The following is a 144,179-nucleotide window of genomic DNA, read 5'->3' on the forward strand; positions in this document are numbered from 1 at the left end:
AGCTTTTCTTGTTCTTACTCCAGGTATTAATCCAAAGATACCACTTCAGTATCTTTTATTTTCATTTTAATGATATATGCAAAAATTTTGAGCCAATAGTGGTTTTATGTATTGAGTTTTCTGATTAAGAGAAAGCAAAATATATTAGCATATACCACTTTTCTTACAGTAAACAAGTTTAATCTGTATGCCAAAAGAGCAGCTATCCATTTTCTAAGAATAAATTTTCTAACCTGATTTTAGTCATAGTGATAACTTATTACATTCCATTATAGTTTGAAAACACTGGTGTTATTGCTAACACAAGTAAAAGTTTAATGAAATTAAGCAAGAATGAGAAAGCTACATAATGGGCCTGATATGTGTTCTGGCAGCACAAATTGCTCGGGGTCCCTCTACAAATTAAAAAAAAAAAAAAAATATATATAGTGAGAGAAATCTGCAGGAGAAAAGTAAAAAATCTTGATTTTGATAACATAACTTATACTTAATTTTTGTACTAGCAACTCAACTGATTTTACAGATTAGTTTCCATCGATGTGTTAGAAAATTTCATTAAAAAAAGTAAACAAATAGTATTATCAAAAATACTATTTTGTTGTGGTAAAAAATCTCAAGTTTGAAAACATATTCTTCAGTATGTTAAAATTCATCAGTGTTGATTAAAATATGTTTGACTAATTCAACAGAATCTAATTACTTGGCGGGAGGAACCATATGAGTATGGGAATGAATTAAGTAATACTAATATACCACATGTTTTATTAAAAAGGTTACAATTATACCAAAAACATTTCAATGGAAACACTTAAGCAGTTTGGTGATGTTTTGAGAAGTCATTCTTTCTAATTGTCAGGCATCCAGGATGAATTTGAATGATAGTTAAAGTTAATTCCAAGGATTATTAAACATCAAATAAAAATTAATTTTAATAAGTTAAAATTGGAAAATACATAAAGATAATCTAATTTGATTTATATTATGATCAATCGTCAAAATTATCTGAAAGGCTGCAAAATTTTATGAAAATACCCAACCATGAATTCATGCATGGGTCTGTTGCTACTACCGCCATGCACTACTCTGTCTCCGTATAAGGGCAGGGACTAGGACAACAGCAGAGGTTCTCAAACTTTTAAACCTCCCCAAAAATATTTCATACCTCTTTCCAGAACAAGTGCAAATAAACATTTGACAAAAAATTTAGCCAAGAGTATAAATTTTATTATAAGTTAATTTATAAAAGTATACATCCTTACAAATTAGTATATTATTATTATAATTAGCCATGTGGTGCAAGGAAGCCTGAGGCTTATGCTGCACCAGCCAAAAAAAAAAAAAAATTTCCCATGTTACCCTGAGAGAGAGGGAGAGAGAGTCAGAAGTAGAAGGGAATCACCAAGAAGGAAAGAAAGAGAAGAATGATTATATCTAGATCAGGACCCTAGGTTTGCCAAGCCCATACTCACCAGATGTGAGCCCCCGAGGCAATATATTAGCATTAGTAGAGGCATATGATGTAAGAAAGCAAACTTATGCAGCATCAGCTAAAAAGAAACACTCCCATTTCACACCTCTGTTCGTCCCAACAAAAGAGGGAAGTCTGTTCCACCAATCAACCACCTGCTGGATAAAGGAAAACTTCCACACATCTATCCTACAACTGTCTTTTCTCAATTTGAATTTATGCTCTCTCAGGTGATCATTCTGAGTAAGAGGAAGAATCCCATCAGCATTGAGCATGCTCAAACCATTAAAGACCTTATACAACTCAGATCACCTTGCAGGTGCCTAGTCTTCAGACACTAATCTGCAAAACATAAGCCTTTCTTCGTAAGAGCAAACCTTCATTCCATTCATTAATCTTGTTGCCCTTCTCTGTACTCGTTCCAACAGCTCTACATCCTTCTTAAAATGAAACCTCCAGGCCTGTATACAGTACTCAAGGTGTAGCCTGACCATTGTGTTATACAAGGGAATAATCACCTCCTTATCCCTGCTAGAAAAATTCCTGTATATCATTGACAAGACACCGTGAGCTACTATTGCCGACCATTTGCACTGCTCAGAAAACTTCATATCTGCCTGCACAATTACCCTCAGGTTCTTTTCATTCTCTACCATTGTCAGTGTAGTACCACAGAGTTAATATGTTACTCTGGGGTTACTGCTTGCCATATGTAGTACTTTACATTTGTCAATGTTAAACTTCATTTGCCATCTCTCAGCCCATCTGCTCAACTTTTCTAGATCCTGTTGCAGCAGCGTACTGTCATTGGTGTCCTTAACAACACTGTCAACCTTCGTATTGTCTGCAAACTTGGACATTAAGCTTGATATACCATCAATACCATTTATAAATACAGAAAACAACAATGGACCCAACACTGAACCCTGATGGACTCCACTAATAACATTAATCCACAAAGAGCAGTGCCCATTGATTACCACATTCTGTCTTCTCCCACTCAACCATCCCTTTATACATAGCAGCAATTTGCCCCCAGTGCCACACTGCTCCAATTTGTGCAGCAGTCTTACATGTGCAACAGTATCAAAAGCCTTTCTAAGATCCAAATATATGATATCAAAGTTATTCCCTGCATTCAGTTCCTTTGTGACCACATCATAGTATCCAATCAAATTGGTCAGACAAGACTTCCCCTTAACAAAACCGTGCTGTGTCCGCGCTATATCTGAAGTCTTGTCTAGATGATCCTGCAGTGCCTCCATTAATTTCCCTGGAACAGAAGTTAAACTAACAGGTCTATAATTACTTGTGTCGCCCTTAGATCCTCCTTTGTGAATTGGAGTCACATTTGCACATCTCCAGTCCATGGGTACCTCCCCTGAGTCCAAGGAAGCTCTCATATTATCAATAGATATCTCAAAGATTGAAATGATCCTCCCTTTCCAAACCAAATTGCCTCTTGGGAACCTCTGAACTACCTCTGTAGTTCAGAGGTTCCCAAACTGTTTGTTTGCTAGACCAGTATTTTATGCAGAGAATGGGTCAGAGACATGATATAACCGAATTCCAATGTAGAGAGGGGCAGGTATCTGATGAGGCTACCTTTTTCTTAGTGTTCCTGTATAGCTGTATTTTGTATGTATCAAAAGTTAGCCAACCATGGAAGAACCACCAGCCACAGGTCAAGTGTAGACTACCTACATGTTGACTTAATGAGAGGAGCCAGTGTAAGATGGAGCAACTGAGCACACAATGCAGTGTGGACCATGCATCCAACACCGGCATGGTTGGGCTATTGCAGTCGACAGTCCATCCAGGTACTCCTTCCCAATGCCCCATTATAAGCAAACATGCATACAGTTGGCATGGATGCAAAGCCACTGGCCATGTGCACCTATTTATGGCAACAATCTTGGATTACCAAGGGCATCCTTCAGCACCATGTCTTCTGTTTCCTCCTTTGGCATCTATGTTGTGATGTGTCCAGGTTGTGCTTCTTGCTAAAGATGTGCGATGAGGCACTAAATAGATGTTTCTAATGCAGTAGTAGTAGAGGCATGTGATGCAAGAAAGTAGCATCAGCTAAAAAAAAAACAATTTCACACATCCATTTCCTCTAAATATTTGTCCAGTTTTTCCTTGAATTTATTTAAACTATCAACCTCCACAATGACAGATGGAAGTATATTCCAGCAATCAACTACCCACTGGCTAAAGGCAAATTTCTGCACATTTATTCTACCTTTGTGAAGTATCAATTTGAATTTATGCCCTCTCAGCTTCGTAATCTGAGCAAGTGGAAGAATCCCATCAGAATTTAGCCTGCTCAACCCATTCAAGGCCTTATACACCTCAATCAGATCACTCCGCTGGTGCCTAGTCTCCAGATGCTGCAATTTGCAGAACTTAAGCCTTTCTTTGTAAGAGGACCCTGTGCAAAACAGATTTTTCCTAAATTAGAAATGATGATACAATACTAAATTTCTTTTCAGAATGGTTTCCAATCAATTAATAAATGAAAGGAAGTCATTTGAGAGGAAAAATTAAATGCAAATTAAAAACATTAAAATGACTGCTTTTGTTAATTAATGCATCTATACATTCTTCTACTGAAATTTTATCAAGGGATGATGGCAATAATTACAACCCCTAAGCTATGTATCAGTTGTAAACATTTTTATCAAAGGAAACAATGTCTTTTTTTTTTGATGATCTTAAAGAGAATGAGAGAACAAACACTGGCCAGTATTAAAAATTATAATGTAAAAAGCAATTGGAATGACATAGAGTACAGTGAAAAGTGCATGGGAAAGGCTATTAAACAATGTACTGTATTGGTAAAATCAGAAACTGATCCTGTTATGTGCTTCATCAAGCTTGGTTTTTCATCCTGTGCTCACTGAAGAAAGTTTCCTTTGTTGTTACACACACATCATTAGCCAGGTTTTGTTATGGCATGGACTCAATGGAGTTTCAAAAGCTCAGTTGCTTCCCACAGTTGCTACAAATTGGATGGATGCAGATTGCTGCTAAGAAGGGCTCATCCCAACTTGACCCACAGATGTTCAACTGGAATGAGATATGGTGCATAGACCAGTGCATTAAGTTCATATCACTCCCTTGTGATGTGGTATATTATCCTGTTGGAAAAGGCCATTCATAGATGGATACACTGCAATTATGAAAGTATGCCCCCATGAAAGATTTCCAGATAACCTCTGGCATCTAAGTGTTGCACCACTGGTATCAATGGGCCAAATGTGTGCCACAAAAGTATTCCTACACCATTATGCCACTCATCACCAGCCTGTATTGTTAACACACCTGGTAGGATGGGTCCATGCACTTTTTTGTATGTTCTGGTTCTCCACCATAAAATGTTATTCATCAGACTAGGCAATTTTTATTTCATTTTATAATTTAGTGTTCCTATATAACTTGTTTTTTACCAATAGGAGTAGAACCTGGTTTTGTTGTCAGCTGTCATACCCAGTAATATTGCAACCCTATGTGCTGCTAGTAGGTGAAATAAAATTTTCCGCCCTCAATGGTTGAATACCGATAAATATTAACCAATCAGAAAGCATTGTCAAAACAAAATTTGGCACTCCTGAACTGCCACCTGCAGGCGATGCCTACCCACTTGCGGTGGCTCTGGCCATACCTCATCTACGACAAGGTATAAGTTGTGCATTCTAAAATATCTCTATTACTACAGTTGTACTGTATTGTTATTTAACCAACTTTCTGTAGCCTTTCTGTTATTCAAAGAAGCACTTTTTCTGCATCAGTAATAAATAAAAATAATTAAAATAAAACAGAACATTCATAGTATTTCCATTCCCATAGGGTAACCATTCAATTCTGCATTGAATTGAGCCGGACACTGCCTTTGAAACATTGGGAGGTAACTTATTCCAGTATTTGACAACCTGCTGCCCATAGGTGAACTTCATCAGATCCCATCTTGTATTATTTCCTAATGTTTTTATATTTGTTTCCTGGGTATTGTCTCACAAGGGAGAACAAACCCTCCTTTCATTTTACTCAACCCTTTCAGCACCTTATATACCTCAGTGAGATCTCCCCTTAGATTTCTAGTTACCCCAACTTTGCTGTCCATACCTAAGATATTCTTTACTTGGCATTGATTTGCACCCATCACTAATCTGGTTGCCCTTCTTTGAATTCTCTCCAATACCTTCCATCTTTCTTTTTAGGTGTAGTCTTCAGACCTGAATACAACATTCCAGATGTCGTCTAACCATCACCTTGCATGGAGGGATAATATCCTTACTAGCAAAGGTCCTATAAGTCATGTATTTTGTGAGAACTATCTCAGAATCCTCCTATTACATCTTTTGTCACAAAGGTGTAATAGGAGACAGACATCAGAAGTTGTTTTTGATTTAAAAGCAGCGAATGATCTCTCCATGTTGACTGACATAGCTGTAAGCAATTTAAGAATGTGAGCCTCCAAAGTTTCTCAAAACTTGTCATCTGAGCTTGAAACTGCCGAGGAACACATGTAGTTACAGTTCACCCTAGTCTAAAGCTGGTTTTTTTTTTTTTTTTTATGAAAACCCCTAACACGAGAGGTATTAGAACCTATAGTACTTAGTACCATGCATGGGTTAAAGGTTGAGAAATGAAAGAAGATACTTGTTGATATTAGACTTGAATATCTGCAGATTGTAATTTTCAGAAAATACGCATGAACAAAGGTTGCTCCAGAAAACGGAAGTTGAATGAAAAGGTGGCGAGGAAATGCTGTACCAAATAATGAAATATTTGGAGATGGGATACACATGGCAAGAATATACCTATCTCCTTGACAATGTCCCCTACATACAAACTGCTCAGCCACCTTCCAGTCACCATCTGGCAGAGTAGAGGTAGCGAGATTATACACCAGCTGAGGAATCCTCCTAGAGAGTTACTAATAGGTTTGGTCCTGTGGACTATCTAGCAGCGGGCCTGTGAACATCATCTTACAGCTGTACCATCGAAATGTAGCAAGATTGGATCTCGCCATGATTTCTATCATAACTTCAAAAAACATCAATCAAACTGCATGGTGCAAGAGATTGGGGGAGTTGCCAGAGCTTTGCTCTGGAGATTATTGGTTGCACCACTTCAAGCCTTCGATAAGCAAAGGGGTGTTATTGCTCTTGTTGATGAGTCATCTGCCACCTAGTTGTGAATAGCATTTGCAGTTTTTCCAATTAAGCGATTTGTGCAAATTATACAGTATTGTCCGGGTCAAGTTGGCAAGTAGCATTTTAGGTTGTATTGTTTGGTTTGATCTTTGTCAAGCACATTTTTTTCCCCTCTCCGATAGGAGAGGAGGGATTTAATTCTTGTTACCACCAACCAACGGTGCAGCAAGAAAAAGCTTTCTAAATCTGACTATCTAATCCAAGAAAGAACATAACTGAACTCAGAAACTATTATTTTCCTGTTTCTGCATAACAAGTTATCAAAAATATTGTAAAATTAATTATACTATACATATATTTTCAATCTTTACTGGTTTATTATTTTAAAACTTTTTTGTGTATTAATATAATAAAATTTTAATATTTGCTGATTTCTTTTAATTTAAAAATAACTATATTGCATTACTATGACATGTAGAAAACTTAACTTAATACAAATTTTCTGAATATGTAATTTCTTTTTCCCAGATATCAGTTATAAACAATGTGGGTCACATTCCGATAGAAGTAGAGCCATGCACAGGACTGTACTTCCAGATATTTAACTTGTAGATTTTTTAAGCTGTTTTCTGAAAAATGATTATTATATCTGGCAACACATTTGTGGGCAAATGTTTGAAAAATGAAACTTTAAAATCAAAATTAACACTGTGAATATCTAATATTTGCATCACAGTTTGAGAATTTCACTGTCCAAAATCAATGTTTTTTTTAAGAATTAAAAAAAATCAGCAAGTCCACTTTACTCACTGATATTTGATACAAATTATATAGTTTGTTCTTTTTTCTACTTTTTTAATTTGCTTTACTTTTTATAATTTACTTATAATTCAAAGGAAGCAACTACTTTTCCTGTATTTTTGTAATATAAAATTTATAACAAATATGCAGGGTGATTTCATAAGTAAATGTTAGTTATTTGAAATATAAGTAAACATTTCATAAGTAAATGTTTGAATATAAATAAAAACACAATTTTAAATACATGTATATATATTTTAATTAATGCTAGCACAAGAGAAGGGGCATACATAAACTTACAAATTTTTTTTTTTTTACACCATCTGTTCAGATTTGTAAAAACCAAAGGTCTTTACAAATTTGTAGTCTTTTGGACAAAAAAGTGACACGTGCCAAGGCACAATTTCTCAGAAATGTTCTCAAATTCTCCAACTATTGACTGCTGAAGCTCCAGCAGAGACCTGTGCTTATTACTGAATACTTTATTCTTTAAGAATCCCCACATAAAGTAATAATCAAAGGGTGTTAAATCTGAGGAATGCAGCAGCCATTCAATGGAACCTCACCATCTGATCATCAACTTGAGAACTTTGTCTAAGAATTCGTGGACACATTCTGCATAGTGATCTGGTGCTCCATTCTGCATAAAAAAGCAATGCTAAAAATTGAGTTTGAATTGCATTAATGGAATGATTTCATCTTTTAGCAGTCTCAGGAAGCTTTCTCTTGTCATGGTTCCCTCAAAGAAAAAAGGTCAGGGAACACCTCCTGTCTAAGTTCCAGCCTAGACTGTTAAGCCATGAGTTTTTAAATCTTTGTTAAAGAATAAATGTGGGTTGTTAAAAGAGTAATAAACTTAGTTATCATGATTAACAGTTCCATTTAGTTTAAATATAGCTTCACAGTGCACGAAACATTGTAAATGATATCTGGATTTGAAACATGGCCAGAAACCATTTGGCAAATTCCTATCTTCGATCTGTGTCATCCTCATTCAAACTTTGTGGCAACATGGGATGACAAATCTTGTATTTAAGTTCCTTTATGATTCTATTTTAGCTTAAGTATTTTAATTTCCAAACTTTGCCTTCTTTGAGATTTTTTTTTGGATTTATTTTAATATCCTTTCTTACAAGTTTCAAATTGGCAGATGTCTGTGATACAAGGTCTACTAGGTCTTTGTAGATTATGCACCATTTATACTTCAGACTTCTTCACAATTTACTTTATGGTTTTTATTGTGGGTGGTTCATGTCCAAAAAACTTCTTGAACTAGCATCCAACTTATGCAAAATTTTCTTATTTTGCATGCCTCTTCTTCATTGATGTTATTTTTTTCTGTGCTTAAATTATTTAAAAAAAACTAATTTTCCAATAAAATATACATCTCTACATCAGCAGTTATTCAAAATAGTTTCCTTATGTATGGATCATCCTGTATAATTAATATTATCTATTATTTTATTGTTTCATTTGTGACTAGAAATATTTTAGATTTATTAATTAAATTTATGTTGCAACAATGGTCACATAATACTGTCTCTGGTAAAACTGCATTGAAAGAATATGACAGGGTATCCACATGTACAAGTGCTCTGAAACAAATATAATGGCCCATAAAGGATTTCTAATCACTCAGTACAGTTCCCAAGTTATAAAAAGTATGGCAGCCAGTGTTCTGCAGCATGACTTGAGTAAAATATCCACCAAAATAGATTTTTTTTTTTTTATGAGAACTCCAAACACGAGAGGTATTAGAACCTATAGTACTTAGTACCGTGCTTGGGTTGGAGGTTGAGAAGACAAAAGAAGATATTTGTTGATATTGGACTTGAACTTCTGTAGATTGTAATTTTCAGGAAATACATATGAAGGAAGGTTGTTCCAGAAAACGGCAGTTGAATGAATAAATGAGGAAGATGAAAAGTTGGTTCTGTGGGTTTGAAGTTTTTGAAGATAATTAAAGTGGGTTTGAAGATAATTAAAAACATTGAAAATTGTCAATTTTGGTGGATATTTTACTCAAGTAAGTCATGATACAGAACAGTGGTTGCCAATCTTTTTTGTAGCTGAGTGACAATGTTGAGTGATTAGAAATCCTTTATGGGCTACATATACATTTCAAAGCACTTTTTGTACATGGAATCATCTCTAAACCCCATGAAACAATGCCATTAGAAAACTCTTCCCACCTGTCCTGACAGCTTCTCAATTTGCTATCAGCAATCCATAAATGCAAAAAATTCTACCTCACCACAGTCAATTCTGAAAGTGGCTAAATCAAAATACAGGGTGTCTCAAAAATATTGGTACAAACGTTTAGGGGAGGAATGTGAATCGCATAGGAACCCATAACCGGAAACGTCACGGGAAAGTAGTAGCAGAGGCACAAGAAGTAGAAATGATACAAGACAGTAATTAGTGGCAAATATTTATTTGACATAATATTAATAATGGAGTACAAGATGGGTGCATTTCATGATGTTACAACAGATGCTCGAAGGTTCCAACCATGAGACGTGATGCAGCATGGATTGGCAGACACGGCCGAACACACCTGGAGTTTCTTTGACAGTAGCAGCAGCACAGACGAGTCTCGCCACAAGGTCCATTTCCATCTCCACAGGTGATTCATACACGATAGATTTGAGGACCCCCCCCCCCACAGAAAGAAATCAAGGCTTGATAAATCAAGTGAGTGTGGGGGCCAGGCAACGGGTCCACCATGGCCAATCCATCGACACCCAAAACGCCTGTTCAAATGGTCACGAACACACCTTTCATAATGGGCAGGTGTGTTGAAACCAAATGTTGCATCTTACATTTGCTGGAACATCGTCAAGTAACCCTGGTAGAACTTGTTCAAGAAAGATCTGATATTTAGCGGAGTTCATGTGGGATGGTAACAGGTATGGGCCGACTAAGCAGTCACCGACCATACCTGCCCATACATTTATTGCGAAGTGATGTTGTGCCGCATGGGGGCGCACACCATGTGGGCCCTCTGCTAATCCATACATTAGGTGCATGTCTGCCAGCTCACAGTTCATATATCGATGCATGCTCTTCGTGCGGCAACTACTGCTTGAATGAGTAAACCAGAAATTTTCCCTCTCGCGAACTGACGAACAGCACCGTGTACCGACTTACGGTGACGCTTCCGGTTATGGGTTTCTATGCGATTCACATTCCTTTAGATGTGTTTTGTTCAGTAACAATCATGTATAAAGGCTCTTTCAACTATAAGTTAGTAGAAAACATAACCTTGTTTGGATTGCAATTCTGTAAAACAGTTGATATACAGACAGGGAAAAAAAACAGGTCACATTCTACCAATATAAATTTTATTTCAAAAATAGGCACAAAAATATAACTGTTATTACAGAAAAAATAGAGATTATTTTTAATTACAGTTTTTTAAAAACCAAACAAAATTTTCAAAATACGATAGGATCTTCCTTTATTTTTGCATAACAGCCTTTCAGACAGTTTGCCATTCCAACTATCAGCTACTAAATATTTAATAGTGACAGCAAAAAATTAGCTTGGCATCACATTTTAAAGTTGATCTGATTGTTACATACAAATGTACTGTACAGTTTGTTTAATACTGTGCAGGCCAATTTCACAACTCAGAGGACAATATATGCAAATAAATATTTAGTTTACTGATTGAGCCATATATATAAAATGTACAACTTTTTTTTTTGTGTTAGAGCATTAGTACTAGTGTTTTGCAAAATACTGACTGTAATTATTGTACCTAAACACCAAAATTATTAAGAGAATAGATATTTTTAAGTACTTTACAAAATTCCTGAATTAATAAATCCATTCTTGCCAGCATAAATGAGAATCTTCTGAAAGCAACAAAAGTGTTCATATAGTCATTTGATCATACTACAAATACTGGAGCAATATAGCATTAAGGGTGAGTTACTGCTATGGATATGGATAAAGGAATGGTTAGGTGGAAGAAGACGACAGAGTAGTTATCATTGGGTACTGCTCTTCGTGGACTAATATTATTAATGGAGTTATCCATCAATATGAAGGTATATCTGCTACTGATAAATATTGGAAACAACAATGGGTTGAGCACTGAACCCTGGTTAACTCCACTAATAATATTAGTTCATGAAGAGCAGTACCCAATGATAACTACTCCTCTTCTTCCACCTAACGATCCCTTTATCCATAGTAGTAACTCACCTGACCCTTAATGCCACATTGCTCCAGTTTGTACAGCAGTCTGTGCAACAGTATCAAAAGCCTTCCTGAAATCCAAGTATATGATGTCAAAATTATTTTTTGCATCCAGTTCCTTGGTCACTGCATCATAGTAACATATCAGATTGCTTAGACAAGACCGTCCCTTAAAAAAAAATTCATGCTCTGATTGCAGTATAATTGCATGCCTGTCCAGATGGTCCTGCATTACTTCTTTAACGAGTGATTCCATTTATTTTCCCTGGAACAGAAGTTAAGCTAACAGGTCTGTAATTACATCAGCTTTTGATTCCCTTTTATGAATTTGGGATATATTTGCACATCTCCAGTCCATAAGGATATCCCCTGAATCCAAGGATGATCTCGTAATTATGGCCAAGGGTTTACTTACCTCCCTTAATATAACTGAATAGATTCCATCTACCCCAGGTGCCTTTTTTATGTCCATCTTCTACACTTTCTCCTCCACTTTCCTTTCAGCTATCACAATTATTTAGCTTCTTATTAGAGTTTGATAAACTTCTGGCATCCCCTTCCCTTAAGAATTCCTCATGTGTGAATGTAAATGCAAAATACCTATTCAATTTGTCTGTAACCTGAGCAGGGTCACCAACAGTTAACTCATAGTCAGCAAATGGCCGAATATGATTTAATCCTTTCCTTCTACTGTTAATATAAGCATAGAAGTCTTTGCTGTTTTTCTTTTCCAGAGACTTCTCACAATCTGCCCTAGCTTCCCTAAGCTTTGCAACTTGATTACAGGCTAATTTATATCTATTATATGCTTCTATGTCACCTGATAATTTATATGCATCCCATGCATTTTTCTTCTCTGCCACTTTTCTCAATAGTTCATCTGACATCTATTTAGGTCTAAGCCTCAAACAGTATTTCTTCATTAGTATGAAAAGCATAGTACCTACTATTATTACTTCCCCGAATGCTTTCCATTTAGAATTTTCTGTTGGTAACATCATCACTTCGTCCCACTGCATGGAATTTAGAACCTGTCTAAGACAACTGTAGTCACCCTTAGTTCCTTTACCCTTGACAGTAGTTGTCTTTAATTAAATTCCACACTAGTACACTGTGAATATTGCCACCCAGTGGGTCTTTTACCAGAAAATTCTTAATGCATGATTCTGATTTGCTAGCATACTCTATTTCTCTTATAGCTGTTTGGTATACTCATTACCATCATTAGGCCTAAAAACACACTACTACTCTCAATTTTGTTTCCCATTGCTTATAACACACCAAACTGACTCAACATTGCACTCATCACCCATGATAACTGGTTGCACTGCCTTAGATTTAATATGCTTTGTAACTAAAAGCATAATCCCTCCACCTCTTCTGTTTATCCTTCCTGTATACATTGTACTCCCCATATTCAAATTCAGCATCACTTATGCCTGAGTGACACTATGTTTCCGCTATTCCTATGTCTGCATTTGGTGGCTTATTCAGTACTTCAAATTCATCAAATTTATTTGCAATGCTCTTAACATTAGTGTATATGCAAATATACATGAATATGTTCTTACTCTTAGTTACCCTAACACAGCTCATGTATTTACTTGTTCCATGATGACCCACAGCAAGGGCTGAAGTCCCAGAACTTTGCTTTCCAGGCTGTGGCATGTACCAATAGAGGCAATGCAAGAATCACTTTTGCCTCTGCCTGCGGCTCTAGTTAAGGTTTTTTTGTCTATGTATCCCCCAAGCTAGAAATTTTCCAATACACTTATTACTGCCTCGACAGTATCTGCAAATATTTTTGTACCCCTTCTATTTAAGTGAATCCCATCTCTGTAAAAAGTCCCTCTTCTTAATAACTAGCATAGGTCATGCTGAGAAAAATTCTACCTCATGAGCCTTGCACATTCTCTCCAGGGTTGAACTGATTGATAATGCTATCAACATGCAGACCCTACTAGAGTGTCTGAGCAGAATTGCAGACACTTTAACATTCACTCCTAACTTGTAACTTTTTCCCAACTTGTTGCCCTGTACTTGTTAAATAAATCCTCAGATCTACTCTTAATTATCATTAGTGCCAACATGTGTACAACAATATCATCTTTTGTGCCCTTAAAGATGATATCTGCTTTACAATGCCATCTATTTTTGTTGCTGGCAGAGATACCCTGGTTCTAATCCACTTATCCTTCTTGTACAACATATTTCCGATTTTCCTGACAATAGAGTCACTGAGAATAACCACTTCCTGTGGGACCAGCACATTCTGCCTTGGAGATTGCCATTGTGTTGTCTGATGTACAAGTTCACGTGAGCTCTGGTGCTGAGTTGGGTAGCTGAGAGCTTGATTGGCTCCCCATTTTAATCCCCTTGAGGGCATCTACCCTAATCTTCAAACTCTCATAAATGCCCATCAGAACGCTGAGTAAGGTGTGGTTAAGTGAAGTTTTAAATTAATTTTGTGGCCATATATTAGATGTCAGAATCTACTTACTATAAAAAAATATTGAATTTACATGAATTTTATAAAGAATCCAGCATTCTTATAATGCATCAGTATATTAGTCCCCTGAACTCATTGATTTTGCTAGATACAGGGAAAATTTTGAGAGACCATAATCCTAACTGTGCACAATTTTAAATATCTGCATATATAACAAAACGATACAGTTACAAATTTCTAGTTCTACCCCATGTAGTGGTCAGATGTTTTATTTTAGTTTATGAGATCACAAACTTGATTTGTATGAAAGTATTCAAAAGAACCATACTTTTTTTTCATACTCATTTCATAACATTCAAATACAGCATAGATAAATATGTAATTAATATTAAGAAACAAAAAAAAGATTAGGAAGATATATTTCAAGTGAAATTTTTACTTTAACTGCTGGGGCATTTTGAAAAGAATATTTTGATTTTGGAAAATAGCAGATCCAATTACAATACCTTATTATATATTGTAAAGTTTTCATTTTGAATTTTTTAAAAATTAAAATCAGCTGAAAATTTAAACAAAATGCTGGAATCTGCTTTATTTGTGAAGAAATCTTCCCGCTTCCTTATCTAAAATCCAGTACAGCTCTCCTTCTTTCGGACGAACCATGGATGCTGGCAGTTCATTTACTGAGCTGGATTGAATAATATGCTGGAGGAAGAAAAAAAAAAAAGGCTTTTTGCAATTGAGGTACACTTTAATGGTTTCACAACACTAACTGAAATATTTACTACAATTTTAAATACATACAGGGTGTTTCAAAAGTGATGGTCAATAATTTAAAGGTGACCTGCACAGACTACAATATGCAAAAAAAGCCTAGTAAACAGTTTTCGAGATATTGCACAATTCTAGTTGGGATCCATCACTGACAAAGTGAACTGTACAGAGTTGGAATCCACCACTGACTTGTTTGTTTAGGTTAGGCTATGCTCATTCTCTCCCTTTCCCCTCTCTCAATGCTCTGAGATGTAGCAGGCATACTAGTACTTGTATGCCTGCTACGTCTCAGTCAACATGGAAAGAGGTTACAGCAACAAAGGTTATGTGGACATGCACTTCATGTATGGTAAAGCTAACTAATGGCAGTGCACTCGAGGCTGCACATTTGTACCAAGAAGTATTTCCCCACCGAAGGCAGGCGTACATTCATCAGGGTACATCAATGCCTTAGAGAACATGGGTGTTTTGTACATGGAGTACAAGCAGGTAGGCCCAGAAGCATAACACCTGATGTTGAAGAAAGGGTGTTAGAAAGAATAGACCAAAATCCAGGAATTTCGACAAGGAGGATTGCTCTGCAAGAGCGTGTACTGCGTCACAGCAGTGTGTGGCAAATTTTACATTGCCAATTACTGTACCCCTACTATATCCAGTGTGTACAAGTTCTCAGCAATACAGACTACCCTTCCAGAGTGCTCCCATAGTCAGTGGCAGAACTTAACAGAAAATGTGCATTATCTCGAAAATGGTTCATTTGTGGCCTGATGTTCACTGGGACTTCTTTGCTTATTTTAGTTTGTACTTTTCATCTTTAAGTTATTGACCATCATTTTTGAAACACCCTGTATAACATATATAGGGAGCTATTAATTACAAATAATCGTTTGTATTAATATTAGTTGTACTTATATCATTTTTTAAAATGATATAAGTACATGCTTGATGAATCAGTATATCATATATTTTTTTTCATTGCTTAACTTTTATATGATCTAAGGTTAATTCCATTGAAAGAAGCTCAGCAGTATATATGCTACATTCTTGTGGATGCTAGTTAGACATTATTTTATGTGGATGACAGCAGCTGACCCCACATATCATTCTGACTTAGAGCCATCTATGTATACTGGCAAAAAGTCAGAATATTTCGTTTGATGTGCAGCAAGGAGTTGCTGATAGACAGCTGGCGGCTTGGCAGCCTTCTCCCAGATTTTAAGGAAGTCACAAGTTGGAAGATGGGCATTCCCAGGGCTGCAGTGGAGGGTATACGTATACACTGTACACCCTCTGGATTTTTTAAGGTGAATAGCGTATACTTTCTGGATTTATATATATATATATATATATATATATATATATACAGGAACTCCCCGACTTACGTAAGGGTTGTGTTCTGCGGAACACTATGTAAGTCGGAATTTTCCCCATGCTTGTGCAGCACTCACAACTGTGCTCGCTGAATTGATTGAATCAAAAAAAAGAAATGTTCAACAAACATGTAAAAGAATTGTTTATTGTATTTATTCAATTTTTTATCTCATGCACAGGAAAAATTACAAAAGCATGCAATTTAAAAATTATAAAATTACAAAAAAAAGAGAGGAGACAGGCATAACGTCAGTAAGTTTTACCTCTTGAGCATCATTTCCAGAATCGACGTCTTCAGGTGATAAGTACGCCACTGCAGAGGTTGACGGCTGTGGAGATTTTGGAAGGGGTTGGCCGCTCAACCTTACAAAAGAACTCATTAATGGATGACTGGATGGTGGCTTTTTTTCTTTTCATCACAGATTTCTTTGTAGCAAGCATGCATATCATTCACCCCTCTGTTAACTTTTAAGAATCGTTCACTGTCAGGATCCATGCCATTGCCGATGCAATTTCACGAAATGTCACTGCCATCTCTCTGGTGATGAAGCATCTCAGCTCCTCGTTTGGTTCATCTTAAGCTTCGTCAGCATTTTCTTCTTTCACTATTACTGTCTGCAAGTCAATAAGTTCTTCATCAGATAATTCCTTCTCTTATTCCTCTATTAACTGTTCCACGTCTTTGGCATGAACCTCCAACTAAAGTATCTCAGCAACCTTTATAATCTTATCTGTAACCTCTTCATATGATTCGTCTTTTTTAAATCCTTCGAAGCCTTTTACATGCCGTGGGCATATTTTCTTCCATGCACCATTTAAACAACTTTTAGTAATTTCTGCCCAGACCTTATTAATGTTTAAGATGGCTTGGTAAATATTGTAAGATTTTCAAAAGGCTCTCATTGTAAAATTTTTCTCATCATCTATTACAGACAATGCCTGAGCAAATTTGTGTATAAATAGCATACTTTTAAATTCGAAATAACATCCTGATCCATAGGTTGGATGAGTGAAGTCGTTTGGTGGCAGAAATATGACTCTCAGGTTTGAATTGAAATCATCTAGATGCATAGGATGTCCAAGAGCATTATCTAATAGAAGCAAAATCTTGAAAGGAATGTCATTGTCTTACAATATTTTTCAACCTCGGGAATGAAGTAGCATTTAAACCAATCCTTAAAGAGAGATATTGTTATCCATGGTCTCTGTTCGATCGGAAATGCACGAGTAGGGTGGCTTTATTGATGCCCTTAAATGCATGAGGATTTCCAGAATGGTACACAAGCAGCAGTTTTAATCTGTAATCTCCCACTGCATTAGCCCCAAGCAAGAGCATGGCCCTATCTTTTAAAGCTTTGAAACCTGGCATTGTCTTTTCCTCTTTGGCAATGTATGTTCGATCCGGCATTTTTTTCCAATACAGAGCAGTCTCATCAGCATTAAAAATTTTCTGCATTGAATAGCCACCTTCATCAGTAATTTTTTCCAACACATCACAAAATTTCTCTGCATCTGCAGAATCAGCACTGGCAACTTCACTGCATACTTTAACGTTGTGGAAACCAGCATGATGCTTGAATCTATTAAACCACCCATTGCAACCGAACTTGGGTTAGCATTCACTGTACTTATCCTTAATATCTTTATAAATACTTGTTGCTTTTGCTTGAATGGTCATTAGACTCAGGGGCACTCGCTTCTGAATCCGATTTTTCATCCATATTATTAACAACTGTTCCATCTTCGATATAGCACCTGAACACTGTTTTGTGATCACTGTTGATCTTAAGTGCGTTGATCCTTTGGCATGTTCTTTTAAATGCGTACTGTCCTTTAAAATAGTATTCGCTGTTGAAGCAGCAAGACCTAATTCCCTTGCAACAGATGAAAAACTCTGTCCTGCTTTGTACTTCTTAATCATTTTCGTCTTCATTTCTAAATCAATTTTGTTTCATTTCCTGGCACTGCCAGCACTTGCACTTTCCGTTGGTCACTTTCCCTTCGTCATTGTAATACGTAATTAGAAATGAAGAGAAGTTTCTGAAAATTTGTTTTTTATGTGATTGAAGATTTCAGTGAAGGGGAACACATTTCACCATAATAGCTTAAAACCCAGAGAATTCCAGTTATCAGGATTATCGCAAATGCAATACGATCGAATTTATTACCTGTTTATAATTAGATGCACTAACAGAAAAGCCCAATAAACAAGAAAGTGCAAATTGTTTTTTGGTCGTGACCTCCAGAAACATGCATTAGAAAAATATCACAAATGCATTCAAAATTGATTCTTATAACAGGAACATATGATAACGATGAAAGGGTTGTGCAATTTCCATTTTAAATATGACCTTTTAGAGAGATGAATAGCTTAGTAATATAGCAAAATTTTCAACTTCCAAGGACTTGGAACGAAATTACAAAAAAAAAAAAAACCCAATGTTATTGGGTTCAAATTATGATATTTTCAAAATACCTCCATTTATTCTGATGGGATGCAAAATACGTTTCCGCGATTTTTTTAAGTTTTTTACCGGCTGGCAAAACTTACATAATGTCTAATTTCTGTAAGTTGGGGAGTTCCTGTATATATACACGAGTATATGCTGTATACCCCTGGAATTTGATTAATAAGCATAGTATACTCTCTGCATACATAACATTCACAGAGTATACCTTCTGCTAATTTTATGACTACAGCACTGGGCATGCCAGGGTGGAAGGAACTGCCTTGGTGACTGCGCAGCATTGTCTTAAGCCATGTTTCATTCACCTAACAGCCCTTGGATTTGGAAACAAAAAGGTCAGTTGACAATCTGTCGAATTTCCAACTAACCTTTTGGTAGAAAGAGTTTGCCATTGGGGCCCAAAGGCTGATGTCTATGTAGGGTGATCAGGCACGGATGTTAAGTTAAAAGCATACTGCAAGAACAACTGCTTACGACAAAGAGAAAGAGATGGCCCATTTGCTTCACTGTAGAGACTTTTGACAGGAGACATATGGAATGCTCCCACTGGGTAGCAGTGTGGATGGCCTTGTGGTGGAGGGAATCTAACCATTAAAGTACACTATCTCTAGCAGGAGCATAAACCTGGGAGCCATAATTGAGTTATTATTATTATTAGCTATATGGTGCAAGGAAGCCTGAGGCTTATGCTGCACCAGCCAAAAAAAAAAAAAAAAAAAAAATCCCGAGTTACCCTGAGAGAGAGAGAGAGAGAGAGAGAGAGAGAGAGAGAGAGAGAGAGAGAGAGAAGTAGAAGGGAATCACCAAGAAAGAGAAGGATGATGATATCCAGCTCAGGATCCTGGATGTGCCAAGCCCAAACTCACCAGATGTGAGCCCCTGGGAGTTTAAGATGGACAAGAGCCCAGTGCAGTCAGAGTAGGGTACAGCGATCTGCATCCACAAAGTTCATCAAAGGGCACAAAGGATGTTAAGCCCTTCAGCACACCTTGTCCTTAGCTGACAAATATGTTATAGAAATGTCAGCTTCTTGTCAAAAAGAAGTCCTAGGAATTTGACTTATGCTACCACTGGAATATTGTTTTGTCCAACCCTTAATTCTGGGGCAGGATAAAGATTACATTTGCAACAAAAATGTACACAAATGGTCTTCTGTGACAGAAATCAGAACCAATTAGCCAATTACCAAGGTGTAAGGTGATTAACTGTTTTTGCAGTTGCCTTTAAATGACCCTATATTGCATAAATGAGATAAAATATCACAAAATCATCAACAGAGAGGGCATTATTTACTGTCAGTGGAAGTTCTTCTGTGACAGTTTATTTTGATAGCAAACAGCATGACACTTAGAATGGACCCTTGTGGAACTGTCTCCTCTTGGCAAAATACTCAAGGGTGTAGATCCTAAACGAACTTGAAATTGCCAATTAGAAAGAAAGTTTTAATAAAACAGGAAGGTTACCAAAATCAAAGTTATGGAGTTATTGCAACATGCAATTTGCCAGGCTGTGTCAAACACCTTTTTAATATAAAAAAAAAAACTGTTACCAGATGCTCAGATTTAATAAAAGCATCACAAACGTGCAATTCAAGTCTGATTAAATGATTCCAAGTGGATCTGTACCTTTAGAAGCCACACTGTGTCCTGGAAAGCTGACCATTTGTTTCCAAATAATGTATAGGCAAGTATCAACCATTCTTTTCAGGACCTTGCACAAACAGCTTGACAGAGTGATGGAACAACAGTTATCTGGATTTCTAGGATCCTTTCCTGGTTTTGGGAAGGCAAGAACAATTGTCTTCCTCAAAGAATCTGATAATTCTTTGTCAAGGAAGATTATATTAAATAAAATTAAAAGGATGAACCTTAGATTGTGTTGAAAGTGGTTTATCATTTCATAGTAGATGTCATCTATCTGGCCCCACAGTGCTTGCTTGTGAGAGAATGAGTGCTGCACTTAACTCTTTCTTTGTGTAAAGGGCTTGTATGGTTCAAGCCCTTTTGAAGAGAAGTTTAGTGAACATTTCTTGCTTTTCTCTTTTAGGGCTAAGAATTCAAGAGAAGAATGATGTTATTGCCAAGATTTTTGCAAATGTTCCCTAGGGTATTAGCAACTCCAGTTGGAGCTGCAAATGGATATACATTATGCTCTAGGATCACTGATGGGCATGGTGGATATTTCCCCTTCATTTTCCGAATCTTATCCCAGACTACTTTTGAGCTAGCAGTCTGAGTTATGCAGGAGGTAAAATCGATCCCAGATTTCCCTTGGCTCTGATGTTGGACATAGCATGTTGGCACATGCACATTTAAAGGATATTAAATTTTCTATGGTGGGATAATGGCAGAATATCCCTCAAGCCTTGTTTTGGGCTCTTCTTGCCAGGCATTCTGAATTCCACTGAGGTTTTGGAAATAGTGGAAACTATGTAGACATTTTTTGAATTGCAACTTCTGCTGCTGCATGGACAATAGCATTAGCAGAGGCATATGATGCCAGAAAGCAAGCTTATGCAACATCAGCCAGAAAAAAAAAACAAAAAACTCCCATTTCACCCCTCTCTTCTTTCCAAATGCCTGTCCAGCTCAGCCTTCAATTTATTTAGGCTATCAACTTCCACAACAAAAGATGGAAGTCTGTTCCACCAATCAACTACCTGCTGGCTAAAGGCAAATTTCAGCACATCTATTCTACAACTGACTCCTCAATTTGAATCTATGCCCCCTCAGGTTCTTAATCTGAGCAAGAGGAAGAATCCCATCAGCATTCAGCTTGCTCAACCCATTCAACGTCTTATACACCTCAATCAGATCACCTCGCAGGTGCCTACTCTCTAAGCACTGCAATTTGCAGAACTTAAGCCTTTCTTGGTAAGAGCATCTTTTTGTTCCGCTCACCCATCTTGTTGCCCTTCTCTGTACTCACTAAAGAAACTCTACATCCTTACTCAAATAAGGCCTCCAGACCTGTATGCAGTACTCAAGGTGTGGCCTGACCATTGCCTTATATGAAGGGATAATCATCTCCTTATCCCTGCTAGCAAAATTTCTATATATCATTGACAAGACTCCTTGACCTGCCCTGGCAGCCCGTCTGCACTGTCAGCGAACTTCTTAAATTGACTGCACAATTACCACCAGGTCTTTTTCACTTTCTACTTCCCTGAGTGTAGTACCACACAGTTAGTACATCTCTCTCTTGGGTTATTGACCCATATGCAGTACTTTGCATTTTTTAATGTTAAACTTCAGTTGCCACTTCTCAGACAATTTGCCCAACTCATCTAGATCCAGCTGGAGTAGCATACTGTCTTTACTGTCATTAACAACACTGCCAACCTTTGTATCATCTGCAAACTTGGACATTAATCCTGATATACCTTCTTCAATATCATTGATGAATACACAAAACAACAATGGGCCCAGCACCTAATCCTGGGGAACTCCACTAGTAACATTTGTCCATGAAGAGCAGTGTCTATAGATTACCACTCTGTCATCTCCCACTCAACCATCTCTTTATCCATTGTAGCAACTTACCCTTAATTCCATACCTCTCCAATTTGTACAGCAGTCTTCCATGACCAACAGTATCAAATGTTTTTCTGAAATCTAAGTATATGATATCAAAATTATTTTTGACATTCCTTTGTGACCACATCATAGTATCCAATCAAATTGGTCAGATGAGACCTCCCTTTAACAAACCCTTGCTGTGTCTTAACTATTACTGCAGTCATCTAGATGATCCTGCAATGCTTCTTTAACCAGTGACTCCATTATTTTCCCTGGAACACAAGCTAAACTAACAGGTCTATAGTTACTTGTGTTGCCTTTTGAACCCAGTTTGTGAATTGGTGATACGTTTGCACACCCCCAGTCCATGGGAACCTCCCCTGTGTCCAAGGAAGTTCTAATAATTATGGCTAAGGGTTTGCTTACTTCCTTTGCTGCCTCCTTTAATATAACTGGATAGATCCCGTCCACACCAGGTGCCTTCCTTTTGTTTAACTTCAACAATTTCTCCTCCACTTTGCTCTCAGTTATTCGTGCTCATCGTGGACTAATGTTATTAGTGGAGTCCCTCAGGGTTCAGTATTGGGTCCATTATTGTTTTCTGTATTTATAAATGATATTGATGATGGTATATCAAGCTTAATGTCCAAGTTTGCAGATGATACGAAGGTTGGCAGGGTTGTCAAGGAAACTACTGACACTATGCTACTGCAACAGGATCTGGAAAGGCTGAGAGGTGGCAAATGAAGTTTAACATTGACAAATGTAAAGTATCACATATGGGAAACAGCAACCCCAGAGCAACGTATTAACTCTGTGGTACTACACTGACATTGATATATATAGGGCAAATTCCCTTGTATAAGGCAATGGTCAGACCACACCTAGAGTACTGTATACAGGTCTGGAGGCCTCATTTCAAGAAGGATGTAGAGATGCTGGAACGAGTACAGAGAAGGGCAACAAGATTAGTGAATGGAATAAAGGGGTGCTCTTAGGTTTTGCAAATTACAGTGTCTGGAGACTAGGCACCGGCGAGGTGATCTGATAGAGGTGTATAAAGCCTTGAATGGTTTGAGCATGCTCAATGCTGATGGGATTCTTCCTCTTGCTCAGAACAATCACCTGAGAGGGCATAAATTCAAATTGAGAAAAGACAGATGTAGGATAGACGTGAGGAAATTTGCCTTTAACCAGCGGGTGGTTGGTTGGTGGAATAGACTTCCATCCCTTGTCGTGGAAGTTGATAGCCTAAATAAGTTTAAGGCTCAGCTGGACAGGTATTTCGAACGAACAGAGGGGTGAAGTGGAAGTGGTTATTTTTTATTTATTTATTTATTATTTTTTTTTTTTGGCTGATGCTGCATAAGCTTGCTTTCTTGCATCAAATGGCTCTACTAATGCTAATGCTAATAACTGGATAGATCCCATCCACCCCAGGTGCCTTCCTTTTGTTTAACTTCAACAAATTCTCCTCCACTTTGCTCTCAGTTATTACAAAATCACTCAGCTCCCTGTTAGAGTTTGATAAACTTCTGGCATTCCCCCGATTGAATAACTCCTCATGTGTGAATGTAGATGCAAAATACTCATTCAGTTTATCAGCTACCTGAGCATGATCATCAATAGTCAACCCATCTATGTTAAGTCGTCAAATCTGATTCATCCCTTTTCTTCTAGAGTTTGCACAAGTAAAGAACTCTCTGCTGTTTTTCTTTGCATCCTTTGCGAAAGATTTCTCGTAATCTGCCTTCGCCTGCCTAACCTCCTTTGTGACTTGATTACAGACAAGCTTATATCTGCCATAGGCTTCTATGTCACCTGATAATTTATATGCATCCCATACATTTTTCTTCTCTGCCACGAGCTTCATTAATTCATTTGACATCCATTTAGGCCTGAACCTTGAACAGTATTTCTTAGTTGGAATGAAAAGCCTAGTAGCTTCCAAGATTAAGTCCCTGAATCCTTCCCATTTAGAATTCAACGTTGGTAACATCATCAGTTGATCCCACTGTACAGAATTTAAAATCTGTCTGAGACCTCTGTAGTCACCTTTACGAAAGCAAAAGCCCTTCCCTTTATCCTTGACGGTAGTTGCATCTTTAAGTAACTTCATAAATACCTTCTACAATGTACGTAACCATCACTGATGGGTTCTTGGCTGACTCTTGTGATGTCAAACTGTACGAGATGTCCGAATGCATTCCAGTAAGCTTCATTAATCTTCCACTGAGATATCGATGATGGTTGACATAGTCTTTTCCCAGTCAATAGAAATATTTCCATAGGCATTTTCTTCAACCTCCCATGTGAACAAATGGAGGAGAGAAGGGGAGCAGATAGAGATCAATGGCAGTAAATATATGGGTAGGCATGTGGAGATGTTTGTTCCCACATTTAAGAAAGAGAGAGGGAAGGGGGAGGGGGGGAGGGAGGGAGAGAGAGAGAGAGAGCCTGTTATTTTCAAGCATGCACTCTATTTTATGCCTCCTCATATTAGTGTCTGGACTACCCAACAAGATATTATGTCCAGTGAGATCTGCTAATAATAGGAGAATAGGAGCAAGCAGTTGCACAATGAGATCATCAAGGTCTGTTTTTTGGGAGATGTTGATCTCAGGTGGCAAATATATTGAACAAACTGTCAGAAGAAACCTGACAAAGAAGCAAATGGCAACTGTCTCTATCTCTATCACTTTTATTACCATGGTGGTTGTCTTCATTTGCCTTTAGATATGTCTCCTGCAAACAAAGGAGTTGTACCTACAGAGGAGGGCCTCAATGTCAATATTCCACTGGAATCATTTCATTTCCATTGTATGAATTTGGCCATTATTTACTTTGTGGATCCATCAGACAACTTCTGAAGTGCTGAGGGCTTAGTTTTTTCAGTCTTGGATTTATCTCTTTTTGGGAAGTATGGCCTGCCATTGATCTCTCTATTTGCTCCCCTTTGTTCACATGGGAGGTTGAAGAAAATCCTTTACTACAATATCCACATTTTTCTGTGTTACAGGGGGTACTTCAGGTTTTTTAATCTTATCTCTATCACTTTTATTACCAGTGGAGCATTAGGAGGTACCGATATAGGAGTGGCAGCTGATTGGACCTTCTGGATAGGTTTTTGAGAGCTTAGTAAGCATTGAGCGATGAGAGTAAATGACTATGATGGTGGTGTGGTTATCTCCATTTGTATCCTGATGGTACACTCCCCAGAAAGCTTGTAGGCATATGAGGGCTTGCCATTATTTACTGATTGGATGCATTTCCTGGCCTCCTAATAGGTAATGTTCAGTTCTGTTTTCAGTTTATGAATTTCTTTCTCTTCCTTCCACCACTGAAGCATGCAAGATATGCAGGGTGCCTTCCTTGGCAATTTGTTTAACCCTGTTTGTGCTCGACATCAAGGAGACACTGAGCATAGGCAAGGTTATCATGACAGGCTGCTTGTGAGTGGCCATACCTTTGGCAGTTAAAACACCTCAGTGGATTTGGAATGTAAATCCAATTTGGGTGTCTCTTCTTTGGAGACATGAAGAAGATCCCACTGACATGACAATATATGAGTTCAGAGTTTTATGGGGGATTACAATGATAAGTATTCCCCCTACAGATGTGGCTTTCAGAATTTGTTGGGCTTGTTTTGGACATGAAGGTTCAACAAAAAAGTCTCCACAATACAGACTTTCCACAGATTTTGGCAACACTTCTAATCCTTTCTGGAAAAAGAAGGGCAACATTTTTCTGATTGCCTGCTGTCTGGTGGAATAGAGAACGAGTTAAAGTAGTGTCACCGATGGTGGTGTATCCTCGGTTCTGGGTCTGTTTACAGAAGTGTTATCAGTATCATCTGATCAATTAGGTAGGGGTTGTGTTGGGACCCGAGAAGAAACAGATGGATTTAAATTACTCATAAGAGTAAGATAAAATTTATGATGCCCTAAGTAGCTCACCCACCGTGGAACCCTTCAAGCAGATACCCACTCGCGAACTAGCAGGTGCTGCATATGCAAATGGGATGCCAAGTTAGCTTAGAGCATCATACCCACATTTCCAATAAGCCTTGACCCTGTCACAGGACCAAAGGGAAGGAGACCTACTGGAATGCAATTGGCCCTAGCAGTAAGAGCCACTCACCAATTAATCTCAGTTGGGCCGGTCCAGGACCTCCCATCTTGTCAAAGCAGGGGCCAAAGTGGTGTATTAGGGCTGGGCCCTTCACCTACTAGGATCCCCTTTCTGAGTTTCCACAGGTTGTGGTACATGGCTACACACACACTGGATTTCAATGATGTAACCCTTCTCACACCTTTCAGTAACACCACCATACACATTTAAAGCATTAAATATAGAATAATTCTGACAACAGGTGAACTCAGAGGTATGAAATGTATGTTAACAACTGATGTAACTATTCACTGAATTTTAGGCTCATTTTGATTCCTGTTCCCTTATTTCAGCTTAGTCCTATATCAGTTTATGGGATCATAGGAAAGTTACTTTCAATCATGGGCTAGATTTTTTATCTTTACCCATGAACTCAATGAAGCAATAATGATGGGGCTTCACTTTAACTTTTGATTGTAAAGGCAAGCTGTATATCAAAATGAAAATGGTTGTAATGAAGTTTTATTTTAATCACTTCAGAAAATGTTCCATTAGTTCAAAATTATGTCATCCAACTTTACCACTAAAGCTAATTTCAGCTGCCATCCCACAGCATTGACACAGCTAAGCTGTCATCACAGGAGTGCACTGTACCCTTTTCAAAATGACTAGTTGTAAATTCTGATTTATGATTAAGGTTTTAACCAACTTCCATGATATTGTCACTTAGCTACATTTAAATGTTCTGTCCCAGTAACATGCTAAGCAATGAATGTACCACATTACTGAAGGTGACAGCTTCATGCACATCAATGTATTCTTGAAGGTTCAGATATTTAAATCTAAATGTTTTTATTAACTAAAAGATCCTTTTTAAGCTTTATTCTTCCTCATTTTTTTCTAAACTGATAAAGCCATAAGGACAGTAGCATAGACATTAATGTTTAGCTTTGGATTATAAAAACTTATTTTATATTACCAGGTTTTTTAAAGGGATGTTTAAGGATAAATGGAATGTAGTACCTGGGCTTCATATTTTTTTCATAAACATTAAGCACAGAAAAACAGACATTTATAAAGCTAACAAAATTTTCTTCACAGTTGAAGACCAAGAGGATAATCTTAGATATCAAGCTATAATAAAACTTCCTTCAATTTAATGTTAAACTTACTCTAACAGTTTCAGCCTTGTTAGCCCCAGAAACAGCAAATACAACACACCGAGAATTATTCAAAACAGGTAACGTAAGGGTGATACGACATGGAGGTGGCTTAGGAGAATCCCTTACAGGTGCTACCCACTTAGTATCTTCCTAATATACAGAGAAAAACACCTTGTGTAAGATATGTAAGATGTTTCCTACAAGCAAAATATCTCATAATTTTATATTTTAATAAAGAATTTCAGACTAAAATTAGGTTATGTAGCTTTCTGACTACTGAAATAATAATAACATAGTTGAATTTTAAGGCAGACAAAAGTTTGTAGAGTAGGCATTATACAAAGCTCCAGGGGCTCACATCTGGTGAGTATGGGCTTGGCAAACCCAGGGTCCTGAGCTGGATATCATCATTCTTCTCTTTCTTGGTGATTCCTTTCTACTTTCCTTTCTTTCTTTCTCTCTCTCTCAGGATGACTGGGGAATTTTTTTTTGGCTGGTGCAGCATAAGCCTCAGGCTTCCTTGCACCATATGGCTGCTACTACTACTAATAATAATATATGATACCATCAGCATCATAATGACAGCATTACAGGAGTTCACTGAACAAGTGGTATGGGAAGTACCACGAAAATCTGAGAATAAGCTGTAATTCTTTAAAAAATTAAATGCAAATTACACTCCACACAAGTTTAAGTGCTCAATTATTTCACCAAATTTCCAATATTCAGAAAAACAATGTTGCTGCTATGGCAATTACAATATATCACTCACCTCAGAAAAGTTTCTCAAGCAACAAAAATAATAAAAATTACAGCAATTAAGAAATATGAACTTGATTTCAAAATTATGGTCTGCAATCCTGGACACTTATGCCTGCTACAGAGTGGTAACAGAGTGCCTGCTCCACTAGTTTACTACAGTGGCCATTATAGCTCCAACATCAGTATATATTTACAACTATAAGGGTCCATAAATACATACCAATATTGGAGCTATAAAGCCACAAGATACTTGGCTAATAGTTCTATGAAGAAACATGTTTACCAATGTCAATCAAACTCATACTATGATATATGGTTGGGTGGTTTATTTATAATTAAACTCCATGGTATACATCCCTCATTATTTGCTCCTGATTGCATTCGACAGCTGCTGTCATATAAATTTTTAAATCAAACATGATAAAGCTTGGAATGATGCTTATGAAAGTTGGCAGCCACAGGCAAGTTTCTGAGGTGAGCAATATGGTTTAATTGTGAAACCATATTTCAATAAATCAAGAAACATGAAGTTGCCAAAGTGATTTCTGGTACTATATTCTAAACAGAAGTTGATTAACAATGAAATGTCCAATCATAACACATCTTAAGTTAGACTGATAATAGTAAATACCCAATTTTAATTATTATTTATTTATAATAATGTAAAATTTTAAAAATTACCAGCATTTTGAAAATTCCAAATATGTATATGAGGTTTTACTGTCTTTGTTTTGGTAATAACACAATCTGATTTGCTTATCTGCTAGTACAATGAATGAAACTGCCACTTTTTAAACTTTTTTTTTTGACGAACTGGTAAACAAATAAGCTGAAAAAAAGGCAGTAGTTTTAGTCATCATTTCTATTATTTACTTATCTATTGTTGTTCCAGCTTCTTGATAGATCAATAAGGAAACTAGTTTTCTCCATTTAGCTATATCATCCAACCATTTCCCTGCCCCTTTGTCTCTGGCTCCTACCAGCTAACATCTCTCCACACTGTTCTTCACCTCCTCTTGTCAGCTTTTTCTCAGCCTTCCTCTTGGCCCTTTACTCTTCATTCTTTTTATATGTCCAAACCATTTCAGTCTGTTCCTCCCAATCTTTTCTTGTAATCATTTTTCTTCCTAATGGCAGCATTTCTTATTCCATCTCTCAGATGTTTTTACTGAGTGATCATATTGAGCAACAAATTTTCACAAATTTTTTTGCAAATTACAGTAAAGTGAAACAGAAACTATGATATGTTAAAAATGGCTTTTCAAGAAGGTGGTATTAGTATTAGTACTAATAATGGTAAATGATCCAAGAAAGCAAGCTTATACAGCATCAGCCAGAAAAAAAAAAAAAAAAAAAAAATCCAATTTCACCTATCCATCCCATACAATAATTTGTCTAGTTCTGCCTTGAATTTATTCAAACTATCCACTTCCACAATAACAGATGGAAGTTTTTTCCAGCATCAACCACCCATTGGTTTAAATGCAAACATCCACATAGCTATTCTTCAACCATCCTTCCTCAATTTGAATTTATGTCCTCTCAAGAGCATAGTCTAAGCAAGAGGAACAATTCCATCAGCATTGAGTCTGCTCGAGTCATTCAAAGCCTTAAACATCAAAATAATATCACCTCGCATGGGCCTAGTCTGCAGAAACTGTAATTTGCAGAACTAAAGCCTTTCTTGGTAAGAGCACACCTTTATTCCCCTCACCAATCTTGATGGCCTTTTCTGTACCCGTTTCAGCAGTTCTACATCCTTCCTAAAACAAGGCCTCCAGACCTGCATGCAGTACTCATGATGTGGCCTGACCATTGCCTTATACAATGGGATAATCATCTCCTTATCCCTGCTAGCAAATTCCTATATATCACAGACAAAACCCAATGAGCTGCCCTTGACAGCCTGTCTATACTGCTCAGAAAACTTCATATCAGACTGACTGCACAATTACCACCTGGTCCTTTTCATTTTCCACTACCTTGACCATAGTCATCATCATCAGCCATTTTCAATCCACTGCAGGATGAAGGCCTCTCCAGCAACTTTCCAGTTCCTTCTGTTTTGAGCACTGGCCATCCATTTACCACCCGAAAACTCACGAATTTCATCTATCCATCTCCGCCTTTGTCTTCCAGGTTTTCTTCTAGCTCCTCTTGGGTACCATTCTGTTATTTTCTTAGTCCATCTGTCATCATGTCTTCGAGCTATGTGTCCTGCCCAAGACCATTTTAGTTCTTTAGTTTTGATAAGAATGTCCTTTACGTGAGTTTGCTGCCTAATCTATGTGTTTCTCTTCTTATCTAACAGTCTGATTCCAATATAATTCGTTCCATTCTTCGCTGTGTAGTTCTCAGCTTCTCTTCCATTCTTTTGGTGAGTGCTCAAGTTTCACTTCCATAAGTCATGGTGGGGAGTATGCATTGGTTCATTATTTTACGTTTCAGACAAACTGGGATATTGCTCTTCAGTATGTGACTATATTTCCTGAATGCTATCCATCCAAAATTTATTCTTCTCTTGACTTCCAGCCATTTATCATTATTACAGCTAATAATTTGTCCCAGATAAGCATATGACTCCACCTTTTCAATTACTGCTCCTTCAATCATTATTTCCCTTTCTGTGGAATACTTGTTCATCATTACTTTTGTTTTAGCCATATTCATCTTTAGTCCAAAATCCTTACTAACTGTGCATAACTGATTAAGATTTTCCTGTAATTCTTTGGGATCGTGGCTTATGACCACAATGTCATCTGCAAATCGTAAATGGTTTAGGTACTCTCCATTCACACTGACTCCTTTCTGCGACCAGTCTAATCTTCTGAAAGCTTCCTCAAGGGCAGCAGTAAACAGCTTCGGAGATATTGTGTTTCCTTGTCGAACTCCTTTCTCGATTTTAAATTTCCTACTGTCTTTGTCTAGTCTAATAAAGGAGGTAGCACTCTGATATATTTTCTTCAAAATCATAATATATGGGTTATCTATGCCTTGTCCTTCCAGTGCCCGAAACATTGCCTTATGCTGTATGGAGTCAAATGCCTTTTCATAATCCACAAATGCCAGGCATAATGGTGTTTTATATTCATTTGCTTTCTCCATTAGCTGTGATATTACGTGAAGGTGATCCATAGTTGCGAATCCTGTCCTAAAGCCAGCTTGCTCTTTCGGTTGATTCTCATCAAGTATTCTTTCTAATCTGTTAGTAATGACCCTTGTAAACAACTTGTAGATGTGGGATAACAAGCTAATTGGTCTATAATTTCCAATTTCTGGTTTATCTCCTTTCTTATGCAGCAAAACTATGACTGCATTATTCCACTGCTTAGGTGTCACACCTTTTCTAATGCACTTTGTGAAGAGTCTTGCCAGTTTTTGTGTTATGTCTCTTCCTCCCAATTTTAACAACTCTACAGTAACTTCATCTTCCCCCGGGGCTTTCTGATTCTTCATTTTCTTCAATGCACGTTCTACCTCATCAGGAGGAATATTGGGTATGTAGTATGTGTTGCTACTTTGCAATCCATCTTCCCCACTGCTGGCATCATTCCCTCGCTCCTTGTATAATTCTCTATAGTAGTCTTCTGCTATTTGAATTATGCCTTCTCTGCTGTTTATAAGTACACCATCGCTATTCTTCAGTTTCAGTATCATTTGTCTTTCTGTATTACTGCTCATGGCTACTGATTTAAATCCTTTGTTTTTCCTTAATGCTTGTTCTACTTTTCTTGTGTTAAATCTTCTTATGTCCTATCTGAGTCTCTTTCTAATGGCTTTGCATAACTCAGTATACTCAATTTTCTCCCTGTCAGTGTTTTTCTTGCTCTTCATTTGTCGTCTTCGGTTCATCATGACAAGTGTTTCTTGACTAATTTTTTCTTCTTTGGATTTCTTTTTCCCTATAGGTTTCTTGGGCTTTATCACTTTCAGAAAGTTGTAATATTCCTCGTCGATATCTTGGTCCTGAGCAGTCTGCAGAAGCTCAAACGTGTTCTTAAGTTCCAGTACATAGTGCTTTTTCTCCTCCTCTGTTATCTCAAAGACCTTTGTATTATATACTCGAGTCAGTTTTTTCCTTTCCTACATCTATATCAAGTAACATCATTCACAAGATATCTTCTGTTAGTGAGGATGAAGTCGATTTCATTAGTTGTTAATCCATTTGGACTCTTCCATGTCCACTTTCTGTTCACCCTTTTTTTGAAAAAGTGTTCATTACTGACAGTCCTTGAGATTCTGCATATTCCACAAGTCTTTTATTTCTTTTATTATTTCTTTTTTTTTTTTTTATTTCTTTTATTTTACCTCTTATTTCTTTCACCAATTCCAAATTTCCTATAGTTCCTCTTTCTGCGCTGTTTTGCCTTTTTCCAATCTTAGCATTGAAGTCCCCCATAATAATAGTGTAGTGGGTTTCTGATCATCTAGAAGACTCAATTTCGGTGTACATTTCTTCAACCTCTTCATCATCAAGGCTCGATGTTGGTGCATAAATCATTATAACCTTTAGCTTGTACCTCTTAGAAATCTTGAGTATTAGTCTTGACACCCTTGGTGATGTACTTTTGAATTCCAAAATGTTGTTTTTAAAATCTTTATGGACCAGAAAGCCAACTCCACCTTCACTCCTTTCACTGTTTCCATTGGTGTACAGCAGATTTCCACTTGATAAACTTATAAGTGATTCATTTCTTCTTCTTGTTTCAGCCAAACCGATGATATTCCAATTCATATTTTCTAATTCCTTTTCCAGCTCTAATATCCTGTCTTCACCGATGAGCGATCTTAAGTTATGACAGGCCAAGTTCAGTTTCCGTGCATGGCAGCCTGGTCGTACCCAGAGATTCTTAGCACCCTCTGCTTCCACTCTGATCCTCTCGCTGCCATAAGAGGGAGAGTGAAAGCTGCTGGAGACTGAGGGCCATTTGCTCTGTCTTGCTGTCCATAGTACCACACAGTTGATGTGACCATAGTACCACACAGTTGATACTTTACTCTGAGATAACTGCTACCCAAATGCAGTACCTTGCATTTGTAGACGTTAAACTTCAATTGCCATTTCTCAGCCCATCTGCTTAATTTTTCCAGCTCTTGTTGCAGTAGCATATCTTCATTACCATTAAAAACCACCCTAACAACCTTTGTATCATCTGCAAACTTAGACATTAAGCCTGGTATACCCTCATCGATATCATTAATAAATGCAGAAAACAACAATGGGCCCAGAACCAAACCCTGTGGGACATTAGTCCACGATGGGGAGTGTCTATTGATGAACACAGTCTGTCTTCTCCCATTCAACCATTCCTTTATCCATGGCAGTAACTTTCCCTTAATGCCACACTGCTCTAATTTGTACAGCAGTCTTTTATAGGCAATTTTTAAAATTTTGTTTTCAAAGTTTAAAATGGCTTGTTTGTTGAATACCATCCTTGCTCTGCTGCCTTTAGATTTCAAAAACCAGTGATTCAACTGCTCGTCTTTGTGATGTGATCAGGAGTGACTAAAGATTAACTACTCATGAAGTTGCTAGTGAAATTGGTATTTCTTATGGGACATGTCAAACAATTTTGATGCAAGACTATTAAATTCCAGTTTGTGTCTTACGTTCTCAGTAGTTGCAAGTTCCCATACATCAGGATCTTCATTAATGTGCAGCAGCTGGCCAATACTTTGTTTCCTCCATTATTACTAGTGACAAATTATGGTTGTATGGCTAGGACAAGAACACGATAGCCCAGTTATCTCAATGGAAGGTTCCATCTTCTTCAAGGCCCAGAAAAAGTAAGGCAGTCCTTGATAAAATGAGATGATCACGCTTGTCATTTTTTTTTTTTTTTTTTTTTTTTTGACTCATTGTTCATTATGAATTTGTCCTGCACAGTCAAACAGTGAACCAGGAATATTACTACCAAACAGTTTGGCATATAGTGTCAAGGAGACTACTTCACAGGAGATCCATCCAAACAGCTGGTAAGCTTAATTTTTCAAAGGTTGATTCCATCCCCAAATGTTTTTGATTGCACTCATGTAATTACAAGGAAATCCTACTACTAAATATTTTCCAAACAAATTCAATTCTGGGAAGACTGGAAAAAATTAGTATGAAAGAACAAAATACTTCTAAAAAAAGGACACACTACAGTTCTTTATTTAAAAAATAAAAGTGTAGTATATATAAATTCTGAATAAATATAATCAATGTTAATTAAGAAACCAAAAATAACATAAGTTAACATATTGATTACTTTTTTTTTTTCAATTAAACTATTTTTGACTAAAACTGCTATGCTGATCATGAATATGACAAAAAAAAAGTCGTAGTATGTACAGTTTTGTTATCATTTATGTAAAATAAGTGAGTGTATATGCTCATTATGCACTTTCAAATAACATTATTTAAGAGAGAGCAAATAATAAAACATCACATTTTTATATTATGTAGAAATATTATAACAAAAAGATACAAAATATTGCTGAAAAGGCACCATTCATGGGTAGATTTTACCTTACTTGAGAGCACTGATCCATTCATCATTCACAGTGAAACAATGCTATCAAGAGAGGTGAATTTGTCCTGCATGGTCCAAAAGTGAACCAGGAATACTACAAAATAGTTCTACAGTAACAACACAATTTATACAGTTACATAGAGCGCAACACAACAAGATGCTTTATTCGATTCCCGATGCAAATATATGAGCGGCGATCATTTTATTTGCAGACTAGCATAAGATTTTATGTTTATTGCACAAACTTTCCATAACTGCCACTACAGGTGCTCCGCTTGATCGCTACTGAGCAGACTCTGTGTGTGCATGCCAGTACTTTTCTAGCTACTGTTGCGTGAAGAGCATTTTTTTAGCCATGTGTCACTGATGCTAATTTTGAAGCAATAATGATGTCTAACATACAGACTGAACAGCATATGGTAATGAGTGTCTTGGTAGAACGGCCATATTCCAGTGTGAAGTGGTTTCTCTGTCAAGACAAGCCAGGTCCCATATGGCTAATATTGTGCAGGCAATGATCACTGCCATAGGTGCCAGGGTTCAGCCACATCCCCCTTATGCACCGGACTTAGCCCTGTGTGATTTCTTCCTGTTTCCAGGTCTGAAGAAAGCTCTGAAAGGCAAGCGTTTCACATCTGACACAACGATGCTCACAGAACCACAACGGAAGCACTTCACAGTCTTTCGAAAAATGGCTTGCAAGAAGCATTTAATGCATGGGTATGACACAATGGTTGCAAAAGCGTGTATGACATAATGAGTATTTCAAGAAGGAGAAATCCAGAGAATGAATATTCAGATGATAACAATTAAAATAAGATCTTGCAACAGTCCGTGAATTAAATGATCATCACTTGTAAAAAGCATACTTTAAGAGGCATCTGACACCTACAGGTGTCTCTTATGCAGTTCTTTTACCAGTAGTTCATCAACTAAAAACTTGTAAAACATGGGTTTAAAAGCCTGATATATAGCTAATGAATGGCATATTGTTTTTGTTCAAAACTAACACAAGGTGTGGCTGTTAAATAATGAGACTGTTGTAATAAAATATATATAAAGAAATATTTCATACCTTAAGTTATTCCCTTAAAAATAATTGCCTTGGGCTTGCACACACTGTTCTATATGTTTCTTGCAAGCACAGAAATATTTCTGTAAGCCTTTTTAACACTTCGGTAGTTTTTTTCTGATTGTCTTCAATGGACTGAAAATGGGTTCCCTTTAGTACACTTTTCAGTTCAGTGAAGAGAAAAAAGTTACAAGGGCCTAAATCTGGTGAGTAGGGTGTATGTTCACACAGAGGGATTTGTTTTTTGGCTAGAAACTAGTGAACAGAGAGCATGTTGTGTGCTGGATCATCGTCTTGACGGAGCATCCAACCATCCTTCCACAATTCAGGTCTCATCCTTAATTTTTTCATGCCTTGTCAGAACTTCAATGTAGCCTGATAGCCTGATTTGGAGAAACATATTCAGCCAAATTAATTCCTTTAATATTGAAGAATACAAGAAGCACGGTTTTCAATTTTTGATTTTGACATTCTTGCTTTTTTTGGTCTGGGAGACTTTTGTCTTCCTTGCAATGATTGCCTTTCAGTTTTTGGGTTGTACTGGAAAAGCTAGCTTTCAACTGGCAATCCACTAATGTGAATTGGCATCCCTTTTCCCAAGGAAGAACTCTTCTTGCACTAACAAATCCTTCACAACATAGTGCTCTGTTGCTTGACTATTCCACAAGCAGAGAAAAATGGCAATATTTGGCAAATCTACCCTTCTATCCAAGTAAAAGTTCCATGACCTTAAAAATAATCATATAATTGCCAGCAACATTCCTTATATTTGATTGCATTTGATATTTGGGCTATACCTTCAGAAGTTTCCCTCATTCCAACAGAATGGGCTGCAGATTTTGTTTCCATTATGAAATAAGCTGTTCTTCAGCTTAATTCAGTTGAATCAATGAACACACGCCATCCACCAGTTTGTGTTAAAAGTTCAAATCACAATCTTTCTACACCCTATTTATATCTAGGCACACCATAAAATGTGATTTTTTATTTATTTATTTTTTTTTTTATTTCTCTTTCTAAATACAGAAAATTCATTCTTCATTTTTGATCCTAAAATGTCTGTCTGTCTGCTGCATTAACACTTTCACTGTGTTCTTTTTTGGCAACCTTTTTTGATCCAGGACTGAAAACTACAGGATTGAGTTAATCTGGACTGGGGAGGGCAGAGACATTTTTTGGCTTTCTTCTCACTCTGGGTTAATTAGTCAGCCACTGGCAAAGGATGTGTGACAAAAATATATGGTCTGGTTCCCATTAAATCAAACGAAAATCATTCTAAAATCAGGTGGGTTTCTCTCCAAGTGGATCAAAAATCCGATGATGCACATGTGCGTCATGATGCAGTTAATATGTTAACAGATTTAAATTGAGTTCAAGGTCATTAAGCTCATTTTGTTCAGTCAGGTGTCTTTTTGCTATTCTGTGGAATATGACTTGGATCTTACATTGAATTCTCTTCTTTAATGGGGAAGTTCTATCCAATTAATTAGTGGGAAACCTTTTCCATGCAGGTTTCTTTTCCTGGTTTCATTATAGGAAAATTGTTTAGATATTTTATTTTTGCCATTCCTCAAAAAACTTGAAAGTTTTGTAAAACAGAAATAGTAGTCTTCATTATGGTTGGCTGGTTCATGCCATACCTATGGGAATGCATGCTCATCTTTCCTTTCCTCTATTTAATGAGGTTTATATGACATGATATGCAGCATATATACAGTGCTCAGCTTCTGTCTTGTCTTCCAAGTGGCATCCAAAGTAGAGATAATAAGCATGTTTAGTTATAAACTGACGCAACATTGTAATTTTGGTGTAAAATGTGCACTCATATAACGAAAGCAGTCTGTTGGTAATATCATTTCTCCATACTGATTGCCAGAACACCCTTTATAACAAAGAAAAAAAAATATATATAAAACACAAAATCAGCCTCAAATGAACACAGATGACAAGTGATGACAAAACTTATAACTGTTATAAGTTCGTATAAGATAAAAGATACAGTCAGTCCTCGTATAGCACGATAGTTGTGTTCCTAGAAACCCTCGTGCAATGCAAAATCGTGCAATATGAACAACAGGCCCTATGGGAAAAATAGAGTTAGGTGCCGACCACCCAAGATTGACACCCATTTGTAACCAAAACATTACCAAACACAATAAATAATCGTAAGAAAATACTTACGTATTTTATTACGACTATTACATAATAAAATATTGCTAATGCTTTTGCTTCTATTGTAAGAAAACTTGTTTTTTGTTTGATTTTCTATCCAAACAGATGACAGCCATTCCCTCTCTTCCAATTCTTTGTGTCTTGATCTAATGGGTTTTAATTACACTTTGAGTTGTTCCTGCTATGAAAGTTGTTTTTATTTTCTCTGCATTCTTTGTAATTCTCAGCGTTGCCTCATTTAGGCCTGTAGCACGTGCAATATCACATGGTCTTTCATTTCGTTCAAAGCGTTTCACAATTTCATATTTTTCTCTATCGACAGAGGCGGACTGGCCATAAGCCTTACCGGGGAAACCCCGGTGGGCCGGTGTGATTTTGGCCATAAACCATAGTATGAGGCCACTATTAATTTTCCCGGGTAAGAATTTTTGACCCAGTCCGCCTCTGTTTATCGATATTGCTTTTCTTTTTCTCTCTGAATCTGCAGTGCCTTCACAAGGGCGCTTCCTTTTCACACCTTTTAAGTATTTTACTCATTTTTAGGGGATAAAGCACAATTACAAAATGAGGAGGCATGCTTGATACACATAAACAAAGCTGCGCGCATGTAGCAACTGAATAAACAACACCGTAAAGGCAGAGATACACTATTAACACCTCACATTTTACTAAAGCACATTTCTAGGGGTTACTACCATAAAACAATAAAAACAATTTCCAGTTGCGTTCCTGCTAGTGGAATCAGTTATAAACTGGTAGTAAACTCGATCTAATTGCATTTGCGATTATACCGATAGCTGGAATTGTGTTGGTTTTTACGTTATTATGGTGAAATGTGTTTCCCCTTTACTGATATAAAAAACATAAATACATTTTCAGAATCTTCTCTTCATTCCTATCGTGTTGCGTTCGGTTGGGGTGATTCTGCGTTCGACTGCCATTTCTTGTAAACACAAAGGCGAATCGTGCATAAGCGAAATTCGGTTTGTGTTATATAAGATATCGTTCCCCTATTTATAAATCGTGTATGATCGAATTCGTGTAGTGTAAACACGTGTTATACGAGGACTGACTGTACTTGTAATTATGAGTCTACTCCTCTGCTTCACTGACATTCAGTATGTAAAGCAATGCTTATTCTTTTCTAATATGAAAGCAATTCTTGCTTTTTTTTTTTTTTTTTTTCTTCAAAATTGTGGTATGCTATTAAATTTCTGTTCAGATTTGGAATTAATATAACAGAATTAATTTAAGGAGGTTTATTTTTTGTTACACTGGTTACAATAACAGTATAAATGGGTACACATAACCAGTTGTAAAAAAATGCTTTATTTACTTAGGAAACAAATTTATTTTTCAACACTTTCTATTTACTGATTGTTAAACAAGAATAGCGGCACTTTTTCACATGATGTGGGGTGATACTTTTTAATGATACGAAAATCTCCTATATTAATTTTTTCAAACAACTAAAACATACAGCAAAAGACTAGCAGAAATACAATTATATCTTATACATTTGCATTAGATGGAGTAAAGTAATAATTCCAACATTTCAAACATGTATAACTTGGTCACCAGTTTTCTGTCACTATACAGCCACTCCCCGACCTACGTAAGGGTTGCGTTCCACGGAACTCTACGTAAGTCGAATTTTATGTAAGTCAGAATTTCCCTAAATGCTTATGCAGCACTGCAATTATGTGCGCTGAATTTGACTGAAGCAAAAAATAATGTTTGACAAACATGTAAACATAATTATTTATTCAATTTTTTTATCTTGTGCACAGGAAAAATTTCAAAATTATAAAATTACAAAAAGAGAGAGGAGACAGGCATAACATCAGCAAGTTTTACCTTTCAAGCATCGTTGCCAGAATTAACTCTCCAGCTGGTAAGCACGCCGCTGCGGAAGTTGAGGGCTGTGGAGATTTAGAAGGCGTTTTTTCCAACACATCACAAAATTTCTCTGCAGCTGCAGAATCAGCACTGGCAACTTCACCACATACTTTAATGTTTTGGAAACCAGCACAATGCTTGAACCTATTAAACCACCCATTGCTTGCCATGAACTTGGCTTGGGGTTCGCCAAACTTATCCTTAATATCTTCATAAATACTTCTTGCTTTTTTCTTGAATGGCATTGGACTTAGGAGCACTTGCTTCTGAATCTGATTTTCCATCCATATTATTAATAGCTTTTAAACTTCAATATGGCACCTGAACACTGTTTTTTGATCACTGTTGATCCTTTAACATGTTCTTTTATACGTGCACTGTCCCTTAAAACAGTATTCACTGTTAAAGCAGCGAGATCTAATTCTGTGCAATAGATGACAAACTTTGTCCTGCTTCATACTTCTTAATTAATCATCTTGATTTCTAAATCAATTTTGTTTTGTTTCCTACCACTGCCAGCACTTGCACTTTCCGTTGGTCCCTTTCCCTTCACCATCGTAATAAGTAAATAGGAATGAAGAGAAGATTCTGAAAATTTATTTATGTTTTTTATATGACTGAAGATTTCAGTGAAGGGAAACTCATTTCACCATAATACCATAATGTAAAAACCCACAGAATTCCAGTTATCAGTATTATCGCAAATGCAATAAGATAGAGTTTACTACCATTTATAACAGATTGCGATAACAGAAAAGCCCAATAAACTGGAAAGTGCAAATCGTTTTTATTGTTTTATGGTAGTGACCTCCAGAAATGTGTTTTAGAAAAATATCACAGAGGCATTCAAAATTGATTCTTATAACAGAACATATGATAACGATGAAAGTGTGGTGCAATTTCCATTATAAAAATGACCATTTAGAGAGATAAATAGCTTAGTTATACAGTGAAAATTTCAACTTCCGAGGTCTTGAAAAAATTACCCAAAAAAAAAAAAAAAACCCCAGTGTTACTGGGTTCATATTACGATATTTTCACGATACCTCCATTTATTCCTACAGGATGCAAAATACGTTTCCAAGGCAAAAACTTACATAAAGTTGAATTTCCATAAATTGAGTATTACGTAAACTGGGGAGTGTCTGTACTTAAAAAAAAAAAAAAAAAATTGCAAAGAATATGAAATATTTCCTTCATATTTTCCATGTTCTAACACTGGATTAATGAATAAATGGATTTCGATGATGAAGAGAATGGACTTCATGCCAACAAAGAATACATGTATTTCCCAGTAAACAGTATTAGAAGAATCAGGACCACATTGTCTTCTACCCTAAATTGTCAGGCCCTTTACCTTTCAGTATATTATCTCTTAGTACAGAGATTCCCAAACTTTCTCGGTTCACAGCGCCCTTAGTGTCTCAGTTTTTCACGGTGCCCAAAAGCCAAAGAATAGTCCAACAATTTAATAAGTGATGTTGATACTGTGAACTACCTGGAGTTAGTAGTTCGCGTGACGTCCGACAGACGTTGAGTATCACTGTATTTCCCTATAAAATATCCCACAATGCCCCTGTGAGTTCACTGTGGCGCCCAGTTTGGGAATCGCTGTCTTAGTATATTACTTTATAATTTCGAGAGGCAACCGGAGAAAGTAATACCCTTGATCTGATTATTCATGCATTAATAATCTGCGGATAAAGGAACTACTAGGTGACAGTGATCACAGTGTACTATTGTGGGATATACTCAAAGATGTAACTACCATCAGGGGTAAAGGGAACACTTTTTGCTTTCATAAAGGTGACTAACAGTGGTCTCAGACAGTTTTTAAATTCTATACAGTGGGATCTGATGATGTTACCAACAGCAAATTCTAAATGGGAAGCATTCAAGGAATTAATCTTGGAAGCTACCAGGATTTTCATACCAATTAAGAAATACTTTCAAGGTTTAGGCCTAAATGGATGTCAGATGAACTAGTGAGACTCATGGCAGAAACTAGTGAGACTCATGGCATATAAATTATCAGGAGACACAAATGCCTATGGTAGATATATGAGTTTGTAATTAAGTCACAAAGGAGGCTAGGCAAGCAAAGGCAGATTACAAGAAATCTTTTGCAAAGGATGCAAAGAAAACAGTAAAGACTTTACTTATGTAAACTCCAGAAGGAAGAGGATGAATCAGATTGGTCCACTTGATATCGAATGATTAATTGTTGATGATTCTGCTGAGGTAGATGACAAACTGAATTTTGCATATACATTCACACGAGGAAATCTGTAGAGAAGTGGAGGCCAGAAGCTTATCAAACTCTAATGAGGTGCTAAATGATTTCATAATAACTGAGAGCAAAGTGGAGGAGAAATTGCTGAAGTTAACCATAAGGAAGGCACCTGGGGTGGATGGGATCTATCCAGTTATATTAAAGGAGACAGCAAAGGAATTAAGCAGGTCCTTAGGCATGATTATGAGGGCATCCTTGGACTCAGGGGAAGTTGCCACGGACTGGAGATGTGCAAATGTATCTCCAATTCACAAAGGGGGATCAAAGGGTGACATGAGTAATTATCGACCTGTTAGTTTGACTTCTGTTCCAGGGAAAATAATAGAGACGCTGGTTAAAGAAGCATTGCAGGATCATCTAGACAAGACAGCAGTAATAATTCAGATACAGCATGGGTTTGTTAAGGGGAAGTCTTGTCTGACCAATTTGATTGGATACTATGATGTGGTCACAAAGGAACTGGATGCAAAAAATAATTTTGATATCATATACTTGGATTTTAGGAAAGCTTCTGATATTGCTCGACATTGAAAACTACTGTTCAAGTTGGAGCAGTATGGTGTTAAAGGCAAGTTGCTACAGTGGATAAAAGGATGGTTGAGTGGCAGAAGACAGAGGGTGGTAATCAATGAACACTGCTCTTCATGGACTAATGTTATTAGTGGAGTTCCTCAGGGGTCTGTGTTGGGCCCATTGTTGTTTTCTGTATTTATCAATGATATTGATGAAGGTATATCAGGCTTAATGTCCAAGCTTGCAGACGGTATGAAGGTTGGTAGGGTTGTTAATGACAGTACGGATGTTACGTTACTGCAACAGTATCTAGAAAAGTTGAGCAGATGGCTTGAGAGGTGGCAGCTGAAGTTTAACATTGACAAACGCAAAGTACTGCATATGAGTAGCGGTAACTCCAGAGTAACATACCAACTGTGTGGTACTACAATCAGGGTAGTGGAGAATGAAAAAGACCTGGGGTAATTGTGCAGTCAGATATGAAGTTTTCTTAGCAGTGCAGACAGGCTGAAGCGTAGCTCATGGTGTCTTGTCAATGATATGTGGGAGGAATTTTGCTAGCAGGCATAAGAAGGTTTTTTTTTTTTTTTTTTTTTTGTTAGTTGTTGGCGCATCGGCTTCTGTGGCCATATTGCACCTCCCAAGGTTTTGCACGCTGATCCAAGCCCGAGGCGGGATTCGAACCCGCAACCTTTGGGTTGCCAGGCAGGCACTTTACCCACCCGGCTAGCCCGGTCGGCTCATAAGAAGGTGATTAACCCCTTGTATAAAGCAATGGTCAGGCCACACCTTCAGTACTGGATACAGGTCTTGGGGCCTCATTTTAGGAAATGATGTTGAGCTGCTAGAACGAGCAGAGAAGGGCAACAAGATTAATTAGCAAGTGGAACAAAGGGTTGTGTTACCAAGTTAGGCTTAAGTTCTGCAAATTGCAGCATCTGGAGACTAGGTAACTGCAAGGTGATCTGATTGAGGTGTATAAGGCCTTGAGTGGTTTGAGCAGGCTCAATTCTGATGGGATTCTCCCTCTTGTTCAGATTCTGCACCTGAGGGGGAATAATTTCAAATCATGGAAAGACAATTGTAGAATAGATGTGCAGAAATTTGCCTTTAGCCAGCGGGTGCTTGACTGCTGGAGTAAACTTCCATCTGTCATTGTGGAAGTTGACAGCTTAAATAAATTCAAGGCTGAACTAGACAAACTTTTGGAGTGAATGGATGGGTGAAACGGAAGTTTTTTTTTTTTTTTTGGTTGATGCTTGGTTCCTTTTTTGCATCATATGCCTCTACTAATGCTATAATTCCCAAACTTAATAGAGTTTGGAATTATAAAGTAATATACTCATTCCCTACCATACACAATTTCATAAAAACTTCAATTTATAAAGACTTCATATTAAAATCATATTTGTAATACTTCATATTAAAAATTATTATTTACACTACAATAGCCAAAATATAGAATGTATAAATGTAATACATACAGTGAATTTCGATTCTACTGCTGTCTATTAATATTACTTTACTATTATTTTAAAATGGCTAAGTAAATTTCATACCTTCAACACTCGATGGCCAGGAAAAAGGGAACAAGTATGTCCATCTGGTCCAATTCCAAGAAGTAACATATCAAATCTTGGCAAACTTCCTGTGGGAAATATCTGACCCAGTTTTTGACTGTAATCCTCTGCAGCCTTATTAACTAATAAAAATTAAATATTCTGCTTATATATCCTTCAAACAACTTATACTGTAGCAAACTACATGTCATTTTAATTTCAAACATTAATATTTTGTTAATTTAGTCTGTCACAATATACAGACAGCACTAATTAACCACTACAATTAGCAGAAAATATGAATAAACCTACAGTGTGATTACAGAATAGTGCAGTCTTAAAGAAAAATATTTTAAATATTCTGAAAAAAAAAAAAAAAAATATATATATCTGATAATTAAAATAAATATGATATTTAAAATAAAAACATCAGCCAGTAGTACGGCAATAATGCAGAGCGAAACGAAACGCAAAATAATATAAAATAAACAAACAGGGAAGGGAAAGTAGAGATAATAGGACAAAAAGGTAGTCGATAATCCCCTATATAATTTAGTCAATTAAGTCATTAAACCCAATTAATAAAACATGATGTAAATTTAAAATAATGCCAATTATAAATAATTTAGCGGAACCCCCTCGAAGGTACCAGTTCCAAAAGACGTGAAATCTCACCAAAAAAGGGTTAAAGAAACTACCAAAAAACTAAAATATCAAAATAATAGACTGACCATCATGCCCCATATCGACAGAGGACCACGAGGCCAATAATGGTCATGGAATCGCTGCATTTCAATCGTCATACAAATCATCGCAAAGGCAGAAATATCGAAGAACCAAACCACACCTCCATTCCCCGATAGATCAACCAATGCAGAGGATTTGCATGGCGGTGGTCCTTATGCAGCGAAAAATAATCTATAGAACAGACAGCACTCTAGATCAGAGCCACACCACTGACATAATGCAAGCTTAACCAGCTTATATAATAGAAAGGAAAGGAATAGATGACAGCACAGGTGCTGCTTATTTAGCATATCAACCCACTACTACCATTAATTTATATTATGTGAGGTAAAAATTAGACAAAAGTAATAAAAATAAATAAATATGGCTATGTAGCTATCATTAGAGGCAGCAAATGCACATCCTCCACATGATGCCTAATTATATCTGATAATTAAAATAAATATGATATTTAAAATAAAAACATCAGCCAGTAGTACGGCAATAATGCAGAGCGAAACGAAACGCAAAATAATATAAAATAAACAAACAGGGAAGGGAAAGTAGAGATAATAGGACAAAAAGGTAGTCGATAATCCCCTATATAATTTAGTCAATTAAGTCATTAAACCCAATTAATAAAACATGATGTAAATTTAAAATAATGCCAATTATAAATAATTTAGCGGAACCCCCTCGAAGGTACCAGTTCCAAAAGACGTGAAATCTCACCAAAAAAGGGTTAAAGAAACTACTAAAAAACTAAAATATCAAAATAATAGACTGACCATCGTGGCCTCGTGGTCCTCTGTCGATATGGGGCATGATGGTCAGTCTATTATTTTGATATTTTAGTTTTTTGGTAGTTTCTTTAACCCTTTTTTGGTGAGATTTCACGTCTTTTGGAACTGGTACCTTCGAGGGGGTTCCGCTAAATTATTTATAATTGGCATTATTTTAAATTTACATCATGTTTTATTAATTGGGTTTAATGACTTAATTGACTAAATTATATAGGGGATTATCGACTACCTTTTTGTCCTATTATCTCTACTTTCCCTTCCCTGTTTGTTTATTTTATATTATTTTGCGTTTCGTTTCGCTCTGCATTATTGCCGTACTACTGGCTGATGTTTTTATTTTAAATATCATATTTATTTTAATTATCAGATATAATTAGGCATCATGTGGAGGATGTGCATTTGCTGCCTCTAATGATAGCTACATAGCCATATTTATTTATTTTTATTACTTTTGTCTAATTTTTACCTCACATTATATATATATATATATATATATATATATATATATATATACATAAAATTTGCTTGTGTCCCTCTGTCTGTGATGCTCTTTGACCTTGAATAACTCAAAGACTAAATAAGCTTTTGACCTGATTAAGTTTGCAATAGATTTTATATAGCAGTAAAACTGAAATTAAAAAATTCCAAAAAATTTTGACCAATTTTCAAATCCCAAGATTTAGTTCCCAATGCCTATAGCCTTGGCAGCTTATGCGTCCCTAAACCCACCCACACATAAGTTAAACTAACTTTCCATTTACTTTGAAGAGAAGACAATTTCTTAGTTTTTGTCATCAAAATCAACAAACCTCAGGGTCAGATTTTAAATGACAATGTTTTTGCTCATGGGCAACTTTATATAGCAGTTTCCCGGTCCTGATAGTTTTTGTGCAATAACTGTAATTTTTTTAAAGGACATAAAAAAATTACAATTTAAATAATTACATATAGTTATACATGTAAAAAATTATTAAACTGCATTTTAGTCATTTTATTATCCATCTATCCCACTGACACTTAGCTAGCAGTGAAGGGAGCCGAGGGAGAGGTTACTTTGATATTAACCTTTACTTCTCAGAAACAGTTTTGGCAAAATAAAATAAGAAAAAGAAAAGATAACTACAACAAAAGTAATTCACTTCAATGCTAGTTTCATGGAATGTGTTCATTTTTTTCCTCACAAAGTGATATCTTCTGGTGTGAACTGATAAATTAATATTTATAAATTTTCATTGAATGAACCCTTTCACTTCCTCAAAAGAAAAAAGTGAAAACTAATTAAAAAAATATATTTATACTTGGTAGATATACATGGAGCTGACAGATACAAGAATTGACGATGACTGTTCTGCTCAAAGGCAGATTGCTTAAATCTTGGGAATTTTATTCACGCTCCTGTGGGGGTTTTCTACTACCTTTCACACCTGTGTTAGTCTGTAAAGGCCTAGCTTTGCCTGTCTATAAAAAGAAAGATATGGCTTTGCCTGTATGTAAAAAGAAAGATCCCACACTTTCACTTGAGACTGGCTAACTCAAATCACAATGCAACAGTCATCAGAAAAATTCCTGTTATCTAAGACAGAACTGGAATTTAGACCTTTTCAGGTAGCCACAAACCCAGAACAAATGTTTTTCATTTGGGTGGTATCAAATTCAAGGTGGTGGAGAATGAAAAAGACCTAGGGATAATTACACAATTGCACAGTCAGACATGAAGTTCTCTGAGCAGGTTGTTACAAGCTCATGGGCTATGACAATGAAAAACAGGTGATCCCACTGTATAATATGTTTTAATGCAGCAAAATGCAAGGTCTTATTGCTTGGGGAATAGCAATCCCAAAATAAATTATACACTCGGTGGGGTATTTTTTTTGTCAGGGTCACCTAGAAAGTCACTTCAACTACCCACGTGTATTTGTGTTCGTTGGTCGATTTGCATGCTTTCCTGGACAAAAAACCCTGGGTTTACAGAAAAAATTTTTTTATCCTATGCCTGAGACTAACTCAGCAACGAAGTGAAAAAGGCCCATAAAAAGTTCCTAGTGCAATCGACAGGATTCAAACCCGGGCCTTTTCCACTCGGTGTGGGGAGGACAGTGACGATATTACTGTGCTACCTGTGTAGAGACTCAGTGGGGTTGAATTAAAAAGAGCAGAGGAAGAAAAGGATATGTTTTACAGGCTGATATGAAGTTTTCTGAGCAGCGTAAACAGGCAGCTAGGAAAGCACATGGTATCCTATTAAGGGGCAAAAGTTGATGATGTTGTAGAGCAGATAACATCTTTTAAGGGCACAAAAGGTGATATTGTTGTACACATTGGCACTAATGACCTTAACAGTAAGAGGTCTGCAGATTTACTTAACAAGTACAGGTCAGTGTTGAAAAAAATTAGCAAGTTGGTGCTAAATTTGAAAGTATCTGCAATTCTGCCTAGACACGATACGAGGGAGTATATGATGAGAGCATTGTCAATCAATTCAGCCATGGAGAGATTGTGCAAGGCTTGTGGGGTAGAATTTTTCAGCATGGTCTGTGCTTGCTAACAGGAGAGGCTGCTTCTTCAGAGGGTGCAAGAATATTTTTGCTGAAGCTATCGAGGCAGTGGGTGCCTCCATAGCCAGGTGAGCAGGAGCAGCAGTGCGCAGCACAAGCTTCTTGATTAGACTGGAGTTCGAGCCCGTGACCACCAAATACAGAGGAGGCAGAATGGTCAGGGAATGACTACTGCATATCCCCGGAGCAATATGGCCTTAGTTGCTAATGCTCCTAAAAACCAAATAACAACAGCAATCGAGGCAGTGTTAAGTGGGTCAGAAACTGCTAGCTTGGGGAGACTCACAGACTAAAAGATTAACAGTAGCCGCAGGCAGAGGCAAAAGTGATTCTTGCACTGCTTCTATTGTGATGAATCAGCAGCCTAGAGAGAAAGTTTCTGGGGGTTTCAAGAGCTGCTGGAAGTCATTATGGAAGAAGTAAATACATGGGCTGTGTTAGGGTAACTATGGGTAAGAATAGGTACATGTATACTTGCATATACACCAATTCTAGAAGTATAGTAAATAAATTTGATGAATTTGAAGTACTGGTCAAGACATCAAAGGCAGATATTGTTGGGATATCAGACATGGTGTCACACAGATATAAGCAGTGCAGAATTGGAATTTGGGAAGTACAATGTGCACAGAAAGGATAGACAGAGAAGGTTATGTTATTGGTTAAGAAACACACAAAATCTAAGGAAGTGCATCCAGTTGACATGAGTGGTTAAGAGCCAAGGCAATGAGGCTTAAGTATATTGTATCTGTATTTATGTGCCTTCTTTGTTCAGTTTGGCCAGTTGCTAAACAAAAGACCCAGGTTCCTGGTAAATAAAACCATGCCATCTACCAAGACGATCTAATTTGACCATGGTATAAGAAAAACATAAAAATTTCTTGAATAACAACTGGAATCAAATCTAGCTACAGATTGCAATATCAGGACAAAAATTTCAACACTGGTATTTTAGTACTAGAATTTTTCAATACCAGACTACTGGTAACATACCACCATTGAGAAAAAGTTCTCATAAAATGACAATTTAATGAAAATGAAATTAAAATATACATATGTTTTATTGTACTTTAATTTAATATTTTTTTGGCGCCTCCGTAGCCAGGTGGGAAGGAGCAGCAGTGCGTAGCACACGCTTCTTGATTAGACCGGGGTTCGAGCCCGTCACCACCAAATACGGAGGATGCGGAAAGGTCAGGGAATGACCACCGCATATTCCCGGAGCAATATGGCCTTAGTTGCTAATGCTCCTAAAAAAAAAAAAAAAAATTTAATATTTTTGTACAATTATTTTGTTGTCACGTTTCCCTTTACACAAAATGTGAATAAAATTCAACAAAACCAAAAATAATTCAGTTTTACATAAGGACATAACCTATAGAATTAAAAATGATCTATTCTTCATGCATGAAACATGATCTCAAAAAGCAGAGTAGATAAAAAAAATGAATCACTCAAATGTAATTGAACATTTTTCCAAATTTTTTCCAAAGAAAATACTCTCTCAGCTTCAACACTAGTTTTCAGAAATGTAATCAGATAGTCAAGACCACTTGTAAATAGTTACTTCAAGTACTCAATTATATTATGATGCTATTGTTTCTTTGCACTGATGATAAAGTGCTTATTGGTAGACTGCAATTTTTCTGTCATTGTTAAATGCTCATCTGTCGAAGGATTTGAAACACAACTGTTACCTTTGTTTACAACAATTGAGGTATCTATTGAGTATCTATTGAAAAACTATAACTCTTATTCAGGCCATTATTCAGAAGGCCAGAAGCCACACTATCAAGATCTATCACTGTTTTTGTTATAGACATCTCAGTCAGTGTTTGGGAATATGCTATTATTTGAAATGTTATTTCCATTGTGGAGATATTTTAAAACACCAAATAAATCTGTCTGCCTTTGTTCAACGTGATTGATACCTTAACATATTTTTCAAATCCACACACGCTTTTCCCATCCCCAAATTGTTCATTATAAATGTGATTGTTACATCTGCTCTTAATAAGTTTGCATCTTTTCTACATAAAACTTCAACACCTAACTTCACAGGCAAAAGAAGAGGTATTATTTGTTAAATTGTTTTGAATTTTTAGTAAAATGTACATCTGAATTAAAACCAACTAAAATACTGTGCTTAAAAAGCAATTAATGCTTTTTAAGCACAGTGTTTTAGTTTATCAAAGCATTCAAGCATAATCAACAAACTATTCTAATGAGTCTTTGAGTTAAAAATTAATGACAGTTCTTTGCTGTTCTCACATTTCAAGTATTTCTAGAATTTCATATTTCATCCATGAGCTACAGAAACTTCTACAACTTTTCTGACTTTGTTTATTATTGGAAGCAATCCAAAATGACCTGTAAGTTCATAGTCATATGGGATGCTGTACTGTACATTTAATCCAATATCCTCAATCTGAGAATAAGTTGCATATCTCCTCCTGATGGATTCTTATCAGCTGATAGAGTCACATCCATTTCTTTTGGTTTTCAGAATACAAAAATATTAGCTAAATTGACTCCTCGTGCCAAACATAGTTGTTCATTGGTGGGTTTTTTCAACAGCAATGCACTATCGATTGTTATAAAAACAATCTCTCTTTTAACACTTAGGTAATGCTTTTAATCCTTGAGTTTATATTCGATAAGTTCAGTACATTTTTTTGATGGCAGATTTCCAAGCAAATCAGCTAATCATAGGTTCCAAAATTTCAGATCTGAATGAACATTCATTTTCAAATATCTCCTATTTCTCAATGAAGTCCATTCATCAAAGCTTAAACTACATTTTTTTACCACCATGAATTTTTTTGCCATATTCCAGAACAATATTTTGAATTGTATTCAATGACTTGTTTTATTTCACAAAAACCTCATGCCATTAAAGATTTTCTAAGTTCAATCAAGGTGTAAAAAACACTGAAGGCTATATCATCTTCTGCAGTCATTTGAGCTAACACTGCAGAAAGAAACTAATTAGTGTCACTGACAAAATTTAACTGCATTAGATCTTTTGAGTTCTACTGAAAAACGGGCATTACAGCTAATTTTCATCATCGATGGAATCACTGATCTGACTGTTCACATTTCTCCTTAGTATATTGACACTGAGTGCTGATCGTGTGTGTGTGTGTGTGTGTGTGTAATCTGCTTGTAAATCCTTTAGCCATTTTAATTTGCTTAGAACACTTCTTGCATTTAGCTAAATTTCTATCTTTTTCCACAAGAAACAGAACCACACAGAGTTTTGTCCAAACTTCCTTTCTTAAACTCTTCAAACACTAACTTTCATCAATCTCTAAAAAAAATTTTAACTATTTTTAAAACCAACTAAAATTATAAATTTTATAATAAAATAATTTCATAAATAACAAATAAATACCTTTAGCAAATATATTCACAAAATAACTAAATTTTCATTAAAAAATGACAACTTTCATGTTTTGAAAAATAACAAGCAACAGATGGAAAGCAAACTGGCAGCAAAGTATTGAGAACTACCAAATACTAGTATTGCAATAACGCTAAACCCATCATTTTCCACAGTGTTCATAACCATTATGCTTTTCATCAGGGATGCATTTTGTATTTTTTGAAAAATTTATTTATTTAAAAAGAAAAATTAACAACATTAGCAATACTGCATGCCACAGAACTGATTTCACAAAATGTAAACTATTGGAATTTTAACCCATCTCTCCAGCTGTCAAGGAATACAGATACAAATGAATAAATGTCATTTGTGCTCAAAAAGATGCTTTGACAGCATAAGGCACTGTGATCATGGAGTCAAGGATATACAGAACTGTGGCATACCCTTTGACCCACCCTCGTGGCTGAATGCAATGTTGCACTGTCAATCTAGAAGATATGTCATCACTCCAAAGACAAAGAATGGCCATCCAAGGGGGTGTCTAGCTATTATTGCTAATGTTATTATTATGATATTGTTATGATTGTGTGGGCTAAAAAACCCAGTTATACATTCTAGGTTATCATAAGTTTTCTATTTGCAATGCAGACTTCATAAGTTAGTACTGGAAAAACAATACAAGGAAGAAAGCTTATACAGATACAGCAAAAAAAAAAAAAAAAAAACCCTTTCCACAGCATTTGTCCATCTGCTCTAATAATTTACCTATATTTTCCTTAAATTTATTCAAACAAATTTCTGTGCATCTATCCTGCAACTATCTTTCCTCAATTTAAACCTTTCTGATCCACTACTGATATAACAGTTTATGCTCCCCCATATGTTTTGTCTGAGCCGCAGTAAGGATGTTATCAATATTTAGCTTAATCCATTCATGGCCTTAAATGCCTCAATCCGATCTTGCAGGTATCTAGTTTCCAGCTACTGCAATTTGCAGACCTGAAGTTTTTCTTGGTAAGGGTACCCTTTTTCCATACTGATCTTGTTGCTCTTCTCTGCACCCATTCCCACAGATTCTTCCTAATATCCTTTCTAAAATGACACTTCCAGATCTGATGCAATACTCAAGATGTGGCCTCACCTTTACCTTATACAACAGGATAATAATATCCTTATTCCTGTATATCATTAACAAAACCCCCATGAAATGTCCTAGCAGCCCATCTACATTTCTCAGAGAATTTCACATCTGACTGTACAATTAAATCAGATATCGTTTTCATTATCTACTACCATCAGTGGTACCATAAAGTTGGTATATGTTAATCTGGGATTACTGCTAGCCATATGCAGTACCTTGCATTTGTCAATGTTAACCTTCAACTGCCACTTCTCAAACCATCTGCCTAATTTTCCATATTTTGTTGCAGTAGCATACCCTGATCTGTAATTAACCACCCTCCCAACCTTTGCATCATCTACAAACTTCGACATTAAGCCTGATATGCCCTCATCAATATAATTAATAAATATTAAAAAGAGCAATGGAAACTGAGTATTGTTTCTTTGGAGAAACAATAGTCAGTTTTCCTAAAGAAACCATAGCCAGCTTCTATCCCTACTTTTGTAACTTGTAATCTAATTAATCAAATTGATAATCTTAATTATTACTCTTGCTTATATTCTAATAAACAACCTCTACCCTTATGTTAATCTGTACTTTATGCAAAATGCCACTTACAGATCACACTAATGATAAATAAATGAAAGTGATAACACAAATTATATAATAGCAAAATACTATGAATTATGCATCTTTTTAGAAATAATTAAGGATTATTTAAGAGCAAGAACTCAGAATACCATTTAATGTTGTATTAATGACACTGAATTGTTCTTCTTTCACTGGAATACGAGGAAGGAGATTTCTTCTGTATAATCCAAAAGTGCTTTCTTCATCATCAAACGGAACTAATCTTTCATCACAGAAAAAGAAGCACCACTTACTCCATTCTGTTTTTATGTCTGGTAAGCCAGAACATAAGAATTTAACTAGACTTCCACCTAAACAATAAAATTAAAAATCTGAGCTTTACCAATATTTATTTATAAAATACTGTAACTTTGACTTTTAATACAATTTTGAAAAATTACAACAGGCCATAACATCAGTGCTTATGAAAAGACATCCATAAAATATTAATTTATTTAACATATAAGGAAGGTTTAAATAGGTTGCAAACACATTATAATGTACTGTATAAAATTATATAAAATTAGGAAAAAAATATTAGTAAAACACATATAATAAAAATAAGAACAAAGTAAAAGAGATAACAACGTCGGAGATTAATATATTCCATAATCAATAATTTAGGGTAAAGGGTTCATGCTACAAGAGCTATAAAACATTACTACAGAGGAAGCATGACCTCCATTTGCACACAGCACTCAGCAAACAAGTTTATTACTGTACAGAAGCAAACAGAGTTTATTCAATGATATGTATTAGTAGTGGCAAATGATGCAAGGAAGCAAGCTTATACAGCATCAATAAAAAAAAAAAAGCCTACCCATATCACCTGTCTGTCCCAGCTAATAGTTTGCCTAATTCTTTCTGCTTGCAATCCCATCTAAACTTCATCCCCTGTGATTTGAATTTATGACTACTAGTTCAGGAATAAATATAATAGTGAAAATTTCACCCTATTATTTACTTTCTTCTCATGGCCATAGCATTAGCATTAATAGAGGCATATGACGCAAAAAAGCAAGCTTATACACCATCAGCCAAAAAACAAAAAAAAACCAAACCCTTCCCATTTCACCCATCTATTCGCTCCAAATGTTTATCTAGTTCGCCTTGAATTTATTTAAGCCGTCAACTTCTACAACGACACATGGAAGTTTGTTCGAGTAATCAACCACCCGCTGGCTAAAGGCAAATTTCCGCACATCTATTCTACAACTGTCTTTCCTCAATTTGAATTTATGTTCCCTTGGGCGAGTAATCTGGGCAAGAGAAAGAATTTCATCAGCACTGAGTTTGCTGAAACCATTCAAGGCTTTATACACCTCAATCAGATCACTTCACAGGTGCCTAGTTTCCAGACACTGTAATTTGCAAAACTTTAGCCTTTCTTTGTAAGAGCAGCCCTTTGTTCCATTCACTAATCTTGTTGCTCTTCTCTGTACTCATTCCAGCAGCTCTACATCCTTCCTAAAATGAGGCCTTCAGACATATATCCAGTACTCTGCATAACTGACTAAGGTTTTCCTCTAATTCTTTGGGATCATGGCTTATGACCACAATGTCATCTGCAAATCATAAATGGTTTAGGCTCTCCGTTCATATTGACTCCTTTCTGCAACCAGTCTAATCTTCTGAAAGCTTCCTCAAGGGCAGCTGTAAACAGCTTCGAAGATATTGTGTCTCCTTGTCAAACTTCTGTCTCAATTTTAAATTTCCTACTGTTTTTGTCTAGTCTAATAAAGAAGGTAACATTCTCATATATTTTCTTCAAAATCATAATATATGGGGTATCTATGCCTTGTCTTTCCAGTGCCCAAAACATTGCCTTATGAGTCAAATGCCTTTTCATAATCCACAAATGCCAGGCATAATGGTGTTTTATATTCATTTTCTTTCTCCATTAGCTGTGATATTACGTGAAGGTGATCCATATTTGAGAATCCTGTCCTAAAGCCAGCTTGCTCTTTCAGATGATTCTCATCAAGTATTCTTTCTAATCTGTTAGTAATGACCCTTGTGAACAACTTGTAAATGTGGGATAACAATCTAATTGGTCTATAATTTCCAATTTGATTTATCTCTTTTCTTATGCAGCAAAACCTTATGACTGCATTATTCCGCTCCTTAGGCATCACACCTTTTTTAATGCATTTTGTGAAGAGTCTTGCTAGTTTTTGTGTCATGTCTCTTCCTCCCAATTTTAACAACTCTACAGTAACTTCATCTTCCTCCAGGGCTTTCTGATTCTTCATTTTCTTCAACGCATGTTCTACCTAATCAGGAAGGATATCGGGTATGTCGTGTGTGTTACTAATTTGCGATCAATCTTTGCGATCCATATGTTACTAATTTGTGATTCATCTTAGAAAGGGAATGATGCCACTGCTGGCATCATTCCCTTTCTCCTTGCATAATTCTCTATAGTAGTCTTCTGCTATTTGAATTATGCCTTCTCTGCTATTTATAAGTAAACCATCGGTATTCTTCAGTTTCAGTATCACTTGTCTTTTTGTATTACTGCTTATGGCTGCTGATTTAAGTCCTTTGTTTTCCTTTAATGCTTGTCCTACTTTTCTTGTGTTAAATATTCTTATGTCCTCTCTGATTCTCTTTCTAATCGCTTTGCATAACTCAGTATACTCAATTTTCTCCTTGTCAGCATTAGCATTTGCAAAGGCACATCGATGCAAGAAAGCAAGCTTATATAGCATCAGCCAAAAAAAAAAAAAAAAAACACCCCTTATTTCACTCATTCAAATGTTTGTCAAGTTCTGCCTTGAATCTATTTAAGCTATCAACTTCAACGACACATGGAAGTTTGTTCCAGAAATCAACTGCCCGCTGGATAAAGGCAAACTTCCGCACATCTATCCTAGAACCGTCTTTCTTCAATTTGAATTTATGCCCTCTCAGGCGATTATTCTGAGCAAGAAGAAGAATCCCATCAGCATTGGGCATGCTCAAACCATTCAAGGCTTTATACACTTCAATCAGATCACCTCGAAGGTGCCTAGTCTACAGACACTGTAATTTGCAAAATTTAAGCCTTTCTTCGTAAGAGCAACCCTTTGTTCCATTCACTAATCTTGTTGCCCTTCTCTGTACTCGTTCCAACAGCTCTACATCCTTTTTAAAATGAGGCCTCCAGACCTGTATATAGTACTAAAGGTGTGATCTGACCACAGCCTTATACAAGGGGATAATCACCTCCTTATCCCTGCTAGAAAAATTCTTGTATATCATTGACAAGACACCATGAGCTACTCTTGCAGACCTTTTGCACTGCTCAGAAAACTTCATATCTGCCTGCACAATTACCGCCAGGTCCTTTTCATTCTTTACCAATGTCAGTGTGGTACCACAGAATTCATACGTTACTCTGGGATTACTGCTTCCCATACGTAGTACTTTACACTTGTCAATGTTAAACTTCATTTGCCACCTCTCAGCCCATCTGCTCAACTTTTCTAGATCCTGTTGCAGCAGTGTACTGTCATTAGTGTCATTAACAACCCTGCCAACATTCATATCATCTGCAAACTTGGACATTAAGCCAGATATACCATCATCAATATCATTTATAAATATAGAAAACAACAATGGACATAACACTGAACGCTGAGGGACTCCACTAATAACATTAGTCCGCGAAGAGTAGTGGTCATTGTTTACCACTCTCTGTCTTCTCCCACTCAACCATCCCTTTATCCATAGCAGCAATCTGCCTCCAATGCCACACTGCTCCAATTTGTGCAGCAGTCTTCCATGTGAAACAGTATCAAAGGCTTTTCTAAGATCCAAATATATGATATCAAAGTTATTCTTTGCATCCAGTTCCTTTGTGACTAGATCATAGTATCCAATCAAATTAGTCAGACAAGACTTCCCCTTAACAAACCCATGCTGTGTCCAAGCCATAATTGAAGTTTTGTCTAGATGATCCTGCAATGCTTCTTTAACCAGTGCCTCCATTAATTTCCCTGGAACAGAAGTTAAAGTAACAGGTCTGTAATTACCTGTGCCTCCCTTTGATCCTCCTTTGTGGATTGGGGTCACATTTGCACATCTCCAGTACATGGGTACCTCCCCTGAGTCCAGGGAAGCTCTCATAATTATGGCTAAGGGTTTGCTTACTTCCTTTGCTGCCTCCTTTAATATAACTGGATAAATTCCATCCATCCCAGGTGCCTTTCTTGTGTTTATCTTCAACAATTTCTCCTCCACTTTACTCTCAGTTATTACAAGATTATCTAGCTTACTGCCAGAGTTGAATACACCTCTGGCATTCCCCTCGCTGAATAACTCTTCATGTGTGAATGTCGATGCAAAATATTCATTTAGCTTGTTAGCTACCTGAGCAGGATCATCAACAGTTGAAACAACGATATCAAGTGGACCAATTGGATTCATCCCCTTCCTTCTAGAGTTTAAATAAGCAAAGAACTCTTTGCTGTTTTTCTTTGCATCCTTTGCCAAAGATTTCTCGTAATATGCCTTCGCCTGCCTAACCTCCTTTGTAACTTGGTTACAGACCAGCTTATATCTATCATAGGCTTCTGTGTCACATGCTAATTAATGTGTATCCTATGCATTTTTCTTCTCTGTCACGTATCTAATTAGTTCATCTGACATCCATTTAGGCCTAAATCTTGAACAATATTTCTTTGTTGGTATGAAAAACCTAGTAGATTCCAAGATTAATTCTTTGAATGCCTCCCATTTTGAATTTGCTGTTTGTAATATCATCAGTTGGTTCCACTGTATAGAATTTAAATACAGTCTCAGACCACTGGAGTCATTTTTACGAAAGCAAAAACCCTTCCCTTTACTCTTGATGGTAGTTACCTCTTTGAGTAAATCCCACTTCAGCACACTGTGATCACTGCCACCTAGCGGTTCCTTTATCTGCAGATTCTTTATGCACGAAGAATCATTACTGATAATCAGATCAAGACTTTTACTCCCTCTAGTTGCCTCCAGAACATGCTGTTGTAGAAAACAATCATCCAATAAATCCACACAAGTCTTGCTAGTGTGTGTGTGACCAACCCACAAATTCCAGTCAATATCTGGGAAATTAAAATCCCCCATTATAAGACACTCTAATTTACTGGTCCACTCTATTTCTCTGCACAATTGCTCATTATACTCATCAGATTCATTAGGCCTATAACACACACCTACTCTCATTTTTCCTTTCCCAGTTCTTATGTCACACCAAACAGACTCAACATTGCACTGTCCACCAACATCAATTGGATGCACTTCCTTAGATTTTATGTGTTTCATAACTAACAGCATAACCCCTCCTCTCTTCCTATCATTTCTGTACACATTGTACTCCCCAAATTCCAGTTCTGCACTGCTTATGTCTGTGTGACACCATGTCTCTGATATCCCAACAATATCTGCCTTTGATGTCTTGACTAGCACTTCAAGCTCATCGAATTTATTACCTAGCATTGGAGTACGTGCAAGTATACATGCACCTGTTTTTACTCTTAGTTACCCTAACACAGCCCATGTATTTACTTGTTCCACTATGACTCCCAGCAGTCCTGGAAATTCCCATTGCCTTGCTTTCCAGGCTGCTGCTCAATTGCATTTCAATACAAGTAGTGCAAGAATCACTTTTATCTCTGCGAGTGGCTACTGTTAATCTATTAGTCTGTGTATCCCCCCAAGCTAGCAGTTTTCCGACCCACCTAACTCTGCCTTGATAGCATCAGCTAATATTCTTGCACCCTTTCTATTTAAGTTTATCCCATCCCTGTAGAAGCAGTCTCTCCTGTTAACAAGCACAGACCAGGCTGAGAAAAATTCTACCCCTTGAGCCTTGCACAATCTCTCCAGAGCCGAAATGATAAGGCTCTCATCATATACTCCCTCCTATTGTGTCTGGGCAGTGTTTATCTTGCTCTTCATGTGTCATCTTCGATTCATCATGACAAGTGTTTCTTGACTAACTTTTTCTTCTTTGGATTTCTTTTTACTTATAGGTTTCTTGGACTTTACCTTTATCAATATACCTGATATACCTTTATCAATTTATTATAAAAATAAATATATCAACAATGGGTGCAACACTGAACCCTGGGGAACTCCACTGATAACAACAGTCAATTAATAACCACTCTCTGTATTAGCAAATGATGCAAGAAAGAAAGCTTATACAGCATCGGACAAAAAAAAAAATAAAACACAATTTCACCCATCCCCAATAGTTTATCTAGTTCTTCACTGAATTTATGTAAGCTATTCACTTCCACAACAACAGATGGAAGTTTGTTCCAACAATCAACCACCCACTGGCTAAAGGCAAACTTCTGCACATCTATTTTGCAACTATCCTTCCTCAATTTAAATTTATGCCCCCTCAAGTGCTTAGTCTGAGCAAGAGGGAGAATCTCATCAGTACCGAGCTTGCTCAATTCATTCATTCAAAACCTCAATCAGGTCACCTTAATCTAGTCTTCTTCTCCTACTCAACGATCCCTTTATCCATAGTAGTAACTTACCCTTAATGCCCCCACTGCTCTAATTTATACAGCAGCCAGCCTTTTATGTGCAGTAGTATCAAAAACAGTTAATCTTCAGTTTATGGTGTTTACCCATGGATCTGTGTGAAAAGGAGCGATGGGCATGTAGCTCTGCCCATTTCTTTGCAATGCTGTAATCACCATGATTTTCTGTTAGAGTGAATGCAAAAGAGCATTCACTCTAACAGTTAGTTATGTTATTTTGGTTTTTAGGAGCATTAGTAACTAAGGCCATATTGCTCCGGGATATGCAGTGGTTATTCCCTGACCTTTCCGCATCCTCCGTATTTGGTGGTGACGGGCTCGAACCCCCGTCTAATCCAGAAGCGTGTGCTACGCACTGCTGCTCCTGCCCACCTGGCTACGGAGGCGCCTCTCACTCTAACAGAAACCATAACCAGTGTGGCAGTGTATTTATTCCTTTTTTGCTTAATAATTGAGTTAATCTTTAGTATACCATAGTAAAAAAGACAGGTTAGGGTAGCTTGTACGATTTTTGGGAGGGATTCAAGCCAAAAAAAAAAATAATAATAATAAATATATATACACAATTAAATGGGTTTATTCCTTTTTTGCTTATTAATTAGGCTAATCTTTAGCATACCATAGTAAAAAAGAAGTAGTATGTTTTTTTTTCACTTGAATTGCTCCTGATATTGTTCAAAATAACCTAACCTTTTTTTACTTAGTAGTTAGGTTAATATAAAACACATTCTTATATATATAAAAAAAAAAAAAACTGGAAATTAATGTGAATTATATGCATTGTATAGCAAAAAAAAATGAGAGGCAAAAGCTTTTAATTATTCACAGTAGTACATCTACCAATAACCGGGAAGCAGTTGGCAGAGCTAAACTTGCCCCTCACTCTCCATCACATAGATAAGAACTCTTTATTGCATCTGTAGGTAAGCACCATAAACTGAATATAACCTCAAAAGATTTTCTGAAATCCAAGTATATGATATAAAAATTATTTTTTGCATCCAGTTTCTTTGTTATTGCATCATGATATCCAATCAGACTGGTCAGACAAGATATGCCCTTAACAAACCCATGCTGTGACTAAAGTATAACTGCATTAGTGTCCAGATGAATCTGTTACTTATTTCACCAGTGACATTATTTTCACTGGAATAGAAGTTAAGCTTTTTTTTTTTTTTTTTTTTTGATTTGGTAGTTGTTGGCGCATCGGCTTCTGTGGCCATATTGCACCTCCCAAGGTTTTTGCAGTACTTTGATCCAAGCCCGAGGCGGGAATCGAACCCGCGACCTTTGGGTTGCCAGGCAGGTACTTTACCCACTCGGCTAGAGAAGTTAAGCTAACAGGTATATAATTACTATGTCACCTTTTGATTCCCCTTTGTAAATTGGGGAAACATCTCTAGTCCATTGGGACCCGCCCCAAATGCAAAGATGTTCTCATAATTATAGCCAAGAGTTTGCTTATCTTTTTTGCTGCATCTCTTAATATAATTGGATGTATTCCCCACCCCCACCAGCTGCCTTTCTTATGTTTAACTTCAACAATTTGTCTTCCACTTTCATCTCCATCATCACAAAATCATTTAGCACCCTGTTAGGGTTTAATAAAAGTTCTGGCATTCCCTTCCCTACAGAATTCTTCATGTGTGACTGTAGATGAAATATACCTATTCAGTTTGTCAGAAACCTGATCAATAGTCATTGACAGTTAAAGTATCAATATGAAGTGAACCAATGTGATTTAACCCCTTCCTTCTACTGTTAATAGAAATGAAGAAGTCGCTGCTGCTTTCCATTGCCATAATTATTTGTTCATATTAATTTGTCATTCCTTAACATTCACCTCAGAAGCTCACATATGGTGAGTATAGGGCTTGCCACACCCAGGCTTCTGAGCTGGATATCATGATTCTTCTCTTTCTTGGCGATCCCTTCTACTTTTGACTCACTCTCTCTCTCTCAGGGTAACTAAGAAATTTTTTTTGGCTGGTGCAGCATAAGCCTCAGGCTTCCTTGTACCTTACGGCTAATAATATTTTAATACATAAAATAAATGTATCTGCTATCTTTCAGCAGTAAAACGGATTCACAATGTATTAATAAACCACTTCAGAGGATTTAGAAATTTTGGGGCTTGAAGGGATAAGTAAACAAGTTTTTCAAATGACACCAGAAAAATGTAGTGAACACACATTTGTAAACATACTTGAAAAGCAAAATATTACCCGACAATCCAATTTTGAAACAACCCTCTCTTTTAATTGCTTCCTCCGCTTTTACTGCAATTAATTTTGAAAGTCTAACAATCACTTCTTCCTTTGAATCACACACCGAGACATCAAATTTACCCATCAGGAAAGATATGAAAAGTAAGTTCTGCTTAAAATACGCAGACCCCAAATACCTACTCTTAACCCAAATTCTATGGCCGTTATAACAAATTACAAAAGACAGGTTGGAGCTCCGCCTATTATTTCTTAATATTAAAATGAATAAAACAAAAAAAAAGTTCTATTCATTTCGGGAAATGACGTACACTGTTAGGTAGCTTGTTTCCTCCTAGAAAATATATGTTATAAACTAATTAGGCAGTCTACTTATATATATATTATCACATGCTTTGTATGTAAAATCTTTATTTAACAAATTCAACATCCAAACAAAGTACAGGTACTACAACCATGCTGCAAACGTTCTAGAAGCGCCATCTAAAAATCGTTGACCGATAAAACGCCATATGAACCGAAATGAGCAGGACGGGTAATGGGATTCACATCAAATAAATAGCGATACGTACTGAGGGGAGCCAGAGCCACAAAAACTAAACTGTTATATTAGGGTCACCTAGAAAGTCACTTCAACTACACGTCATTATTGTGTCTGTAAATTGCGCGCGTTTACTGCTCGATCTGCCTGCTTTGTTAGACGAAAAACCCAATTTTTCAGGGCAAAAAATTCTTGTTAGCAATGCCTCAGACCAACTAACTCAGCCACGGAGTGAAAAAAAAAAAAAAAAAACCCTTAAAAAGTTCCTCGCGTCATAGAGCCTTTCCCACCCAGTGTGGGGAGGACGGTGACGATACCACTGTGATACCCGCGCAGACTCCCGCACGGCCATCATGATTGGAACAGTACCCCACGGCCAGTTATTGTTGTTATTGGGTTATAGGAGCATTGGCAACTAAACCCATGTTGTTCTGTGTACATTTGTACGTTTGTGTGTAAATTGCGTGCGTTCGTAGATAGCAAGGTTCCCCTCCCCCCAAGAAACTGGGGTTTTTCGTCCAGCAAAACAGACAAATCGACCATAGAGCACACGCAATTAACAGACATAAGACACAGCACGGCATATGAATTTAATTATTCAGGTTGCCTAAAAATAACAGTTTGAAATAATGATAACTTATAAATCCAGTAAAATATCTTTAATATAAATACTTTATAGCTTTCGAGACAATCGTGTCTCAAAAAAAAGAAAAGGAGACACGATTGTCTCGAAAGCTACAAAGTATTTATATTAAAGATATTTTACTGGATTTAATCGTTATCGTTATTTCATTTCACCATTTCTGTTGCTAAAATCATCAGTTTTTTCCATTGCAGAGAATTTTGAAACTGTCTGAGAGTACTGTGGTCATCCTTACGAAAGCAAACGCCTTTCTCTTTACCCTTCAAAGTGGATATGCCTTTATTTAATTAGACATCCTTACGAAAAAAGCAAAATCCATTCCCTTTAGGCTTCGCTCTAGGAATGTCTTTAATTAAATACCATACCAGTACACTCTGATCACCTCCATCCAATGGGTCATATACTTGCAGATTCTTAATGCATGAAGAATCGATGATGATAAATAGATTAAGAATATTGCTTCCATTTCTTTCCTTTCTAACATACTGCTGTAGAAAACAGTCACCGAATAAATCACCAAAAATCTTGTAAGTGTGTGTTAGTGACCAACTCACATTTTCAGCCAATATCTGGGAATTTAAAATCCTCCATTATAAGACATTTTTATTTATGGGCTCATTCTATTGCTTTGTATAGTTTTTTGTTATACTCACCACAGTAATTAGAACATTCCTACTCTCATTTTCGTTTTTCCCGTGCTTAAGTGACAACAAACTCAATATTGCACTGGCCACCAATGTCGATTGTATGCCATAAATTTAATATGCTTTCTAAGTAAGAGTATACCTTTCCCCTCCTCTTTTGTCTGTCCTTCCTGTATACATTGTACTCCCCATATTTAAATTCAGCATCGCTTATGTCTTTATTGACCCCATGTCTCCGATATCCCTACAATGTTTGCATTGGATAACATAACCAGTCCTTCATAATCGTCAAATTTATTTACAATGCTCCTGGCATCAGTGCATATGCAAGTATACATAAGCTTGTCCTTGATACTAATTACCATAATAGAGCCCAAATGACGACTCAGAGCGGTGCTTGTTTCTGACTCCTTGCTGTCCAGACTGCTCTTTCAAAAAAAAAAAAAAAAAAAAAAAACCATTATATTAGACAATCCGAATATTTAAATTCCTATGCCGTGCTGTGTGTCTTAAGTCTGTTAATTGCGTGTGTTCTATGGTCGATTTGTCAGTTTTGCTGGAAGCAAAACTGACAAATCGACAAATGACAATTTTACTGGAAGCAAAACCCCTGTCTCTGGGGGAAAAACTTGTAATCCACGCGTTAGACTGACTAACTGAGCCACGGAGTGAAGAAGTCTATCAAAGTTCCTCGCGACATCGACGAGATTCGAACGAAGATTTGGAAGGATGGTGATGCTGCGCGTGTAGCCATTGTGTGTGCTACACGCGCAGACAGACTACTGTTTCCAAAAAAAAAAAAAAAAAAAAACCAAGCTATTATATTTTGGCCACCAGAATAATTAAATTCATCTGTCGTGCTGTATCTTATGTCTGTTAATTGGAGTGTTCTATGGTCGATATTTGTGTTTGCTGGAAGAAAAACCTTGCTATCTACGCCTGAGACTTCCTAACTCAGGCACGGAGTGAAAAAGCCCATTAAAGTTCCTCGCGTAATCGACGGGATTCCAAACCGGGCCTTTTCTACCCGGTGTGGGGAGGACTGTGATGATACCACTGTGCTACCGCGCAGACCCGGCTGTTTCCAATACAATTGCCCTCTTGGGTAGCAGAGTTGGTAGAAATTGTCATCCTCCCCACACCGGATGGAAAAGACCTGGGTTCGAGTACCGGCGATAACGGGAACAATTTTTTATGGGCCTTTTTCACAACGTGGCTGAGTTATTCGATCTCAAGCGAGGGTAATATGGTTTTGTATCCCAGAAACTCTGGTTTTTTGTCCAGCAAAGAGAAAATCGACCTCAGAACTCGTGCAATTAAAAACAGTATATACAGTACATGTGGAGTAATATGGCCTTAGTCACGGATACTCCTAAAACCTTATTACAACCAATAAATAGCAGGGCAAGAATCACTTTCATCTTTATCTGCACCTCTAGTTTAATCTATTATTCTGTTTATCCGACCCAAGGCTAGCATTTTCCAACACAACTACCACTGCTTCATAAAATCAGAATATATCCTTGCACCCATTCTATTTAAGTGTATAACACTCCTGTAAAAACTGTCTCCCCTTTAACAAGCACAGTTGTTATAATGTTGAGAGATAAATAAGGATGTCATTAGCATTTAGTTTCAGCAATCCTTTGAAGTCGTAAGACACTTCAATCAGGTCGCCTTGCAGATAATTTGCATATGCTCCAATCAGAAATACAGCCATTTTTTGTCAAGGAAACCATTTTGTGTCAATGAATACCCTTACTGCTCCATTATAACCTGTTCAAACAGATCCGCACCCTTCCTAAAATTATCAATGTGTGCATTGATCCCTGCTTTCACTTAGCATTAGTACAGGCATACGATGCAAGAAAGCAAGCTTATGCAGCATCAGCCAAAAAAAAAAAAAAACACTCCAATTTCACCCATCCGTTCGTCACAAATACCTATCCAGCTCAGCCTTAAATTTATTTAGGCTATCAACCTCCAAAACAAAAGATGGAAGTCTGTTCCACCAATCAACCACTCGCTGGTTAAAGGAAAACTTCCGCACATCTATCGTACAACTGCCTGTTCTCGATTTGAATTTAAGCCCTCTCAGGTGATTATTCTGAGCAAGAGGAAGATTCCCATCAGCATTGAGCATGATCAAACTATTCAAGGCCTTATACACCTCAATCAGATCACCCTCACAGGTGGCTAGTCAACAAAGACTCTATTGTCAGGGAAACGGGGAACATGCTTTGTAAAAAGGATAGGTGGAATAGGACCAGGGTATGTCTGCCAGGGGCAAAGGTTGATGACGTTGTAGAGCGGATATCATCTTTTAAGGGCACAAAAGGTGATATAGTTGTACACGTTGGCACTAATGATATTAAGAGTAGGAGACCGGCGGAATTACTTAGCAAGTACAGGTCACTGTTGAAAAAAAGCCGTGAATTAGGGTTGAACTTGAAAGTGTCTGCAATTCTGCCCAGACACGATAGGAGGGAGTATATGATGAGAGCCTTGTCGATCAATTCGGCCCTGGAGGGATTGTGCAAGGCTCAAGGGGTAGAATTTTTTTCAGCCTGGACTGTACTTGTTAACAGGAGAGATTGCTTCTACAGGGATGGGATACACTTAAATAGAAAGGGTGCAAGAATTTTTGCTGATGCTGTCGAGGCAGTGTTAGGTGGGTCGGAAAACTGCTAGTTGGGGGGGATACAAGGACTAATAGAGTAACAGTAGCCACTGGCAGAGGTGGAAGTGATTCTTGCACTGCTTCTATTCAAATGAGCAGAAGTCTGAAAAACAAGATGCAGGATATTTCAGAGACTGCTGGTAGTCATTGCGTTACAAGTAAACACATGGGTTGTGTTAGGGTAGCTAAGAATAGAAACAGGTGCATGTATACCTGCGTGTACACCAATGCTAGGAGTTTGGTAAATAAATTTGATGAATTTGAGGTATTGCTCAAAACATCAAAGGCAGATATTGTTGGGATATCAGAGACGTGGTAAGCAGATGTAGGTAATGCGGAACTGGAATTTGGGGAATACAATGTATATAGAAAGGATAGACAGGACAGGAGGGGAGGAGGGGTTATGCTATTAATTAAGAAACACATAAAGTCAAAGGAAGTGAAGCCAGTTGACATCGATGGACAGGGCAGTGTCGAGTCAGTTTGGTGTGACATAAGCATAGGGAAATCAAAATTGAGAGTAGGAGTGTGCTATAGGCCTAATGACTCTGATGAGTATAATAATATATTGTACAGGGAAATAGAGTGGGCCAGTAAATCAGAGAGTCTTATAATGGGGGATTTTAATTTCCCAGATATTGACTGGAATTTGTGGGTTGGTCACTCGCACACTAGCAAGGCTTTTGTGGATTTATTGGATGATTGTTTTCTACATCAGCATGTTCGTGAGGCAACAAGAGGGAGCAATACTCTTGATCTGATTATCAGTAGTGATTCTTCATGCATTAAGAACCTGCAGATAAATGAACCACTAGGTGGCAGTGATCACAGTGTGTTGAAGTGGGATTTACTCAAGGAGGTAACTACCATCAGAGGTAAAGAGAAGGGTTTTTGTTTTCGTAAAGGCGACTATGATGGTCTGAGACAGTATTTAAATTCTATACAGTGGGACCAACTGATGATATTACCAACAGCAAACTCAAAATGGGAAGCATTCAAGGAACTAATCTTGGTGGCTACCACGCTTTACATACCAACTAAGAAATATTGTTCAAGGTTTAGGCCTAAATGGTTGTCAGATGGACTAATGAGACATGTGGCAGAGAAGAAAAATGCATGGGATACATACAAATTAATGGGTGACATGGAAGCCTATGATAGATATAAGTTGGTGTGTAACCAAGTCACAAAGGAGATTAGGCAGGCAAAGGCAGACTACGAAAAATCCTTGGCAAAGGATGCAAAGAAAAACAGAAAGGCGTTCTTTACATACTTGAACTCGAGAAGGAAAGGGATGAATCAGATTGGTCCACTGGATATTGATGGTTCAACAGTTGAGGATCCTGCTCAGGTGGCTAACAATCTAAACGAGTATTTTGCATCTACATTCACGCATGAGGAGTTATTCAGGAAGGAGAATGATGTAGGTAAAGTAAACATTGGCAGTGAGCTGGATGATTTTGTAATAACTGAGAGGAAAGTGGAGGAGAGATTGTTGAGGATAAACATAAAAAAGGCACCTGGGGTGGATGGGATCTATCCAGTTATATTAAAGGAGGCAGCAAAGGAAGTATGCAAACCCCTAGCCATAATTATGAGAGCTTCTTTGGACTCAGGGGAGGTACCCATAGACTGGAGATGTGCAAATGTAACCCCAATTCACAAAGGAGGATCAAAGGCTGACACAAGTAATTATAGACCTGTTAGTTTAACTTCTGTTCCAGGTAAATTAATGGAGGCACTGGTTAAAGAAGCACTGCAGGATCATCTAGACAAGAATTCAGTTATAGCTCAGACGCAGCATGGTTTTGTTAAGGGCAGGTCTTGCCTGACCAATTTGATTGGATACTATGATGTAGTCACAAAAGAACTGGATGCAGGGAATAACTTTGATATTATATATTTGGATCTTAGAAAGGCTTTTGATACTGTTGCACATGGAAGACTACTGCACAAATTGGAGCAGTGTGGCATTGGAGGCAAATTGCTGCTATGGATAAGGGGATGGTTGAGTGGCAGAAGACAGAGAGTGGTAATCAATGGACACTGCTCAACGTGGACTAATGTTATTAGTGGAGTTCCTCAAGGTTCAGTGTTGGGTCCATTGTTGTTTTCGGTGTTTATGAATGATATTGATGATGGGATATCAAGTTTAATGTCTAAGTTTGCAGATGATACAAAGGTTGGCAGGGTCGTTAAGGACACTACTGACGCTATGCTGCTGCAACAGGATCTGGAAAGGTTGAACAGATGGGCTGAGAGGTGGCAAATGAAGTTTAACATTGACAAATGTAAAGTACTACATATGGGTAACAGTAACCCCAGAGCAATGTATCAACTCTGCGGTACTACACTGACAGTGGTGGAGAATGAAAAGGACCTGGGGGTAATTGTGCAGGCAGATATGAAGTTCTCTGAGCAGTGCAGACGAGCTGCAAGAGTAGCTCATGGTGTCTTGTCAATGATATACAGGAATTTTTCTAGCAGGGATAAGGAGGTGATTATTCCCTTGTATAAGGCAATGGTTAGGCCACATCTTGAGTACTGTATACAGGTCTGGAGGCCTCATTTCAAGAAGGATGTAGAGCTGCTGGAACGGGTACAGAGAAGGCCAAAAGATTAGTAAATGGAACAAAGGGTTGCTCTTACGAAGAAAGGCTTAAGTTTTGCAAATTACAAAGTCTGGAGACTAGGCACCGGCGAGGTGATCTGATAGAGGTGTATAAGGCTTTGAATGGTTTGAGCATGCTCAATGCCAATGGGATTCTTCATCTTTCTCAGAATAATCACCTCAGAGGGCATAAATTCAAATTGAGGAAGGACGGATGTCGGATAGATGTGCGGAAATTTGCCTTTGGCCAGCGGGTGGTTGGTTGGTGGAACCGACTTCCATCACTTGTTGTTGAAGTTGATAGCCTAAACAAATTTAAAGCTCAACTGGACAGGTATTTCGAATGAACGGAGGGGTGAAATGGGAGTGGTCTGTGTTTTTTTATTTTTATTTATTTATTTTTTTTTGGCTGATGCTGAATAAGCTTGCTTTCTTGCGTCATATGCCTCTACTAATGCTAATGCTAATGCTAATGCTAATCAACAAAATTTAAGCCTTTCTTCGTAAGAGCAACCCTTCGTTCCATTCACTAATCTTGATGCCCTTCTCTGTACTCGTTTCAACAGCTCTACATCCTGCTTAAAATGAAACATCCACACCTGTATACAGTACTCAAGGTGTGGTCTGACCATTGCCTTATACAAGGGTATAATCACTTTCTTATCCCTGCTAAGGATAATCACCTCCATATCCCTGCAGACCGGCTGCACTGCTCAGATAACTTCATATATGCCTGCACAATTACTCCTAGATCCCTTTCATTCTCTACCACTGTCAGTGCAGTACCACACAGTTGAGACGTTACCCTGGGGTTACTGATTCCCATATGTACTACTTTACATTAGTCAATGTTAAATTTCATTTGCCACCTCTCAGCCCATCGCCTCAACTTTTCTAGATTCTATTGCAGCAGCAGCGTACCTTGATTAGTATCCTTAACAACCCTGCCAACCTTCGTATCGTCTGCCACTTTGGACATTAAGCCTGATATACCATCATCAATATCATTTATAAATACAGAAAACAACAATGGATCCAACACTGAACCCTGAGGGACTCCAATAATAACATTAGTCCACGAAGAGCAGTGTCCATTGATTACCACTCTCTGTCTTCTCCCACTCAACCATCCCTTTTTCCATAGCAGCAATTTTCCTCAAATGCCACACTGCTCCAATTTGTGCAGCAGTCGTCCATGTCTAACAGTATCAAAAGCCTTTCTGGGATCCAAATATATGATATCAAAGTTATTCCCCGCATCCAGTTACTTTGTGACCACATCATAGTATCCAATCAAATTGGTCAAAAAAGACTTCCCCTTCACAAAACCATGCTGTGTCCGAGCTACAGCTAGACAAGTCTAGATGATCCTGCAATGCTTCTTTAACCAGTGCCTCCATTAATTTCCCTCGAACAGAAGTTAAACTAACAGGGCTATATTTACTTGTGTTCCCCTTTGATCTTCCTTTACGAATTGGGGAAAGATTTGAACATCTCCAGTCCATCGGTACCTCACCCGAGGCCAAGGAAGCTCTCATAATTATGGCTAATGGTTTGCTTACTTCCTTTGCTGCCTCCTTTAATATAACTGGATAGATCCCATCCACCACGGTTGCCTTTTTTATGTTTATTTTCAACAATTTCTCCTCCACTTTCCTCTCATTTATTACAAAATGATCTAGCTCACTGCCAGAGTTTAATTCACCTCTGGCATTCCCCTCCCTGAATAACTCCTCATATGTGAATGTAGATGCAAAATTCTCATTTAGTTTGTTAGCCATCTGAGCAGGATCATCAACAGTTGAACCATCAATATCCAGTGGACCAATCTCATTCATCCCTTTTCTTCTAGAGTTTACATAGGTAAAGAAGTCTTTGCTGTTTATCTTTGCATCCTTTACCAAAGATTTCTCATAATCTCTCTTTGCCTGCCTAATCTCCTTTGTGACTGAATTACAGACCAGCTTATATCTATCATAGTCTTCCATGTCACCGATTAATTTTTTTGTATCCAATGCATTTTTCTTCTCTGCCACATGTCTCATTAGTTCATCTGACATCCATTTACGCCTAGACCTTGAACAGTATTTCTTAGTTGGTATGTAAAGCCTAGTAGCTTCCAAGATAAATTCTTTGAATGCCTCCCATTTTGAATTTGCTTTTGGTAACATCATCAGTTGGTCCCACCGTATAGAATTTAAATATTGTCCCAGACCACCGTAGTCGCCTTTACGAAAGCAAAAACTCTTGCTTTAATCGCTGATGGTAGTTACCTCTTTGGGTAAATCCCACTTCAGCACACTGTCATCACTGCCACTAAGTGGTTCCTTTATCTGCAGATTCTTAATGCATGAAGAATCACTACTGATAATCAAATCAAGAGTATTACTCCCTCTAGTTGCCTCCCGAACATGTTGATATAGAAAACAATCATCCAATAAATCCACAAAAGCCTTGCTAGTGTGTGAGTGACCAACCTACAAATTCTAGTCAATATCTGGGAAATTAAAATCCCCCATTATATGACTCTCTTATTTATTGGCCCATTCTATTTCCCTGTACAGTTTCTTATTATACTCATCAGGGTCATTAGGCCTATAAAACACTCCTACTGTTAATTCTGATCTCCCATTGCTTATGTCACACCAAACTGACTCGACACTGCACTGTCCAGCGATGTCGACTGGTTGCACTTCCTTGGATTTTATGTGTTTCTTAACTAATAGCATAACCCCTCCTCCCTTCCTATCCTGTCTATCTTTCTGTACACACTGTACTCCCCAAATTCCAGTTCTGCATTTCTTATATCTGTGTGATACCACGTCTCTGATATCCCAACGATATGTGCCTTTGATGTTTTGAGCAATACCTCAAATTCATCAAATTTATTTAGCAAACTCCTAGCATTGTTGTACACGCAAGTATACATGCACTTGTTCCTATTCTTAGCTACCCTAATACAATCCATGTGTTTACTTGTACCGCAATGACTCCGAGCAGTATCTGAAATATCCTGCACCTTGTTTTCCAGGCTGCTGCTCAATCAATAGAAGCAGTGCAAGAATCACTTTCACCTCTGCCAGTGGCTACTTTTAATCTGTTAGTCCTTGTATCCCCCCAAGCTACCATTTTTTCGACCCTCCTAACACTGCCTCGATAGCATCAACAAATATTCTTGCACCCTTTCTATTTAAGTGTATCCCATCCCTGTAGAAGCAGTCTCTCCTGTTAACAAGTACAGACCAGGCTGAAAAAAACTCCACCCCTTGAGACTTGCACAATCTTTCCAGGGCCGAATTGATCCACAAGGCTCTCATCATATACTCCCTCCTATCGTTTCTCGGCAGAATTGCAGAAACTTTCAAATTCAACCCTAATTCACGGTTTTTTTTAACAGTGACCTGTACTTTTTAAGTAATTCCGTCGGTCTCCTACTCTTAATATCATTAGTGCCAATGTGTAGCACAATACCTTTTTTTGCCCTTAAAAGATGATATCTGCTCTACAACGTCATCAAACTTTGCCCCTGGCAGACATACCCTGGTCCTGTTCCACCTATCCTTTTTACATACCATGTTCCCCGTTTCCCTGACAATCGAGTCACCGACAACTACTAGTTCCTGTGGGACCAGCGTATTCTGCCTTGGGGTTTCCGTTGTGTTGCGTGATTATCAAGTGCAAGCTCTGGCGTTGATGTGTGCAGCTGAGAGCTTGATGGGCCCCTCAATTTAGATCCTTCAAGTGCATCCACCCTGTCCTTCAAGTTCCCATATAGGCCCATAACAACGCTGAGTTGTCGGCTGATTTCCTCACAGTCTTTACATCGCACACATACGAAGACATTCCCCTTTGGCAATATTATGTCCCGTACCTGATTGATCCCCAAACATCAAACAAACGGTGCATTTTAAAAGGCTATGATTCGGGGGGGGGGGCAACTGCTCCCCTCAGTTCTCCCCTGAGCCACAGCACTCCCTTTAGCTTGAGCCTTTTGATTTGCTGCTCTGCTCTGTTCTGAGTCATGATTTCGATTCAATTTCAATTTCAGTACAAAATTATATATATATTTTTTCTGCATCGTGTATTATCTCCGAGTTTCGTTATATAACTTCCTTAACCAGTTATGTACTGATTAATAACGTTACGTTTGTAAAATCTAAGTCGTTATATATATTTAGTTAAAAAAGTAAAATTTAATTGACAATGAAGATTAACAAGATTAATAAATTTTACTGATTAATTGATAATATTATATGCTACACTATGCGAAGCTAACGCTCTCTAGTTCGGGATATAACGTTGTATTGTTTAACAATGGCGGCAAGTTACGAACGGTAAATCTATGCACACTAATTATTAATTAACTTCCAAAATCTCGCTATCTAAATTCAGAATAAACCAAGGATCTTGACTAGGTCTATAAGCTACTTATAGTAATTTATTTAATATTACAATAAGTCAATAAAGCGGCTAAATATAGCTAAAAACTCGCTGTTCGCCGGAGCTGCAAAACTTGTAAAACACATGGATTGGATACCCTTACCGATACTAAGTCATAACCTACAGAATCTCTATCGAAGTTAAAAATTAAACTAAGTATCGTAACGAGGAATATAAAGCTACTCTAGAAAATAATTTAATATGCCAATTTAAGTTAATAAAACAAAAAAAAATGTAAAAAAAACTTCTCTATTTGCCGGAACTGTAAAAAATTTAACCCCAGGGGCTCATCTTTGGTGAGTATGGGCTTGGCATACCCAGGGTCCTGAGCTGGATATCATCATTCTTCTTGGTGATTCCCTTCTGCTTCTGACTCTTGTTCTCTCTCTCTCTCTCTCTCTCTCTCTCTCTCTCTCACACACACACACACACACACACACACACACACACACACACAGGGTAACTCAGAATTATTATTATTATTTTTTTTGGCTGATGTAGCAAAAGCCTCAGGCTTCCTTGTACCATATGGCTAATTATAATAATAAATAACTTTGCCTGAACAAGACTATTCTCGTTCCCAATTCCTGTTCTTATAAACAAGAACCTGAGTATAAACAAGAACATAAGACATAAGATATAAACAAGATACAACAACAAGAACATAACTACGAAGGGTTATGCCCTTCGTGGTTATGTTCTTGTTTGTACTTGTTGTTGCATAAACAAGAACATAACCACGAAGGGTTATGCCCAAGAAAATAACCACGAAGGGTTATTTTCTTGGGCATATGCCCTTCGTGGTTATTTTCTTGTCTATAACCATAAGATATAAACAAGATACAAGAACAAGTATAAACAAGAACTGTATATGTTCTTGTTTATACTCCAGCACAACCACCAGGTCAGTGCAGTTTACAATAAATCAATCAAAGAAAATTGTTAATCGTATTTAGCAGTCACGGGCTTGAACCCCAGTCCATTCAAAGAATGTGTGCTACTCCATTCGCGCTCCTGACCACGCGGCTGTGTCAGGCCTGCATTGATGCATTTATAATCTCCTATACAATGAAGATTATTCTTCTCCTTCTTCATGATCGGAGTAGCCATTGTTACATACAACGGGATAATCCCTTCCTCGTACCTGTTGGTCAAAACCCTGCATATTATTCACAGACCTCATGAGCTGATCTAGCACGCTGTCCCTGCGCGCTTACCGCAGTGATATCGTCATCGTCCTCCCCACACCGGGTGAAAAAGGCCCTCGTTCGAATTCCGTCGATGACGCGAGGAACTTTTATAGGCTTTTTTTCACTCCGTGGCTGAGTTCGTCGGAATTAGGTGTAGATAGCAAGATTTTTCTACCCGGAATCCGAGTTTCTTCATCCAGCAAAGCAGGCAAATCGACCAGAGAACACACGCAATTTACAGACTCAATACACGTGGGTAGATGAAGTAATTTTCTCGGTAGCCCTTATAAAGAGGTGTCCTAGCACGGCTTAGCTTGTGTGGTTGTTGTAAGGGTTTAGGCGCATCAGCAATTAGGCCATATTGCACAGTATAAAATATGTCTGTAAATTGCGTGTGCTGTGTGGTCGATTTGCTGTTTGCTGGTCTAAAAAACCTGAATTTTTGGCGGGAAAAACCGTACCTATCATCTCCTGAGACTGATTAACTCAGCTAGGTAGAAAAAGACGCAAATAAAATCCTTGCATCATTGACGGGTTTCAAACATATGTATTCACCCAATGTGATATGAACAGTGATAATTTAAACTGAGCTACAATGAGGGCTACGTTACCCAAATGCAATGCGTACTTTGTATTTATCGATGTTAAACTTGAGTTCTACTTCCCAGCCCACTTATCTGATTTATCGATATCTTTTTTGGAGTAGCATACCCTGCTTACTGCCATTAATCATCTTGCCAACCTTTGTACCTACCAAAAAAAAAAAAAAAAAAAAAAACCTATTACATTAGGACACCCAAATAATTAAATTCATATGCCGAGCTGTGTGTCTTATGTCTGTTAATTGCATGTGTTCTATGGTCAATCGTCTGTTTCGCTGGACGAAATACACCAGTTTCTGGGAGAAAAACCTTGCTATCTATGCCTGAGATCGACTAACTCAGACACGGAGTGAAAAAAAGCCCATTAAATTTCCTCGCATCATCGACGGTATTCGAACCCAGGCCTTTTCCACCCGGTATGTGGAGGACGGTGACGATACCACTGTGCTATCCGCGCAAACTCCGACCTTTGTACCATTTGCGAACTTAGATATTTGCTTGAATATTCTTTCCTTGCATCCTGAATAAATATCGATAACAGTAAGGGGCCTAGAGCAGAACGCTGAATGATTCGATTAATAATATCATTCCAAGAAATGCCCATTTATAAACACCTTCTGTCTGCTGCTACTGAATCATCCCTTTATCCATAGCAGTGACTTCCACCAAATGCCAAAACTGCACCAATTTGTACAGCAGGTTTTCATGTGAAATAGAATAAAAAGCTTTAATAAAATTGGAACATATATTAGGCATAGAGCAGCAGTAGTAGTAGTAGTAGTAGTAGTAGTAGTGGCATGTGATGCAAGAAAGCAAGTTAATGAGCTTATGCAGCATCAGTCAAAAAAAAAAAAAAAAAAAAATCACACCATTCCCTCCAAATGCCTGTCCAGTTCCTCCTTAAATTTATTTAACGTGTCAACTTCCACAACGACAGATGGAAGTTTGTTCCAGCAATTAACCACCCGCTGGCTAAAGGCAAATTTCCGCACATCTATTCTACATCTGTCCTTTCTTAATTTGAATTTGTGCCCCCTTAGGTTGGTAATCTGAACAAGTGGAAGGATCCCATCAGAATTCAGCGTGCTCAACCCATTCAAGGCTTTATACACCTCAATCAGATCACCGCGCAGGTGCCTAGTCTCCAGCCACTGCAATTTGCAGAACTTAAGCCTCTCTTGGTAAGAGGATGCCTTCATTCCGCTCACCAATCTTGTTGCCCTTCTCTGTACACGCTCAAGTAAATCTATATCCTTCCTAAAATGAGGCCTCCAGATCTGTACGCAGTACTCAAGGCGTGGCATGACCATTGCCTTATACAGAGGGACAATCACCTCCTTCTCCCTGCTAGCAAAATTCCTATATATCATTGACAAAACCCCATGACCTGCCCTGGCAGCTTGTCTGCATTGCTCAGAAAACTTCATATCTGACTGCACAATTACTTCCAGGTATTTTTCATTTTCTACCACCTTAAGTGTAGTACCACACAGTTGGTACGTTTCTTCTACCATTATGCGCTACTTTGCATTTGTCAAGGTTAAACTTCAGTTGCCACTTCTTAGCCCACTGCCGAAATTATCTAGATCCTGTTGCAGTAGCACACTGCCATTACTGTCATTAACAACCCTGCCAACCTTTGTATCATCTGCAAACTTCGACATTAAGCCTGATATACCTTCATCAATATCATTGATAAATATACAAAACAACAGTGGACCTAACACCGAACCCTGTGGGACTCCACTAATAACATTAGTCCACGAAGAGCAGCACCCATTGATTACCACCCTCTGTCTTCTCCCACTTAACCATCCTTTTATCCATTGTAGCAACTTACCCTTAATACCATTCTGCTGCAATTTGTACAATAGTCTTCCATGCGCAACAGTGTCAAAAGCTTTCCTGAAATCCAAATATATGATATCAAAATTATTTTTTGCATCCAGTTCCTTTGTAACCACATCATAATATTTTATCAAATTTGTCAGACAAGACTTTCCCTTAACAAACCCATGCTGTGTCTGAATTATTGCTGCAGTCTTGTCTAGATGATCCTGCAATGCATCTTTAACCAGTGACTCCATTATTTTACCTGGAACAGAAGTTAAACTAACTGGTCTGTAATTACTCGTGTCACCCTTCGATCCCCCTTTGTGAATTTGGGATACATTTGCACTTCTCCAGTCCGTGGGAACCTCCCCTGAGTCCAAGGATGCTCTCATAATTATGGCTAAGGGTTTGCTTAGTTGCTTTGCCGCCTCCTTTAATATAACTGGATAGATCCCATCCACCCCAGGTGCTTTTCTTATGTTTAACTTCAACAATTTCTCCTCCACTTTGCTCTCAGTTATTACAAAATCATTAAGTATCCTGCTACAATTTGATAACCTTCTGCCATTTTCAAACCTTAATAACTCCTCATGTGTGAATGTAGATGCAAAATACTCATTCAGTTTGTTTACTATCTGAGCAGGATCATCAACAGTCGAACCATCGATGTCATGTTGACCAATCAGATTCATCCCCTTTCTTTTAGAGTTTGTATAAGTAAAGAAATCCTTGCTGTTTTTCTTAGCATCTTTTGCCAAGGATTTCTAGTAGTCTGCCTTCGCCTGCCTAACCTCCTTTGTGACCTGATTACAGACTAGCTTATAACTGCCATAGGCTTCTGAGTCGCTTGATAATTTATATGCATCCCATGCATTTTTCTTCTCTGTTACGAGTCTCATTAGTTCATTAGATAACCGTTTAGGCCTAAACCTTGAACAATATTTCTTAATAGGCATGAAACGTTTAGTAGCATCCACGATTAATTCCTTGAATTCTTCCCACTTAGAATTTACTGTCGGTAACATCGTCAGTTGATCCCACTGTACACAATTTAAAAACTGTCGGTAAGCACTGTACTCACCTTTACGGAAGCAAAAACCCTTTCCTTTACCCCTGATGGTAATTAAATCTTTAAGTAAATCTCACATCAGTACACTGTGATCACTGCCACCTATTGGTTCCTTTATCTGCAAATTCTTAACACAGGAATGATCACGGCTGATAACCAGATCAAGAGTATTACTTTCTCTGGTTGCCTCTCGAACATGCTGCTGCAGAAAACAATCATCCAATAAATCCACAAAAGTCTGACTGGTGTGTGAGTGACCAACCCACAAGTTCCAGTCAATATCTGGGAAGTTAAAATCCCCCATCATAAGACATTCCGATTTACTAGCCCACTCTATTTCTCTGTACAATTGTTCATTGTACTCATTCAAGTCATTAGGCCTATAACACACTCCTACTCTTATTTTTGCTTTCGCAGTGCTTATGTCACACCAAACTGACTGAACAGTGCACTGTTCATCTATATCAACTGGATGCACTTCTTTTGATTTTATGTTTTTCTTAATTAACAGCATAACACCTCCTCCCTTTCTATCCTGTCTATCCTTTCTGTACACATTGTACTCCCCAAATTTCAGTTCAGCATTCCTTATATCTGTGTGACACCACGTCTCTGCTATCCCAACAATATCCGCCTTTGATGTCTTGACCAACACTTCAAATTCATCAAATTTCTTTACTATACTTCTAGCATTGGTATACATGCAAGCATACATGCGCCTACTCCTATTCCCAGTTACCCTAACACATCCCATATACCCACCTATTTCAGGATGACTGCCATCCGTCACTGAAACCCCCAACACCCCACGCTCCAGGTCGCTACTTATTCTAATAGAAGTTGTGCAAGAATCACCTTCACCTCTGCCTACGGCTACTATTAAACTATTAGTCCTTGTATCCCCCCAAGCTATCAGTTTTCCGACCCACCTAACACTGCCTCGATAGCATCAGCAAATATTCTTGTACCCTTTCTATTTAAGTGTATCCCATCCCTATAGAAGCAGTCTCTCCTGTTAACAAGTACAGTCCAGGCTGAAAAAAATTCTACCCCTTGAGCCTTGGACATTCTTTCCAGGGCCGAATTGATCGACAAGGCTCTCATCATATACTCCCTTCTATCGTGTCTGGGCAGAATTGCAGACACTTTCAAATTCAACCCTAATTCTCGGCTTTTGTTCAACAGTGACCTGTACTTGTTAAGTAATTCTGTCGGTCTCCTACTCCTAATATCATTAGGAGTAGGAGACCGAAGTCTTTAGCCACTGACTACATTCTTTTCCCTGTGTGCATGAGTATGTGCTCATGCACGTGTGTGTACATCAAGGGCCAACGACTAATGCAATGATGTATCAGTATATTAAATATGTATTTACCTGTTTGCTAGTAAACCATGTAACAGTCGTCTGAGACTGACTAACTAATTCAAAGATTTTGTGAAAAATTTCACGCGTCATTGATAGAATTCGAACTCGAGCCTCTTCTACTCAGTGTGTGTAAGATGATGATTATACTCACTATGCCACCTAAGAACGTTTCTTTTTCCTCTCACAGTAGCACATATGTTAAGCCTGTAGGTCTGTAATTACTCACTTTGCCTTATTATTAATTAATCTTTATTAATCTTTTCAGCAAGAAGCTGCAGTTAGAATGTTTTTAAGAATGATTACCTGCATTGAGTGACGCCAAGGGAGGAGAGCAGTTGTACTTTTCAAGTGAAGGTAGGATCTACCATCGTATTCATCCATCATAGGCTCCAAATACTCAAGGAATTTCTTCAGATATAGAAGAGTGGGGGTTATGTTTTGTTATGTTATTTGGTTTTTAGGAGCATTAGCAACTAAGGCCGTATTGCTCCGGGGATATGCGGTGGTCATTCTCTGACCTTTCCAGATCCTCCGTATTTGGTGATCACGGGCTCGAACCCCGGTCTAATCAAGAAGCGTGTGCTAGGCACTGCTGCTCCTGCCCACCTAAGAGTGGGGGACCAAATTGTCGAAGTATATAATACCATTAGTAACACATTCTTTTGGATACATTTAATAAAACAGCGATAGTTATTTTCGCCAATAGAGGTTCAAAGAATGTAGATCAGATTGGTGTGAGTACAAATCGGTGTACATACGAAGAACGGATTAGAAAGTGTGGAGTACAAAGTTTGACAATTAATTATCTAAGGAAGAACTGATTCCGATTTATAAGGCACTAACGGATTTGAGTAAAATAAATGGGGAAGGTCTCTTCTCCCTCTCAGTTGAAACAAGAATCAGGGGTGCAAATATAAAATCTTAGGAAATGAAAAACATTAGATCTCATTAACCTATGGGTAGCAGGCTGTTGGTCACTGAAATAAGTTTTCTCCCAACATGGCGGAAGTCCTGATTAATTTCAAATCCGGTTTTAACATTGAGAATGATCATTCAGCAGCAGAACACGTTTGGGTTCAGAGGTTCATCGACGTTTATATCATCATACCATAGAAGCTACATGAGAAAGCAACATTTATTTTTGTTCTGATTATCAGCAGTGACTCTTCATTCAGTTAAGGTACCGCTAGGTAGCAGTGATCATAAAATATCGATATGGAATTTATTTAAAGATGTAACTACTCAGGAGGATAGAGTAAAGGAATTTGGATTTTGTAAAGGTGACTGAAATGGTCTTAGTCAGTTTTTAAATTGTTTTCAGCGAGACCAAGTGATGTTGTTAAAAAAAAAAAAAAAAAAAAGGCAACTGCTAAATTGGAAGTGCTGAGGGAAGTAATCGTGGAAATTTAAAGATGTTATTCACGGTTTTAGACAGAAATGGATTTCAGATTGTGCTGACATCCATTCCGAGGGGACTGGTCGCAGAGAACTAAAAATGAATGGGATGAGCGATGGGAAATACTCTGAATATGGGATATATTCATGTAATGCATCTTCACGGGCCCTCGTGGGTAGCACAGTTGGTGTTATCGCCGTTCTCCCGACCGCCTGGAAAAGACCTGAATTCGAATCCTTACAATGACGCGAGGAATTTTACATGTGTTTTTTACAATTTCGCTGAGTTCGTCGGCGAGGACAGCATGTTTTTTTCTCCAGGAAACTCGGATTTTTCTCCAGCACACAACAAATCGACCACAGAACATACGCAATTTACTGATATATTATATGGCCTAAGTTGCTCATGGGCCTAACACCCTACAACAACAACAGCACTCTCGCGGTTGATGCAGTTGTTATAGTAGTAGCAATGGCAAATGATTCAAGAAAGCAAGCAAGATTGGTGAGGGGAATGAAGGGATCCTCTTACCAAGAGAGGCTTAAGTTCTGCAAATTGCAGTGGCTGGAGACTAGGCATCTGCGCGGTGATCTGATTGAGGTATATAAGGCCTTGAATGGATTGAGCACGCTGAATTCTGATGGGATCCTTCCACTTGTTCAGATTACGAACCTAAGGGGGCATAAATTCAAATTAAGAAAGGACAGATGTAGAATAGATGTGCGGAAATTTTCCTTTAGCCAGCGGGTGGTTAATTGCTGGAACAAACTTCCATCTGTCGTTGTGGAAGTTGATAGGTTAAATAAATTTAAGGAGGAACTGGACAGGCATTTGGAGGGAATGGTGTGATTTTTTTTTTTTTTTTTGGATGATGCTGCATAAGCTCATACATTTGCTTTCTTGCATCACATGCCACTACTACTACTACTACTATATAGCATTAAAAAAAAAAAAAAAAAAAAATCCACCTGCATTGTTCACTCATCCATACTTTCCAAGAATTTGTCTAATCATCGTTCTCCTTATATCAAGTGGAAAAGGCCTCGGTTCAAATTTTGTTAATGACACTAGGAATTTTTATGGACCTTTTTCGTCTGAGGCGTGCTGAGTTTCCCCGCCTCAGACGAGGGTAGTATGGATACGAACACAACATTCTTCTGATGCCTCACAGTCTTAGTTGCTTTGGTGCTCAACACATATTCGTGTGTGTGTATATATATATATATATATATATATATATATATATTCGTGTAATACGAAATTAGCACATTGGAAAACGTACCTTGCTTCAAAACTTTGAAAATTGCGAAGCAAAAATAATTTCAGCTATTTCAAATTATGCTTCCTCGGAACACTGTAGACATTTGCAGAAACTTCAGTAACCACGCAAACAGTAATTTTGGAAAACTTTCCAATGTATATTAAAAAAAACAAAAAAGTACAGTGTTCAGTGAAACTTGTGATACTTCAACATTTCATGCATTGTTTATATTTTGCCATACTGAAACCTAAAATTTATATAACATGAAAGAGCATTAAAAAAAACTTTAATCACTCTCGAAATCCTTCGGTCAAATAATTGTTTAGTAAGTAAATACATTAGGATGACGAAATGATTATAAAAATTTCAACGCCATGTATGATTTTTTTCATGAAAAGGAATACATACATTGTCATTGGCCCTTGTGGGTAGTACAGTTGGTACTAATCACTGTTCTCCTCATTTAAATTGAGATTTCCAAACACTAAGTAATTTTAAAATTACTTACGGTATTTGGGAAAAATATCTAGCAAATATTGCCATATTGTATCCGAGGAAAAATAATGGCGAACAAAAAAAACAAATAATAGCAATATTATTATTACTAAAAATAATTACACCATCAATAGTTCTAGTACAAGTTAATGTCACTAGATGACGCTACATACACAATCGCAGTGACTAACGTAAAAATCAGCTTCAGGAAGCGGATTTTCGATTTCTGATTTCACAGCCTCCTGTGAGATCAGCAAGGGGCTGTGAATCAGGAATATTCACAAAATTGCACATCCCCTAAAGATTATTATTTCATTAATATCTTACTATACATGTCAAATTTGTAACTCGAAGCATTTTGTTATCCTGTAATATTACCATGCTATTGCATCATAACTTTGACGAAGAAAATGGTAATTAGAATCTTTATTGCAACCTAAGAAAAAGATGTTACAGAGAACTTAATGTTGCAACCGACCCGTCACGGCACGCAGGCCAGGGGTTGACAATGCCAATACATATAATGTGAAGTAAACTAAAAAAAAAAAAAAAAATCCCAGTCCAACTGATGTCATTGCACGGAAAGCACTTTCTTTATATATCTTTTACCATATGCGAATTTGTTAAGATCAGCATCAAGACTGTAGACATTGGAGAGCAACTGGAAAGGGAGGAACCGATCTGTCAGGAAAAGTCTCGAATTCCGGGCGGCCAGGCTAGGGGTTGTCCTCAAGGCAGAGATAGGGATTCTCCAGCAACATGTATCCACATGGATGGCTCGGAGATAAATGCCGCATCCATTTTCACTGTGATGACCAACCTTCAGGAATCTATAAGCTCGGAGAGACGGGGAACCCCCATTGCATTTGCTAATGCTGTTGTTCTAGCTTGTGGCGGCAGATTGGATTTCCAATTGGCCCATTTCTGAAGCCAATATTCAGATGCAATAAGAGGCTTTTTAGTCGTTTGGGTGGCTCAGGTCCAGACTTCCGACGGGTACATTAAAGGTGGTTAGATAATTGTTCTGATGTATTTCTTGATTATTTTGGGATCTTTAATGTGCAACAGATTTTGTTTTATTATCCTACGAAGACTCAAAGCACGTGTGGCGAGGTTATCCAGCTGCGTATTAAAACGGAGTTTAGGGTCAAACATTGCAGCTAAGTCAGAATGTGAGGTAACAACAAGAATTTGGGTACCAAAAGTGGGAACAATCACAGAAGGACTGATCTTCAGAGAGAACATCATCATCTTGGTATTGCCGGAATTGATCGTCAAGCCAAAGTGCTGTAGAAAGGATACGATTTCCAAAAGACTATTATTAATGCGGTTAGTGATCGTGATGAGGTTGCGACTGAGCCCGACTGGGGAAAGAATCTTAAGGTCATATGCATAGGAGATGATTTTTTGGTTATTCCGCACCAGTGGGGAAATAATTGCAGTGAACAACAATCTGGAGAGGATTGACTAACCTGGGCTAAAGAATACGCTAATTGGATTTAGAACTGGATTCTATAATCTTCTTAGAGTGCAAGTGAAATTTTCATGAATTCATGGAACCACTTATATTGAATGCAGTCTTAAAAATCCCTCTTCCTTGGTAGGGAGAGCTTTTTCGGTCTATACTGTATATATCTTTTAAAGGTTAGCTGTAATCTGTCTTCTGCGTCAAGGAACGTGACAAAGGAAATGTCAAAAGAAAATCTGAAGCAGAGCCGAAGTGGATTAGTATGCCAGCACATAAGCAAATTTTAACACATCTACTCCTCCAAGCTCATCATGTAATGAATCATTACTAATGATGATCATAGTACAGTACTATAGAGGCAAGTGAAAGAACTGTCCGACATAGACTTGCTATTTGGGGTCTGAAAGCGGGTTTACCTGGTAAGACCTCGTTTACCTCGGTCAACCTGCTTTCCTTTATCTTTTATTAACCGTATCTACACAGAAAACGTGCCTAAACTGCGATAAAAAGCGTGCTAACTAGATTCAGCAGTTGGAATCTAAAATCTTCTTTGAGTGCAAGCGAACCTCAATGAATTGGATAGGAACCACTATATTGAGAATTGACTCAGGGAAACTGGATTTACACTAAATATAGTTTTTCTAAAATTCAAGTTACAGGGAAAGACATTTGGACTGGATTGCAGGAAGTTTTTTATTTTATCCAGAGAGTTGGTAACTTGCTAGAATAAGTTATATCCGTGGGTAGTTGAGGCTAACAGTGTGGGTAAATTCAAAGGTCAGCTTGATAGCTACCTATGTGAGAATGGAATCAAATAGGTAGTTTATTTTCTTTTTTATTTTTATATATTTTATTTTTTATTGTTATTATATTTATTTTATTTTTTATTGTTATTATATTTATTTTATTTTTTATTGTTATTATATTTATTTTATTTTTTATTGTTATTATATTTATTTTATTTTTATTTTTTGACTCGTGCAGTAAAAGCCATTGGCTTCCTCGCACTGTATCACTAACAGCAATACTAAAAATTGTTAATATTCGAATGATTAATATGCCCATTAGGGGACAATCGAGACGGTATAATCGATTAATTTCATTATGACCAATCATTCGAATCATTTGAGTACATTCATATCATTTGAATGATTAGTAATTCGATTCGATTAGATGGGCATAATCTTGGTTAACATCTTGGTCAGTGACGATAATTCTTTAGTTATGGACACTTCGAATGACCGTTAGTATTTTTAGTAATCCGATGATTTTTTTAGTTCAGGAGGGTTGGCGAATGCGTAAATCACATGCTTTACCATGTTTGTCCGTCTGTCCCCGTGTAACAGTTGAACTCCTAAAGAACGGATTTCAATGAGATTTTATATTTGGATCATTTAGAAAAATAGGGTACTGACTCACCCCGATTTCATTAAAATTGGACAAATAGAAAGGTCGGCTTATTTATTATTATTTTTTCCTCCCTGAAATTTCATTTCAGAGGTTGGAATGTCATTTGACAAGGAATGTCAGCTTATCATCAAATTTTCAGCATATGTTTTCTTAGTTCATGATAAAGTTTTAGGATCAATTTCGATTTAACTAACATTAGTTTATCATCCTCTATGGAAAACCGTCGCGGTAGCACACTGATTGGAATCCCCATCCTCCCTACACCGGGTGGAAAAGGCGACGGTTCGAATCCCGTCAGTGATGAGAAGAACTTTTATGGGCTTTCTTCATTCCGTGGCAGAGTTAGTTGGCCTCAGATGAGGTCACCAAGATTCTTATTCCGCAACTCGGGTGTGTCATCCAGCAAATCTGGCAAATCGATATTATATATTTATACATTTATTTTATATATTAATTTAATTTATTTTATATATTTATTTATTACGCCTGAATTCTTCTTCATTTATACTGTCTTGAATATGCAAATTACTGCTTTTATTATTAATATTGTTAAAATTATTTTATCAGCACAGCGAGATTTCCTGTTTTCAAACGCTAGGGGGTTGAAATGCATTTGTCGTTTTTATTCGGGTTAATGCATTTATAATTTGTCGTTTGGTAGTTTATTGGTATTTGTGAGTGTTATTTAATTTCTGTTGAATAATAGCATTTTTTTTTATCTCTGTAAATAAGCTTTCCGGAATTCATACTAATATATGAACCTCCAAAGTGAAAAAGCATTATCAGGTATTTTCATTATATTAAATTAAGCAATTTCAAATTAGGAATAATCCGATAACATTTGCCGCTTTACAAGTAAAAATTTTTTATCTGTCACGTACAAAAGATTTTGGAACTACTTTCATTAGCAGTAATAGATCTTATCATCGAAATGTAGAGTTGCGTATAATTTTTCCGAGATAAAGTTTTATAATAGTTTTTCCTTTTTTTTTTTTTATATATTTGTGTTTTTCCAATTGCTGAACTGCTGCGTTTGTGATGGTAGTAATACCAATAGCTTTTAATATAGGAATAGATAAATAACTGAGTAGTCCATATTTTGTGTCAGCTTCGAAAAGTATAGCCGTATTATTATTAGTACAGCAGTGGCGTAGCTACCATGTAGGCAGGCAAGGCAACTGCCTCCGGCCCCTGGTCCTTTAGAGGCCCGGCGTCTTCTGTTTTTGCAATTTTCATTAATTAAGTAGGGGCCCGAACATGTTCTTTGCCTCCGGGCCCGAAAAAGGGTAGCTACGCTAGTGTAGTACAGTATTATAATAAAGGCAAATTCTGCATACAAGCATATAGAACATCAATTAAAAAAGGTAAATAAATAAAAATACAATACAAAATAAATAAGAAAGTAAAAATAAACAAAAAATGAATAAACTAAAAAAAAACAGGGCGTTTTGTACTCTTATCGTTTCAATTTTTTTCGAGACTTTTATAGTAACTTACTTTTTTTTTTAAACATAGTCTTTTCAGTACTATTTTGACTTCACAGGTTTTCTCATATTATATACTTTAAATCGGTACATTTAGTGAATATTGAAAGTAATTACGTAATTTCCTAAAATACCCAACTTAAATTGCACATGTTACACGCATTTTCATTATATGTAATATTTTTAGATTTACATTATATAATATAAAAATATTACATTATATGTAATATTTTTAGATTTAGATTTTAGATTTTTAGATTAGATTATATCAAAGATTTACTTTTTTCATAAGTATTGAATAAGTGCTGCTTCATCTGTGTTATTTCCAAATTAGATAACGTAAATTCACTGAGAATCAAAGAACAAAAATGTCTCTTGAGTCTATAAACTCCTATGCCCTCAGTGATTATACATAAAAATCTAATTATTTATGCAAATCTATCCGTGAACACATACACACACACTGTGTGTGTGTGTGTGTGTGTGTGTGTGTGTGTGTGTGTGTGTGTGTGTGTGTGTGTGTGTGTGTGTGTGTGTGTGTGTGTGTGTTGTACACACAGAATGAACATTCTGCGTGTGTACAGAATGTGTATGCACTTGTACAGAAATGATTCAATAGATTGGAGTTGCTATGCATATAAATTAAAGTGACCAGATCCTTAGACATGTGTGGGGGGGGATTTTTCAATTCCCCTAGAAACAATATACACATATTTTTTAAAAAAATTTTATATATTAAAAATATTCACATACAAAATATAAATTAAATATATTGACTTCTTTGAACTAAACTTATAAAATAAAATATCAAACTTCTTAAAAAAAAAAAAAAATATATATATATATATATATATATATATATATACATATATATATTTTTTTTTTCACAGAAAGGCTGGCATTCAGTATACGGTATCCCTCGTGTTGTTATGTAACGAACAGAAGGTTGCGTGAAGAATGTGAACTGAGAAAAATAATTGTAATTAGAAAGAATAAAAACACTTATTAGAGGGGTCATGTTTTTAAACGATTTTCATTTTTGTTTAGTGAAAAAAGGTTAGGTTTTTCCGCAAAATAATAATAACAATAATAATAAAACTACATACTTCTTTTAATAATAAAAAAAAAAGAGGGAAATTAAATATATTTTTCTGCTGAGTAAATTTTTCTTAATAATTCTTCATTATTTGCCATTTCTTCGTAAAATTCTTTACAAGAATTAGCAAAATTGCACTTAACTTGTAGTATTGCTTTCAGCGTTTCTGCGGCCAGCTGTGTTTTTGTTGACGTCCGCAACTTATTTACTACCGAAAAAACTCTTTCCGTTGTACCATTAGTTCTGGGCAAACATAATGAAAATGATTTCCATTTTGTTTGCCATTAAGTATGGAGCTACATGTCCAGTCTGGGACATTTTCCGGGACAGCTTGCAATGCGGGGCAAAAGACTCAAATCCGGGACGTCTGGTTACTTTAATATAAATAATACTCTCTGTTTGCAGTGTGGAATATATTATGTGTAGTAATTTCTTTATCTTTTCTGTTAAATAATAAATTTGTATGTACTTATAAGCTGCTTTATGTAATGAATTACAGTTACTTGTCAAGAAATTTATTTTTCTTGACAAGTTTATTTATTGTAAACTATTTTTTTTATGAATAAATTGTATTATTATTATTATTTTAGCGTACAAGTTAGAGCTATTGCATAATTTCTGTACGTAGCCAACTACTTAAGCAGTTATAAATTGGCATCATTAAGTATATCTCATATTGTGAATACCTTCACAACGAGTTGCCATGATATTGCACTACCTCGAATAAGTAACGCTTCACCATAGGAGAAAACTATTATTACTTATTCTCATGGCAACTCGTTGTGAAGGTGTTCACAATATGAGGTATACTTAATGATGCCAATTTATAACTACCTAGTAATTGGCTACGTACAGAAATTATGCAATTGCACTAACTTGTACACTAGTTAACTCTACGTAACCTGAGGCTCTAGCCCTAAACTATATCGTAATCTATTATTATTTTATTATTTTTTATGAAAAAAAAATAGTATTTGAAAAAAATTTGTATGAAAAAGTGTATTATTATTATTATTATTATTATCATTATTGATTTGACTCCCTGTATAGCCTCCTGGCTAGAAGAGTGTATATAAAAAGTATAACGGATTACACAAGTATGTACAAGGAAATAATTTGGTTGAGTTTAACATATTTTAAAAGAAAATATGATGTTAGGTTTATAGATGTATTTGCAAGAAACATTAAATGCAGTTGTTGAGAGGGACATGACCTCTCCTAAAAGAATCTTCGCGCAAAAATTGTCGATATAAGGGTAGTGATTGAAACTTTCTCTCTCTTGAAATTGAAGACGTTTGTGGTACCGGTTTCCATAGATGAGAAAGAAATTCTGTTCAACCGGTAAGAACAGTAACAAGGTTTAATAATAAACAGTAACTAAGATTAAGTAATTAACAGGAGCTTTCGAGATATAAGTATCTCTTCATCAGCTGTGTGTGAATACATGCATAAAATATACTGATGTCAAAGAAAGTGCATCACCCCTTAAAATTGTAATTGTCGTCCGAATAACGAAAGTATACGGCAATATTTCTTACAGATTGCATCAGATAAGATTGACACGCGTAGTGATGACGTAATATTGCATAAGCTGTTACTTTCAGCTATATATAAGCTATATAAGCACGCTCTGCAAGAGTTGCAGTCATTCCTTGCTTGTTACTTTCAGCTATATATAAGCTATATAAGCACGCTCTGCAAGAGTTGCAGTCATTCCTTGCTTGTGTCAGGATGGCCAGTTACGTGCAGTTGACGCCACGAAGAAAGAGTGCTGTTGTTGCTTTACGTAAGGAAGGATGTTCTTGCCCTCATATTGCTTATAGAGTGTCTTGTAATCAGTCGACTGAGTAGATTTCTTTCCAAACTCAAGAATACTGGTTCTACTGAGAGGAAAAAAAGAACCGGACGCAAACGAGTCTCTACGCAAAAACAGGACCGCATTTTGAAGCGCTTATACCTTAAAAACCGGAAAGCTTTGTCTGAGCTGAAAAGAGAATGGGAAGAACATACAGGAGTGGTATCAAGTGCAGTAACAGTCAGAAGACGCCTCTTCAAAAATGGACTTGTAGCCTGTCGTCCTAAGAAGAAGCTCTTCACACAAAAAAAAAATAAATAAATAAAAAAAAAGGCCCGATTAATTTGGTGTAAGGAGCATGTCAAATGGACCCCCGAGCAATGGTAGTCAGTTATTTTCTCGGATGAGAAGAAATTCAACCTGCATGGCTCTGATGGGAGACAAACGATTGGCCGTAGACGTGATGAAGAATACCATCCAGACTGTATGGTGTGTCTACAGTGAAATTCCTTACCAGCTAAATGATATGGGGGTGTATTTCGTATCGCGGAGTAGGTCACCTGCAGTTTATAAAAGGTTCCTTAAATGCCAATGGATACCTGGCTATATTGGAAGGCAAATTGCTGCCAACCATTAGAGACCATTTCAACCTGCCAAGTCACTGCATCTTTCAGGACGACTTTGCTCCTTGTCATCGGGCGAAAAGTGTAAGTAGGCACTTCTGTAGTTACTTTTAGCTTCATTTCTGCATTAGAGGTTCGACAGTAATGTGTTTACATTTGTTACAGGTGAAAACAATGGATGTTAGCTGGCCATAGCCGTGCCATGTATTTTTCTGAAGAGAGAGAGAGTCACCAAACGTGAGCACTCTGTCAGACAAACACAAATTGAGGGCAGTACAGATATCCTCCGTGGATAGAGATGTTCTCTCCGGTAAGCTGGTGTCCCTATTCAAAAGGTGCTTGGTATATACGATGGCTTGCTGCACAGGTTTGGAAGTAAATAAAGAGACACCGTCAAATTATACTACTTTTCTACTCTCTGTCTTTCACGATCTTGTTACCTGTATGGACAATTCTACTTAAAATAGTTTTTGAAGTGAAATTTTACGGTTTTCGCAAAGAGCACCTGTGAAAGTACCTATCAGGTACTGCGCGATCGTTCTTGGAAGTATTTTTGTTTAGTAGTTGCAGTGCACCTTACAAGTTTTTCCCAAAACGATATATATTTAAATAAAATAATATATCCATTCACTATATTGATATACACTGAATAAATTAGACATCTTGTCTGTTGTGACTGACTTGACTACCGTTTCCTGTAGCTCATTGCTCCAGTATACATAGATTACTATTGTGTGACTGTTAGTAGTAAAATATAATATTCTTTAGTCTACTACATTAAATATTTGAAGTGAACATTGCTTGAATAAATTTATTTTTATCATTGATTTACATTGGATTGAAATTTAATTCTGTAAGTTATTTTCTTTCATTTCTGTTCTGTGTTCTTTTGTGGCTGCCTGCTGTTTTTATTTTTAATTAATTTTATTGCTTATCTAGTCTTTTGTTTGGCAAATAGAGTTTATTTGCTAAAAACAGCCGTTTCTTTAAGAGTCTCCACTTTATGGTGCATAAGCTTCTCAACTTTGTTTCCCAACCTGTGACCGCGAGAATTGACTGTAAGGCAGATCATTAACAGTGATGGGAAATACAGAATGCCTATAACAATCTAAAGTACATCTGTTAAATATAAGTATATATTGTATTTAAAAATAGTTATTAATATATTGTATGCATAGTTTAATTTATTTTTTGGTTTGTGGCCTGCGCCTTTAGTATAAAAGTGATCCACATCTAAAAAACGGGTTGGGACACACAGTATTAGATCTGTTTTCTTAGTTATCAAATTGAATAGCTATTAAAGCCTTTTTAATTATTATATTGTACACTTCTTCTGTTGTGGCAGCCATTCAAGATTTTCCTTTGTTTTATGCTTTTTGGCAGGGAAAACTTAAAATTTTAATAATTTTAAGCAAATGACGGCCTGCGACAGCCAAATCCTCTGCTTGCACCTTCACGATGGTGGGACTGTTAGTAATCCTAGGTATAACTTCCATGCACAAGCACACTGTGGGTGACCACCCAGGTGTGAACCAACGTAATCAGGGGTCGAGGTGTGGCGTCCACACCACATGGAGGAATGCCGCCCCTTTGTGTTACCAGGCAATACTAGGTGGTAGATGACTCTCATCAACCGGTGCAATACCACCACTTTGCTTATTTGAGGCATGAAGTGGCGGATCATGTTTAGTATCCAGAGCTAAGTTCTAGTCAACCCTTCCCCATCTCTTCCATTATGCAGTATAACTGATGACTTTTGAGGTTATGATGAACAACATGGAGAGATACAATCTTCCTTACATTTCGAGGGTATAGCTGTAAAACGTTCGCAGGCCGGCCGCTAGTTAGTACACCGGACGGAACCTATTGCTAACTCTCTAGGAGGCTTCCGGATCAGCTAGTGTATAATCTTGCTATCTCTACTCTGCCAGATAGTGACTGGAGGGAGTTCGAGTAGTGTGTATGCCGGGGGGATTGTCGAGGCCACGTTATGTCAAGGATCTGGGTATATTCTTACCATGTGTACGCCACATCCAAAAATTTCATTACTTCATACAGCATTTCCCCCCACCACACTTTTTCTTACTATCGAATGCACCATGAATTGTCAAACTAATAGAGTAAGCTTATCTGCGAAAAGATCTAAACCTCCCAAACACTTCACGAATATACGTGGTCTCAATTCTAATCTCAACGATGTACATTTCCACTTTCAGTCTACCAAACCCCATGTACTTTTTCTGACAGAATATCAGTTATCGATTGATTCAACTACTGAATCAATCGATAACTGATATTCCCTGTCAGAGACTTGGTAATTTGGACTCTACTCTTTCGATCTTCTCTGGCTTAAAATCTCTCTACCTCATTGTGTCAAATTCATCTGTTGTCTCTACCGTTCTCCCAACTCCACTTGGAGCTCTTTGACTTCCTCTCTTTTTTTGCAACTTGACTTTCTCCAGTCTAATTTTCCTAACAGTGAAGTAATTTTCCCTGGTGATTTTAATGTTCACAACTCCAGCTAGCTTCCGTTTTCTGGTCACACCGACCCAGCTGGTCGAGATGCTGAGGCTTTTGCAATTAATGACCTTGCACAGATTGTTCATTTACCTACAAGAATACCAGACAATCCTAACCACACAGCCAACACGCTTGGTCTTTTTCTCACAAACAACCCTTCTAAGTACAAGGTCGAAGTGAGTGGTCCATTAGGCACCTCAGATCACAACTTGGTGATTGGCTCTTCTCCAATGGAGCCTTTATCTCATGGCTATTCCCAATCTCCTATTGTTTGGCATTACAAGAATGCCAAATGAGATGATCTGCGAGATTTCTTTTATTCTTTTCCTTGGTCCTTGGAAAAGAAGAAAAGAAATCTCTTCTTTTCCTTGGTCGGATTACTGTTTCAAAACTTCTGTTATCAACGTTTTCTCAGGTCGTGTCAGTGAAATTATTCTTGTAGGAATAGAATCCTTTATTCCCCACTTCACTTTAAAATCTCGTCCTTTATCTAAACCTTGGTTTTCCAATAAATGTGCTAAGGCTGTTTAAGAGAAGGACGTTGCATATCGTAATTGGCTTGTTTCCAATTCTTCTGTTTCATTTTCTGCCTACAACAAAGCTCGTAACAATTGTAAAGCAGTTATTAATCAGTCCAAACTAGATTTTGAACACACTAAGAGTAGAAAACTTGCTTCTTGCCCTAATGGTAGCCGAGCATTCTGGTCTCTTGCCAAAGCTATTGGCCGCAACTTTTGCCCATCTCTGCTCCCACCTCTGTCAAAACCAGATGGTTCTGTTGTCACTTCAGCCAAGGATAAAGCTGACATGCTAGCATCCCATTTTTCTTCCAACTGATGTATTAATGATCTTGGTAAAACACATCCCACCATCCCCAACACACTCCATTCAATGCCTCCTGTGGTCTCCTGTCTAAAGAATGTCAGAAGTATTTTGATGAATCTTGATGTTAAGAAAGCTCCAGATCCTGATGGTATTTCTCCATCAGGACCTCCACTCGTTCTCAAAACCTCTGCTACTGAACTTACTCCTGTTCTTTGCCGCTTCTTTTCACTTTCTTATTCCAAAGGTGTATTTCCTTCTGCGTGGAAATTTGCTCATATCCACCCAGTTCCTGAAAGAGATGAAAAATCCCTCCAATCCAATTATCGTCCCATTGCAATTACTTCTACTCTTTCTAAAGTAATGGAGAAATCAATTAACTGCCAACTTCGATCCAGTGGTGATATTCTGGCTTATGTTACCCATTTATGGACAAATTCAATGGAAAGGTTTGGCGAAACACAAGCAGTTGCTCTTGACATCTCAAAGGCTTTCGATCGTGTTTGGCATAAAGGTCTTCTAAACACGCTTCCATCTTATGGTTTGCCAACTTTTTTTGTAATTGGTTATCCAGTTTTCTCTCGGATCGCTCACTCAGGGTAATGGTAGATGGCTCTCTGTCTTCTAACTTCTCCACTAATTCTGGTATCCCCCAAGGTTCAGTTCTTTCTCCCACTCTTTTCCTCTTGTATATTAATGACCTTCTTCCATTGACTGGAAATCCTATCCACAGTTTTGCCGATGATGGCACATTGCATTCCACTTTCCATTTTGAGAAACCTTGCCCTGCTCAATCATCTTCAACTTTTCGAATATCCGCTACCAATTCCTTAAATGCCGATCTCCAGGTAATTCTCCAGTGGAACAAAGACAACTTATTTGATTTCAATCCTTCTAAAGCTCAGTCTTGTCGTATATCTCGCAAAAAGGGTTCTTCTGCTCCTATGCTTATCTTTGGTGACACTCCGATTTCTAGGCAAAATGATATATCTCTTTTGTGGATTTCCTTGACTTCTAATCTCTCTTGGCACAAGAACATTACAAATATTGCTTTCTCTGCATCTAAAAAATTTGGTTTTCCCTTTCGCTCTCGGCGTTACTTTTCTTCCAAACAGTTGTTCACTATGTACAAATCGCAAATACGCCCTACCATGGAACATTGTTCCCACATCTGGTGCGGTGCCCCCAAAACCTCTCTGATGCTTCTAGATTCCATTCAAAAGAGGGCAGTTAGGTTAATTAATGACTCCTCTCTAACAGAGTCTCTCCACTCGCTGTCTCCTAGCCGTACTGTTTCTACTGTATGCCTTTTCTACAGATACTTCCATGGGTACTGTTATTCTGAATTGGTTTCTATAATTCCCGCTCTCTCTTTCAAAACAGTCCGAACACGTACCGCCACCAGCCAACATCCATTTACTGTCCAACTTCAAACTTACAGAACCAACTTTTCATCTTCCTCGTTTATTCATTCAACTGCCGTTTTCTGGAAATTACAGTCTACAGAAGTTCAAGTCTAATGTCAACAGATATCTTCTTTCGTCTTCTCAACCTCCAACCCAAGTACGGTACTAAGTACTATAGGTTCTAACACCTCTCGTGTTTGGGGTTTTCATAATAATAAAAAAAAAAAAAAAAAAAACGCTGATGTAAATGATATTCGCGTGACACTCGATTTAAACGGACCTAATTTCGGCAAAGTCAGGTCGAAGATGCAAGCAGAGAATCTGCTATCGCAGATTCTCTGCTTGCATCTTCTCGATGGTGGGACTGTTAGTATAACACCCATGTACAGTTCCTGAAATACGGCATCTAGCATACTGGAGGTGACTACCCTGGTGCTAACCTCCGTAAGCAAGGGTTGAGATGTGGCGCCCACCCCACACGGAGGAATGCCGACCCTCTGTATTACAGGCAATACTTGGTGATAGATGACTCTCATCAAACAGTGCAATACCACCACTTTGCTTATTGGAGGCTTGTAGTGGTGGAACCCCTGTTTAGTCTCCAGAGCAAAACTCCAGCAAACCCTCTCTCATCTTTTCCATCATGCAGTATGATTGATGGTTTTTGAGGTTATGATGGACTTCATGGTAAGATCCAATCTGTCTTACATTTCGAGGGTACAGCTCTAAAATGGTGTATAGTGTGTTCGTATCTAACGGCATCAGGGGTTAGCATTAGCATTAGCATTAGTAGAGGCATTTGATGCAAGAAAGCAAGCTTATGCAGCATCAGCCAAAAAAAAAAAAAACCCACTTCCACTTCACCCCTCTGTTCGTTCAAAATACCTGTCCAGCTGAGCCTTAAACTTATTTAGGCTATCAACCTCCACCACAAGGGATGGAAGTCTGTTCCACCAACCAACCACCCGCTGGTGGTTGGTTGGTGGTTTCCCCCAACTCCGCGTTGCTTTCATTGTGGGTGTGACAGTTCACTGTAAAGGCCAGAGATTTAAAAGTGTATGGATTTTGTAAGTGTATCGTTGTTCTTCTGGCCATTTAGCCGCTATACACCTGCTGGGTCCCAACGTTGTCCACAATATGCCTCGTGGATAAAAAAAATAAATAAATAAAATAAATAAAAATAAAAAATTCTCGCTCGTTGGGGGTTAAGAAAATTGAGTAGAAATGCCAAATGAGTTTAGTGTGAACACAATTAAATTTAGTCGTTATTAAATAGTTATGTGGGTTATACGCTGTCGTATTAGGTAGAGTGGGGGAGGAGACAGAAGGCTGAGGGGAAAAGACAGAAATATGGGGACGATAGAGAAGGCAGCCGCATTATAGCCATAGTAGCTTATGCCCCTTTAAATTCCATAACAACAATAGAGAAGGCGACCCCAGATAATCAGTGGGGCAGCCCCATGCCTCACCAGGCGAAGAGAGAAGTGGCAAGGAGAGGAGGGGACGGAAAAAACTGTCCCCTCCGCTTCCCTCTCCCTGCCGGGGGAGAGGGGGAAGATAGGATCATGCAAGGGAGCATGGTTTGAGAGCCAAGATTGCCAGCAGCAAGCTGCAGTTGGTCTTCAGTGGTATTGATGTCCCCATTTGGGATATCACTCATAGGACCAGGTCCCATCCATCTTAGTCAAGTCATATGTCAAGTCCGGTGGTTTGTCACTGTTGGTCAAGTCTTGTCCAGGTAGTAGAGGTGTCAATTCCGGGATCCATATCAAGTGCAGTGATCAGGTTCCTTCAGGATTTCAGGAGTAAGGAAAAAAAAAAAAAACAGGTTCGCAGGCCGGCCTCTACATAGTCTACCGGACCGAACCTATTGGTAATTCTAGGAGGCTTCCGGATCAGCTGGTGTATAATCTCGCTGCCTCTACTCTGCCAGATAGTGACTGGAGGGAGTCCGAGTAGTGCGTATGCTGGAGGAATTGTCGAGGCCACGTTATGTCAAGGAGCCGGGTATATTCTTGCCATGTGTACTCCATATCCAAAAATTTCATTACTTCATACATCATGTCCTCGCCACCTTTTCGTACTTCTGAATACACTATGAATTGTAAAAATAATAATACAAACTTATCTGCGAAAAGATCTAAACCTCCCAAACACTTCGACAACCATCCTTAACGTAATCCTTGATATTGATAAAGATATCAAGCAAGAAAGAACCATATCACGAAGCAACTGCACAAAATTTGGCAGGTACTCTGGGATGAAAGTTCAGAAAGTGCGATAACCAGGCGCTTTTTACCGGAGATAAAATTGACAAGGCTTCGCCATGGTTTTCTTCAAGCGTGTGTGCGACGTTGCTTATCACAAGGCACGGATCCTTCAAGTTAAACTGACATCTCTGGGATTTACTGATGATCCTATATGTAACTGTTGCGAAAGTGAAACCTGGAAAACTGTTATGTATCATTGCCCAGTTTATGAGGATCACAAATGTGCCTGGATGCTGCTGACGCCCGACTCTGTGTGGGTTGCTGAGACCCCTTCTCGTGAGTGTGGGATATCGACGTCCACGTAGGAACCTCGTGGTCTGTACTCATGACCTTTGTTTCCCTCTCTCCCGGGGGAAATGGCCGCCCGGATCCTCCTTCTCTATCTACCCCATTATCAATCCCTAAGGTGGATTACTCCACCTACATACACCTCTTTACTTCTACTCCCTCCCTTACCTCTACTCTATTCCCCCTCCTTTTCACTACTATAGGGATCCTTTCCGTATATCTTTACTTCCCCACAGTGGACTCCCAAATCACACTTTCGCCTAGTGGCTAGCCCACCATCACTTTACCTCCTTTCCTCTGGCGCAGAATGGGCTCCTTACTCCAGGGGTTCCCCTAAGGTCACCCCTTTTCAACCTGGCTGCCACCTTCGTTACTGTCCCCACTGTTCTCTCATTCTTTTATCCCCTACTCACACTATCTACTCTGTCTTAATTTCCTAATTTTTTTTTCTTCTGGGTCCTCCCTGGGAAGCTCAGTCGACCCCCAGGGTTCGCCCCACCAGAGTCTATTTCTTTCTACTGACCCGGCCCGCCTCCCCGTGGCGAAGGACGGTAACTAGGGGTTGGCGGTTTCCACAGGCCCCTAGGCTAAGAGGCCGGATTAACAACATACCAACACAACTTACACTAAATATCCACAGACAATTTACAGACAGAAATTCGGGGTGATATATTAAATTACGGTTAACCCTAATATAATAATAATAATAATAATAATAATAATAATAATAATAATAATAATAATAATACAATACAATACAATTTTATTTTATCAAGAGAATTTGTTTACAATAATAATAATAATAATAATAATAATAATAATAATAATAATAATAACTAAGGGACTTCGCTCCCTGCTCGCTGCCCTCACTTCTTTTGATAAAAAAATTACTTACACAAGATTTCGACACTGTCTGTGTCTTTTGTTTGCAGTTTTGTGGCGCAAAAGCTGCTTCGGTTATATTGCGCCTCTGTGTCTCCTCCTCAGCTATGAATACATAAGTTACATATGGAAATCAAGAATGGTACCGCGTGGTCATGCTAGATAAACAAAGTGCGTGCACGAGGTTTATCTAGCATGCCCACGCTTAAACAGAAGCTTGTTTTACCCTAGTAAAACAAGCTTCTGTTTAAGCATACTAAAATACTTCTGTTACGTATTTTAGTATTCGTTACGTATTACACGTAACCCACATCCCACTTTTCCCATTGGCTGAATAAATATATAAATATCACTAGGAGGAAAATTATTTCAATGTATAGAAAGATAAAAGAGCCTGCCGTAGCCTAGTGGTCAGGCGCGCGGGTGCATAAGTACACGTGCCTTGAGTGACCGGGGTTCAAGCACCGTGACTGCTGAATACGGTGCTGTTTCTTGTATTCTGTCTATCTTGTTAACTCCTCTGACTGTTTGGTCGTCCCGGAGTATAAACAGAAAATTTATTTATTTATTTAACTGTTCACAGACACTAACTCACACTGTCTGGCCTTTACAGAGATTGGGACGTCTCAAAGTACCAATCGCGGAGTTGGTGGGGTGACATCTCCCGGTGCCGCTAGTCAAACTACACTGTGCAGTGTACACTATACTTCCTCGTTCATTTCACAAATATACGTGGTCTCAGTTCTAATCTCGATGTCTATTTCCACTTACCGTTTACCAAATCCCATGTACTTTTTCTGACAGAATCCCAGTTATCAGTTGATTCAACCAACTGCTCATCTCAGTTGTCCAAATTATTCACTGTATGAATCCTTTCACTTCAAAGGCTTATGTCCGTTCTGATATTCTCTGTCAGAGACTTAGTAATTTGGAATCTCCTCTTTTCGTTGTGTTCTGGTTTAAAATCTCTCTTTCCACATTTTGTCAGCTTGATCTGTAGTCTCTATCGTTCTCCCAACTTCACTAATCACTTGGAACTCTTTGACTTCCTCTCTTAGAAACATGACTTTTTCCAATCTAACTTTCCTAACAGTGAGGTAAATTTCCTTGTTTCATCTCTCTCTCTAAGAAATCTGATTCTGCCATTTTTGTTTACGATTTAGATAAAGAACTTTATATAGATGATATTATTAAGGATTTATTTCATAAAACTTATAGGACTATGAAGTCTCCAGGGATGATATTTCTAGCGGTTACCTTTTTATTTACCACTAAGTCGAGCTCTGGAAATTGTGTTCATTACGTCCTAGGTCTGTCTCTTTCCCAGGATCTTTAAAATTGCATTATGTTTACCTCACTTATATGTTGGTTAGATTGCACATAAATTTGGACCTTTAGTATTGCCACAAAATGCTTTATCTGCGTTGCTTATGGCCACACAAATTAGTTCTGCAGACAGGTTTCTTGCACTTGTCGACACTGCTCCAAAAGGAGTTGTGTTTTTATTGAGTGTTATAAGTCAATAAGGCAATGGCTAGGCTACATCTTGAGTACTGCATGCAAGTCTGGAAGCCTCATTTTAGGAAGAGCGTGGATCTGTTGGGACGGGTGCAGAGAAGAGAAGAGCAGAGCAGAGCAACGAGATTAGCGATGGGAACAATAGGATGCGATTACCAGGAAAGGCTTCAGTTCTGCGAATTGCACCGTCTGGAGACTAAGTACCTATGAAGTGATCTGATTGAGGTGTTTAAGGCTTTGAATGGATTGAGTAAGCTTAATGCTGATAGCATCCTTCTTCTTACTCCGACTGCACACTGAGGGGACATAAATTAAAATTGAGGAATTTGAATTTATGTCCCCTACAAATTGAGGTTGTAGGATAGAAAGCGAAAATTTACCTTCAGCTAACGGGTAGTTAATGATAATGTTAGTGTAGAACTTAGCGATAATGTAAAGTCGTACAGTCCTGTGGTATATCTTGATTTTTTTTATCCTCCAATGCTAGAGTATTATTTTTACTGAAGCACATTAATTCTCTCTCTTTCTCTCTGAAACACTGTCCTAGGCATGCATTTAAAATTAACGTTTCAATATATGACAACATTCGCGGTAACTTTGTTTATTGTCATTTGTTTACAGTTAACAGATTTAACTGTTATATAAATTTGTTGTTATCCGGTTTTAGGCGCATCAGAAACTTACGCCATATTGTGCCATATAAATATGTCTGTAAATTGCGTGTGCGCTGTGGTCGATTTGCTGTTTGCTGGACGAAAAACCATAGTTTCCTGGAGAAAAAACCATGCTACCCTCTCCTGAGAGTGACTAACACAGCCACATTGTGAAAAAGGCTCACATTGCGAAAAATGCCCGTTTAAATTTTTCAGATGAACTTTTCATTCTGTTTTTTTTTTTTTTTTTTTTTTTTTTTTGACCAGAAAGAAACAAATAAATAAAAGTAAATTAAAATAATAAAAACGTATCTATTTTACATTCTTTTAGAATTCTTTTGCGTTTATAAAATTATCGACAGTTGTCGATGTTTTGCTATTACAATAATTTAAACTTGTTCAAATGAACTCACCTTAATCCCCCCCACCTCAGAATTTTTAGGATCAGCACATTATTTCAGTTATGATACACCTTGAAATTAAAAAAAAAAAAAAAAAATACTTTGTTATGTTGAAATTAAAAAATACTTTGTTATGTTGAAATTAAAAAAATACTTTGTTTAATGCAATGTTTAAAACGATAATTTAAATTATATATTAAGTGATTTCTCACCACTTTCTGCTCCACATCTAACACAATTTTTACAGCTTTCTCGAGACGAACAGGTATTGCTATACTTTATTTGGCCACGCGCAACGGATAGCCTCCATCATTCGGCTCGTTAAGGCAAACAGTAACATTCCCAAAGTGGAGGTCACATTGCAGGGAGACGCCAAGTCCAGTCACTGGACCTATGATAAATAGACATTTACTCGGAGGAGGTCAGTCTTGGGTCGATGCAAATGTTCATCGGTCCCTTTTGCCCTTGTAATATCCCCTCCGATCGAGACAGAGAGGCTCCTGCATGTTGTCCATTTTATCCTCTTTTCGTCCCTCGGGTGTCATACGTTTGGTCTTTCCAAGCAGAAAGATAAATAACTTGGAGGAAGCAGGAGTGTGTATTCTTGGAAGAGATCAAACATCGTTTAGATTAAGCTAATTCCGATTTAGAGTCGAACGATCCAAGTAAATTGTCTAAGCGCTCAGATTTATCCCACAAATGCGAATCTAATGAAAACATTCTTTCTGATATATTCCCACTTATAGTAGACCCCCAATTATTCGGGGTGGTTGAGAAATATATTTGTCCGGATAAACGAAACTCCGGATAATTCGCAAAAAAAAAAAAAAAATAAAAAAAGAAAAAGAAAAATACGTGAATCTGACAAAAACCTAACTTTATTTACTTACATACTGTATTCATATTTATAAAAATATAGTACTACAGTATGAGAAGATGTGACATTAATACGAACATATATTTTTTTGAAAAGGAATATAATGAAGTTTGTTTTTGACCCTTGGTCTCCCTTCCTGTATATAAATTTTGAAGCGTCATCTTGCCAGCGCGAGCGGCGTGTCCTTTTCTGCGTAATCGATTAGTGACTCATTAAAGTCGGAACTTTAGAAACTTTTTTCGTGTTTATTGATCAGCTTAAGATTTTGTTCAATAGAAAGAACGGTCCTTTTTTGTGTTAACATGAAAAATGAACACAGAATCGAATTAAAAAACTCGGAGAAGAATATTAAAATTGACCATAATTAGTGAAACTGAGGGATTACTGAAATATGGCTAGCTAGCTGGGGGCAGATAGCAAAGGTCGGATTGCGATTTCTAAGAAATTCAAGAGTCTTTTCTGCAAAAACATATAAACAGTGTAAGCAAACAATGCCTGCAACGAAATCCAAGTATTTAATTTTTTTTTTTATCTTACTTAGGATTCCACGAGCCTCAGAGAGTTCGGTTAATCCTCAACCCACTTAAGCCGTCCCCGGATAATGGAGGTTTAGCTATAATAGTATCTGCATAAAGAAATAATCTTTGCATGTTTTAAGGCTTCGTTTAATGTGAAAATTTTTTTCTTTAGTGTAAAATGAGATGTATGGGTGAATACATTTTCTGGTGAATGAAATTTTCTAGTGTTTTTTACAATTATTCTGTTTGGGTGTATAATGTTGATAACTATTAGCATTCAATAATAAACACCTCTCTCTCTCTCTCTTCTTTGCAATCAATGATCAGTTTAGTTATAGGTTGAAGTATGGTAAACGCTATCAACTTTCCACTTTTCTTTTTGTTACTTGTTTCTGTGATTTTTGTATCTTTGGTTTGTTAGTATCCGTAGAGGAAATATTTTAGCTTATGGGGCAAATACTACGTTCTACACACACACACACACACACACACACACACACACACACACACACACACACAAAAGAGCCGTAGGACAGTGAATGATTAACCTATGTGTGTGCAGTTACATGAGTACTACATTTTCATGTAACTCTGCATGCATAATTGAATCGTGTAGAAGATTAGACAAAAATCGAGGAACACAGAAAATACGTAAAATATTCAAGAATCAGTCTGTCGGGATCTACAACGTGTGCCATAGCTTAAATGGCATGTGTTACTTCAAAAATGCAGCTGAGCTTGTAACAGACTCATCATATAGAATCGAGTCTTCAAGGTAAATCTCCTCATAGCACGTGTGCTTCAGAGCACGTGTGGTCAACATAAACAAGATGTCCAGCTCAACCAAATGTACTGTATTTCAACATGTTCCACCACGAAATTTTAGAGAACCTCACGAAAGGCGTCTACAGTAAAGAAACAGAACTAATGCATGCTAAATCATCCGTTATCCCGTATAGATATTTTTTTTTATATTTGCAGCCGCTTCTCCTTCCTCTCCCTTCCGCATCCTCCGTATTTCATCGGCTCATGAGTGTTTGGTTGAATGTTATTTTAACTTTATTGTCACTTTTGTACTTTATGTAATGTACTTTAAGTATTGTCATTTCAGACCAGCCATTTACCATCTCTAGAGCCGTCCTACTTTCCAATCTCAATATCCCTCCATGACAGACAAAAACTATAAGAAAATTCACATTAGTAACATAATTCACATTAGTTCAATTGAGCCGACAGGGCTAACCAGGTGGGTAAAGTGCCTGCATGGTAACCCAAAGGTCGCGGGTTCGAATCCCGCCTCGGGCTTGGATCAAAGTACTGCAAAATCTTGGGAGGTGCATTATGGCCACAGAAGCCGATGCGCCAACTACCAAAAAAAAAAAAAATTAGTCCAATTGCTAACAGGAAGATTGGATGCTCTTAGCGTAGAGGAGGTTCCTATGGACTGGAGACGTGCAAATGTATCCCCAATTTATCAAGGGGATCATAAATGACATGAGTAATTTACAGACCTGTTACAGACTCCATTATTTTGCAATTAAACTGCAGTTACAGCATGGATTTAAGGGGTGGTCTTGTCTACCCAATCTGATAGGTTACTATGATGCGGTGACCAAGGAACTGGATGTAAAAAATGTTTTTTTTTTTTTGACATCATATACGTGGATTTCAGGAAGTCTGATATTGTTGCACATAGAAAACTTCTGTACAATCTGGAGCAATGCGGCATTAAGAGCAAGTTATTGCTATGGATAAAGGGATGGTTAAGTGGAAAAAGACAGAGAGTGGTTATCAATGGGCACTGCTCTTTGTGGACTAATGTTATTAGTGGAGAGTCCCTAGGGTTCAGTGCTTGGCCCATTGTTGTTTTCAATATTTATTAATGATATTGATGAAGGTATATCAGACTTAATGTCTAAGTTTTCAGATGATACAAAGGTTGGCAGGGTGGTTAACGATAGTATTGACAATATGCTACTGTAACAAGGTCTGAAAAAATTAGATCGATGGGCTGAAAAATGGCAGTTGAAGTTTAATGTTGACAAATGCAAGATACTACATATGGATAGCAGTAATCCCAGAATAACTTATCAACTGTGTGGTACTACATTTAGAGTAGTGGAAAATGAAAAAGACCTGGGGATAATTGTACAATCAGATATAAAATTCTCTGAGCAGTGCAGTCATGCAGTCAGGACAGCTCATTGGGTTTTGACAATGATATACAGAAATTTTGCTAGCAGAGATGAGGAAGTGATTATCCACTTGTACAAAGCCATTAGGTCGCATCTTGAGTACTGTATACAGGTCTGGGGGCCTCACTTTAGGGAAGATATAGAACTGTTGGAACGGCCGCAGAGAAGGGCAATCAGATTGATGAAGGGAACAAAAGGGTGCTCTTACATCGAAAAGCCTCAAGTCTGCAAATTGCAGCGTCTGGAGACTAGGCACCTGCAGGAAGATCTGATTGAGGTGCTTAATACTTTGAATGGATTGAGTAAGCTAAATGTTAATGGCATTTTTTCTCTTGCTGAGACTTACACACACACACATGAGGGGGCATGAATTGAAGTTAAGGAATGATGGTTGCAGGATGTGCGGAAGTTTGCATTCAGCAAGCCGGTGGTTGATTGTTGGAACAGGTTTCCATCTGTTGTTGGAAGTGGATGGTTTGAATAAATTGAAGGAAGAACTAGACAAATTCTTGGAGGGTATGGATAGGTGAAGGGTGTAGTTTTCTTTTTTTTTTTTTGGCTGATCTATATAAGCTTGCTTTCTTGCATAATTTGCTACTACTAATGCTACTACTACGTAGACAGTTGGACTCGCGTCGTGTCCCTCTCCCAGGATGTTTTTCTGTGTTGAATATTACCTATTGGACACATCTGATCCGCTTTGGAGACTGAAGCAAGCATGTACTAATTACAATTACACTACAGCAATGATTTTGTATAAGTACATGGCTCTGAGGTTAGGACTTGTAAAGAATCATTCAGTTTAGAAGAAGACATTAAACGTAAGATGCTCTGTTGGTTGCCGTTGTGTTAGCCTGAGTTGGACCTTGGCAGCAATTAAATGTTTATATTGTAAATAGCGAATATAATGTAATGTTAAAAGCTGTACTCGTTTTGGTGCTACTCCAGGCCTTGTTTGGACTCAGCACTATTATGAGCAAACTTAAGTAAGTAGTGATAAATGTTAAATTGCTATAATTTAAGCATCGAGTTCCATGTTTACCTAAAAATATGTAGTGGTACTACTATGGGTAACTATGCCACTTTATTTTATTTTTTTCTCTTTATTTATTATTATTAATTAATTTATTTATTTATTAATTTATTTATTTATTATTATTATTTTTTTTCGCTGGCTTCCAAGTCTGGGCAACCTGGGAGCGAGATTGCTGGCACCCACCCGTATTGCACTACCTCCGGTGGGGTACGGGATTTTGTGCACATAAGCACATATAGGACAGTAGACCCAGGCTGGTTTCATCTTTCCTGGGGACGGGCACCAGGCGGAAGCCGCCCAGGCGTTCGCTGCTCCCTGGTGGCGAAGTGGCCTAGAGTTTCTACACCAACGCAGAGAACAAAGGTGGAGATGGGCTACTGCCTTGGAGCCACCATCACCACACACACACACACACACACACACACACACACACACACACACACACACACACACACACACACACACACACACACACACACACACACACACACACACACACACACACACAAGATGGAAATGTATATATAATTGTATATAAATCTATGTAAGTTTTGTATATATATGAATGTATGTAAACTGTGTGTATTAATAAATGGAAATGGAATCTAATCATTATGAATTACAATATAAATATAAAATAAATTAAACAAAAAATATATAACGTGATATAGGCTCATAAGAAAATGCAATGAACCATGAAATTAATTCCGGATAGTACAAATTGCCAGGTTAACTTTAAGTGATCATGTACGAGGTGTAGTTCAAAAATAACTTCCTTTTATTTCTCATAGGCTTGTTACTTAGTATAAGACTTTACTAATGCATCCTGCTTTTCTCTGTAGTCTTTCTCTTTACATACATTTGTGAGCGTCAATGACGCGACGAATTTTTATGGGCTTTATCCACAACATGGGCTAGTTGATCGATCTATGGAGAGGACTGAATGTTATTTTTTTCCCTCTCTGAAACTCAGTATTCGTCCAGAAAATAGGAAAATTGGCCAATACATGCAATTTACAGACATAATATACTGCCACCTGATAGCCTTGAAGATCTAAAAATATGAGGGTATGGAAGTTTCGGTCCTATTGTCATTTAGAAATTCCATGATATTGTTGGCCTTGTGATCTGGTGTGTTGTCGTGGTGCAAAATGGGAACGAGTTCTCTCAACTGCACACAAAAGTTGATTCTGCAGACCGTCTCGGTATTACTGTACGGTTATTATGATATTCTTTGAAACAGGAAACCTTTCCTTGTCCTAAAAACTGCATACAGAACTTTTAATGCAGCTTTACGGAAATATTTTTGGTGGCGGCGACTCATAATGTTTTCATTGTTTTTTCTGTCTTTTGTCTGTACAAAGAACTCGTCAGTGGTGATTTCCCTGCTTAGAAATTGCTCTGTATCTACGCATCACGTATCAGCAAGAAGTAGACTCTCCTGGCTTAGCACGCACTAAGCCAGCCAGTTTACTATTTTTCAGCATCCAACTTCCACTGGACCCAAGATGCGCACTCCTCTGGCAGCCCCAAATCTTCATGGATAATACAGAATGATATTCCATGGGAAAGGCCTTTCTTTGTACAGATGTCCCTATTTGTCAATCGTCTGTCCAACATGAATAGTTTTTCTACACAAACTGTGTTTCTGGTGAGCGAGGTCTGCCAGGCCATAGTTCATCTTGAAAGGCCTGCCTACAGTGGCGCGTTTACTTATAGGCGCGCACATAGGGTTCTCGATATTTGGGGGCCTTTGAAATTTGGAATATACATGCAGATACATAAAAGTTTGTAGCAGTTGGAGCCCCAAAATCCCACAGCGCCTTAGGATCCCAACTAATCTAAATGTGCCGCTTCCTGCTTGCCATCTTTAAATATACGAATGCACTGAGCCGTGCCATCGGAAAGTACATAGTCACCATAAAGCGTAACGAGTTCATAATGGATGCATTTTCGCCTTTTGCGAACAGAAACTTAACTACTGCTCGCTGTTCCACCAGAAAATTCAGATAAAGAACAGTCCCTGAAAACACTTTCGCAAAAATTTCGCAATGGTCATGCACACGTAGCGGAAGGTTCTCATTTGCACAGAAGATTTCAAGGTGATGATTGATGGCAGATATAATTACGTTTGGACTGCACTTGTATATATACAAGGTGCAGTCCAAACGAAACAGTTAATGGAATAATATTAGTAAAAAGTATACAAGTTTGTGATACAGACGATTCTCTAATAAGCATTAACTGTTTCGGTTAATTATCTATAATTTCAAATTGTTTTGTAAACTGCAAATGTGTAAATATTAGTAGACGGTAAATAATAGTAAACAGATATGTTCAATAGGATATACAGGGAGTGGTCAAAATAAAAACACTTGTGATAAGAGTTACAGGTGTGCACTGATATGGATTTGGGCCACCTTTTTTTAAAAAAACAGCTTGTGTTCCACCTGGAATAGATTCAAATAAATCTTGAGCTGTCTTAAGAGGAATATTGGACCATTCTTTCTTGGAGAAACGTTTCAAGCTCCTTAAGTGATGAAGGTGGAGGAAATACGCTTGTCACTCTCCTCTCCGAATATGCCCACAGTGGCCCTATAATCTTTGTCTGGTGATTGTGCAGGCCACGGGCAATGCTTACGCTCTACATTCTGCTGTGTTCAAAAAGGTTAATGATCTTATAAAATGTTCCACTTCTGTATCTTGTACAACCGACATTTGGACATGCACAAACAACCAGAAGTCTTTCTTAAGTTTGACAGCACAATGGATTAATAATGAATTCAACTATGCTTCCTCTTTACTTGCTTGACGAGAGATTTCTGGGTCTCATACAGCTAGCAAAGTGAAGCTGATTGAGGAAATATTTATGGAATGAAAAATTAGTAAAGAAAAGTTTAATGCAGTTATCACTGACAAGGGAACTAACAATGTGTAGGCTATAAGTGATTTAGGAATCACAAACATACGATGTTCTTTTCACTTGTGTGTTCAGAAAGCTGTTATAGCACTGGGTAATGCAACAGAATTGCTGGTCATAAGCAGAAAGATAGTACTGTAGGCCACTTTCATCATTCTTCTTCAGGTAAAGACAAGTTACACGACGTACAAGAGACTTTGGAACTGCCTTTTCATGTACTTATACAAGATGTTCAAACAAGATGGAATAGCAGCTATTTCATGTTAAAATGGCTGTTTGAACAAAATAAAGCCATAATACTGTATTTTGCAGAAAAGAATACCAACATAGCAGGACTTACTAACAATCAGTGGTTGCTTGCAGAGAAAGTAGTTCATTTGCTAGAACCAGCTGAAGAAATAACAAAATTGATGTGTCTTGAGAGTGCAAGTATTTCTTACATGATACCTGCTGTAAAAAGCTTATCATTCAACTCGAGGGAAGATGATGAAATTGGTGTGTATGCATTGAAAGCTGAGATGAAGATGGAAATTCAGAGGCGATTTTGTTATCTTGAAAGTCAATTACATTGCTCCATTGCCACATTTATAGATCCTAGGTTTAAGGCCAAATTTTTCTCAAGTGATGATGTGAAGCAGCAAATTCAAGCAAAAATATTAGAAATAAAAAATTTAAGTGAGGGCACTGATTTTAAATCTGCTTCTGAAAATATTCAGAAAGCATCTTCAAGCAGTGCACAATGCTTCACTTCGTGGGATTGCTTCAATGAAATTTCTTCATCACGTCAACCAAATCTTCTACTCCAGAAGATGAAGAGGAGATAAGGGTTTACATTAGTCAGACACTATTAGAGAGGAAGGAAAGCTCAACAACTTGGTGGTAATGCCACCATCAGCAGTACCCTATACTAGCAGAAATTGCAAAAAAAAAAATCTTGCCTCTCCACCAACCTCAGTTGAAAGTGAGCGTCTGTTTAGTATCGCAAATGTGCAGTGCAGTGACCGTAGGAGCAGTCTAGCAGCTGATAATGCTGAGTTGTTGTTCCTGCACTATAATGTCAAACTTTGAAAATTTGACTACTTATATTTTTAATGACAAAATTGTAATAATAATTAAATAAATATTTTTTGATGGAATTTCAGATTTATTTATCTATCCCAGAAGTTAATTCTATGCCGGTAATATTCGGCGTCTGCTTCGGCCTCGGCCGAATATTGATTTAACACTCGGCCATTCGGCATTAGCCCAAAATATGTATTCGGTGCAACCATAGTATATATGTGGACATTGTGTCCATAATTTGTTATTTAGAAGCTCTGCAGACTAATGGAGTATTTGCATGTCACAGAATCTCACAAAGAATGATAAGAAAAAAAAGTGCAAAACTGACCACTGGAGAAAATGAATTGAGGGTTCCGTTCCTGCTCAATTTTAGGAGATATGCTTTCTGTAGTGCTAGTACACGGTGTAGATCCGTAGTCAGTTTAAAGTACAGACGCATGTTATGTGTGTTCGAAACTAAATGATAAAAATTTGTTATATTCTAAAGTGACAAGAAGTCTCTATCTTTTAAATTCCTCTAATTTAATTTGGCCGCCCGGAGTATGAACGTACAGTTTATTTATTATTTGTTGTCACCAAATTTATTATTATTATTATCAGCAGCATCCGTTCATCATCTGTAGATTGAAACACATCATTTGCCTGCAGATGCAAACATAGCGGGGTGTACACAGTCAGCAAGCAGTTGACGATAGCGGTAGGTTGTTCCACAGTGATAGGTTGTTCCACATGCACCAGGGGTCCAAGTTCCTGACAGTGAAACATGCCCCACACCATACAACTGCCTCCATCGGCCTGCACTTTTGATACCCTGCATGATGGATCAAGAGCCTCATGTTGTTAAGGCCAAATCCGTACACAACCATCCACGGTGTGTCGTAAATAACGTGACTCATCCGACCAGCACACCTTCTTACAGTCTTCTAACATCCAACTTGCATGCTCTTTGCACCAGTCGTTTACTCCAATGGGTCGGTCGTCTGCTGGTATAGCCTATACGTGCGAGCATGCGACGCATGGTCATGCCAGATGTTGTTCCGGGTTGGCTCATGTTGTATTGGGTAGTCAACTCTTCAACAGTGCTGCGCCTGTTCGCCTGTACGAGTCGTCGTACCCGGTGCTCTCATCTAACATCAACCTTTCGCCGACCTTTGCAGTTTTGCTGTCGGGTAGTTGTTTGACCATTTTGACGCCAGTCCTGGTACACTTTAACAACGGCGGCTCTCGAACAGCCCACCAGTTCAGCCGTTTGGGAAATTGAGACGCCAGCTCGTTGAGCTCCCACCATCTGTCGTTTTTCAAAGTCCGATAAATCCTTCCTTTTACTCATCATGCTCGGAATTTTACTACCTACTGAGCCACTGACATCTTATCTATGCTACGTAGGTCGACTAACTGCGCACTCTTGTACCTCACATGGTCAACGGGTCGCATTCAGTTTTCATAGGGGTAGTCAATTCAGTGATCACTCAGTGTATATCAATGAATTGGTAGGTTTGTTTTGTTTTGTTTTATTTAGTTGTTGGTGCATCGGCTTCTGTGGCCATAATGCACCTCCCAAGGTTTTTTGCAGTACTGTGATCCAAGCCCGAGGCGGGATTCGAACCCGCGACCTTTGGGTTGCCAGGCAGACACTTTACCCACCCGGCTAGCCCGGTCGGCGAATTGGTAGGTATCATTCAGATTAGAATTGAGACCATGTATATTTGTGAAATGAACGAGGAAGTGTTTGGGAGGTTTAGATCTTTCCCAGACAAGTTTGTTCTATTAGTTTGACAATTCACGATGTATTCAGTAGTAAGGAAAAGGTGGGGAGGCCATGCTGTATGATGTAATGAAATTTTGGATATGGCATACATCTCGTAAGAATATACCCAGCTCCTTGACATAATGTGGCCTCGAAAATGCCCCGCATACCCACTATTCGGTTCCCTCCATCACTTATCTGACAGTCTGCGCGGGTAGCATAGTGGTATCGTCACCGTTCTCCCTACACCGTGTGGAAAAGGCCCGGGTTCGAATCCCGTCGATGACGTAAGGAACTTTAATGGGTTTTTTTCACGCCGTGGCTGAGTTCGTCAGTCTCAGGTGTAGATAGCAAGGTCTATTTTCCCCAGAACGGGACGGAGTTATGATCAATTACTTGGACGTGTAAACCAGTGATTCTGATACTTGCAGAGAAAAATGCCGATTTTTGGCTTAAAAAAAAAACTCGGACCCGTGTGCTACTGTACTTTCGCGTTGGCCACTTGCCTGTATGAAGTCACTAAGCTAATCGGGATCGCCGATCCTTCTCTTTAAACAGTCAGAAGATTCTTCTGCCAAACGTTTCGATTCTTGATTATTGTATAGTTTTCCTTCATCCATCTTTTCACTGCCAACTACTGTTCACCGACAAAGTGATATGGCATCTGGGGTAATACCCTCTTTGAAAGTCCTTTGAAAATAATACCTTTTTTGAAAGGCATTATTTTGAACACTTTTTTAAACACTGGTTATGTATCTTGACTTATACTGGTTGCTATAGACGTTAGTAGTATCTGTTAAGCTTTGTTCCTCCGTCGTCCTGTGCAGAAAAGTTGGTAGGATCGCCATCTTCCCCACACCGTGTGGAAAAGACCTGAGTTCGAATCCCGTTGATGACGTGAGGTATTTTTATGGGCCTTTTTCACAACGTGCCTGAGGTTTTTAAAAACTCAGGTTTTTCGTCCAGCAAACAGAAAATCGACCTCAGAACTCGCAATTTACAGACAGTATACACGGAGCAATATGGCCTTAGTCGCTGATGCTCCTAAAACCCTATTACAACAACAACAACTCGTTCCTCCGACCGCCTTGATCTAGTTAATTTTTGTCTTAGGGATATCTGAATATTCTTCAGTGTATAGGTCGTATGTAATGCACTAATGTCTCATCAGTATGGATAATCTGAACAGTAAAAAGTTTAGAAGGGTAAGCAAAGGCGAAAACATTGAAATGGTATTTCTGAAATGTTTATATATATAAAAAAAAAGGATAAGTGCGAATAAAAAATAAAGAAAAGAAAAACACAAGTTTAAAAGACTCTCGTATGGGTGCCGTAACCAAAATTCCCAAGTGCGACAATTACCTTAATTCCTCCACACTTAAGCTGAAAATGCTGCTTACTATCGGGGAAGGACGTCTTCCACCAACGGTGACAGTGATGAATGCGACACGACAGACGGCACATCCATCGTTCTTAGAGGCCAACTGGTGACAGTGGTGTCACTGACAGTAGAGTTGGTGCGCATCACATGTCGGCAGATAGGCCGCAGTTTGTGTCACAGTCAGGACTTTCGGCAGGACGTGAGGAAAGAGGATAGCCACATTTTGTAACTGTGGTAATGAGTGTTTGAAGTATTAGAGGTCGAGGGATGAGAAGTGTAGTCTATCACTCTTCTTCGCCAAGCTGCAATAGGGACTAATGAAATATTAAAAGACTACTCTGTTGTGTTGCGAGTGGGTGGCTTGTTATCAGCTGTCAATTTACTACATTAAAATAGTAGATGAATAGTACATTTAAATAGTAGACTGATGGTCGCAGTCTGGTAATAAGATTAAGCGATGGTTCTAAACAATAGATTTGCTTGATTTCTTTTTTAACTTTTTCGTGTTAGATGGGTGTAAACAGTTATTTTCTGGATTATCCTAATAGGTTTTATACCCACAACAAGAAACCACTACCTGGCGTATCTTTATCTTAATCTTGTTCTTGAATGAACAGTTTTCTTCGTGAGTTAGAAAATTAAGTTAACAGTATTTGTAGGGACTATCAAGTTGAATTTACACATTACAAATTGAGCTTTATGTTATGGGAACTCTTCCAGTCCCTTAGAAGCACACATCTTTCAGCTAATACAAAAGAGGTCCTTTTGCATTTAACAACCGATTACTATCCACATCTGCGCATTGTACTGTGTACTCTCTTACTTAGGATGCTAATATGCCTATTACTACTTTCGATCTAGTTATCTTTTTTTTATCATACATTTTGCTTTGAAAACCTGTAGTTTGTCCTGTAACAGATAAATACATAAAATAAAAACTGTAATTGATTCAATTCACTACATTATACCTCTCCACGTAAACAAAATAGCAATTTCTGCGTTTATATACGAAGGACTTTTAGATGAAATCGAAGAAGTTGTAAAAAAGTTTGTATTAATCACACAATGAGAAACACACGAATACTTCATTTTTTAATGTGTTCTGCTCATTATATTCCTGTTCCGTACACTTTCTTCAGCTTCGACGTAATGAATATATTTCTTTCGAGATGGTCTCTGAGCTATTAATGCACCAATAGCGTGGTCCCCCTTCTCTAACGAATAGTGACGACCTCCGTACTTTCATTGTTATCCAGAAAAAAGGGGAAATCTTTCGACACCGAGTCTGAGAATTGCGGATGAAGCAACATTTTAAACCGCACCCAAATGTATTCTCCGACATAGAATAATCAGATTGAAGCGGGTTATACGGTGTAGGCACACCCACACACTTCTGAATATCAGAAACTCTACTTCTCCTCCCACCCCGGATTTCTGACTTTATGTGATAATGTTACTGCTTTGGTCTTACAATAATACAGTGAAGATACTTTTCGGTCAGGCGATTGCGAGGTATTTTCTTGGCAGACGTCATCAGGGCGCATTGGCCCTGATCCGGTGTTCGAGCCCATTCAGGTCTGGATGGACTCTGGACAGGCCATGCAAGTTATTGGACTCTTTTCAAATCAAGACTTTGTTGCACTCCTCTGAACCGCACAGAGGGTGTTCAAATAATCTCCACATTCAAATAATAATAATGCCTATCCCACACAGAGTATGGGACAGAGCATTATAATTTGAACATGACGGGTCCATTTTCGCAAAGTTGATGTTAATCACGAAGTTGTCAGTCTCTATACGATTCGTCACTGGTGGTTTTGGTACTACAAACTAGCCTGTCGTCTGAATCCTTCCACGAGAAGCGGAACTACACTATAACCCCAGCTCCTTCGAACTTCACTGTGGGCATAATACACTCCGATAGATGACGTTTCCTAGGTGTTCTTTACACCCACAGTCGACTGTCTAATCTGAAGATTGGGTAACGTGACCAGTCATTTCGTAGGATCTGTTTCTAATGTTCCACAGTCCTTGAATTGTCATTTTCTGTGGCTGTGTGCCGCTGCAAATGACGTGTGGCGTTAGTTGGTGGTGATGTGGGGCATGTGAGCAACAGCCCTGCTATGAAAACTCATGCTATACTGTCCTGCGGACCATAAATACGCTTACAGTGTGGGGTATCTCCTATGGATATCTGGAGCTCCAATATAACATTTTCTAAGGATATATTGGCAAAAAAAAAAAAAAAAAGTTCTCTTTCATTGGAATATCTATTGTATCAATTTTTCGAATACACTGATGCTACTATAGTTAAGTCATAATGACTTAATTACAGTAGCAACGGCGTATTCAAAAAATTGATATGATTTTCTAAGGACATTGCTCTGTTTTTTTATCACTTTCTTCAGGGATCAGCGATTCCTATTCATCAGTTTTTTTTTTTGCTTATCTAATCTCTTGCGTACACTTACGTTTCTAACGCAGTTTTTGCTTACACCGACTACGGTTGACTTTTAGAGGATAAAATGGGTGACTGTTGCACGCAGTTGACAAATTGCTGATATGGCATCCGATGATTAAGCTTCTTTGAAACACCACAAGCATCTTTCCGACACTTATTCTGTTTGTTTCTTATATATTCGCTACGACTTTCGCACTTTTAAACCTATTCCTGTTTTGCTTACATCGTATGTTTGGCGCGAGTGATCGAATATTTTTGGCGGGATAGCGTATATACTCAAGGATAGCGTGCATACATTAGAAAAAAAAAGAAAGAAAAAAGATAAATAACAAAACTGCAGTACAATAAAAGCTCACTTTAACAGCTCTATGGGGGTAAGGCCATCCGCTTAAGTCGATCCGTTAAATTTGAAAGAAATAGTGTAGTTTCCGAAGTAAAATATACTATAAAAATGTAAAATATACTATACTATCATTATTTTACTGCACTTACGAGCTGTTTGGAGTAGAAGAAATGGAAATTAGCAGTATCGCACACTGGTGGTTCTGACTAAAGTTTATTCAGTGTGTGAAGAATTCTTAAGTATATTCTTTCTCGACGTCCCTACTTATGTCTAACCCGCTCGGCAGGCTTGTGGAATCGTCCACAAACCATTCTTTTCGTCTGTACGGAACCCAGTGACGTAACTGCTTCAGTTGATGGTATTTACCAAATATTCAAATAATTTCATATAACTTTCCGGGGAACCAGGATCAGCGAAATTTATTTCCGCAGTGCTTTAAATCGAGCTTCGCTGAAGCTGGTGCATTTTGCGAAATAATTATTACGTTAATGAAATTTGTTAGTGAAATTTGTCATGGAAGTCCGAATTTCATGCAACAGAACAGTGGGTGTATCAATTCACCCGCTGTTCATTTCATGGAATTAATGATGAAGTAGAGCAGTGTGTGTGCGCGGGAGTGTTGATTGGGTAAGTGCTCATATGTGATTTATAAAATATTCAAATTAGATTAATGGTACCTGAAAATTAATATTCAATAGAGGAGGTGTAGAAATTAATAGGCACTCTTTCTTTGATGTTTATTGGCTGGTTTGTTTCGTCTTTCTCTCTCTCTTCGAGAATCGGACTGTAGACAATCTAAATTCACCTGTAATCATCACATTACGCCGTTATTCTTGGGTCCAAGTCACATGTTCACACTGCCAGGTGAAAGGGCTGCTTCTCATCTTCTAGATGGCGGGACCGTAAATCGTGGATTGTCTTGCTTATAAACTTCTCTCCCGCAGCCTGTAGTTCCGCGGGAGATATTCCTTCCTGATGTAGCTGTAAACTCGTAAATGGCTAGTCATCGAAAAAACTAAAAGCCCACCGACAATCATATCTCTAATTTGGAAGCCCATGAGATCTTATGCGTCCCCCCCCAACGAATTGATATGGGCACTAGTCCGAGCACACAGCTTTATTGCGCTTTCCTGCATATGTCATATACCACGTGACCTCTTCGATTACACATTTCTGCATATCTTTCAAACTCCATAGTCCTTATAAATTGAACAGGCAAAGTATAGCAAAAAACTGTGGACGTGCTAGTTTGCATTTGCATCAGTTATATTATGTATAGGCTCAATTTTAGTTCTGTTTACAATGGATAATTAATGACACTTAGCTATAAGTTGTTCACCGTTTTCTACCATTGCACATGTTATATAGTAACTGAGGCGTTTATTTAACCACGAGCAAATCACAGTTATCATTCAGCTAAAAACATAAACAACTTAAAAGGATGTCTTATTGCGTTATGAAAAAGTAGGCCGACTACAGTTATGGTGAATACGTGTTAATAATAGCGGAAAGAAACTTCGCTGATGAATCTTGAAGGATGTCACCTTCACGCTCTGTAGATTTTAAAAATATGGATGTTGCTTCACACCATGCTAAGGAACTTACCTGTCTATCACTTTTCAGTATGACCAAGGTATGTTTCATGTTACAAATATTACAGTTAACTGCCCTGTTATATCTGTGCTGGGGAGAAACAGATTAATCCTAATTACTAATAATTCGAATATAATCAGTACTATTTAATGATTAGTTATTGAATAATACTAATTAGTTATTCAAGTACTGAGTAATTATTCAATAATTAGTTATTGAATAACTATTCAGTTATTGTAAGTTATTCTGCATGTTCACGTAATTGAAGAAAGATCGCAACAAAGTGAGTGTAATATTTTTACAGATACGATTTTCATTATAAAGAAAATTATTAAAGAGAGACTGTCTTTTTAAATATTTTAATTAGCATTTGGACCGTGTTTTTAAAAAGAAAATCTGTTGAATAATACTGGTTATATTACGTATACAAAAAGACAAGGAAATGAAAGAAGACCTGCGTTACCGATCTGAACCAGTTACGAAACCGATCTCTCAGACTTCTGTCCCAAAGAATTCTATATAAAATGATGGTAAAATTCCAGTTTACAGTATCCTCTGGCCGTGGCCAATGACCAATTTTTGCTTGAATCCCTCCCGAAGTCGCGTAAAAACCTTATATTTTTTAACTAAACACAAATGAGAGTCGATTAAAAACATGATCCTTCGAATATATAATTGTTTTTTTCCCTTCTAATTACAACTACTTTTCTCAGTTCACGTCCTTCACGCAACTTTCTGTTCTTCACATAGCGAAACACGAGGGGTACCGTAACCTGGAGATTTGCCGGCATTAGTGTTGTAGGGATTCCTCAATAAACCCCAAACGAATTACAAAGGCCTATCAGAAATTTCTGACACTGATTCAGTAATAATAAAATGCAAGGTGATGATTCGCACGCTTTTAAACTTTGAAATGTTTTTCCGAGTTTAAACGTAAAACATAACACATGCACATTGAATTTTAGAATCAACGGGGGAACATGCTTTGTAAAAAGGATAGGTGGAACAGGACCAGGGTTTGTCTGCCAGGGGAAAAGGTTGACGTTGTAGAGCGGATATCATCTTTTAAGAACAAGTGCAGGTCCCTGTTGAAAAAAAGCCGGGCATTAGGGTTGAATTTGAAAGTGTCTGCAATTCTGCCCAGACACGATAGAAGGGAGTATATGATGAGAGCCTTGTCGATCAATTCGGCCCTGGAAAGATTGTGCAAGGCTCAAGGGATAGAATTTTTTTTCAGCCTGGTCTGTTTTTATTAACAACACGAGAGACTACTTCTACAGGGATGGGATACACTTAAATAGAAAGGGTGCAAGAATATTTGCTGATGCTATCGAGGCAGTGTTAGGTGCGTCGGAAAACTGCTAGCTTGGGGGATACAAGGACTAATAGTTTAATAGTAGCCGCAGGCAGAGGTGAAGGTGATTCATACACAACTTCTATTAGAATAAGTAGCGACCTGCAGCGAGGGGTGTTGGGGGTTTCAGGGACGGATGGCAGTCATCGTGAAATAGGTGGGTATATGGAATGTGTTAGGGTAACTAGGAATAGGAGCATGTATGCTTGCATGTATACCAATGCTAGAAGTATAGTAAATAAATTTGATGAATTTGAAGTGTTGGTCAAGACATCAAAGGCGGATATTGTTGGGACAGCAGAGACGTGGTGTCACACAGATATAAGGAATGCAGAACTGGAATTTGGGGAGTACAATGTGTACAGAAAGGATAGACAGGATAGAAAGGGAGGAGGTGTCATGCTGTTAATTAAGAAAAACATAAAATCAAAAGAAGTGCACCCAGTTGATATAGATGAACGGTGCACTGTTGAGTCAATTTGGTGTGACATAAGCACTGCGAAAGCAAAAATAAGAGTAGGAGTGTGTTATAGGCCTAATGACTCGAATGAGTACATTGAACAATTGTACAGAGAAATAGAGTGGGCTAGTAAATCGGAATGTCTTATAATGGGGGATTTTAACTTCCCAGATATTGACTGGAACTTGTGGATTGGTCACACACACACTAGTCAGACTTCTGTGGATTTATTGGATGATTGTTTTCTGCAACGGCATGTTCGAGAGGCAACCAGAGAGAGTAATACTCTTGATCTGGTTATCAGCAGTGATCATTCGTGTATTAAGAATTTGCAGATAAAGGAACCACTAGGTGTCAGTGATCACAGTGTACTGATGTGGGATTTACTTAAAGATTTAATTACCATCAGGGGTAAAGGAAAGGGCTTTTGCTTCCGTAGAGGTGAGTACAGTGGTCTCAGAAAGTTTTTAAATTTTGTACAGTGGGATCAACTGACGATGTTACCAACAGTAAATTCTAAGTGGGAATAATTCAAGGAATTAATCGTGGATGCTACTAAAAGTTTCATACCTATTAAGAAATATTGTTCAAGGTTTAGGCCTAAATGGTTATCTAATGAACTAATGAGACTTGTAACAGAGAAGAAAAATGCATTGGATGCATATAAATTATCAAGCGACTCAGAAGCCTATGGTAGATATAAGCTAGTCTGTAATCAGGTCATAAAGGAGGTTAGGCAGGCGAAGGCAGATTACGAGAAATCCTTGGCAAAAGATGCTAAGAAAAACAGCAAGGATTTGGATGAATCTGATTGGTCCACTTGACATCGATGGTTCGACTGTTGATGATCCTGCTCAGATAGCAAACAAACTGAATGAGTATTTTGCATCTACATTCACACATGAGGAATTATTAAGGTTTGAAAATGTCAGAAGGTTATCAAATTGTAGCAGGATACTTAATGATTTTGTAATAACTGAGAGCAAAGTGGAGGAGAAATTGTTGAAGTTAAACATAAGAAAAGCACCTGGGGTGGATGGGATCTATCTAGTTATATTAAAGGAGGCGGCAAAGCAACTAAGCAAACCTCTAGCCATAATTATGAGAGCATCCTTGGACTCAGGGGAGGTTCCCACGGACTGGAGATGTGAAAATGTATCCCCAATTCACAAAGGGAGATCGAAGGGTGACACGAGTAATTACGGACCAGTTAGTTTAACTTCTGTTCCAGGTAAAATAATGGAGTCGCTGGTTAAAGATGCATTGCAGGATCATCTAGAGAAGACTGCAGCAATAATTCAGACCCAGCATGGGTTTGTTAAGGGAAAGTCTTGTCTGACAAATTTGATAGGATATTATGATGTGTTTACAAAGGAACTGGATGCAAAAAATAATTTTGATATCATATATTTGGATTTCAGGAAAGCTGTTGACACTGTTGCGCATGGAAGACTATTGTACAAATTGGAGCAGAATGGTATTAAGGGTAAGTTGCTACAATGGATAAAAGGATGGTTAAGTGGGAGAAGACAGAGGGTGGTAATCAATGGGTGCTGCTCTTCGTGGACTAATGTTATTAGTGGAGTCCCACAGGGTTTGGTGTTGGGTCCACTGTTGTTTTGTATATTTATCAATGATATTGATGAAGGTATATCAGGCTTAATGTCGAAGTTTGCATATGATACAAAGGTTGGCAAGGTTGATAATGACAGTAATGGCAGTGTGCTACTGCAACAGGATCCTAGATAATTTGGGCAGATGGGCTAAGAAGTGGCAACTGAAGTTTAACCTTGACAAATGCAAAGTACTGCATATGGGTAGAAGTAACCCCAGAGAAACGTACCAACTGTGTGGTACTACACTTAAGGTGGTAGAAAATGAAAAAGAACTGGGAGTAATTGTGCAGTCAGATATGAAGTTTTCTGAGCAATGCAGACAGGCTGCCAGGGCAGGTCCCGGCAACCTGTCAGGATCTGCCCTGCCAGGTCCCGACAGGAATTTTGCCTTTTCCCTGCTAGCAGTATAGGAATTTTGCTAGCAGGGAAAAGGAGGTGATTGTCCCTCTGTGTAAGGCAATGGTCAGGCCACGCCTTGAGTACTGCCTACAGGTCTGAGGCCTCATTTTAGGAAGGATGTAGATTTGCTTGAGCGTGTAAAGAGAAGGGCAACAAGATTGGTAAGGGGATGAAGGGATCCTCTTACCAAGAGAGGCTTAAGTTCTGCAAATTGCAGTGGCTGGAGACTAGGCTGTTTGTTTGTTTGTTTTAGGGCTTTACGGCGCAAGGACAGCAAAGGCCATAATGCGCCTAACTATGGTGATATTAAGATACATAGTTCTATCTGTATAGATGATACTCAAATTTATATCGTGTTGTATAGTTTTATCTGTTTGAGGAAATCAAAAATTTTGGTCACATGTGGTGTGTCTACTAGTAGGTCAGAAATGCTGAGAGAGGTGTTCGTCGTGGGAAATGAGATAAACATAGCTTGTCGCTCAGTACTGTACTTGGGACAATCAATAAGTAGATGATGGACAGTGAGCTGGGTGTTACAGTTTGTACACGATGGTGGGTCAGTGGCTGCAAGCAAATAAAGATGTGTTAGGTGCGTGTGGCCTATCCTTAATCGGGCTAGTACAACTTCTTTGTGTCGGTTTTCACGTATAATAGATCTCCATGGTTTTAGACATTTTTTTTATGCCAAGTAGCTTATTGTTGACTTGATTCTGCCAGATATGTTGCCATTTTTCAAGGCATCGTTTATTTATAATGAACTTATAGTCAGATGCAGGTGTAGTGAAGCATTGGTCTATAGGATCAGTAGCAGTTTTGGCAGCTAGGTCGGCCTGTTCATTTCCAGGAATTCCAGCGTGACCAGGGATCCAACATAACAGAACTTGTTGTTTATTCTGGTTTAATTTAGTCAGAGTATTCCAGATCTGTCTAAGTATGGGGCTATCATTTTTTGTATTGCGTTGTATAGCTTGGATAGCACTAATGGAGTCGGTATAAATAACGCTGTGCAGTTTAGTTCTTGAGAGTGTGTAGTTTAAGGCCATATGGAGTGCACAGAGTTCTGCAGTATAGCTGCTACATTCAGTGGGGAGTTTTTTGGACAAAGTGATGTTAGGAAATACTGCTGCTGCACCAACATGATTGTCTGTTTTAGACCCGTCTGTGTAAATTGGTGTGTACTGGCCGTGCTGGGTTCTCAATGCGGCGTACATTTGCAGTATGTTCTGTTGAGATAAGGTGTGTTTTCCCCAGGCTGTCAATGAAAAGTCACACGGTGGTATATAATATGTCCAAGGTGCGACTGTATGAGAGGTAGTGGTCTGTATTTTACTAAAGTCAATTTGCCAATCGGCCTGCAATGCGCAAAGACGTATCCCGGTTGGTGGATTTATTGATGGATACGCTTGGTATAGGTTTACCCATTTAGGAGAGAAAAGTCCGTTCCAAGTGGGATGGTTTGGATGCCCTTTGAGTTTTGCTGCATAGTGTAATAAAAGCATTTGTCTGCGTAGCTGAAGGGAGGTTTCATGTGCTTCAGCATATAGGCTGTGGACAGGTGATGTACGGTACGCCCCCCAGTGCAAGACGAAGAGCACTGTGGTGCACAGAATCAAGCCAGCGTAAAGCGCTTTGTCTAGCAGAGCTATAAACTACAGAACCATAGTCTAGACGTGAGCGTATTATCGCATGGTACAACTGTAATAGTGTGTATCGGTCAGCTCCCCATGTTGTGCCTGATAGAACTCTTAAGATATTTAGCTTTTTTAGACAGGTAATCCTGAGTGTTTTTATATGTTCCAGGAAGGTGAGTTTTTTTAGCATTAGCATTAGTAGAGGCATTTGATGCAAGAAAGCAAGCTTATGCAGCATCAGCCAAAAAAAAAAAAAAAAAAAACCCACTTTACCCCTCTGTTCGTTCAAAATGCATGCTCAAACCATTCAAGGCTTTATACACCTCTATCAGATCACATCGCTGGTGCCTAGTCTCCAGACACTGTAATTTGCAAAACTTAAGCCTTTCTTCGTAAGAGCACCCCTTTGTTCCATTCACTAATCTTGTTGCCCTTCTCTGTACTCGTTCCAGCAGAGAAGGCCTCCAGACCTGTGTACAGTACTCTAGGTGTGGCCTGACCATTGCCTTATATAAGGGAATAATCACCTCCTTATCCCTGCTGGAAAAATTCCTGTATATCATTGACAATACTCCATGAGCTACTCTTGCAGCCCGTCTGCACTGCTCAGAGAACTTCATATTCATTCATTTTTGGTCAAGTATCACACCAAGAAAGCGGACACTAGGGACAACTGGTATGATTTGGTTTTCTAGTCGAAGTTCTGGGTGTGGATGTAGATTACGCTTCCTGCAAAAGTGTATACTGACAGTCTTTTGGGTTGAGAGGCGAAACCCATTGTTTTGGGCCCATTTTGCTATTTTGTTGATTGTACATTGCAGCTGTCTCTCTACCATTCGCATATTAGGCGAATGGCAGGCGATACTAAAGTCATCGGCATACAGGGTAGTGGATATTGTTTGTGGCAGGTCCTGTGTTATTGAATTCATTTTTATATTAAAGAGGGTAGCACTTAGCACTGATCCTTGTGGCACTCCTTCTTCCTGTATGAACTTTGAAGATAAGTGGTTGTGAAATCGAACTTGAAATGAGCGGTGTTGTAGGAAGTTTCTTATAAACTGTGGTAGGTGTCCGCGTAATCCCAGGTCGTATAGATTTCGCATTATACCATATCTCCAGGCAGTATCAAACGCTTTTTCAATGTCAAATAGGACCATCGCAAGATGTTCTTTGCGTACGAAGGCGTCACGGATGTTTATTTCTGTCTTAATCAAAAGGTCAAGAGTTGATCTACCTTCACGAAAGCCACACTGCACTGGATTCATAAGGTTATTTCGAGCTAGAAACCAGGATAACCGAGCATTGATCATTTTTTCCATTACCTTGCATATGCAGCTGGTGAGTGCAATAGGTCGATAATGCTGCGGATTTGAAGAATATTTTCCAGGTTTTGGAAATGCCAAAACATAAGCATGCCGCCATTTGTCAGGGAAAGTGTTTTCTTTGAATATTCTGTTGTGGGTCCCTCAACGAAAAGTTACATCAACTGGGTTTGCTACCAGCAGATCGCTGTTTCTGCGGCAGTCCAGAGAATTGGAAACATCTTCTTTTCGAATGCAGGTTGTACGATGACTTAAGAAGGACCCTGCTGCAGGCTGTGCCAGGTATCTCAGAACAGCAACCAGAGCCTCTACTCCAAACACCTGACAATCTAAAGGCATTCCAATCCTATGCATCCGAAGTCTTTAAGCGCAGGAAGCAGAGCTACATAGTTGTTACTGCACCTAACAATACCTCTTCAGTGACTTAAAGAGTTCTATATTCGCATGCCACCATCTTCTTCATTTTTTTTTTTTTTTTCTTTTCCACGTGCTGTCTGGAGTTCCCACTCTAGTGCAGCCAGTTTATTTATTCATTCATTTTCATTCATTTCATTTCATTCAATTATTTATTTATTTTATTTTATTTATTTTTCTCTTCTTTATTTTCTAAATCAAACTATTCTTTTCTTTATTCTTATTAAATTATTATTTTTCTTATTTATTTAATTTGTTCTTCACGCGCTCTGCCTTGAGATCCCACTCTAGCGCAGCCAATTTATTTACTTATTTTATATCTATTTTTATTATTTTTTATTTTTTTCACGCGCTCTGCTTCGAGTTCCCACTCTAGTGCAGCCAATTTATTTATTTTATTTTATTATTTTTATTTCTATTTTTATTTTTTATTTTAATTCCTTTTTTTTATTATTATATATATATATCTTTTTTAATTAATTTTTTTTTTCACGCGCTCTGCCTTGAGTTCTCACTCTAGTGCAGCCAGTTTAAATTGCTTTTTTCTTCTTCTTCTTATTTCTTTATTTTTTATTATTGTTCTTTTTTATCATTATTATTTAATATATATATTTTTTATTAATTAATTTATTATTATTATTATTTTACTCTTTTTTTTTTTTTTCCCCCTAACTGCACCACGGGTGGTTTTTTTTTATTTTTTATTTATTTTTATTTTTATTTTTTGGGCTCTTCTGTCTTTATCTCCTCCCTCTGGAATGGGCCCCCAGAGGAATCTGTTCCACCTTCTGGCAACACTAGGTGGGTCAGAGTCTCTCTTGAGACAGTACGTGTTTTTCTGGGACTGGCCCACCTTCCCGTGGTGTGGACGAGTACCCAGAATCATCTGTCCAGGCGACTGATGCTTCTGGGTAGCCAAGTGGCCAGAACATAACAACAGAACACACACATAATACACACAAACGTACGTCACACACATATCTGGCCCATTTGTAGTGATACTGTTCTTCACAGAGACACAAGGCGGAGTTGAACAAACGTTCTAGGTGCCGCCCTTACATATACACATGTCCACATGTCCATTCTGTTGTAGAGCAGTAATAGTGTCTTTAGTGCAGGTTCAGTAAGTTTTGCTATCATTATGTAATGTATTCCATCTGGACCTGCTGCACTGAGTTTAGTGGAGGCTAGCGCATGATGTAATTCTGACATTGTAAAAGGGAGATTGTATGCAGCACTGGATGTTGATTCAAAATTAATTGAGTGTTTTTCAGCTTGTGCTTTGAGTGTCTGGAAATGTGGCGAGTATGATGTCACAGCTGATATTTCCATGAAAGATCTATCTAGAGCGTTTGCAATCTCCTCTGGTTTTGTAATATCAGAGCCATTTACATTTAGCTTGGGACAGTTGACACTTGGATGTTTTGCATACATACGCTGTATTTGGCCCAAATTGTTTGGGTTTTTGTCGTTTTTGTAATTGTGGAAGCGAAACGCCTCCATGCTTCCCTTTTGCTGGTCTGTCTAACTCGTTTTGCTTTTGCCCTTGCCTTTATTATTATTATTATTATTATTATTATCTGTTTATTTCCATAAGGAAACCATCCCGGGACGGCAAAGTGCCAGGAGGGTGCTAAGTACATATCAGGGTACGAGATACTACGTGCAGTGGGTTTCATATACTGAACATGTAGTCTCGTCCCGAAATATTATATACACATTTTATGTTTAATATATACAGTATTTACACATTAATCATTTTGTACAAACATTCTACAACTCATATATTTACAATTCACTAATAATTCCATCTATAACTTACATATTTACATAACTGTTACAGAAGGTATATTTTTCCAGTCAACAAATTATTATTCTTAAAGCAGAAAGTTTCACTTTTATTCACAGTTCTTTGGTACTTTGCAGCCGATTCATATTTCGGTAAGTCTGTACGAATTCTGAAAGATCTCTTTCCGGTATGCTGCATCCTCACACAGTTTTTCGGCATCTATGTGTAGTGAGTTAAATACTTTTGCTGTATTTGATGGGAAGAACCTTTGCAGGCTACTAAGATTGTTCAGGACTGAACGCAATGGATTATTTACTTCTCTGCAACGTCTAGCAGTGGCACGCGGTTTGACTAGAATATTATCCAGGACTGGAGCATCCACTCTGCCTGTGAGCATTTGTGCGAGAGTGTGTATGTTCCTGTTAATTGTCCGCTGCATCCAGGGTGTGATGTTAAGGTTTGAGTAGAGAATAGCCCTTGAGATAGTAAAAGGGTGGCCAGCAACTCTCTTAAGCTATCTCAAGAACCAGTACTCGATCCCAAGGATGGACTTATAATATGAATCTGGAGCTGAAGACCAGATTTGCGAGGCATACATTGCAATTGGCAGGACACACATTAAAATGTACTTGGTCGCTAGTTGAGGATCCCTAATTCCTACCAGTTCCTGTCTAGTAGCCCATAAAGCGGCGAATATTTTTGTCTTCATATGGGCGAAGTTTTAAAGCAGATGAGGTTTTCTGTTGTTGGGAACTTTCTGAAGATGTTCCATGCTCTGTTCTTCTCTTTTTTTTGCGGCACTGCATTCATTATTCCACCACACTTTAGAGCGGGCCGATATTTTAGTAGATCGTTTCGGGATTGCTTTGTCCGCTGCTTGTAGTATTTTGTTAGATATATGTTCTACTGCCAAGTTTATGGGTGTTTGTTGGACTTGTTTTTCTTCTAGTGTAGCCAGCTGCTTGTACATATCCCATTCAGCTTTGGAGAATATCCATTTTGGAATTCGGTAAAAAATATGGGGAACGCTTGTATCAATGCGGCATATCACAGGGTAATGATCACTGCCCAGTGGGTTGCTGTGAATAGTCCATCCGGACAGAGGGTATATGGTTGCTGAGCATAAAGAGACATCAATAGCTGAGGTAGATCCTGTAGGAAGATGCGTATAAGTGTGCGCTCCATTATTGAGAGTTATCAGATTGTGTTGATCAAGTAATTTTTCGATAGTTTTTCCACGCTTGTCCAGGTTATGGTTTCCCCATAGCGGATGGTGACTGTTCAGGTCTCCTAGGATACAGTAGGGTTTGGGAAGCTGGATCACTAGTTCTTCTAATTCACCGTAGCTTATGTTTTGGTTAGGTGGTAAGTATAATGAGACTATGGTTAAATCAAAGTTGACATTGATTCGTGCAGCAACTGCTTCAATAGAGTTGTCTTTAGTGGGATTGCTTTTGAGGGTATCTGGGAGTTGATGATCAGCGCTACTCCTCCATGTGCAACGTTGTTCAGATTGTGGGCAACACGATCTTGCCGATGTATTATGTATTTCTGCAGGGAAACAATTATATTTGGTGTTAGATTGGTTTCTTGTAGACAGAAGGCAATAGGATCATACTGCGAAAGGAGATCTCGGATGTCAGCCAAATTACTGCGATAGCCTCTGCAGTTCCATTGTAAGAAAGTAAGCATTATTTTGGTTTAGTGGAGCCCTCGATTTGTTTTCGAGGTGCGGAAGGTTTAGATCGCTCAAGTTTACCTTTTCCTTTTTTTGGGAAATAAGGTTTCGCTGTATCCATGTCCTCTTCAGTAAACAGTTCTAAAACCTGTCCATCTTGGTTTGAATTATCTTCTGAATCCATATAGTCTGTTTGGTTTGAGTCGGGGTTGGTAGACACTAGTATTTTGCTGTTGAGTGGCATCTGGTTGTATTGTGATCGGCGTATTTATTGCTTTGCTTTGTTTGCTTTTTGTTTAGGGTGTTGGTACTGGGGACAATATTGACCTTGCCCATTCAGCAAGTGACTTTGTTGGTGGTATGGTTACCTCTGTTTGGGTAGCAATTGATACGTGATTTTTGGTTATTTGGGCATAACTTGGCTTGTTAGCATTTGGAACTGGTAAGGATTTTTTAGCTTCTTGGTAGGTTACATTATGTTCAGTTTTTTTATCGCTGTATCTGTTTTTCGCGTTTCCAAAGGGGACACTCCTTCGAATACGCCGGATGGGCTTCTTTACAGTTAACGCAGTTTGGTGTTGTGTTAGTGCAGTCATTTGTAGAATGTTCAGTGGATCCACATGTGGCACAGGCAGCTGCTCCTCTGCAGACCGTCTGTGAGTGCCCAAATTTCTGGCACTTATAGCAGCGTAATGGATTTGGTATGTATGGTTTAACTCGGCAGTTAAGGTAACCGGCTTTGATCAATGTTGGTGGTTTAGGATTATCAAAAGTAAGGATTATATTCCGGGTAGGAACTAGTACATTATCCTTCTTTGTGAGAATTCGCCTTTACATTGATGACTCCTTCTCGTAATTCTTGTTTGAGTTCTTCATCTGACAAATTGATGAGGTCCCACTCAGTGATGACACCTCTTGATGTATTCAAGGAAACGTGCGGTGAAACGCTGACCGAAATTTCACCAAAGGATTGTAATTTTTGTAGTTGTTCAGATTGTCTGGCAGTGACAACTTCAACCAGTAGGTCTCCAGATCTTAAACGACGAACTGTCTTGGGAGTACCTATTATGCTTTCTAGGCATTTTTGCACTAGGAAAGGGGAGAGTTTTCCAACTGGTTGTTCTTGAGTTGAATGTATGATCAAAAAGGTTGGGGTTCGGATTCTGCCTACGTCAGTCTTTTTGACGTTTTGCTGCGACAGAACCAGACTCCTCTTGTTCTTGCCTTGTCAGGGTTTCTTCAGTGTGCCCAGTGTTTTTCTGGGTTTTATGGACTTCTTGCTCCATTTCGCCCTGGAAGGGAGACCTTTTCCCCTCCAGGTTACCAGCCCCGCCACGTGGAGGCAGGAGCAGTGCCACCTTTGTGACCAAGCGGTAGTGGGTTAGTAGTAATATGCAAAGAAAAAAGAGGGGAAAAAAAGAAAGAAGGTTACTTTTCTTCCTGTTCAAGTAAAGTGATTTCTTTACTGAAGCTTATTTAATTGATTGTTAGTGTAACGCTGTAAATAAAGAAGACGATTTTACTTATTCAAGAGAGCGCAATTCACTGGCAAAGACACTTGATCACAAAATCGCTTGGCACCTGGGGCCTGGAGACTAGGCACCTGCGCGGTGATCTGATTGAGGTGTATAAGGCATTGAATGGGTTGAGCACGCTGAATTCTGATGGGATCCTTCCACTTGTTCAGATTACGAACCTAAGGGGGCATAAATTCAAATTACGAAAGGACAGATATAGAATAGATGTGCGGAAATTTGCCTTTAGCTAGCGGGTGGTTAATTGCTGGAACAAACTTCCATCTGTTGTTGTGGAAGTTGATAGGTTGAATAAATTTAAGGAGGAACTGCACAGGCATTTGGAGGGAATGGTGTGTTTTTTTTTTTTTTTTTGGCTGATGCTGCATAAGCTCATACACTTGCTTTCTTGCATCACATGCCACTACTACTACTGCTGATATTTAATATGCAAGGCGTCCTTGTACCAGCGAGTATGGCAGATGATTAGATGACTTGGAAACAAATAATCACTACTCGCAATATAATGCCCCTCTCCAAACTTATTTTCGGTAGACTAGATGCTCCCATCATCAATAGGCTCATAATTCTACCCAAAGATAACAGAAGAGCAACTAATCACCAAACATCTAAGATCCGACCTGCCCTCAACCAAATCAGCTTGCTCAGTCATATGTTTCCAGCAAAAACGATTGGTCTCCTGAACGACCTAAATATTAACCCCGAGGCGATTTGCGTGGACAAGACCTACAGATCCAAAGTCTTTTTGGATACCTACCCAATACTGCAATGTTAGATGTTTCAAGTCTCCTCTGCACTCCTAGGCTTCTGTGCTTGAGGATAAGCTGCACTCCCCTCCTGTTCCGGACAGCCTTCTACAATTTGCCTGCTCTCCCGCACCGTGCTTCCAGGGATGCTGAATTTACTTAGAACATTTATTCTGAACATTGTCTTAGCCTCCTGTAATAAATTTGATCTGTATCCATATATTAATGTATATATTGTTAATCTGTTATAGTCATGTTTACCCTCCTAGCAAATGTTTGCTGTCTAGGGGTAGATGCAGCCTCTCCTTTTCCTTTACTTGAATAAATAAATATAAATAAATGCAAGTGGCGCGATTAGATTTGCACTTTCGAGTTTTTCAATATGCAACAGTGTGGTCACCTCATTCGCGTTACTGAGCTCTTTACAGTGCCATTATGTAAAATATTTGAATACTTCTTAATTAATTGATGATATCGTTTACTCAGGGTACAATTAGTGGGATTTTTCACAGACTATGACGCCATCGGTGAGACTTTTCATAGCGACACTATTTCAGAATTAAGTGCGACTTGAGACAGTGTTGTAGCCAGCAAAATTAGGGACAGAAACGTTAGCGCAAGAAAGCTAGTGTAACCCCTTATCAGACCTTTGTTTCCCACCAGTTTTTCTTAAACTTCACTTGCATTTAAAAATTCTGTAACAGATTGCGCACTTATTCTATGTGTATATTTTTACGGCGTTTCTTTCAACCTTTCCCAAAAATTTTAATTATGAACAGTGTTGCGTTGTAGGTTAATCCACAATGCACGCGATATACGCTGAGCTTTCGGTTATTAGGTATACCGACTTAATGGCGAGTAGCACTGGTGACGTAGTAAGATTTCATAATATATTTTGTGATGAAATACTCTAAGTGTAAAACGTTTACACGACTTTTTTTTATTTTTTTATATTATCTTTTTTCCGGTAGTACCGGTTTGGGTTTCCAGTGGTACGGGTCTGCTGGCATCCACTGAAATTGATTTTTCCTCAAGTGGATGCAGGATTCTTACCTATCACTTCCGTTTGCGAGTATGCATATTGTTGCCGCCCTCTTCCTTGTGGCGGGGCCGGATACTAGGGAGCAGCCATTCTGGTGATCATTGATCTCTAGTAGCTAAGTGGCCAAAAACAACACACACACACACACACACACACTTCGCAGACATAACACCATACTCATATCTGGTCATTTTACAGAGTTTTGTATTCATCACAGTGTACCATGGCGGAGTTAAACTAACATTTTAGGAGCGGTCGGACCTGTGTTTATGTAAGGGCCGGCTCCTAGAACGTCAGTTCAACTCCGCCTCGTATCTCTGTGAAGAACAGTATCACTACAAATGGGCCAGATATGTGTGTGACGGAGGTTTGTGTGTATTATGTGTGTTCTGTTCTGGCCGCTTGGCTACCCAGAAGCATCAGTCACTGGGACAGATGACTCTGGGTACTCGTCCACACCACGGAAAGGTGGGCCAGTTCCAGTAGATGGGACACCTATGGTCTCAGAGTATGAGACAACAAAAAAAAAAAAAAAAAAAAAAGAATTTCCTTCTTTGGGGTCCACTCCAGAGGGAAAAAAAAACAACCCAAAAGGAAAAGAAAGAAAAGAATAAAAATAATTAACTAGGATAAAAAAATAATAATAAATAAATATATATATATATATATATATATATATATATATATATTGATTTTTAGTATATATACACATATACAGGGTGTTTCAGTTAAACGTTTCAGAACTTCTAAGAGGGGTAGGGTACATCCTGACAACTCGAAATCATATAGCAATGTGGGGTCGGAAATGCTTTCCTGAAGCGGTGTTGTACACAGAAGCACCATAAAGAAAAGAGACCGTAAGTGAGAAATCGTTTTAATAATACATGAAAAGAAGCAAAAGGTACATGGATTAAAGTAAGTGTTCGAAGTTTCTTCCACGGGCTACAATGCACGCCTCACATCTCCGACGCATGGACATCCGAACATTCTGGAATACTCCAGGCGAATTTCGAATTTCTTCGGCAGCTACTACGATTCTTGCAACCAGCTCCTCAGCATTGTCAACAGGGGTGTCATAAACTAGCGATTTCATATGACCCCAGAAATAAAAATCAAGACATGATAGGTCGGGTGACCGAGCAGGCCAACGCACGGGACCACCACGTCCGATCCACTGTTGACCAAATGTGACATCCAGGTAGTTACGAACATCGGGCAGGGGCTCCATCGTGTTGGAACCACATTGTCTGTTGCGTCGATGCAGAAATCTGTTCATCTCTCAAAAGTTGTGGCAATACTTGCTGCAGAAAGATCAAGTAGATAGGTCCGGTTAGACGACACGGTAACAGGTAAGGTCCGATGAGGTGATCTCCCATAATACCGGCCCATACATTGACCGAAAATCGAATCTGTGCTGCACGACGTCGTATTGCATGCGGGTTCTCGACCGCCCAGATATGGTCGTTATGCGTGTTGAAAATTCCTTCCCTTGTGAAGGATGCCTCATCGGAAAACAACACTTCAGCAGGAAAAAGGGGATTTGTAGCACATTTTCCAAGGTACCACTGTGCGAAAGCAATACGAGGTGCATAATCCTCCGGTTGCTGTGTCTGGACACGCTGCACGTGAAACGGATGCATGTCTTGTTCTCGGAGAATCCTCCAGACGCTGCAATGGGAAACCCCGATTGCGTTTGCTAGACTTCGTGTACTCGTTCTTGGATTCCCCTGTACATGCTGCAGCACATTCTGTTCGACGGCTGGAGTCCGTGCTGTTCTTACCCTGTCCCTGTCAGCTCTTTCAAATGAACCTCTCTCAGCTAACCTCTGGTGCAGTCTTGCAAAGAAATTATGACTGGGAATACGCCTCGTCGGATATCGTTCCTCGTACAAACGCTGTGCGGCTGGCCCACTACAATTTGCAGCCCCGTACGCCAAATGCATATCGGCTAACTCTGCGTTCGTGTAATCATCCATCCTACTAACTTGGCGTTCTTGTTCAAGAAATTCGAAATTCGCCTGGAGTATTCCAGAATGTTCGGATGTCCATGCGTCGGAGATGTGAGGTGTGCATTGTAGCCCGTGGAAGAAACTTCGAACACTTACTTTAATCCATGTACCTTTTGCTTCTTTTCATGTATTATTAAAACGATTTCTCACTTACGGTCTCTTTTCTTTATGGTGCTTCTGTGTACAACACCGCTTCAGGAAAGCATTTCCGACCCCACATTGCTATATGATTTAGAGTTGTCAGGATGTACCCTACCCCTCTTAGAAGTTCTGAAACACCCTGTATATATATACCAAAAACCGAAAGGGCGGAAGAGAGAGAGATAAAGACAAGAAGAGTAGATCTTCCAGTTGTGCAACCATTAAGAACGGCAGCATCAAAACACATCGATGCCTCCAGCTAGATGGATTTTATCAACCTCGTATCCCTGGAATCATACTTTTCCTTAGTTCAAACACTTCCTTAGCAAATACTTGGAACATTTGAAACTTACTAGAGTCTCTTAAAAATATAGCTTCTTCTCCTGGAGCATTTCACGAATTCACTCTCAAGAATTTCACGTATCGCTGTCCTGGCATTGTCATATATTCGACAATCATATAGTATGTGCTGCCAGCCTTCTCTGGCCCCGCAAAAACAAAGGTCCGTGTTACTTAGCCCTAATGCATATAATTTCTCATTCATTGTCCCGTGCTCTGTTAACAAAAATGACGACTGTGAACTAAGTGTAAACCAATTGCGAACTTTTTTATCATTCAGAAAAGTCACGTTCGGGATAAAATCAAATTATTATTTTAGGGTTACCTAATTAAATACATTAACCCGTATTTGTGTCTGTAAATTGCGTATGTTCTATGGTTGATTTTCCTGTTTTGCTGGACGAAAAAACCCCAGTTACTGGGAAGAAAAACCTTGCTATCTACGCCTGAGACCAACTAACTCAGCCACGGAGTGAAAAAAGCCCATTAAAGTTCCTCGCGTCATCGACAGGATTCGAACCCAGGCCTTTTCCACCCGGTGTGGGGAGGACGGTGACGATACCACTGTGCTACCCGCGCAGACGTTCGGGATAAACAAGTTGGTCATTCTTCCAGTAGGTATGGTATCCCATCTTGTCTGCCATAAATTGATTATTTCATTCATACATCTTTTCTTTTCGCCTCTACAGTCAGAGCGAATATTGATCTCTATACCAAAAAGTTCTGTAGGAATTTCCCTCTTAATACGGTAGCAAAAACCACGATACAACAAATGTAGATCCAAGGGTAGCGCTTTGGCCAACACCTGCAGCGCGGCAGTGGACACCATTCTGCACACTCTTAGAATACCAAGAAGCATGATGCGCTGTATGGAATTTAGTTTAGCCCGAAACGTAGCTATTTTAACTCTATGGAACCAGGCGCCTGTAGCGTACGTAGTTATAGGAAGGAATACTGCCCTGTAATACAGAAACGCGGGCGTACAAAAAAAAACACGTCCACCACTCATTTCTCTCTGGTTGGAGCCTTGTTTCGGTTTATTACGGAGTGATTTTACTGGTAAACCAAACCGCTGCTCCATAACAAACAATTGATAAAAATATGATGTTGTACAGAAGAGCTAGTGCCTTTCCTTTGAGTTTCCAAAGGTCCGCACGGCAGATTCTAGTTATCATTGCGGTGTATTTACATATTTTTGAATAGAGAATAGAAAGTAAATTTGCTGTCTATAATAAATACTCAGGTACTTCGCTTCTGGTAGAGTCTGATGGAAGCGTTTCTTGGCTGTTTTCATAACAGGAGGCCTTGTTATCTGAAGTTTACCCTTGAGAAGGATCAATTTGTTTTTTTCTCCAAATATTTGAAGCCTGTGTGTGATGGCTTAGTCCTGAAGGATCCCGAGAGCATTGCTTGCCCAAGTTTCCAGTTGATTTGTGGTATCAGCTTGGACGATCAAGACCAGGTCGTGCGCAAAAGCGAGGGCCTTACCACACTCGAGTTCCTTCCCAAGAAACTCGTTCAGGGCAATGGACCAAAAGAATGGCCCAAGGACCGAGCCTTCGGGGCAAGTCCAGTGCAACTGTACCCACGAATCCGAAGTATTGGAGCTAATCATCTTTTGTATCTGAACCCCAATGAATTCAGGATACGCCATTGGTGACAAGAGGGAAAATTTATGCTTTTAGTTAAAAGAAGCACAAAACTTTAATAGAATAAACAAACTTAGCGTTGTGTTGCTCCTTCAGGTTGGTTAGATTTTTTTTTTCTTAAATTAATAATTTAAAAAAATATATTTTAATTATTTTCATGTGGTATTCTTCTAATTGTTGCATAAATTAATTTCTTGTAGCATTCTTATTGACCATTATGAAAATCCCTTGAATATAAACTGAGGAATGTTTAAACAACTAATTAACTTTACACCAAATAATTAATTACTAATTAATCCAAAACAAAATCAAGCTGAAGTGGCTTAATTTTGTCCTCCATTCTTCTCATTGCTTTCCGCGTTAATGGATCATGTATGCGTGCCTTTATATATACGGAGTAAGATAGATTTAAAATTGTATTCGCATTTTTGTTTGTTCCATTGATTTGACCATCAGTGTGTTTAATAATGATATTTTTTTCATCTTTATTGCAAAATTCCTCCGACAACAGTGTTATCTCCTGCAAATGTTTATATCTTGGGGAGTAATTATGTATGCTGTAATTATTTATCCTAAATTATTTTATTTGTTTTACTTTGTATAAAATAAATTTCATTATAAACTTTCTAATGACATTGTATGCTTGTTGTGTGTGTGTGTGTGTTTTCTTGTTTTATTTACCCTTGTAAAACTTTCATGAAACTCCAATAAATTAATATTAATGACGAGTATTTCTGTTTTACATATTATAGGGAAGTGGACTATGTGGCGAAAATAAAAAATATATTTTTTCTATAATTAAAATATTTTATCAAAGATTATTCTTGACTCAGGGCTAACGAACTTGGGGTTTAGTCACCGCCACCTGTTTTTAAGGTGGCGGTAGTTTAGTGCGGCCAGTGAGAATATTCTTTCCCCAAAATGTATTAACGCCTTCCTCCTATTTCAAAGAAGTAGCTAATCTTGTCGAACATATTTAAGAAAAATTGCTTGCTACATATTGCATTTAATTTTGCAATTGGTTTCACATCTAGGAAATTACTTTTTTTTTTTTTTTGTCAGAAGCAAATTCTTTAAAATTTTCTAATTGTCGCGTGTAATATTACAATATATTAAATTTAAATAAATGGTTTTGCACCTTATGGGATAATTCTTATTCGTATGCTAGCGCTTCACAGATTATTACAGGGTGGATATTTGTATCTGTATATTGGGAAAAAAAAAAAAAAAAAAACATTTTCATAAAGCAGCCCACTAGTAGGTATCAAAGGTACATTGCGGCCCCTCAGGTTTGAAGTTGGAACAGCCCCGTTCTAGAGTAACTAAGGTAAGAAACATGCTAACGAATATAGTGATGTGGAGGATTTAAGCAAGTTGGGCAATGTACGTAGTGCGTTACATTTCAAGCACGTTCGATTTCTTAATTTATTTTTTTCTTTTTCTGTTATTAATAAAAGTAAAAAGTAACTAATTATCTTATGATCAATTAATTACTAATTTATTAACTAGTAATATATATAAGCAATTATTTCACTTCACTTAACATACCTTACAATCTAATATTTATTCAAAGTTTTTGTAATACTTTGCAATTACAATTGGTGGAATGTAACACGTATTTCACGCTCTGTGATGTAATAAATTAAACAAATAGCAACCGTACCTCCGATCCTAATATGCTGTTGCTATGATTTCTTAATGCATTTTATTTATTTATTCTTGGATTTTAATAATAATTGAAATATAACGCATATATATATTTCAGCCGTGATTAATATAATAAGCAAATAGTAATAATTCTGAATGTATGTATTTAGTAAACTAATAACAAAATAATGAACTTTTCAAAGAGCAACTTTAACTTTTATTCACGAACACAAAACATTTCGTTTCTGCGCATCAGCCATATTGCCCTTTCATTCATCTAATCAATGCATGGAAAAAAAAAAAAAAAAAAAACAGTATCCAGAATTACAGGATACTACACTGGTGTTCAAAGAAAGCGCATCACCCCTTAAAATTGCAATTTGTCGTCCGGATAACGTAAGTATATGGCAATATTTCTTACAGATTGCATCAGATAAGATTAACACGCGTAGGTGATGACGTAATATTGCATCATATGTTACTTTCAGCTATACAAGCACGCTCTGCAAGAGTTGCAATCATTCCTTGCCTGTGTCAGGATGGCGAGTTACGTGCAGTTGACGCCACGAAGAAAGATTACTATTGTTGCTTTCGGTGAGGAAGGATGTTCTTGCCGTCATATTGCTTATAGAGTGTCTTGTAATCAGTCGACAGTGAGTAGATTTCTTTCCAATAATACTGGAAAGAAATACTCGATAATACTGGTTCTGCTGATAGGAAAAAAGCAACCGGGCGCAAACGAGTCTCTACGCCAAAACAGGACCGCGTTTTGAAGCGATTATACCTTAAAAACCGTAAAGTTTCTTCGTCTGAGCTGAAAAGAGAATGGGAAGAACATACAGGAGTGGTAGCAAGTGCAGTAACAGTCAGAAGACGGCTCTTTAAAAATGGACTTGCAGCCCGTCGTACTAAGAAGAAGCCCCTCCTCACACAAAAAATGAAAAAGGCTCGGTTAATTTGGTGTAAGGAGCATGTCAAATGGACACTCGAGCAGTGGAAGTCAGTTATTTTCTCGGATGAGAAGAAATTCAACCTGCATGGCTTTGAGGGAAGACAAGCGATTTGCCGTGGACGTGGTAAAAATACCATCCAGACTGTATGGTGTCTACAGTGAAATTCCCTACCAGTCAAACGATATGTATTTCGTATCGCGGAGTAGGTCACCTGCAGTTTATAAAAGGTTCCGTAAATACCAATGGATACCTGGCTATATTGGAAGGCAAATTGCTGCCAACCATTAGAGACCATTTCAACCTGCCAAGTAACTGCATCTTTCAGGACGACTCTATTCCTTGGCATCGGACGAAAAGTGTAAGTAGGCACTTCTGTAATTACTTTAGCTTCATTTCTGCATTAGAGGTTCGACAGTAATGTGTTTACATTTGTTACAGGTGAAAAAAAAAATGGATGGAAGAACGGTTAATTACAACTGTTAGCTGGCCAGGAAACAGCCCGGACCTGAATCCTATAGAGAACTGTTGGAAGCAGCAGTTGTCAGAAAGAAATCAAAGACCATTCGTGAAATTCAGGAAGCCATAATTCGTGTTGTGAACCACGAACTATCAATTGATTATCTTCAGAAATTGATCTTGTCAATGCCTTGAGGGTGTGCTGCTGTCATCAGGACCAGAGGCGGTTCAACTAAATATTAGTTTGCACCTGGTGAACTTTTCATTTTGTTTTCCATTTAAAATAATAAACTGAAGCAAATTGAAGGCTCCTGATAACATTTCAGCCATAATTGTCGCGTTTACCAAAACTGTTGTATAAAGGTTGCAAATGCTCATTTTGGAATATTTCGAGAGCACTTGTCAAATATTACTTAGCTTTGCCTTAACTATTAATAAATATCTTTTGTTTATATTTCTATTTGTGTCATTAATGTAACATACCATTGCGAACAAGAGTTAGAAATGTGAAATTCTTAGGTGATGCATTTTCTTTGAACACCAGTGTATACAGGATGTCTCAAAAATATTGGTACAAACATAGGTAACATTTAAAGGAATGTGAATCGCATAGGAACCCATAACCGAAAACGTCACGGGAAAGTAGTAGCAGAGGCACAAGAAGCCGAAATGACACAAGACAGTAATTAGTGGTAAACATTTATTTGACATAATATGAACAATGGAGTAAGAGATGGATGCATTTCATGATGTTACAACAGATGCTCGAAGGTTCCACCATGAGACGCGATGCATGCGTGACACCGACGCAGCATGGATTGGCGGACACGGTCGAACACACCTGAAGTTTCTTTGATAGTAGCAGCAGCGCAGACGAGTCTCGCCCCGAGATCCATTTCCGTCTCCACAGGCGATTCATACACGATATATTTGAGGGTCCCCCCCCAACAGAAAGAAATCAAGGCTCGATAAATCAGGTGAGCGTGGGGGCCAGGCAACGGTCCACCACGGCCAATCCATCGACGCCCAAAACGCCTGTTCAAATGGTCACGAACACACCTTCCATAATGGGCACGCGCCCCGTCATGTTGAAACCAAATGTTGCGTCTCATATTTGCTGGAACATCGTCAAGTAACCCTCGTAGAACTTATTTAAGAAAGATCCGATATTTAGCGGATTTCGTGTGGGATGGTAACAGGTATGGGCCGACTAAGCAGTCACCAACCATACCTGCCCACATATGTATTGCAAAGCGATGTTGTGCCGCATGTGGGCGCACACCGTGTGGGTTGTCGTGAGCCCACACATGAGCATTGTGCTGATTGAATGCCTTCCCGAGTGAAATAAGACTCATCCGTGAACAAAACATAGGCTGGAAAATTCAAGTCTTGAACACTTTCTTGGAGAAACCACTGCGCAAAAGACACACGTGCAGGATGATATTTGGGGAGCAGTAACTGAACCCTTTGGAGATGAAAGGGGTGTGGGGACTCGTCATGCCAGACACGCTGTACACTGCAACGAGACACTCCTAAGGCAGAACGGCACGTGTTCTGGTAGTAGGATTAATCTGGACGGCATTCAACACACTTTTTTCCATGGCGGGAGTTCGCGTCGAACGTGGTCTGCCCGCACTACTCTGTTACCTTTAAATGACCCATAATCGCACAAATTTTGATGCACACGCGCAAACACACGGTGGTCCGGTACATGTCTGTCTGGGAAGCGTTCTCCATAAATTTGTTGAGCGGCTTGTCCATTGCCCTCTGCTAATCCATACACTAGGTGCATGTCTGCCAGCTCACAATTCATATATCGATGCATGAATGATACTGCTTGAATGAGTAAACCAGAAATTTTTCCTCTCGCGAAGTGATGAACAGCGCCCTGTACCGACTTACGGTGACGTTTCCGGTTATGGGTTCCTATGCGATTCACGTTCCTTTAGATGTTACCTACCTTCCCTAAATGTTTGTACCAATATTTTTGAGACACCCTGTATATTAAGCTATAATATACAGTATAAGGATAGCCTGTGTGATACGTATGGGAAAAAAAATAATAGTAAAATAATAATAATTGCGATTTCTATCTACCTCATTTTAATGAAATTTTTAGATAGTTCCAAAAATTTTTCTAAAAGATTTAAATATAAAATTTCATAAAAATCAGTCCTCTGGTAGTCGAGTTATTACACGCGGACGGACAGACAGACGGAATTAGTAAATACAAAAATAGAGCTCTTCGTGTCAGTGAGTAAATCTTGAGTTGATTGATTTCTAAGACAGTAGTTAGCGTTAGTATTCGTAATGGCCACATGGTGCAAGAAGCCTATGGCTTATGCTGCACCAGTCAAAAAATAAAAAAAAAAATAGAATAAAATAACAAAAAATACATAAAATAATATAATAAGAATAAAAAAAATTAATAATAATAAAAATTAATAAGATAAAAGGAATTGGGTAACCTATGCATTTCCCTCCTCCCTTTGAATTTCCCCTGACTGTCAGCCTCTACCACCCATGTAGGTAACTTATTCCATTAATTTATAACTCGCTGGCTAAAATAAAACTTCCTGCAATCCAGTCTAAACAACTCCTCCCGTAACTTGAAATTATGGCCCCTAGTTCTAGAATCATTTATAACCGTGAAAATTTCGTCCTTATTCGTTTTACTTATGCCTCTCAGAGCCTTAAACACCTCAATAAAGTCTCCTCTAAGGTGCCTAGTTTCCAAGCTCTGCAACCCACATATTCGAAGTCTTTCCTCATATGACGCCCTTTTGCCGATTTCACCAGGCGAGTCTTTGGACCTGTTCAAGAAGAACAATGTCTTTTTGTAGGTGCGGTCTCCATACTTGAACACTGTTCCAAGTGTGGTCTAACAATAGCCTTATATAACGGAATTATGACGTTCTTATCTCTACTAGCGGTTGTTCGATAAATCATCCATAGGATACCATGGGCCCTCCTTGCAACCAGTCTGCATTGCTTGGAGAACATCGAACCCTGCTGAAAATAGGGCTGCGTAACTGTGGGCCGCTCCGAGTTCCCATGCTAACCACGGTTCACCGGCGACAGCAGCTACAATGGGCACGCGAGCATCGAAACTGGACCTTGAGTGATTGAAAGAAGGTCGTCTGGTCCGATGAATCACGTTTCCTGTTGCACCATGTGGACGGCCGGGTACATGTGCGTCGTTTACCTGGGGAAGTGATGGCGCCTGGATGCACAGTGGGACGAAAACAAGCCAGTGGCAGCAGTGTCATGCTTTGAGCGATGTTCTGCTGGGATACTCTGTCATCCCAGCAGAACAGGTCCAGTCATTCATGTGCCGGACACTTTTACGTCTACCACCTACCTAAACATCATTGCTGACCAGGTATACCCTTTGATGGCAACGGTCTTCTCCTCTGGCGGTGCCGTCTTTCAGCAGGATAATGTGCCATGCCACATTGCCCGAATTGTTCCAGACTAGTTCGCGGAACGTGAGGAAGACCCAAGTCCCTTTCCTCCACTGTCGGGCTTTCGTTCAACTCCTCCAAGTGTATTATAAGTTATATTGGGGTTACTGTTCCCCAGGTGCAATACTTTACGCTTTGCTGGATTAAAGCATAGCTGCCATTTTTCTGACTATCTCTGAAGTCTATCTAGGTCATTCTGCTGGGCGGCAATCATTAACTACTCTACCAACCTTTACATCATCTGCAAATTTAGACATCACGCCCTCTACCCCTTCATCGATGTCATTTATGAAAATCAAAAACAATGGTCCTAATAGTGATCCTTGGGAAACCCCACTTCTTGCATCGACCCAATCTGAGGAATAACCGTTTGTCACAACCCTCTGCCTCCTGCCCTGAATCCACCCTGCTATCCATCTAAGGATTTTCCCTGTGATTCCAACCTGTTCCAGATTATAAAGTAACCGCTCATGTGGGACTGAGTCAAATGCTTTGCTGAAATCCAAATAAACAACGTCGAAATTATTCCATAAGTCCAGCTCTTGAGTAACCCTGTCAAAATAGCTAACCAGATTAGTTAAACGTGATTTTCCCTTTACAAAACCATGCTGAGTATCCTTCAGAATTCCATTTCTATCTAAGTGATCCTGAATTCCACCCTTGATCATAGCCTCCATAATTTTCCCTACTACTGAAGTTAGACTAACCGGTCTAACTTCAGTAGTAGGATTAAAGATTAAACTTTTTATTACTAGTAAGAGAATTACAGAACATTCCCAGAAATACTGCTTGAAGGACAAGAAGTAGAAAAGTTTGGCAGATGGGCTGAGAGGGGACAACTGAAGTTTAACACTGACAAATGCAAAGTACTGTATATGAGTAGCAGCAACCCCAGAGTGTGCGGTATTACATTCAAGGTAGTGGAGAATGAAAAAGATCTTGGGGTAATTGCGCAATGAGATATGAAGTTTTCTGAGCAGTGCCCACAGGGTGCTCATGGGGTCTTGTCAATGATACACAGGAATTTTGCTAGCAGGGATAAGGAGGTGATTATCCCCTTCTATAAAGCATTGGTCAAGCCACACCTTGAGTGCTGTATACAGGTCTGGAGGCCTCATTTTAGAAAGGATACTGCTGGAACGAGTACAGAGAAGGGCAACGAGATTGGTGAGGGGATCAAAGGGTTGCTCTTACCAAGAAAGGCTTTAAGTTCTGCAAATTGCAGCGTCTGGAGACTAGGCACCTGCGTGATGACCTGATTTAGGTGTGTAAGGGTTTGATTGGTTTGAGCAAGCTCAATTCTGATGGGATCTTCCTCTCGATCAGATTACGCACCTGAAGGGGCATAAATTCAAATCGAGGAAAGACAGTTGTAGAATAGATGTGTAGAAATTTGCCTTTAGGTGGTTGATTGCTGGAGCAAATTTCCATCTGTCGTTGTGGAAGTTAATAACTTAAATTTAAGGAAGAACTGGATAAACCTTTGGAACGAATGAATGGGTGAAATGGGAAGTTAATACTAATACGAATTATACGGAGAGGGGTTTCTAGCAATTTCAAAAAAACGATACTGCAAATGTGTTTATAAATAAAAATTTAAAAAAAAAGTAAAAAACTGCCTTTTTAAAGTAGAAATATATTTACAGATACTGAAAAGCAGTCCGGTTTGGGAATTTTTTAGAGGCTCTAAAATATGGTCTCATGATTCCGCCACCTTGGAACACTGTACCAATGTTCCGCTGTAAATCC

At 38.1% G+C, this 144,179-nt stretch overlaps 1 protein-coding gene across 1 annotated transcript; it reads right to left on the reverse strand.

Moving 5' to 3' along the window:
* Positions 1 to 10,917: 10,917 nt before the first annotated feature.
* On the reverse strand, positions 10,918 to 62,490 carry Pgls (6-phosphogluconolactonase). The gene is made up of 5 exons (XM_090369268.1): positions 62,247 to 62,490; positions 53,608 to 53,808; positions 44,276 to 44,418; positions 27,500 to 27,640; positions 10,918 to 14,791 (listed from the first exon to the last, which is right to left on the reverse strand). Exons 1-5 carry the CDS (start codon positions 62,371 to 62,373, stop codon positions 14,678 to 14,680), a joined length of 726 nt encoding a protein of 241 aa, XP_090225394.1. The 5' UTR covers positions 62,374 to 62,490; the 3' UTR covers positions 10,918 to 14,677.
* Positions 62,491 to 144,179: the final 81,689 nt, after the last annotated feature.

Source organism: Mastigoproctus giganteus, chromosome 3 (genome assembly GCF_048544385.1).
Source record: "Mastigoproctus giganteus isolate SK-2022 chromosome 3, ASM4854438v1, whole genome shotgun sequence".
NCBI classification, from domain to species: domain Eukaryota; kingdom Metazoa; phylum Arthropoda; class Arachnida; order Uropygi; family Thelyphonidae; genus Mastigoproctus; species Mastigoproctus giganteus.

What these genes read in the sequence shown, in the direction of transcription:
- Pgls (XM_090369268.1), bottom strand. Translation starts at nt 62,373, where the DNA reads ATGGGTAAATTTGATGTCTCGGTGTGTGATTCAAAGGAAGAAGTGATT. An exon ending in CATTAATACAACATTAAATG is followed by an intron (nt 44,419 to 53,607) that starts GTATTCTGAGTT and finishes AATTTTTATTAG; the next exon opens with TTAATAAGGCTGCAGAGGAT. An exon ending in ACAAGGCTGAAACTGTTAGA is followed by an intron (nt 14,792 to 27,499) that starts GTAAGTTTAACA and finishes TTCTTCCTCCAG; the next exon opens with CATATTATTCAATCCAGCTC.